The 144,179-nt window shown below is 40.7% G+C and overlaps 5 protein-coding genes across 10 annotated transcripts in view; 2 read left to right on the top strand and 3 right to left on the bottom strand.

Moving 5' to 3' along the window:
• Positions 1-24,634: 24,634 nt before the first annotated feature.
• RNF168 (ring finger protein 168) lies at positions 24,635-48,467 on the bottom strand. Its single transcript, XM_081138263.1, has 7 exons — positions 47,749-48,467; positions 47,057-47,366; positions 41,681-41,757; positions 38,387-38,566; positions 36,150-36,271; positions 29,147-29,228; positions 24,635-26,723 (listed from the first exon to the last, which is right to left on the bottom strand). Exons 1-7 carry the CDS (start codon positions 47,863-47,865, stop codon positions 25,770-25,772), a joined length of 1,842 nt encoding a protein of 613 aa, XP_080994389.1. The 5' UTR covers positions 47,866-48,467; the 3' UTR covers positions 24,635-25,769.
• A 4,451-nt stretch (positions 48,468-52,918) lies between these two features.
• Positions 52,919-58,187, bottom strand: SMCO1 (single-pass membrane protein with coiled-coil domains 1). The gene is made up of 3 exons (XM_081137668.1): positions 58,123-58,187; positions 54,344-54,493; positions 52,919-53,903 (listed from the first exon to the last, which is right to left on the bottom strand). Exons 1-3 carry the CDS (start codon positions 58,170-58,172, stop codon positions 53,459-53,461), a joined length of 645 nt encoding a protein of 214 aa, XP_080993794.1. The 5' UTR covers positions 58,173-58,187; the 3' UTR covers positions 52,919-53,458.
• Positions 58,188-66,507: 8,320 nt separating this feature from the next.
• On the bottom strand, positions 66,508-78,973 carry WDR53 (WD repeat domain 53). Of its 6 annotated transcripts, none has more exons than XM_081137662.1 (3): positions 78,911-78,973; positions 72,980-73,475; positions 66,508-68,311 (listed from the first exon to the last, which is right to left on the bottom strand). In XM_081137662.1, the coding sequence occupies exons 2-3, from the start codon at positions 73,457-73,459 to the stop codon at positions 67,718-67,720; spliced, it is 1,074 nt and encodes a 357-aa protein (XP_080993788.1). In that variant the 5' UTR covers positions 73,460-73,475; positions 78,911-78,973; the 3' UTR covers positions 66,508-67,717. The 6 variants fall into 6 exon arrangements, with proteins under 6 accessions (XP_080993788.1, XP_080993789.1, XP_080993790.1 ...); XM_081137663.1 differs by having other exon boundaries at positions 67,674-68,311; positions 72,980-73,493; positions 78,911-78,940; XM_081137664.1 differs by having other exon boundaries at positions 67,674-68,311; positions 78,671-78,926.
• Positions 78,974-79,085: 112 nt separating this feature from the next.
• FBXO45 (F-box protein 45) lies at positions 79,086-105,757 on the top strand. The gene is made up of 3 exons (XM_081137939.1): positions 79,086-79,696; positions 87,022-87,378; positions 101,569-105,757. The coding sequence occupies exons 1-3, from the start codon at positions 79,376-79,378 to the stop codon at positions 101,752-101,754; spliced, it is 864 nt and encodes a 287-aa protein (XP_080994065.1). The 5' UTR covers positions 79,086-79,375; the 3' UTR covers positions 101,755-105,757.
• A 37,016-nt stretch (positions 105,758-142,773) lies between these two features.
• The window catches only part of NRROS (negative regulator of reactive oxygen species), a 23,131-nt gene continuing 21,725 nt past the window's right edge, over positions 142,774-144,179 (top strand). The window contains exon 1 of the mRNA XM_081137946.1: positions 142,774-142,860. The gene's annotated coding sequence lies outside the window, so the exon portion shown is untranslated. The remainder of the gene's footprint in view (positions 142,861-144,179) is intronic.

The raw sequence follows: 144,179 nt of genomic DNA, 5'->3' as shown, positions 1-144,179 counted from the left end.
ATGTGCCCTGATCAAGAATCAAACCGGGGACCTCTTGGTTCATGGATTGACGCTCAACCACTAAGCCACACAGGCCGGGCAAGGCCATCTTTTAAGAAACAGACCTTCTGTCAGGGGATATAATCAGCCTGAGCAATCTCACAGAGAAGAGGCCAAAGAAATAAATACCATGACTTCGCTCTCTTCCTTCTCCTGTCAGAAATCTTCACTGGCAGAAACCAACCAGAAGACAGCGGGCACAGTAGCCTATTGATGTAGTTTGTACAGTCAGCCTGCGGGGCAGAGAGAAGAGGAAGTGAGTGGATCTGGAGGGGCAAAGGGAAGTTGATAGACACAAATGGAAACTGGAAAATATTTAAAACTGAATGGTCGTGGAAATACATATCAAAATTTGTGGAATGCAATTTTAAAAGTACTTAAAGGAAAAATACGTAAACTTAAATGGTTATATTAGAAAAAACTAGAAAATGAGTAGCTCAACATCTAACTGAGAAGTTAATAAAAAACAACAGAACAAACCTAAAGAAATTTGAAGGGAAAAATGCAAAAGTCAATAAAAGAAAACAAAATACAAAAGAAGGATCCATAAAACCAAAAGCTGATTCTCTGAAATATTGAAGTAAAATATAAATCCTTTCATGAATTGGATTTCAAAAAGAAAAAGACAAAATATTAAGAATGAAAAAAGGAACATAGCAGATACAGCAGTGATTTTAAAAATAATAATACTATATTATGAACAATTTTATGGCCATAAATTAAGAAATAAAAGTCAGTTTCCTGGAAAAATAGAATTAATTTACTAAAACTGATTCAACTATGAGTAGAATTATGACAATTAATGAAATTTAATCCACCACACAAATAAACAACCAGACCTAGATGATTTTACAGGTAATTGCTACCAAAAAGAAGGAGGAGGAGGAGGAGGAGAAAGAAAAAGAAGAAGAAGGAGGAGGAGGAGGAGGAGGAGGAGGAGAAGAGGGGGAGGGGGAGGAGGAGGAGAAGGAGAAGAAGAAAACAGATGACCCCAGACTGCCAGTCAAGATGGCGGTGTAGGTAAGCACCTCGTCTCCTTCCACAACCACATCAAAATTGCAACTGAACTATAGAACATCATTCAGAACTGCCTGAAATCTGGCTGAATGAAAGTCCTACAACTAGGGAATTGAAGAAGAAGCCACATTAAGACTGGTAGAAGGGGTGGAGAAGCCAACAGGCTGGTCCCGCACGCTCATGTGGTGGATAAAAATTGGGAGGGAGCTGGGGCCGTTTTTTCTCAGTGGTTAGAGCATTGCCCCTCGGAATAAAGTATCACAGGTTTGATTCCTAGTCAAGGGTATGTACCTGGATTGCATGTTTGATCCCAGCTCAGTCAGGGCATGTGCAGGCGGCAACCAGTCAATGTGTCTCTCACATCTATATTTCTTTCTGTCTCTCTCCCCCCACCTCCCTTCCACTCGCTGTAAAAATCAATGGAAAAAGTATGCTCAGGTGAGGATTAACAACAGAAGGAAGGACAGAGGAAGGAAGGAAGGAAGGAAGGAAGGAAGGAAGGAAGGAAGGGAGGGAGGGAGGGAGGGAGGGAGGGAGGGAGGGAGGGAGGGAGGGAGGGAGGAAGGAAGGAAGGAAGGAAGGAAGGAAGGAAGGAAGGAAGGAAGGAAGGAAAATTTTTGGAGGGATACCTCAACAGCTGCAGAGGTTCCCCATGATGAACAAGGGGTCCCAGCCCCACACCAGGCCTCCCATCCCAGGGTTCCAGAGCCAGGAAGAGAAGTTTCCATAACTTCTGGCTGTAAAAACCAGCCCGGGTTGAGGCTGAGGCAAACAGAGGGCTGCTGGTGTTCCAAGAAGTTCCTCTTAAAGAGCCCTCACACTGACTTACTCGGATTGGCTCCCTCTCAGCTCCAGCACTGGGGCACCAGCTTGAAAGGCACGAAAGACATATGGGGGGGTGACGACTGAAATATCTGGCGTCAGGTTAAAAGCTGGAAGGGCAGCTTTCTCCCAGACAGAACATCATTCCTTTGATGAGCCCTTCCCCACAATGCAGGCAGGCAGGCACTATATCTGAGACTCCATCAATCTGGGTGGCACTGTATACCTGCACTGGTGATTCCTTGAGGACTTGCCCCATCCAACTTTCAGGCCCACAAAGCTGTCTCCAGTGGCTTATGCATACAAATGGCCTATCTTAGCTCATGCTTCAGATTTTCCTAAAATCTCTCAAATAATTACCATTTGGCCTCAGCATGCCCCATATCTCACTTAGTGGTCCCAGGCCTGGCACTAGTAGCAGCCAACCTTGGTTCATAGCTTGGCCCCTCCTGGGTACCTCCAAGCCCAATATAAGTAGCAGCCATCAGCAGTCACATTGTAGCTCATGCCAAGTGGTCCCAGGCAGAACACAGGCAGTGGCTTACCTTGGCCTGCACCTCCCAGGAGGCCCCAGAGCCAATGCCCCCTAGTAGACAGCTTCAGACCACCTCAAAACATCACCACCCAATTACCTCAACAAGCAACACACTCAAGGGCAGGCTCAGCAGGCAGAAGAGCCCCACTGAAGTAAGTCCTGATCTGTGAGGTGGGCCCCTGCACAGCTGATCCTCTGTAATAGTCTGAGGTGGGTAGTCAGTGGTCACAGCCTGTCCTTGCAGTCAATGAGCCTGGGGGTAAATCCCTCCCATTGACATGTCAACAACAATCAAGGCTCAACTACAAGAGGAGGGTGTAGCCTGGCTTTCATGGCTCAGTGACTGAGCATTGACCTATGATCCAGGAGATCCAGGTTCAATCCCTGGTCAAGGCACATTCCCCAGGTTGTAGGCTCAATCCCCAGCAGGGTACGTGCAGGAGGCAGCTAATCAATGACTCTCATATTGATGTTTCTATCTCTCTCTCCCTTTCCCTTACTTTCTCTGAAATCAATAAAAACATTTTTTTTAAAGAGGAGGGTGTACAAGCCCACACAGGGGGTGCACCTCAAGTGACCAGCTTGGGTGATCAGGGAGGCTGTGCCACTGGACCCTATAGAACACCTACTACATTAGGCCACTCTACCAAGTCTGGGAGACGTGGCAGCTCTACCCAATACACAGAAACAAACACAGGGAGGCTACCAAAATGAGGAGACAAAGAAACATGTCCCAAATGAAAGAACAGAACAAAACTCCAGAAAAAGAACTCAACAAAATGGAGATAAGCAATCTACTAGATGCAGAGTTTAAAACATTGGTTATAAGAATGCTGAATGAACTCAGAGAAAGAGTAGATGAACTTAGTGAGAATTTCATCACATAAAAATGGAACTAGAAAACATGAAAAAGAACCAGTCAGAAATGAAGAATACACTAACTGAAATAAAGAATAATTTATAGGGAATCAACAGTGGAGTAGGTGAAGCTGAGAGTCAAATCAGAGATTTGGAAGATAAGGAAGCAGAAGACACTCAATCAGAACAGCAAAAAGAAAAAATAATACAAAAAAAACGAAGATACCACAAGGAGCCCCTGGGACAATTTCAAGCGTACCAACATTTGCATCATGGAGGTGCTGGAAAGAGAGGAGAGAGAGCAAGGAATTAAAAACCTATGTGAAAAAATGACAGAAAACCTCCCTAACCTGCTGAAAGAAATAAACTTACAAGTTCAGGATGCACAGGGTCCCAAACAAGATGAACCTAAAGAAGCCCACACCAAAACACATAATTAAAATGCCAAAGGTTAAAGGCAAAGAGAATTTTTAAAGCAGCAAGAGAAAAGCAGTTAGTTACCAACAAGGGAGCTCCCATAAGACTTGTCAACTGATTTCTCAAAGAAACTTTGCAGGCCAGAAGGGATTGGCAAGAAATATTTAAAGCAACGAAAAGCAAAAACCTACAACCAAGATTACCCAGCAAAGCTATCATTTATCTTCCCAGACAAGAAAAAGCTAAAGGAGTTCACCACCACCAAACCAGTATTATATGAAATGTTAAAAGATCTTCTTGAAGAAGAAGAAAAAAAGATGAAAAACATGAACAACAAAATGGCAGTAAATACACATCTATCAAAAATTGAATCTAAAAAACAAAATAAATGAACAAGCAGAACAGAAACAGTTTCATAGATACAGAGAACATTTTGACAGTTGCCAGATGGGAGGGGGTTTGGGGGAATGGTTGTAAAAGATGAAGGGATTAAGAAATATAAATTGGTAGTTACAGAACAGTCATGGGGATATAAAGTAGGGCAAAGGGAATATAGTCAATAATATTCTAATAACTATGTATGGTGTCAGATGTGTATGGGACTTATCAAGGTTATCCCTTAATTATATAATGTCTAATCCCTGGGTTGTACACCTGAAGCTAATATAATATTGTATGTGAACTGCAATTGAAAAATAAAAATTATTTAAAGTCAAAAAGCATATTACATTGTGGGACAGGCATTAAGTTGTTTAGGGTATCATGTGTTATATCAGGAAAACTCAACTGGCTTTAATAAGAAAAGTTAGGGCAAGGTCTATGTCCAGGACCACAGGGCTCCAGCTCTGCTTCTCTCTAGACTTGCCCCTATCTGAGCTGTGTCCTAAGCTTGTAGCAAGATAGCTGCGGTAGTTCCAAGCATCACATTCAGATGCCATAACATCTAGAGGAAGAAGAGCCAACTTATCTCCTGGGCCAAGTCTTTTTTTTTTTAATTGTGGAAGGAAACAAGCAAATGTTTCTAGGAGTCCCTTGGGAGACTCTCCTTCAACATACGGCTGTCTGAATTGAGTCACAATTCTGTTCCTAAAGCCATTCCTGCCAGATGATATGAGAAACAAAACTGGTTTAGTAAAGCATATGGCTTTGTGGAGGAAGGTGGATACCTCCCTAAAGTCTGGTGATTTTAGGAAGAAAGAAGGAGGGGAATGGGTGTTAATTAGGCAGTAGGAATCTGCTCCATTCATAAAGCTTCACTCTGAACAGGAAGAAATATTCCCCTCCTTTCCTATGTTCTGATTTTACCTTTACCTAAGTACTTAATCTTTCCAGTTTCTGAAACCTTTCATAAAGTGGTGTAAGAGTACGTTGGTCAGTGGGAACTTCTATCTCTCAATATGAGTTTTAAAAATTGGTATTTTGGTTTAGGATTAGAATTTTCTACTCCTGTGGTTTTTGCTATTTCCCGAATGTTATATAAATGGAATTATAGAGGCTGTACCCTTTTGAGTCTGGCCTCTTATTCTTAGCATAATGCATTTAAGATTTGCCCGTGTCAGTATTTCATTCCTTCTTATTGCTCAGGAGGATTACATTGTAAGGATGTGCCCCAGTCTGTTTATCCATTACTCACCAGCTGTTTCCAATTAGGGATAATTATGAATAAAGTTGCTATAAACTCACTTACAAATTTTTGTGTGAGCGTAAGTTTTCACTCCTCTTGGGAAAATACCTACATGTAGAATTGCTGGTCATATGGTGAATGTATGTTTAACTCTGTAAGAAGCTGATATACTAGTTGTCCAAAGATTTTCAATTTTGGGAAGATGTCTGACAATCATCACCGTAACCAAGGGAACAACTTATATTATTAAAAATGGACAACCTGATATTTTATATTCCTGATATGATATATTACCCTGAATCCAATCAAACTTCTAGGCCTAATTTCTAGACCATTAGAAATACAGGAATATGAAGAAACAAGTTAAAGGACACTATGAGGAAGCACTTAGGCAAATCTAGAATATGGGCATTCAAAGACAACTGTCCTGGTATCTTCAAAAAGTCAATATCATGGGCGAGGGCAAATGGGTGCAGTGGTGGGAGGCAGGGGCATTGATCTAGATGAAAAGAGAGTAACAACACGTTACAACCAAATGCAATGCCTAGATTGGATCTGAGTTGTAAAAACAACAACTATAAAAGACTTTTGGGGAAAACTGTGAGAATTTTCATTTGGATTCAATATCAGGTGACATTAGGAAATGATTAAATTTTTTAGATATGATAATGACCTTGTAGTAATGAAATGGTTCTTATTTCTCAGAGATGCAGTCTAACATATTTAGGGTAAAATAGGATATCTGCCACTTACTTTTAAATGATATAACAAATTTTAAAAATATATAATAAAATTATTAACAATTGTTAAATCTAGGCTAGGTAGTAGTATACAGGTGTTTATTATCTTGTTCTTTCAGCTTTTCTGTATGTTTGCAACTTGTATAAAATAGCTGAAAAATGTAATTATGGTATTTTTTTCTTTAAGTTCTATTTATATTTCAGATCTGGTTCACTGTTTTAAAAAAAATTGTTTCTTGCATATGCTTTCAAGCTAATATTTTATTTCTTTAAACATGATTATCCGTTATCTTTTTAAAAATACATATATTTTTATTGATTTCAAAGAGTGGAAGGGAAAGGGGGAGAGAGAGAGAAACATCAATGATGAGAGAATCATTGATCTGCTGCTGCCTCCTGCGCGCCCCCTGCTGGGGATCGAGCCCACAACCTGGCCATGTGCCCTGACAGGGAATCAAACCACAATCTCTTGGATCCTAGGTTGATGCTCAACTGTTGAGCCATACCAGCCGCGCATCAGTTATCTTTTAATACATGTCTGATAATTCCAATATCTGAAGTCTTTGCACATCTGCTCATTCTGTCTGTTGTTTACATTGCTTCTCATACATGGTGCCTAGGTTTCTGTGTGTGCACTTTGATTTTTATTTCGAAGTGCTTATTTTTTACAAAATTATTTATAGGAATGCTTTGAGGTCTAAGATGAAGGCACATTTCTCTAGATGGGATTTACCTTTGTTCCTGCCAACCATTTAGGGGCACTACCATACTGAGACCAATTTAAACTAAACTTATAACTTGAGGCTTTCTGAACCACACAGGTGTTATGAATTTGGGCTTCAAATCAATATGTGAAAGCTGGCCTGGGGCCACAGCTCAGAAACAGCCCACACTCCCCATTACTCATCACTGAAGCAACCTTCCATGCAGCCCATGGTGATAAGAGGTGGAAGGGTTATTTACTTCTGGTTCTCTTACCAGAGGAGTCTTGGTGTTAAATGGGGAGTGATTTATATTTTACTCTTTCTATGGACCAAATTGGGTCCCCTTCCAAATTCGTATACCTTAGAATGTGACTGCCTTTGGAGATAGTGCCTTTAAATATGTGATTAAGTTAAAACCAAGCCCTTAGAGTGGGCTATATTCTAATCTAACTGGTGTCTTTATAAGAAGAGGAAATGTGGACACAAAAGGAGACACATGCACAGAGGAAAGACCACGTGCAGACACAAGGAAAAGGCGGCCATCTACAAGCCAAGGAGAGAGGCCTCATAATTAGACCAGACCTGCTGACACCTTGACCTTGGACTTCCGGCCTCCAGAATGGTGGAAAAAAGAAAAGAAATTTCTGTTGTTTAATCCACCCAGTCTGTCGTATTTTGTAATGGCAGACCTAGTAAATGAATTCAGCTCCCCACTTTGTTTGGCTCTGGCCTTTGACTTCTTTATTCTGCACCCCAAGGGTTGTGAAAATTGTAGCTCATGTTTGTCAATTGGGCATATGCCCTTACCGAGGAGACTTCACCACTCCCATTTCCTTTCAGAGATTCCACATTCTCTTTGACTTTGGCCCAATAAATCCTTACTATCTTCTCATTCTTTCCATGGTTTTAAGAAGTTGGTATTTTTTTTAAGGGTATCCATGCCCTGGCTGATTTTGCTCAGTGGTTAGAGCATCAGCCCTCAGACTAAAGGGTCTTGGGTTCAATTCCAGCCAAGGGCACTTACCTTGGTTGCAGGCTCGATCCCCAGCCCTGACTGGCAACCAATTGATGCCTCTCTTCACATCAGTGCTTCTCTCTCTCCCTCCCTTCCACTCTCTCTGAAAAACAACAACAGCAACAAAAAACAACGAAAAAAAAGAGTATCCAGCATGTTTTATTTTCTGTGGGACAGTCTATCAACATACCTCCCTCCACAGATCAGCTTTGCTAGAGTTGCAGCTCCACTATGGTGAGGAGTTAACTTACAAGATGTCAACAGTCCCAATAATGGGAGACTTCAAGAAGGAAAGAGGGAGGTGTGGTGATTGCCCAGGGGCAGTGGGTGGGGGCTGGAGGTGGAGGAGGGTATGGGGGGGGAAATAAAATAAAATAAAATATTTTGTTCAAAACAAACTAGCAAAAAGAAAGAAAGAGGGAGGGAGGTGGAGAAAGGCAAGCAGAGAAAGGGGAGGGGAGAGATTGGCAGAAAGGGGGACGGAGGTAAGAGGGAGAGACAAAGAGAGCAGAAGAGAAAGTCAAGAACTAACAGATCAGGCAGAGATGAAGAAAAAGGAAAAGCCAAGGACAACCTTGTCTTCAAGCATAGAAAGAAAAAGAATTGGGGTTTCTCTGAAAGAAGGCTAGCGTAAAAGTGACTTTTCAGAGAATGGCCCTGAGTATGGTTTAGATCAGTGATGTTCAGCTTTTTCTCTCACGGTATATTGCCCTGGCCCTTTTGGCTCAGTGGTTAGAGCATTGGCCTACAGACCGAAGGGTCACAGGTTCAATTTCCCATCAAGGACATGAACCTGGGTTGCAGAGGACTCTGCCAGAGGCAACCAATGGATGTGTCTCTCTCACATCGATGTTTCTCTCTCTCCCCTTCTCCCCCTCCTCCCTCCCTTCCACTTTCTCTAAAAATCAATGGGGAAAAAATATCCTTGGGTGAGGATTAACAACAACAAAGGTATAATTTTTATTGATTTATAAATAATAATTACAATAATAGTAATTACCTATCCTTTTCATTCCAAAGTGACTTTTTAAATAATCAGGTGTCTATACTTGTATATAAGGATTTCCGGTACCAAGAATTAACCAACCAGACACAACCTTATTATGTGACATTACCAATAAGATGCAACTCTGTTATATAACTTATATATTTATGATTGAAGACAAGGCATTCACACCAGACAGTTATTGATGTGTTGGTTGTTGCCATTTTTTTAATTTGACAATCAAAGGGAAAAGAGGTCTGTGTCCCTGACTAAATAGCCAGGTATTGCATGTTATAAAAATTCTTGGGGCACACTGAAAATTGCTGGTTTAGAGTAATAGTTAGACATTAAAGGGTAAAAAAGGACTAACATTTTCAGTCAAATGAGAGCTACCATATAGTAAGTATAAATCTTAGTGCACAAACTCATGTAATAAGAAATGTAATTTTATTTTTCTACAACTCAATTTAACTTTTATCATTTCCAGACCAGGGAATCTTTAGGTAGTCTGGGGTAGCCTGCATACTAGTCACGAATTAACCTCCCAAATCTACTGTCCATACCATGAGGTTGTTTTTGCTTACCACTCTGAAGCCTAGGTTTTAAATTCAAAAGCTAAGCATTGACTCCTTTTCTTTTTCCTAGTTTCTACTATGCCATCGACATTTGTCAATGACAGAAAACTTGAATACCAGTGGTTTAAATAATAGTTGTTTCTCGTACGTAACAAGATGTCTAGGGGGGCTGGTACTGGTTCAGTGAAGTCAGGACTGATAACCCTTGGCCTTTCACTCAGGTTTTCAAGATAGCTTTTGCAGTTCCAGCCATCACAACTATGTTTGAGTCAAGAAGAAAGGGAAAGGGGGGAAAAAATTTAAAAAAACTTTCCCAGAACCCCCAGCAAATTTCTGCATTTTTGTTCATAGGCCATGATTGTGCTTTAGGGCCTAACTGCGAAGAAAAGTACTCCTCATCCAAAACTCCCTGACCTTCGTGATGATGGGACCTGGGTATTTATCCTAAATTAGATTCCACAGGACAGTAACTCTCTCTTACAGAGCAGCTCAAGGCTGTGTTCATGATACTACTTGTGGTGATTTTTTAAAATATCTACAATTTCTTTGCCATGTTCTCCTTCCAAAAATGGCACCTAATTCCTCTCCTCTTTGGTATGGACCAGGTGGAATGGCTTGTTTCTAATGAAAAGAATGTGAGGGAAGTGACAGCATGAGACTTCCAAAAAGAGGTCATAAAAGGTATTGCAGATTCTACCTTGCTCCTTCTTGGATCACTTGCTCTGGAGAAAACCAGCTGCCATGTCATGAGGACACTTAAGCAGCTCTGAGGAGAGACCCACGTGGCAAGCGACTGCGGCTTCCTGCCAACAGCCAGCACTGACTGGCCAGTCCTAGTCAAGTGTTCAGATGACATCTTGTCTATAACCTGATAAGAGCCCTAACCAGAACCACTGAGCTAAGCCACTCCAGAATTCCTGACCCACAAAAACCATGTGAGATAATAAATGTTTAAGTCATTGATTTTTGGAGTAATTTGTTATACAGCAATAGATAACTAAAACCACATTCCCTCTGGGCTCCTTGGGTTCTTGGTAAGCCTGGCTCCAGGGCAATATGCTCATCTGCATCCATGTGGATGATACCTCTTTGGTATCCCCTGAAGAGTCTTCCTACTGGAATATTGGTTCCATTCCCTCCACTTCCCAAGAGATGTGGCCTTCCTCAGACTGGGTGAATCCTCTGATTGGTCTTGTACAGCTAGAAGGGAGGGTGGAGGCCCTGATTTAGTTTAAAGGCAGCAGGATTCAGCCATGTCATCTGTCATCTTTTTTCTCAGACAATATAGGCATTTCAGGGACTTGGCTAGCTACCTAAGAGGGAAAATGTATAGCAACCAAACTAGGTATTGCGGGGACTTTTTGGTTGTTTTCTGGCTCTGAGACAATGTCCTCCCCAAGGCCTGACTTAGCTTCTGCATTAATAGCTGTAGGTTGTCTTTGTGAATGTAGGAGTTGTCCATTTTTACCACAAAGTAGTAGTAGTGGTGGTAGTGGCAGTAGAGAAATGTTTGCACGTCCCTAAAGTCTTAGTAGCAATATTAAGGTCCTAAATAATGAAATAATTTCTCCCCCTGTCCACTGGGAGCTGGACAGTGCTGTGGAGAGCACCTTATTCTCCAAAATTCACTTTCTCCCCACATTCCCAGGCCACCATTTTTACAATAGATTAAGAAGTGTGCCAGTTTTAGAAAGGTTTTGAGGGTTTCTCTACTTTGGCAACTGGGTTTAGTGCCATTGAAATTATTCTTCCTTTCCTAAAAAGAGGCTTAGTCTTTTTGAAGTTCATCCTAAGACAAGGGCATTATAATGCCTTATTAGTTTCCTAGGGCTGCCACAAGAAATTACCACAATCTCGGTTGCTTAAAACAACAGAACTGTATTCTCTCACAGTTCTGGAGACTAGAAGTCCAAAATCAATGAGTCAGCAGGATCATGGGAAGAATCTAGGGAAGAATCTCTTCTATGCCTCACTCTTAGTTTCTGGTGTGATCAGCAATCCTTGGCCTGTGACTATGTAACTCTGGTCTCTTTGCCTCTGTCATCATATTGTCTGTATTCTAGCATGGACATTTTCTTATAAGGACATCAGTCGTATTGGATTAGGGGCCTGTCATAATCCACTATGACCTCATATTAACTAATTATATCTGCAATGATCCTATTTCCAAATGAGGTCACATTCTGAGGTACTGGGGGTTAGGATTTCAACATATCTTTTTTAGAGGGGGTACAATGCATCTGTAACAATGACTTTATTCATCCCTGATTTAGGAAGTGTTAATCATGAATGCAAACTCTAACAAGGGTGCTTTGCCCTTCTTTTATTTTAGAGAGAGAGGAAGGGAGAGGGAGAGAGAGATAGAAACATCGATATGAGAAACATCTATTGGTTGCTTCCTGCACACACCCCAACTGGGGATCGAACTCACAACCTGGGCACATGCCCTGACTGGGAATTGAACCTGCGACCTTTCGGTGAACAGGACGATGCTCAATCAACTGAGACACACCGGCCAGGGCACTTCACCCTCTTTTATTGGTCACCCTGTGTCTGTCTAGGGAATTTAATCTTTCTGTAGGACTCTTTCATGCTTGGTCTCATCACTATCTACTGGCATTTCAGAAATCAGCAGACTTTTGAGGGGTCATGTCAGCTCTACACAGCACATTTCCAGCCAGATCATGGCCTTTGTGTCAAGATGACTCGGCTCTAATCCTAGTCTAGAGTTAGACTATATCCTCAAGCAGATATGGGCTACCCCAGAATTCTAAGACGTCCTGGATGAGCTCCACAAACAGCTGATACTAATCTTGAACCAGAAGTACTTGTACAGCAGCTTTACTTTTCCTTAATTCAATTTAATTTCTACTGTGAGGCCCTGATATATGGGGTGGCAAAACTTAGTTCCGTTAAGTTGGTTTCCTCATGCTTTACCTGAGTTGTGCCTAAGTTCTGGGGGTCCTGCATTAGGCTCCCTAGGGAATGCATGTGGTCCTTGGTTGAAATGAGATTTGTCATTTGGTCTGAGATCAGGAAAGCCTGTCCCATCGTGCAGGGGGGGAAAAATACTTTTTTCTCTTCCCTTCTAGTTCAGTTGTTGTGGCCATGAGAATTAAACTCACGGAAGACAGACTAATGGAGAAAAAGCCGAGTTTATTTATATGTGCAATGCACACACATATAGGAGAATTCAATGATAACTCAGAGGAGGGGTTAGAACCTGGGGCTTATACACCATCTTAATAGATGAAGGGGGGAGAGAAAGGCACTTACAGGAAGATAAATGACTTTTTGAAAAGATTAAAGGTTTTTTTGGATTTTCAAGGGGACAAATGGGAGACAAAAAAGTTGCAATAATGTTTGTACAGGTATGACTGGTCTTTCCATCTCCTTCAGAGCCATAAAATTCCCTGGAGAAGGAATTTGAGGTTGGTTTTATTTGTATTCTCCCTCCTGGGAGTGGATAGGCCCTGAAGAGGAATTCCTTTCCTAGGTCTTGTTGCTTTTAGTAACATAAGGGAAGCTCCGAGAAAGCTATTTTTCTGCATATGTTGAATCTCAAATGCCTTCAATTTAAAATAATCTTTATACCAAGTGGTCTATTTGGGGGGTGGCATATTCTGACCCCCTTCACTCAACATCAGATATTCTTATAACTCCATTGTTGTTGTGTTGTGAGTTCTCTCTGGGAGCTGGGTTTTCCAACTCAACAGCCTAGAACTAACTTCTTTTCTTCTCTGCTTTTTCCTACATGAACATTTTCTGAAGGAATAAATGTCGAATAGCCCAGATGACTAAATATGGGAAAGGCCAAATAATGCAAGAACAGGGTAAACTCATGGTTACTATATCAAAAACCTGTCCTTCCACACCTGTGCTATATCATTTCATCATTTCAACAACTCTGTGAGGAAGATTTTATTGTCTGTTTTACAGTTGAGGTAACACCCAGAGAGGTTAAGTCTACACAGCCAGAAGCAAAATTTGAATCCACTTCTACCTGATTCTAGAACCTAGACTTGCCATCTCACCATACACTGTATTTGGGCATTTGGAAGTATAATCTGGATGCTCCAGGCTTTATCAACCTGGGTGAAAATGGGTCACATTAGCACTTACTCAAAATTTTGCCGGTTGGTCACCCATCACTTGTTCACACAGGATCTCAGCCTCCTTCAAAATGACCCCCAAGAAAATTCTCAAGAATGTTCAAGAACAAGTTCTCTTGTCTCTTCTCCTTGGCAGGAACTGACACAGAAATGATGCTCATGTTGCCTATTGTGCCATGAACGATAAGGTTCCTTTTTTTTCTGACCCAGGAATCTTGGGTCTTTTGCCATGAAACAGTAAGAGGCTAACTTCTGAACTTGTAAGTAGGGTAAAATCAAATCCCAGACCTGACACCTGACACCTGACACAGGCTTGAGGCACCCACATGAAGCTGTTCAGAGCCCAAGCAGAACTGGTAGCAGTGACTGGAATAAGGGTCAGGTAAAGCCAAGGGAATCCAGATAGGTTGTGAAATAAATGATGATAGATAGATAGATAGATAGATAGATAGATAGATAGATAGATAGATAGATAATGATAGATTATGATAGATGATAGATAGATGATAGATAGATAGATAGATAGATAGATAGATAGATAGATAGATAGATAGATAGAGCGGGCCACTTTAAAATGTAGTCAGAGCTGTGATCCCAGAGGAACTGCCTTGCAGGTCTCATGCTTCAAATCTTTGCAAAATTAAAGCAGGGCAAAATGACCTTTGGACCAAAGCGACATGTGTCCCACAGAACTATTTACAAAGATAATAAGAAAGCAAATATTATTACTGCCAGTCTGATGACTACCAGACTGAAAACCAAAAACACCGTTTAATATTAGTGTCACTACGTTAGCTTATCTGCACCTATAGAAATATCTCCCTTTTACTGATGTAATTGTTCCCTTTCCCTTTCTCATAAATATTCGTTGTCTTTGTCTCCTAATTGGAACTCTTTTTGGCTTACTGCCTGAACCAGTGTTCCTGATGAGGCACTCCTTGTGATCTCAAACGCACGCTCGTTGCCTCTTGCTTCGGCCTTTTATATTTAGGTTAGCGAGGTGATGGAGGTGTCCCTACGATGTTTCTCTCCCCTCAAATCGTGTACAGCCACCTTCTCCACTCATTCTAAACTGAGACTGGGAACATTGGAGCTATCGGGTAAGAACGCCATTGACCTGTGCGCATAAACCCACAAATCTACATGTAATTTAATTTACCCTGGTCCCTCTTTCCCTCTCAATGAAAAAAGCCATCTCTTATGAAGACCTATCCCTTCTTTTGCCTGGGTGTGTATATGAAAATGTTCCTTTTCAACTGGACCCTCTCTACTGACACTTTATTTATTTTATTTTTCAATTACAGTTTACATTCAACATTATTTTGTGTTAGTTTCAGGTGTACAGCATGGTGGTCAGACAATCATATACTTTACAAAGTGTTCTCCCTGGTATTTCTAGCCCACCTGGCACCATACATGGTTATTAATACTGTTCACTGGATTCCCTGTCCCCATGACTGTTTTGTAACTACCAATTTGTTCTTCTGAATCCCTTCACCTTTTCCACCCAGTCCCCCAGCCCTCCCCGACACTTCCACGTGCCCGTGTTCTCCCCTTCCCACAATAGCTACACCCTAACCTCTTTCTACCTCTTTCCAAACCAAACTTCTCTACATTGTCGTCTATACAACCATCTCCGTTTCTTCCCTCGCACTCTTCAGAACCCACTCCAATGTGATTTCTGCTCACACTGCACCCAATCCACACTTAATAGGGTCACCTAGGACTTCAAAATTGCTAATTCCCGTAGACATTTACCTGTCTTTATCCCAACTGCCTTCTCAGTGGAATTTGGCATTTGCTCACTCCCTCCTTCTTAGGGAGTCTGGCTCTGGGCTCCCCCCGGGGCGATTTTTCTCCTCTCTCTCTGACCCTGTCTCCCCCGCTCTGCAGCGCAGTATTCTCTACCAGCCATTCCCTGTGTCCTCAGGCTTGCCCAGGCCCATCCCACCTTCCCCCTGTAGGATAGCAAATCTTACCATCCCATAGGATTTATAAATTTCAGGCGTTGCCCTAGCCGGTTGCTCAGTGGTTAGAGCGCCGGCCTGCGGACTGAAGAGGCCGGTTCGGTTCCAGCCCAGGGCTCGTAGCTGGGTTGCGGTCTCGGTCCTTACCGGGCGCGTGCGGGAGGCAGCCAAGCGGTGTCTCTCTCACATCGGCGTTTCTCGCTGTCCCTTCCACTCTCTCTGGGAAGCAATGGAAAAAATATCCTCGAGTGAGGATAAATAAATAAATAGCCCGGCCGGGTGTGGCCCAGTAGTTGAGCGTCGACCTAGGATCCAGGAGATCTCGGTTGGATTCCCGGTCAGGGCACAGGCCCGGGTTGCGGCTGGATCCCCAGTCAGGGAGCGTGCAGGAGGCAGCCGATCAATGACTCTCTCATCACTGATGTTTCTCTCTCTCTCCCTCTCTCTCTGAAATCAATAAAGATATAATAAGTTAATTAATTAATTTCAGGTGTTTTTCAAGTATATTTAACCCTTATATTTATTTTATATAATTTATATTTAAGAAGGTAGTGCATTTGGTTGAAAGAACATGGGCCTTGGACTCCAATCTGAACACAAATCCTGGCCTTTTACACTTACCGTCAGAATCCCCTTGAGAAGTGTCAACTACACTGGTCTCAAGTTCTTCCTCTATAAAATGGATATACCATCCCCTTATTAGGTGTCTAGAACTGCACAAATCCCTTTTTTCCTTAAAAATCATATCCTGGCTTATTTCCTTTTTGGATAGAATAGAGTGGTGAGTCTGAGTTCAGTCTCTAGGGTCAAATAGTTCTGTGTTCAAATCCTGACTCTGCCTCATTCTTGCTATCTGACCTTGGGCAAATTATTTAATCTTTTTGAGTTTCCATTTTCTTCATCTGTAAAATAGGTGTAATAATACTGTCTACTTCATAGAATTGTTGAAAAAATTAAAGGTGACTCATATTTTAGTTTTGATTAGTTAGAACTCTATAGTTGTCCCCAAATAAGACATAATTTAGAGGTGATGAATCAAATGGAATAGCTTAAGGCTTCTGACACACATTTTACCAAGGTGAATATTAGAGTAAGTTATAACCCTACGTGTGATTCATAATAGTACCTTACTCTAAAACCCAGACATTTGATGCTTGTAATTGGAATTTTTTTTTACATATAGTGATAAGGTAATTTCTTTTCTTTAGAGTGAGGGTGGAGGAATTTATTAACTTCTAAATTTAACATCCTTACATTTATACCAAAAAGTATGTGATGTTAATAGTGCAGTCTTTGACTAATGTTCAAGTTACAAAAGACCAATACATGCAAAACATCACGCAGTCTCTTTCTTCCTTGACACTGCATTCCTCCTGCATCCCTCCTCACCTAGAGCCCTATTACCACAGGAAGGCTTTCTAGACATTTACGAGAACCTAAGGATGCCCAAGTGGGAGAGGTGTTTTGAAAAGGAGAGACAATTCTGGAGAAAGTGACTTCAGAGGGAGAGTGAATGCTGGGATCATCCCAGGCAAGGTCATTTTTCAACAGCACTTTCAGAAAGCTTCAGGAAATATGTCATTGAAATTAATAAAAAATATCTTGGACACAATAGGTACTCACATAATAATAGTACATGTGAATGGATAACCTTTCATCCTAATTACTGGTTGAAACAGCTAAAATGAAGGATAATAGAGAGGAGAGGAAATAGATAACAGTGCTCAAATTTAAAGACTGTCATTTACTAAGATCTACAGAAGGAAGAAGAAACAGAGCAGCACACAGACAGCTGAGGTTCGACTCTTTCAGTACCTTCAGATTACAAATTTTAAAAAATATACCTTTATTCAAAACAAATATGTGCAACTAGCATAATAACTTGAGCAAGCTGTGAAGCTTTTTTCTCCCTGTGAAGTATTTTTCTTGTGGTTTAGGGATCTCTTGAGATACAAAGGAGCATGCGGGCAGGGTCTCTTGTGACATGGGAACTAAGCAAAGGATTGCTGAGTGACCTACGGGAACCAATGGGCGTGGGTCACAGGTTTCAAGGACTAATATTTGGAAAATCAACTTTATTGAGCCCTGGCTGGGTGGCCAGTTGGTTGGAGTGTCATCCTCTCGCACATCAATGTTTCTCTCTCTCTCTCTCCCCCTCCTTGCTCTTTAAAAAAATCAATAAAAAATATACTTGGATGGGGATTTAAAAATTTTTTAAATTAACTTTATTGAGGTATAATGAATATACAAAGAAAATGCACCCATTTTAGTTTCAAAATATGGAACATTTCCATGACTTTTAATATCTGGTATGCTTTGTCATCTAGCTAACCGTACCAGTCAGGGGCCTGGTAAGAAATAGATGGCCCAGTTAAACTGGACAATTTGAGAAGCAGGATTACTTACAAAGGCATGGGCACAGGGTAGGGGAAGCACAAGATGGTTCTGTGTAGCAATGCCAGAGACCTGTTGCCACTTCTAGAGCAGGGGAGTGGAGAAGAGGAAGCAGTTGCCAGAATCTGGAGAGAGAGGCTGTGTGGCGATCACTGCCTACAGGAGTTATGACTTTCAGTTGTGGGGCACAGCCAGACACGGGCTGGCCATCCTGCAGAGGCAGAGAGATAAACACTCCAATCACACTCCTCTGATTTCCTGCTAGGGCTTCAACCAGAAGTCAGAGGGTAGGGGAGCCCCTTCATTTAGTCCTTACAGGTTACCTCTAGTGCAGCCCTCATCGTTTTGGTTGCTTTTGTTATTAAGCAATATTAAAATTGCCACTCCTTCCTCCCTAAAGACACAAGCTTAGGTAATTATGCCTTTTATCTATTTTTGGTTTGTGACCTGTTCTTATTGGCTCAAAGGAAATCTTTTTCTTCTAAAAACAAACCAGTTAAATTCATGTAGTTTTAGGTTTATACAAGTAAAAGCTTTAAGTTTTCTAAGCATTTGCCAATAGAAGAAATCAAATAAATTTTTATTGTTGTTTACAAGGTGCTTTTCCAGACAGACAATCATTCTTGAGATCTTGAGATATTTTTTTTAAAGATAAGGACTTATTTTATTTTTTATTTTTTGTTAATCTTCACCCAAAGGTATTTTTTCCATTGATTTTTAGAGAGAGTGGGAGGGAAGAAGTGGGGGTGGGAGGGAGCAAGGGAGAGAGGGAGAAACATTGATGTGAGAGAGACATCCATTGTCTGCCTCCTGCAGGCACCCCAATCAGGGCAGGGGATCCAACCTGCAACCCAGCTGCACGTGCCCTTGACCAGGAATCGAACCTGAGACCCTTTGATGCGCTGGTTGACCAATGCTCTTCTCACTGCGCATACCAACCAGGGCAAGATCTTGAGATTTTTGAACATAGTTTTCAATCCAATAAACTTAGAATACAGTTGTATAAATGACAACTTGGTGATGCCTGGTTTTAGAGGTTGCTGCGTGTTTCACCACTGGTCAAATTTTAACCATTAAGTTACCATTTACTTTCAGAATCTGGTGTTGACTTTAGATGTTTGTGTTTTGTTTCATGTGTCTGTGGAGAAGTGTTCTTTAAAAGGAGTTTGTATCGTTAAGGTGCTTAAGAAACTGTAAGCTGCAGCATTGCCCATTTCCCATCAGGGTGTTATATTTTATTTGTGCCTGTGTGTTTTCCTAAAGCACTAATTCTAGAAAGAGCTACTCGTGGATACATCACTAGTCATGAAACACTTTTGCCACTTGCAATCAAGTCAATGTCCTTTAATAAATGTTGAAAAAAAGAGTAAAAAAAAAAAAGCTCTTTGGAAGTGGATTCTTACATGTTAAAACCAAATTGACTTGGTACCATCTCAGCGTCTCTTGCTAAAATTATTACCCAATTTCTCTATTTTTTTGCAATCTAGGTTTACTTTGGAGAGTTACACCATTATGATCTATTTCAATTACCTGAATGCCCTCTTTTAAATCTTGTGTTCTAACTCTGTTATTTCTGGGATGTACCCACCTAGGAGCTCTGGGAATTTAGCTTTGGTGCCCGAGGCCTTAGTTTTCCATAGAAATTTTCTAAGACATTTCAGAAAGGGGTTCTTTTCTTCCCTGTAGGTGAGGAATTAGAAAGTTTGTAGGGACTCAGGACAATGATTGTTTTAGGTGATTGTTAATCTGTGTGGGGTGGGGCACACAAACCTTACTCTGAATCATCAGCTCTGGTCAAGATGGGGATGCTAAGGTATAATCAGGGCAATAAAAACTGAACAATTAGGGGGACTTTCTGCAGGTTCTCTACAATTTTCTTCCATAGATCTTTTTCTTTTAAATCTTTTTCAGTATATCTTTATTGATTTCAGAGAGAGGAAAGGGGGAGAAGAGAGATAGAAAATCAATGATGAGTCATTGATTGGCCACCTCCTGCACGTCCCTAACTGGGGATCAAACCCACAACCTGGGCATGTCCTCTGACCGGGAATCGGACCCCGACCGCCTGGATCCTAGGTTGACGCTCAGCCGCTGAGCCACGCCCGGCCGGGCATCTTTCATGGATCTTTAAAGAGGTTTTACCTCTTCTGAGCATGTTTAAGCATCATTTTCACACACACATTACTCCTCCATCTTGTCAGGATGGGAGCTTTCCAGGTTTTTGCCTTAGAAATGTGAAGATATCTTAGTCCTAGAACCCATTAGAGAAAAATATCTCTGGCGTGGTTTGCGCCACCCGCTTCTTGTCTCTCAGGTCCAAGCTTGGCCTTCTAAATTCTGCTGTGACATAAGCACTTTCCTAGCCCGGCTGAACTGGCTCAAGTGGGTGAGCGCTGTCCCATGCACCGAGAGGTCGCTGGGTTGCAGGCTCCGTGGGAGGTGGCTGATTGATGTTTCTCTCTCTCTCAAATCAATAAAAACGTATTTTAAAAAACACACCACTTTCCCATACTCCTTTGTCAGTAAGCTTCCTATTAAGCTTATTAATAAGAGGTAATAGGAGGAAAGGGGAAAAGGGACTTCTGCTGTTCCTATCAGTGCTGCCCCAGGAGTGGCAGTTGACTCGAGCTTTCAAATTCCTCCATTCTCGTAACCAAACTTCCCACCTGTTTCCCAGCTTTGGGGGTGGTAGCCATTTCCTGCAGTTGTCATCTTTGGGTTTAATGCTCCCTTTTGCTCTAACATCTGTCTAACCAATTCCTTGTAGTACTGCATACTCTCTGCTGAAATACCTATCGAGGTTTTTGTTTTAACTGGACCCCAATTGATATACCCAGTACAATCTACATTTGTGTAGTAGAAACTGAGCAGGGAGTGGGGTTCTCATCCTGGTCCTGGGACTCAGGAAAGTCCATGGTAAGTCAGTTTACCCTGCAGTGAAAAGCAGACACCACCAGCTTTTTAGGGATGATCACCAACAGAAAGCCTTGTGACCCGAACTAGTTTCAGGGAGACAGCCTAACTGTGGCAGCCTAGGAGCACAAAAGCCAAGTTGAAGAGAAATGTAAATAAAATGTAGAGAAGGGTCCCCTTAGTTGAACTCAGGGTCCATGTTGCTCCAAGTCCTGCCTGTCTTAGGCAAAATATTCTGGGGGGGGAGAGGGGCGGGGGGGATCAGACCCAAGCTTTGAAGTTATCATTGTTTATTAAGATCTTTACACAGGAGTAAGTAATGGGTAAACATACAGTAGTGGTTCAACTCCCTGGTCTCTTTCATGTTTTTAGTGTTTCACACGTCTTTATGCATACCATGTGTGGAACTAGTACAGGAATTTGAGGAGGTCACAAAGTGTTTCTGAGAATTGGTTTCCTCTGGGGCCAAGGTCTCCTGTGACACGGAGCTGTGGACACATGTAGCAGGGGAAAGGAGAGTAGAGTCTTCATCAGGAGACAGAAGATGACTGTAATTTATTTATGCCACACTGGGGACTTACAGGAGCATGAATGAAGCACTGGATGAAAGTGGGACTGGTGGATGGGGTAATTAATAGTCAGGGGGAAGAAACTATCACTTTCTTTTTTGAGTCAGGGCCTGTGCCTGGTGCTCTATGTATATTAGCAACTCTGGTTACATTATGATTTCCATTTACAAATTAATAAAGTGGGGTAGTGAAAGTTAAGTAGCTCACCTAAGTTCATACAGGTAGAGACCAAGAAGGAAATTCTTTTCTTTCTTACTGCACTACATGTCGTTTTGAGGTCCGAAAGTCACGCACAAATTACTAGTCCAACAGTTCAATTCCCTATGGATTAAATGCTTGTGAATTAAGGAATCTAAAGGCCATTGAAAGCCATTCTTGGCTCACAGACCCCGCAAAAATAGGTGGCATACAGATTTGGTCCCTGGAATGTAGTTTGCAGATCCCTGTTCTAGGGCTTTCATTTGAGACCCGGGTGTATTAAAAGGCTTCCTTCCCTTGGTAGGTACTGAAGTTTATTCTTTTCTCATCAGCACTGTAAGCCTGATGGCAACTGCTTTTCAGAGGTTTTCAGCCTTTTAGCCTCTGCTCTGAACAGTTCCAAAGGATAGCAATTATCTTGATGAGAAAACTGGTCTTGTGTTTGATGACCCTCAAATCTCCAACACTATCACTCCAGCTTCATGAAATGGCCAAGAGCTCTGCCATTTTCTTTGTTCACCAGCAGCAGCCTCCACTCTCTAGAATCTTAGCCCCTAAATTAGTCATTGTCTCAGTAGCTCTCTGATAGTTTTAAGTAGACAATTTTACATTTTATTATTTATCAATTCTTACCCAAGGATATTTTTTTCCATTGCTTTTCAACGGAGAGACATCGATGTGAGAGAGTCACATCAACTGGTTGCCTCTCACACATGCCCCGACCAGGGCTGGGGATCGAGCCTGCAACCGAGGTACATGCCCTTGGCCGCAATCAAACCCAAGACCCTTCAGTCAGTGGGCTAATGAGCCAAACTGGCTAAGGCCAATTTTACTTCTTTATGTGGCTTTTCTCATTGTTCTTAGCCATGCTACCTAGAAACATAAGTTTTGCTTTTCAAATAATTTTAAAATAGTAAAGCTAAATAAATTCAAATTCATTGTTATTCCCCAAAACTCACAATGCTATTTTCATGGATTTGAGAGAGGAAGGGAGAGGGAGATGAAACATTGATGTGAGAGAGAAACATCAATTGGTTGCCTCCTGTATGCGCCTCAACCGGAGACCAAACCCACAACCTAGGTATGTGCCCTGACTGGGAATCGAACCCACAAACTTTTGGTGTATGGGACAAAGCTCCAATCCAACCACACTGGTAAGGGTACACGATACTATTTTTTTTTTTTTATGCTGGAAAAAACCTTCCTGAATTATGATTCTTAAAATTTAAAGGTAAGAAAGGACCATCTATAGTAGTAGTACAGGCTGAGATGTATAAGCTTCCTTTCTCTTGGAGTTATTTTAAGAACATTTAAATTTTTTTTGACTAGATGATATATTCAGTATGACTGAAAATTCAAAAAGTATAAAAGAACATATAGTGCCTGGCCAGGCGTGGCTCAGTGGATGAGCATCGACCTATGATCTGGGAGATCTCGGTTCAATTCCCAGTCAGGGCGTATGCCTGGGTTGCGGGTTGATCCCCAGCGGCGGGCATGCAGGAGGCAGCCGATCAATGACTCTCTCATCACTGATGTTTCTCTCTCTTTCCCTCTCTCTGAAATCAATAAAGATATTAAAGGAAAAGAAAAAAGGCATTCTTCCACTTCTACCTGAGGGCCACCCAGTTTCTCTCCTTGCTGGTGGAATTGTTTCTCCTTCTTGGAATATTGTATACAAATACATATATATGTTTCTATTTTTTGGACAATAGTTGCACACTATATATGCTATTCTACATCTTGTATTTTTTATTTAACTTTGTATCTTAGAGTTCTTTTCATATCTGTAATGTGGTGGTTTTTTGTTTAACTGCTATATAGTCCTCCATTTTACTGTGTCCACTGATGCAACGTTATGGTTATTTCTAAGCTGCTATTACAAACAATGCCAGACAAAAATGTTCTGTACATGCTATTCTACACACATGTGATGACAGCTTTCAGAAATTCCTAGAGGCAGAATTGCCAAGTTTACCTCCAAAGGGATTTAAACTTTTCCATTCATACCAAGCAACACGTGAGAGTAACTATTTCCCTATACTTTTGCTAAGATTTTTTAAAAACCACACATACACACACAAAACCAAAACCAAAAGAAGCACCTTTATCTCTACTAATCTGAAGAGTGGAAAAATGTATGAGCAAAGTATAAGTGGTACCATGCGCCTTTTCACGTATTTAAGAAACATTTGTATTTCCTTTCCTGGGAACCATGTTCCTGGGGAATCAAACATAACCTTTTCTAATTTTCCTCTTGGGTTATTAGTCTTTTTCCTAATGTACTGACACTTTATATAAAAGAAATTAGCTCTTTGTAATAAAGTGCATCTGATTTTTCCCCAGTCTGGCATTTCTTCCAATTTTCCCTTATGATAGGTTTTGTAAAATATACATAATAGTACATTTTTATTTTTAATATTTTTATTTTCTGATTCTCAACCTCTGCAGTATTAGTACTCCCTGAGGAATTAAAGGCTCTCATATCCCTTCCACAAAAGAGGGAAAAGTAGCAATACATTTTAATGACTGACACAAAATATTTGTTTCTAACAAAAAGGCGTACATAGGACTATCAGAAAGAGACTAATAGAGAAATTTATCTTAAAACCAACTTTAGTCAGGAAGACTTCTTCACAAATAAGTGGTTAAATATATAAATCCTAAGTACATTGCAGTATTTTCCCCCCTTTTTTGGTCATGGAAAATTTAATTACATAACTTTTAATTTGAAGAGATTCAATGTCTTTCCTAAAACATAAAGTGAAATTGCTCTTAGAAAATTAGTTTTGGGGCCAGGATCGGGGTGCAAAGGGGGGGGGATATCTATAATACTGTTAACAATAAAAATAAATTAAAAAAAAAACACACACAAAGAAAATATCAGTTTGATAAATAAATTTTAGTGTATTTTAGACAAATTTTGTTAATTTCTGACTACACTTCATTTCAGCACAACCATTATCACCTTTTTTTTAAGAAAGGGCAAAGTAAATTTTAAATTAGCACCAGAATTCTACCTCTAATTACATACCCAATAAATACTGAAGTAGATGCAATCAACTACTCAAAGATTAACACAATTTCAGTTGCAAAATCTGGAGGAAGAAAATCTCAAAAATGTATAAAAATATTGACAAATTGCAGCTAGACTTAGTTCTAGGACATTTTATTGCATTTTTACCTTAAAAGGATGAATAACTAGACATAAGCAGAAATGCTGTTAAAACTGTTGTTTGCTCAAAGTTGTTCACATTAATGAAACAAATATCGACAGTCTCTAAGTTAAATCTCACCAATATAGGGGAAAAACCCAAGTACCATGCTATTTCTGTCCATAAACACAAAAATCACTACCAATACAAATGATAAGAAAATAAACACATGGTTATTTATGACTCAAGTTCCACAACACAGTATATTGTGATTTAACACTCCTACAGTAAATTCTCATTTTCTAGAAGAGCAGGTTAATAGAAATGTGAATTTCCAAAATTTCAGGTAATTTAGTAACTAATTATTTTAGCACTGCTTACTGTGTTGTAACAGGCCGTAAAACCCAAATGTTTTCTGTGTCATTTAACAAAGAAAGGATGAGGGGAAATGCTCTGCTGCTCCATCCTGGGCCCAGCTTCTGATCACTCAGTTTCAATGCTTCCAAATTATCAGTTCACTCTACTCAGCCTCACCCCAACTCTTAATTCCTTTAGCATCAAGAGATGACTTTCCTTTCTGTCAATTAATCCTAATTTTCCAGAAAACTCTGATTTCACATGATTCTAACTCATTTTAAAGAAAATGATATAATGCTTAAAATAATTAAAAATATAAAGATTAGATTATTTTAGTGTTATAGGAGATACCTTTCAAGTGACCTACAAATACATGGCGAAGCAGCAAAACACTTAGATTTTAACCTGATCCCTTAACTACTTGGTATATAGTATAATCTTGCTTTGATTACTAGTCAGAAAAAGGTGAGCAAAGACCATACATAAAACATGCATTTGTTTGTAAAGAGAATGGCACTTAAATATTTCTTGAGAGTTGGCCCAGGCATTTTTATATCTATAAGGATTGTCGAACAGCACATCAGTTATTCATCAAGAATCGAGACTCTTGCTTATCACTGACTTTGGCACTTGTACATTCCTCCCTCGTAATTGCAGTCCTTCAACTATAGGCAATGAGTGTGCCCACAGAGCAGAATAAAAGTTTTATGAACATTCCATAAAAAAGAGAACCCAGCTTTACCAGATTCTAAAACACTCCCGCCTTTACCCATGCATTACTTTGTGTATCTCCGAAACATCTGAAAAATATTTTTCTGTGACTTACTAGGCTGTAGGGAATGAACACTTTTAGATTCATTACAATGATCTCTAGCAGAATTTGGCATCTTTCTTCCATTAACTGAATGTCTCAACTGGATCTTAAAAGAAGGTTGGCTATTTTCAGGTTTTGGGCCTCGGCGAGGTTTTGAATGCTCTTTATCAGCCTGTCCTTTTAAGTTCCTATTTTTGGAATTCTTCCTCTGCCCATTTAGCAATTTGTCTGGAGGTGAGGGCGTAGCACGTAACTGATATCTACCTGGGGATCCTTTCTGAGGGTTTGGCTTCATTTGCTCTTTATCTACCTCTTTTTGAATCTGTAACGCTAACAACCTGTCCTGTTCTTCTTGTTTATGTCTCTCAAAAAGTAGGCGTTCCAAATCTAACAGTTTTTCAGTAAAGCTGATTTCTGTTTCTTCTTGGGCCGAGGAAGATTCAGAGGACATTTTCCTTCTTTTTGCAGAAAAGCATGGATCCCTGACTGTTTCAAAAAAAGGCTCCTGTTTTTTTCTTTTGGAAATGCCTTCTTCACTGATCAGTAGGTGAGACAATTCATTTTCTGTCTCAACTGTGTTATTTCCAATCATCTGTGTCATATCTGATACAGTGCACCCACTCTCTGTTTTGCTACAAGGCTCAACTGCAGCTTCTCTGGAGTAGGGAACTCTGGCTTCATGTCTCTCATGATTTATGACACATAATTCTTTATCATGATTGCTTGGTCTCATTTTGACTTCTCCAAGGCACCATTCTGTACCACTGGCACATAACTGCGGCATAGGTGACTCTATTGAAGATTCTGAACTTTGTTCTTGGATTTCAAGGCATATTTGTGGAGAAAGTGTTGGCATATCTTCCTCAGTTTCTGTGTCTTGCCACGGAGGACTCTTTACATCGTTACTGTTAGTTTCCTATAGAAACAGAAAAAGACTGAGTGAACCAGCAGTATACATCAAGTTGGACACATACATCTTACACTGATGCGATAGTTGTCACTATTAGGCAGTTATTACTACTAATACATTAATTTTTTTAAAATTGGAAACCTATTTTATTCTTTTAATGTTTTTAGATTTCAGAGAAAGGAAGGGTGAGGGAGAGAGACAGAAACATCAATGATGACAGCTAGTCATTGATCAGCTGCCTCCTGCACTCCCTACTGGGGACTGAGCCTGTAACCCAGGCATGTGCCCTCACTGGGAATCGAACCACAATCTTCTGGTTCATGGGGCCACGCTCAACCACTGAGCCATGCTGCCCGGGTGGTTCATTGACTTTTAATAGTATTTTTATTCTGTATGCCAATTGAAATTAAGGCATTCCCTCATTTTCATTCCCATGAAAATCTACCGGTTAAAACCCACAAACTAGATTCTCTATATAGCCAATAGCTGGCACCATTACCTGACCTCTCTTTCACCTTATAAACCTCCAGTAGCCCAGGGATTTTAAACCCCCTTTTGTACCACAAACTCTCCTCTTTTAGGCATTTTGGTGACACAGACCTCTTCTTAGAATAGTATTTTAAAATGTAAATATATAGGATCACAAAGAAAATACTTTATATTGCAACACAATTATTAAAACGTTGAAAATTATGATGCATGTGTATCTATAAATAATATCCAGTGGCAAGTCTAATAACTTGTAATACTGAAGTAGGGATGTGTATAAATATTATTTCAAGAGATTGCAACAAATATAATATGATAAAAACCCATCCTGACTATTGATGACAGTCACAGGTACTATTAAGAGTATTATAGTTTGCTGTCTATAATTAAAGGAAACACTAAAATGAGAGGTTGGACGAAAGTAAACTTTTTCTTCCATTTAAGTTCATATGTACTTTCTGGATTCTAACCACAGACCTGAGGTTGAGAACCCTTGCTTAAGCCAGTATAATTCTTCTCATTTATAGGTCTTAGGTAAGCCAAGACTTAGAATTAGTTTTGACAATGGGAAAGAGCTAAGAAGAAAGTCTTCAATGAGAATTTGCCTCAGAACAAAAATTACTCCTTGTTGGAGACATTCTATTCTTATATCTTATTTCCTTTGCATCTATCATTCCTGACAGCATTTCTTACAAACCTATGTGGTTTGGATTGGAAAAATTCTAGGTTGCTTACCTAGTTTTGCTGTGAATATGAACAACAGGGTAGAAGAAATATCCCAGCCCTACAATGCCTTTTTCATCAATCCTCAGTTCCAGTACCAACCAGACTATTTGGACTTGAATCCTCCATTACTTCTGCTTTAAGTCTCTTAATCTTTGTGTGCCTCAGTTTTTTAAGCTATAAAATGGGCACAAGAAGGATACCTACATTACAGAATTGGAGGCTGTGATGAAGATTTAAAGAAAACACATACATTATCTGGCACATAGTAAATGTTCATAAAAACCACCTATCTGAATTGAAAACAATAAAATAAAAGGTACCTGTAAGTAAAGGGTTAACAAACCTTTTAATGTAAGAAACAGACATTGGTGTCAGCTCACCTTTCCTAGTTCTAAGTAGAAACCTGATAAAGGTGGAATGTCACCTGTGTTACTAGGCCACACAGCTTATGGTAAAAATGACCGTTACTGGTGAACTGCATTTGTACTAAGAGAACTATAAGTGATCTACAAACACCCAGCAGGAAGTGAAAGCTTGGGGCTTCTGTAAGTGACTTATAACTCCTTTGGGTATGTTTCTTACGAGGACCCCTGGAAGTTACACCCATGGATTGTTACAATAAATAACTGACTCTCATGGGGCATAAGGCTTCTTAGCTAGGGTGGTTACCACAGTCATATGCCTGGTATCATTTCCAGGCCATCACTTAAGAGCTCTGCAATGAGGACTCTTACTGAATTATATGCCTGATGCTGTCCTACTAGCATGCTTTGTTTCCCATCCTGTAATCTTTTAAGTGAAGTTGGTACCAGGGATAGCCTATTCAGTTTTGTGACTCTGATTATCTAGACCGGGGATCCACAAACTATGGCCCATGAACCAAATTCAGCCTACTATTTTTGTAAATAGTTTTATTGGAACAAAGACAAGCTCATTTGTTTACATACTGTCTATGAATGCTTTTGCAAGCAACAGCATAACTGAATTATGACTGAGACAATATGGGCCGCAAAGCTTAAAATATTTACTATCTGGCTTTACAGAAAAGGTTTGCTTGCTGACTCCTAGTCTAGGTAAGCCTAAGATGACTAAGAAATGGTGTCCTATTTACCACAGTGACTTAAGAAAAATAAAGTTAGGAACCTACAAGTATTAGCAATCTATATAGCATTAGTAAATGTGCCAAACTAAGAACATCTTTAGCATGCACCTACCTTATACATGGAGTTTTTCTTGTCTTCTTGTACAACTTCAGACTGTGATGCTGACCGAAACTGAGATTTAGGTGACAAATACCTTTTAAAAAAAGTTTACCAAAGTTTGAATGCTTTGAAAGAGAAGTGATATGTACCCAAAACAATAAAGCCACTAGCTATTTATGCTGAAGACTATCTGGTTGCTTGGCTGATTTATCAGAAAGAGCATAGTCTATCCTCTTGTCTCAGGTATTTTAGTCTAACTCCAGAGCAAAACTTAAAAAGCTGAGTATTGCTATCTTAGGGAAAAATAGCAGAAAAGGAAGTAAAAGTACAATCTAAACATTTCTTGACTCTCAAAAAAATTTACAAAGGTAGATAGCATCAAAACAACCAAGACTGTATAGTCTTACCAAAAGTACTGGAAATAACTTTTTTTTAAACCTCACCAGAGGATATTTTTGCCATTGCTTTTCAGAGAGAGTGGGGGTGGGGGGAGAAACATCGATGTGAGAGAGACACAACAACTGGCTGCCTCCCGCACACACCCCCACTGGGGCCGGGGATCGAGCCTGCAACCAAGGTGTCCGAAATCGAACCAGGGACCCTTCAGTCTGAGGGCCGACGCTCTGACCACTGAGCCAAACTGGCTCGGGTTGGAAATAACATTTTAAATCTAGAGAAAGAATATGGTCAGTTTTGTTTTTTGGTTTTTTTTAATGCCAGAAATTCTGTATTTTTTATTGTGGAAAAGTCCATAATTAAGATTCTTTACCATTTTGGTTTAGAGATTTTTGTTATATATACTTTTTTTTAAAATATCTTTATTGATTTTAGAGAGAGGAAAGGAGAAGGAGAGAGAGAGATAGAAACATCAATGATAAGAGAGTCACTGATTGACTGCCTCCTGCACACCCTCGACTGGGGATTGAGCCCGCAACCCGGGCATGTGCCCTGACCGGGAATTGAACCCCAATCGCCTGGATCCTAGGTGGATGCTCAACTGCTGAGCCAAGCCCGGCCGTGCTATATATACATTTTATATCAACTATCTGCTTAGAGACAAACATATATAAGATCAGCATAAGATCGTATCTCTAAATTTCTAGGCATCTTTAATAGGCTGTTTACTACTGAAAAAAAGTTTGTACTATAATGGAAAATGTTGTAAAAGAAATGGGAATAAAAGGACAGGGAATGAGATGGTAGGTATATTGTAAAAAATCCAAACACATATACAACTATGCTTAAAAATGGCAGAAATCTCCCAAAATGTTGAATGCCTTTAAGTGATAGTAACTTTGGGTGATTTTTCAAAGTGCAGCTAGCTTTCATTATTATAATTAAAGAAAACAATGAATAAAAAAAGTTTGATTGCAAACAGTATGTACAACCATAAATTCCATTGTGTCCAAAGCACCATATAGAATAAAATAAAACCTAGACAAAATCTCCTATAAAGAACAAATAAATATCCTTTATAGATAAACTAGTGTGTCTAACCCACATATTTAGTTACATCAACCTAAGTACTCTAAGAACTTATGAGAACAAGAATCACCTTTTTAGTTGATAAGAGAAGAATAGGAGTCCAGGTTTAGCTGCATTTTAATTGCTTTCCAAAACTGAAGAATCCCTTCTGCCAAAGTTGGATATTAGTCATCAAGTATGTTAGTTCCAAGAAAGAATTATTACAGCATAATAGTTGTTTTGAAATCCATAAGCAAAGAACAAAACAGTATGTGATCAGATACTTATCCAATTTGATCAGTGAACTCTCCTGGATATTCTTTACTTATAATAACCAAAAACTAAATGGACATGTAGGAAGTATGTCGTCATCCCTTTCCATTTCTATTTGCTGCCTCCTCTGTAACCAATTTTTTTGTTGTTGTTAATCCTCACCCAAGGGTTTTTCCCCCATTGATTTTTAGAGAGTGGAAGGGAAAGAGGGAGGGGGGAGAGAGGAAAACATCAATGTGAGAGACACACATCAACTGGTTGCCTCCTGCACGCACCCCAACCATGCTGGGGATTGAATCTGCACCCAGGTATGTGCCCTTGACTAGGAATTGAACCTGCAACCCTTTGGCGGGCAGATGCTCTAACCACTGAACCACACCAGCCAGGGCTGTAACCAATTTTTTAAAAATGTGTATTTCTATATAGTACACACTATCTCTTTTTTAGAGAAATCATATTTTTCTGAGATTGACTTTTTTTTTTAATCTTCACCCAAGGATATGCTGAGAGAGAGAGAGGAAGGGCGGAGGGGGAGGGAGAGAAAGGGAGAAACATTGTCTAGTTGCCTCCCATACACTCCCCAACCAAGGATAGAACCTGAAACTTAGGTATGTGCCCCAAGTAAGAATCAAACCTGCAACCTTTTTGGTGCACAGGACGATGCTCCAATTAACCGAGCACCTGGCCAGGGCTGAGATTTTCTTCTTTTCACTATGTCTTTTTTTTTTTTTTTTAATATATCTTTATTGATTTCAGAGAGAGGAAAGGAGAGGGAGAGAGAGAGATAGAAACATCAATGATGAGAGAGTCATTGATCGAGCCTGCAACCAGGCATGTGCCCTGATGGGGAATCAAACCCCGATCATCTGGATCCCAGGTCGATGCTCAACCGCTGACCAAGCCTGGCCGGGCTTTTTTCACTGTCTTAGATCTTTCTAAGAGAGTATATATCAGTCTACCTCATGAGAACAAACAATTTATGAGAGAATAATTACAAAATATATGTAAGAATCATAATATGGAGGTGGGCAAAAATAGGCGTACAGTTGTTCATATGGAAAAAGACATGCAGGTTATATTACAATAGCTTTATTAACCCAAAAGAATGTCACTTACAACTGTAAACCTACTTTGGCCCACCCTAAGTATCATGGTTACAGAGAGGGAATACTCACTGGGTAAGGGCATGAGTGAACTTTTCAGAAATATTCTGTATCTTAAACCTGGAGGATGGTTTATACAAATGTAAAAATTCACCAAAAGTACACTCAAGATTAGTGCACTTTCATATATGTACGCTATACTTAAAAAATAGTTGAAAAAATTTACATCACAAAAACCCTTATACTCACCACCCAGTTTGAGGGGGGAAAATAATTGATTTTTAAATCCTTATGGGTTCTCCCCTTTACCCCTCACTTCAGAGATGATTATCCTGAGTTATTTATCTCTTGCTTGTTTTTTTTTTTAATTCTCACCCAAGGATATTTTTCCATTGCTTTGCAGAGAGAGTAGAAAGAAAGAAAGGGAAGGAGAGAGAGGAAGGGGAGAGAGAGGGGAAAGGAGGGAGAGAGGAACATCAATGTGAGAGAGACACATCGACTGGTTACTCCTGTACTCAGGGATCAAGTCTGCAACTGAGGTACATGCCCTTGACCAAAATCGAACTCAGGACCCTTCAGTCTGAGGGCCGATGCTCTAACCACTGAGCCAAGCCGGCTACGGCTTATCTCTTGCTTTTAAAAAGTTTTCCCACACACCTGTATCCCTAAACACGTTATTGCTTAGTACTGCATGATTTTGAACCTTATGTATATAGAATCACACTAAATGTATTCTTCTACAACTTGTTTTTTTCACCAGCATTTTCCTGATTCATGCATGTTTTCCTTAGCTAGAATTCATTTTCACTGCTGGATAATATTCTGTTCTACTGTTGGAATACGGGTGCTTCTGGTTTTTCACTGTTATGAGAAAGCTTAATTTTTCCAGTAGGGCAAGTATGAAATGTTAGTTCAATATACTTTTGTTGTTTTCATTGAGGTATAATTGACATACAACATAGTAATTTGTTTCAGGTATGCAACATGATTACTTGTATATAATGAAAAATGACCTCACTATAATTTTAATTTCCATAAAACTAAAGTCACAGTGCCTTTTAGAACTTAGTCTCTGAAGTGTACAATGTCCCTTCTGTAACTCTATTTGTATACTTAAGTCCAGCCACATTCAAGAAGAGGGAAATTAGACCCCATCTTTTGAAGGGAGGAATATCAAAGAATTTGTGGACATATTTTAAAAATGCCAAAGCTAGCATAAAGTCTCCATAAGCTGTGCTGTGTTTCTAAGCTATCTATTATGTAGCCTCAATTATTTTGTCTTTCTATGCCTGTGTAAATACCACTTTTACTCATTATAAATTTGAAGGCATTAAAAAGAATGAAATCTTGCCATTTGCAATAATATGGATGAACCTCGAGAGCGTTATGCTGAGAGAGAAAGACAGACAAAACACCATATGATCTCTTCTCATATGTGGAACCTGGGGGGGCGGGGGAACCCAGCTCATACTCACAAATACAGAGAACAGATTGGCGATTGTCAGAGGTGGGAGTAGGGGGTGTGGGATGTGTGACAGAAATGGGCGAACTGTTTCTTGTTTGTTTGTTTGTTTGTTTTGGGGGGGAGAGAGAAGGAGAAGGGGAGAGAGAGAAACATGGATTGTTTCTCTCCGACGGGGAACTGAACCCGAAACCTGGGCACGTGCCCTGACCGGGATTGAATCAGCGACCTTTCAGTGCATAGGATGATGCCCAACCAACTACACCACACTGGCCAGGGCATAAATACATTTTTTAAAAAAGACTGTTTAACCAATGTGTTACTTAGTAGTCTGTCTTAATTTTCAAACATTTTAGTAATCATTGTTAATCATTTTAAATTTGAAGTAAAATTCATAGCATAAAATTAAGCATTCAGTGGCATTTCATCCATTCTAAGTTGTGCAACCATCACATTACTGAGCTCCAAAACATTTTCATTATCCCCAAAGGAGACTCTGTGCATATTAAGCAGTTACTCCCCATTCCCACCTCTCCCCCAGTCACTGGCAACTACGAGTCTGCTTTCTATCTCTAAAGATTGACCTACTCTAGCTATTTCATATAAATGGAATCATATGTATGTAACCCTGTGTTACACATATGTAGGTGTCTGGCTTTTTTCACTTAGCATGTTTCTGAAGTTCATGCACATTACAGCATGTATCAGTATGTTATTCCTTTTAGGGCCGAATAATATTCCACTGTATAGATATTATTTATCCCTCAATGAACACTTGGGCAGTTTCCACCTTTTAGCTATTTGAAGTGCTGACACAAACATTTGTGTACAAATATTTGTTAAAATACCTGTTTCTAATTCTTTTGGGTAAATACCTAGGAGTGGAACGCTGAGTCATATGGTAAGTCTGTTAAACTTTCTAAGAAGCTGCCAAACTGTTTTCCACATTGGCTGCACCATTTTACATTCCCGCCAGCAATGCACAAGATTCCAGTTTTTCTACATCTGTGCCAACATTTGTTTTTTCCTGTTTTTGGGGGGGTTTTTTGGATTATAAACATCCTAGTGGGTGTGAAATGGCATCTCATTCTGGTTTTTACACTTCCCTAATGACTAATGCTGTTGAACATCTTTTTATGTTCTTATTGGCCATTTATACATCTTTGGAGAAATATCCATTCAAGTCCTTTGTCCATTATTTGTCTTTTGTTATTGAATTATATAAGTAGAAACTAGACCTTATCTGCTTTTTGTTTTGTTTAAAAAAATATGATTTTATTGACTTTTAGAGAGAAAGGAAGGGAGAGGGATAGAGAGAAAGAAACCTCGATGAGAGAGAAACATCGACCAGCTACCTCCTGCACACTTCCCACTGGGGAATTGAGCCCGAAACCTGGGCATGTGCCCTGACCAAGAATCGAACCAGTGACCTCTTCATTCGTGGGTTGACACTGAGCCACTGAGCTGGACAGGCATGTTTTTAACTTTATTTTAACTTTAATCCACCAGCTTCTCAATTTCTGATTTTAAATTCACCAGTTTAGCCCTGGCCAGTGTGGCTCAGTTAGCTAGGCGTCCTCCAATGCACCAAAAGGTTGCTGGTTCAATTCCCAGTCAGGGCACGTGCCTAGGTTGTGGGCTAGATCCCCAGTAGGGGACATGCAGGAGGCAGCTGATAGATGTTCCACTCTCACATTGATGTTTCTCTCTCTCTCTCCTCCCTCCTTCTTCTCTCTAAACATCAACAAAAAATTAAAAATTTTTTTTTGCCAGTTCATTAAAATTTATCAGTTTATTAGGTCCATTGTATTTCTAGTAATTTTTAATTTTTTTTATATTTCAAATATATAGATGCCTGAAGATTCATGTTATATGTTTTAAGCAGAGTATTATATAATTATGCAGTCTCTCTTTTCTCCTTTTAATGGTTTTTCTCTTGATTTCTACTTTGCATAATATCAGCACTAACAATATTGATATTGCCATATCTGTTTTTTCTTTTAATAGCAACCACTTCATTTAACTCTGCCCCCACCCTAAATCTAATTGTCCCCATCCTAAATCACCACCACCGCAAATCCAAATTTCTAAGAATTCTGCAGAGGCAAATTACCTGCACATATTTACCTAGTTAAACTAAAAGCCCTTACATGCCTAGACTGTGGTTCTTAAACTTTTCCAATTATGAATTACAACAGGAAAGCTTATATTCTCATAAAGTCATCAATTCTACCTGCTGCTGGAGGGGTGCTGTGGGGAAGCTAAATCATTACTCCTGACTCACGCTTTTTGTATAGCACAGAAAAAATGTAATGCATAAACTGGGGGGAATTAGGTGAATGACCTAGATGCCAAATTAAACACCTTCAATGAGGATGACCTTGTATGTGACCAGCTTTTTTCACTTGACGCTAAACCAAGGGGAAAACAAAATCCAACTGGTTAGTTTTGAGAAAATGGGAACATCATGGAAACCCTGAGCAATCAAGATAAAAAAAGACATAAAAAAGACATCACATGTCTCTTTATGCTAGCCAGAAATCTAAGCTATGTGAGTAGCTCTCCTATTTTCACTTTACATCAATCTCAGACCATCTGGAGGGTTTTCATGAAGAGTGCATGGACCAAATTTTGATAGTCAGTGGACTATATGAACAAAAAAACGAACAGTAGGTGGTCAATAAATAACTGATAAACAGTCATGTTCACTTACTTCTGAATATCTCCAGTATTTGTTTGTTTGTTTTTACTTTTCTTTTGCAACTTGCTTGTGACGGGATCAGATTTTCTGGAATTCACAGGAGAAGCCATGACTTTTTCCTCACAGAAACTGTTCTTTAACAACAGAAAAAGCATTAAAAAATTATTAAAATAATTTTATAATAAAGTAAGTTATTGATTTGACTACCTCAGAATCCACAACAGAATTTTTCAGGAATTATGCTTACATTTAAATTCTACACACCCTTTGAATATTATGTAAAAATTAGTATAAACAAGATTAAGTCCATCTAAATTGGTCTAAATTAATTGCATTTACTCTACGTGATAGAGCACAAAAGGCATGATGATACTACTCTTACTAGCTAATAATTTCTGTTAATTTTTGTAATAAATAATTTCACATTATTACCTTAATCTATAGGGTTAAATTCAAAGAGCTGTAGATATACCTGGAATAAAAGTCAGTTTTATGTAAAAGTAATTTAATTTGGGGACTTAAGGGCATACCAACACAAACCATGAATGTTTACTTGCTGTAGTCTCATAATTTCTTACCACACTATTGAAAAATGATTATAACTGGTGGTGGTATACATTTGGGCTTGGACCACCAAACTTTCACAAGTAAACCATATTGATATTTTAGAATAATTATTCTTCTAAAATATCAATAAGTCTACTCTTATAATCCCATGTGAAAACAAGGATTAGAATAATAGACTCTTGAAAGACAGGTAAAGATTCTCCTCTTTAATATACAGGGTGGGCAAGAGTAGGTTTACATTTGTGAGCACAGAAAACATAGCATTTATCTTTAGACTCTCTAACCAACTGAACTATGAGGCTAGGGCTGTATTATTTATTTATTTATTTATTTAATATATCTTTATTGATTTCAGAGAGGGAGAGGAGAGAGGACAGAAACATCGATGATGAGAGAGTCGTCACTGATTGGCTGCTTCCTGCATGCCCCCGACTAGGGATCGAGCCCACAACCCAGGCATGTGCCCTGACCGGAATTCGAACTGTGATCTCCCAGATCCTAGGTCGATGGTCAACTGCTGAGCCATGCCCAGCCAGGCTGTATTATTTATTAACTATTGTATTATTTATTTGTATTACATAAACCTATTTTGCCCACCCCTGTATATTCTTTCTTATCCCATTTATTATTCTATCAATCAATGTCTTTTACTTAATTTCCTATTGTGTACCTTTATAAAGCTATTCTACTTAAATTTAAAGAAGAAAGTATATTAAAAAGGGTATACAATCTAAAAGTTGAATATATTATTATGAATGGTACACCTCTCAAAAATGAAAAAAAAAAAAAAATCCCAATTCTGGATATACTTCATTTTAGTAAGTGTATTTTAACATATTTGTTTGAAAGCAGAGGAATTGTTTTTAGAGGCTCTCGATCCTGAATACATATCAGACTTCCCTAGATGCCTCTGGGAATGGTATGCCCTAAGTCCTACCCCCAGAGATTCAGATTCAGTAGATTTAGAACAGGTATGGGAGTTCATAATTCAAAAGAATCCTAGGGTGATTCTGCCAGGTTCTTTCAAATCACTGGGTCCCATTGTATTCTTTAAAGTATGCGTTTTTATCATCCTTTCTTTCATTCATTTTCCCCTACGCAGTAATTTAACTACAGCAAGATATTAAAATTCAGGTTTAATATATTAAGAATTTAATGTGCATCACTTTCTAAAAATGATCTATATCCATACAATGGAATAATATGTCACTCTTAAAAAGAATTAGATAGACTATATGTAGCAATACAAAAAAAATTCTCTATAAGATATATCAAGTGAAAAAAGTGAAGGAAAAAACTGTGATTGATAAATCCTTTTTAGGTGAATAAGAAAAACAGATATAAGAAACGGTTAATAGTGCTAATCTTTGGGGAAAGAGACCGATGTAATGGAACAGAATGGGAGTGAAAAGAGGTGGGAAGGGGGAAAGGAAGCTTTTGTTTTTTCATTGAATTGCTTTCCTGCATAATTTGAATTTACTTATAACAAATAAAAAAGCTTTTTAAAGTATACCTGGAGTAGAGCAAATATGTAACAATATGTGAAAACTGAAAGAAGTTTTCAGTAGAGCAAATATGTCAGAAGTAGTCTGTCCTTACGGTGAACACTTCTTTGAATCTTTGAAAATCACAGTCAAAGCAATAGGAATGTTAATACTTCAAAGTTCTCTCCTAAAACTTACAATATTAATGCTGAGCTTTCTTGCCAGTTCTTCATCACTTTTTAGCTGTTCTTCCATCTCTCTTCTCCTTTTTTCTGCCTGTCTCTTCTCTTCTTCCTCCTCCTCTGCCAATAATTTCTGTATGTACTCTTCACTGGCTTTGTTTTCTTCTTCCTCAGTGGCCCGTCGCTCTGCCTCCACCTTAAACATGATTAACAGAACAATCCTTCTCTGAACTTTTTAGCATACTTGCAATATTTCTTAATAAGAACAGTAGTGCCCGGCTGGCATTGCTCAGTGGTTGAGAGTCAACCTATGAACCAGGAGGTCACAGTTTGATTCCCAGTCAGGGCACATGCACAGGTTTCAGACTCAATCCCCAGTAGGGAGCGATCAATGACTCTCTCATCATTGATGTTTCTCTCTCTCTCTCTCTCTCCCCCTCTCCCTTCCTCTCTCTGAATCAATATAAAAAATTTTTTTTAAAAAAAAGGGAAAAAGAACAGTAGACTGCTGGCACGGCTCAGTGGTTGAATGCGGACCTATGAACCAGGAAGTCATGGTCTGATTCCCATCAGAGCACATGCCTGGGTCTCGGGCTTGATACCCAGTAGGGAGCGTGCAGGAGGCAGCTGATCAATGACTCTCATCATTGATTGTTTCTACCTCTCTCTCCCCATTGTCGTCTCTCTGAAACACACACACACAGAGTAAACGTTTTTTAAAAATGAACAAATGAGCAGGAATTAAAATATCTCAAATGAAGTACAAACTCAGAGAAGCAAATTCCCACAGAACAATTCAAGAAGTCTCTTCATGAAGCCTTCCCAACCAGCCCAATGAAACCTTAATCAAATCCTCATCCCCCTCTCAGTATTTAATCCCAGTTTCTACTACACTGTCACACATTTGTGGACATGTTTCTAGGTAATAGTTTTCCTCAGTTAACAAACACCATGTGCTGAATAACTCAGGCCTAGGTCCTTGAACCAAACCCTAGCAAAAGGAATGTAATGATAAAAACTGACTTAGACTAATAGGACCACCCCTGATGTTTAGAAGAATACCTAAACCCAGTGGGAGTGGTTGCTGAAGAAACAACCACAGTGGTTATTGCATGATTTACAAAAGAAGAAACAGATGTAGAAAAGCAAGTAACTTTCTTAAAACAGTAAGGGGCAGAGTAGAGACTCCGATTCTAGGGTCTAAGATCATGCTTATGGTCATTTAAACTATACTTCTAAAAATAAACAAGCAAGCAAACTATACATCTCGGGGTGGGGTGGGGGGGATACACAAAAGAAACAAAAAAACAAACAAGAACCATTTAGAATTCCAAGGGATTTGACTCAAGAATAAGTCCTTGATCCAATCCCATGAAGAAACAGGTTCAGAATGGTACAGCCATCTTGCTATTAGCCTGAGATAAAGCCAGCTGACAGAAGTTAGCAAAGATCTGGAGCTAAAGCTCAGGATGAAACCACCCTGAAGCCCCTACTTCTGGACTTCCAATAATTACCATTTTCTTATTGTTTTAAGGTAGCTGAAGTTGGGTTTTCTTTTATTTGCAGCCAAAATAGAGCCTGTTCTCACTACCTTTTATCATAATGATTAAATTATTCCTTTAAAACCCTTACTTAAGCCCTGGCAAGGTGGCTTGGTTGGCTGAAACATCATCCCATACACCAAAAAGGTTGCAGGTTCAATCCCAGTCAGGACACATACCTAGGTTGTGGGTTTGATCACTGGTCAGGGGACAGTCAGGAGGCAACTGATCGATGTTTATTTCTCACATCGATGTGTCCTCTCTCTCTCAAAATCAATTAAAAACATATCCTCAGGTAAAGACGATACAAACAAAAAACCCTTACTTAAGAACACTGGTTAGACAATATGCTGACAATCAAGTTAACTATCATAATTATTTATTATTTATTGGTTCTTCTAGACTTGCATCATCCAATATAGTAGCCACTAGCTACATTAATGACCACTTGAAATGTGACTAGATGAAAACAACATGTACTATAAGTAAAAAAGATACTGAAGACTAAGTAAGCAAAAATAATGTAAAATCTTATGATTAATTCTTGTATAACTTTATATAATTAATGCCCAATCATGTGATATGATTATATAGTTAACATATAATTACAATTTTATATAGTATTTTTTATATTGATAACAAAACATTTTAGATATAACGGGTTAAATAAATACTAATTAAAATTAATTTCATCTGGCCCAGCTGGTGTTGCTCAGTGGTTGAGCATCAACCCATGAACCAAGAAGTCATCAGTTCAATACCTGGTCAGGGCACACGCCTGGGTTGCGGGCTCAATCCCCAGTAGGGGGCATGCAGGATGTTTCTACCTCTCTATCCCTCTCCCTTCCTCTCTCTAAAAAAAAATTCAATAAAAACATTTTTTTAAAAAAATTAATTTCATCTGTTGTTTAGAAAAAAATTTTAAATGTGGCTACCAGAAAAATTTAAATTGGATGTAAGTTCACACTGTCTTTCTATTGAACAACAGTGCTCAAGCAGGAGGGTAGTGGGATAATAGGGCTCTCCTAGTACTAGTGAAGTTCAAAGGCTTCACTGTAAACACTACTCCCTCTTTTCCTATTCACGTAATTCACAATGAGCCCTATTTTATACTCTCATCTAAACTCATTGTTGTCTTTCAAAAATTCATGTTGAAGCTCTAATCTGCAATGTGATGGTATTTGGAGGTGGGGTCTTTGGGAATTAAATGGGTCAAGTCCTCAGGAATGGGACAATGGGATTAGAACCCTGATATGATGAGACACAAGATGATCTTTCTCTGTACTTCCATCTCCCTCTGTCTCTCCTCTCTGTCTGTCTGTCTCTCCTGTCCTCTCTCCCCTCTCCTTTCTCTCTCTCCCTCTCTCCTCCCCCTCAACAGATGTGCCAATACTTTGGATCTTGGACGTCCCAGACTCCAGAATTGTGAGAAATGTTTGTTGTTCCAGGCTGCTAATCTATGGTATTTTTTGTTATACCACCCATAACCTACCACAGTATTTCTATTCTTTAAGCTCAAAGCTTCAGGGAAATGAAAATGCTTAGGAATAACTATCAGTTAAGAGACCTAATTATGTATAAGTAAATCAAAGCTAGTTTGTAACTACTTTGAACACATGTAAAAGAAATGGAGCCTTTATAAAGTACACTAAAATTGTTTACATTTCAATATATACTATTTATATAAGCACACAAAACTGTATGTAAAACGTGAAACTGAAAACACAGCAGACAATTTTTCCAAAAAGGAGTAACTATTTAGTTCCTACCTTGCTTATCTCCTCTTCATATTCTCTTCTCAATTCCCCAGGTTTACTCAACAAATGAACTGGCTGATAGTCATCAACTGTTTCAGATTGAGAAAGAAAATAATGTAAGAGGCAACACAGAATATTATGGCTAGCTTTGTCTACCATTAAAACTATATTAATATAAAAATGCAAAATCAAAAAAAAATGTAGAATTATTAACAGCTACAGCAATATCTTCTTTATGTGGTTCCATTTTAAACGAGAAACCAGAGGTTCAAAATGACACACGAATATGTATACTTTAACTCTTTCTCTAAACTCCATTAAAATAACAGTAAAGGACCCCTTTCCGCCCGACAGTTGCAGCCATCATTGACATGAGTCATGTGCAGCCCACCAAGCTAGCCAGGGTCACCAAGGTGCTGGGCAGCACCGGTTCCCAGGGACAGTGCACACAGGTGCACGTAGAACTCATGGACGACAGGACCCGTTCCATCATCCGCAATGTGAAAGAAAGGCCCTGCATGCGAGGGCGACGTGCTCACGCTATTGGAATCAGAGTGAGAGGCTTGGAGGAGGCACTGAATTTGTGTCTGGGTCTTGCCTGTCTAGGTGGACCACATGGCCCATGGGGAACATGTTCTGCTGTGAATAAAGCGTTTGTGTAAATCCGGAAAAAAATAAAATAAAAAAACAGTAAAGGAATAAAAAGAATCCTACACAGCAGAGAGATTAGGGGAAGGGTCTCAATAAACAAAAAAAACTTTAACAAGTTTGTAGAAAATTATTCTTCCATCCCTTGGTTCCAGGATAGCCCACAGATGTCAAAATCCAAGGAGGCTCATATCCCTATATAAAATAGTGTAGAGCAATGCATACAGTTGGGCCTCCTCATCGGATGACTTCCAACTGTGGTCTAAAACAGCTCAGGTATTATTGAAAAAAAAGCCCAGTATAAGTGGACCCAGACAGTTCAAACCCGTTATTCAAAGGTCAACTGTACATTCTTGTTGGGATTAGAAAATACAACCCCTCTGGAAAAGGATCTGGTAGCTTCTTATACAACCAAACATAGACCCACTCTACCTGCCTGAGAATTCCATTAATCACTTACACAAGAATAAATGAAAACATGACCACAGAAAAACTTGTACAAGAATCTCCATAGCAACTTTATTCATAATAACTAAAAGCTAGAAACAGCTGAGGTGCCATCAACTGGAGAACAGCTAACCAAGTATATAATATAGTCAACAGTAGAATGATACTTAAAAATAAAAAGAAATAAAGTAACAATACCCATAACATAGGATGAATCTTGAACTTTATACTGAGTAAAAGAGCCTTGCACAAAAGAATACACGGCATTATTACTGTTATGAGTTGAATGTGGAAGTCCTAACCCCCTGCACCTAAGAATGTGACCTAATATATTTGGAAACAGGGTTGTTGTACATGTAATTGAGTTCATATTGGAGTAGGGTGGGCCCTTAATCCAGTATCACTGGTGTCCTCATAAGAAAGGAAAGAGACACAGAAAGGAGATGGCTATGTAAAGACAGAGACACACTGGGAGAAGGCCATGTGACTTGGAGGCAGAAACTGGAGTTATACAACTAACTGCAAGCCAAGGAACACCATGGACTGTAAGCAACACCCAGAAGCTAAGAGAAAGGTCTGAACAGATTCTCCCCTAGTCTTCAAGAGAAGAAGTGCCTCATACAGATGGCCAATAGATACATGAAAAGATGCTCAATGTCACTAATCATCAGAGAAATGCAAATTAAAATCACAATGAGATATCACCTCACACCTGTCAGAATGGCTAGCACCAACAAATCAATAAACAACAAGTGCTGGCAAAGATGTGGAGAAAGGGGAAGCCTCATGCACTGTTAGTGGGAATGCAGATTGTTGCAGCCACTATGGAAAAATTGCCTGACCAGTGTTGCTCAGTAGTTGAGCATCAACCTAGGATCCAGGAGATCACTAGTTCGATTCCCGGTCAGGGCACATGGCCAGATTGCAGGCTCAAATCCCAGTAGGGGACGTGCAGGAGGCAGCCGATCAATGACTCTCTCATCATTGATGTTTCTATCTCTCTCTCTTCTTCACCCTTCTCTGAAATCAATAAAGACATATTTAAAAAAAAATTAAAAATGGAACGGCCTTGCCCTGGCCAGTGTGCCTCAGTCGGTTGGGTGTCATCTTGTGCACAGAAAGGTTGCCAGTCAGGGCACATGCCTGAGGCTGCTAGCTCTATCCCCAGTAGGGAGTGTGCAGGAGGCAGCCAATGGGTGTTCTGCTCTCAAATTCATGTTTCTAAAATTAAAGGGGGGGCGGGGGGAAGGAATGACCCAGTGATTCCACTTCTAATATATTTCTGAAGAAACCCAAAATACTAACTCGAAAGAATATATGCACCCCTATGTTCACTGCAGCATTATTTCCAATAGCCAAGATATGTAAGCAACTCAAGCGTCCATGAGTAGATGAGTGGATAAACAGACTTGGTACATATACACAATGAAATATTACTCAGCCATAAAAAAAATAACAAAATCTTACCATTTGCAATAGCATGCATTTAAGTGAAATAAGTCAGAGAAAGACAAATACTATATGATTTCACTTACATGTGGACAATATAAACAAACAAACAAAACAGAAACTCATAGATACAGAGAACAGACTAATGGTTGCCAGAGGGGAGTGGGGTTAGGGGACTGGGTAAAAAAGGAAGAAATTGAGAAGTACAGATTGGTAATTACGAAACAGCCCTGGGTATGTAAAGTATGGGATAGAAAATACAGTCAATAATAGTGTAATAACTATCTAGGATGCCAGGTGGGTACTGGAAATATCAGAGAAACACTTCGTAAAGTATATGACTGTCTAAACACTATGCTGTACACCTGAAACTAATATAAAATAATATTGAATGTAAACTGTAATTGGGGGGGAAAATTAAAGAGAATGTGTCCCTGTTGACACCCTGATTTTGGAATTTAGACTCCAAAATTATGAGAAAATAATTTTGCGTTAAGCTACCTAGTTTGTGGTACTGTGTTATGGGAAGCCCAAGAAACTCATCGAATTCCATTCATATGAAGTTCTAGGACAGGCATAACTATCTATAGTGGTTGATTTTTGGGGTGTGGGAGTAGGGATTAACAGGAAGGGATATGAAGGAATTTTCAGGGGTGATGGTAATGTTCTGTATTATAGGGATTTATATTACAAGGGCTTATATATATGTGAACATTAAGTGAAGGTACAATTAAGATTTGTTCATTACATGTGAATCTTACATTGAGTTATAATCTAATAATGATCTCTAATAATATGTATACTTATATATTTACGGAGAAGTGAAATAAATAAAACAATTATGATTGATGAATAGATGAAGTTATGTGACACAGCAAGTAAAGTAAAATGTTAATTGCTATTGTTTATTATTACTTAATCCTCACCGGAGGATATTTTTTCCATTGCTTTTCAGAGAGAATGGAAGGGGTAGAGAGAGGGAGAGAGAGGGAGGGAGGGAGGGAGGGAAAGAGATAGAGAGAGAAACATCGATGTGAGAGACATTGATTGGTTGCCTCCTGCATGCACCCCGGCTAGGGATTGAGCCTGCAACTGAGGTCCCGGCCCTCGGCCAGAATCAAACCTGGGACCCTTCAGTCCGCAGGCAGACACTCTAACCACTGACTCAAACAGGCTGGGGCAATTGTTATTGTTTAATGGGATGGAGTTTCACTTTGGGAACATGACATATTCTGGAGATAGATGGTGGTGATGGCTGCACACCAATGTGAATGTACTTAAAGTCGCTGAACTATACTTAAAAATGGTTAAAATGGCCCTAGCCAGGTAGCTCAGTTGGTGGGAGTGTCGTCCTATACACCAAAAGGTTGCAGGTTGAATTCCTGGTAAGGGCACAGACCTAGCTTTCAGTTCGATCCCCAGTTGGGGTGCGTATGTGAGGCAACAGGTCAATGTTTCTTTCTCACTCTTTCGCTTCCTTCCTCTCTCTCTAAAATCAATAAAAACATATCCTTGAGTGAGGATAAAAAAAAGTTAAAATGATAAATTTGTTATGTATACTTTACTACAATTACAAAAACACACTAAGATACCACTTCCCACCTACTAAAAAGAAAATGGAAAATAACAAGTGGAGAAAGTGGAATCATTATACATTGCTGGTGAGAATGTAAAATGGTGCAGCCCTGTGGAAGTCTAGCAGTTCCTCAAAAAGCTACACATAGAATTACTATATGACCCAGCTAGTCAGAACTGAAAATATATTCATATACTTGTGCATGGAATGTTCGTATCAGCACTATTCAAATAGCCAAAAGATGGAAACAACCTAAATGTCCATCAGTGGATGGAGAGATGAAATATATCCATAAAATATTACTTAGCCCTAAAAAGGAATAAAGTACTGATACATGCTACAACATCCATAAACATCAAAAACATTATGCTACATGAAAGAAGCCAAACACAATAGATCACATACTGTATATGAACACACTTACATGAAATACATGGAATAAGCAACTTCATAGAGACAGAAAGATCAAAAAGGTGGGGAGAGTTGCCTGGCTGGGCATGGCTCAGCGGTTGAGCATTGACCTAGGATCCAGGCGATCGGGTTCGATTCCCGGTCAGGGCACATGCCGGGGTTGCGGGCTCAAGCCCCAGTCGGGGGCGTGCAGGAGGCAGCGGATCGGTGAATCTCTCATCATTGATGTTTCTCTCTCTCCCTCTCCTTTCCTCTCTCTGAAATCAATAAAGATATATTTTAAAAAAAAAAAAAAAGGTGGGGAAAGAATGGGAGTCACTGCTTAATAGATTAAAAATTTGGGATGATAAAAAATATTTTGGAAACAGCTGGTGGTAAAGATTGCACAACACTGTGAATGGAATATCACTGAATTATATACTTAAAAATGGTTAAAATAGCAAATTTTACGTTATACTTTACCACAATTTTGAAAAAATAATGTAGAATATTAAAACCACTGCATTGTACTTTTTTTTCCTCCTTCCCTCCCTCTTTTCAAAAATAATTTTTCGCCCTGGCCAGTGTGGCTCAGTTGGTTGGATGATCGTGGTCCCCTGAACCAAGAGGCCCCAAGTTTGACTCCCGGTGAAGGCACATGCTGGATGCTGGGTCGCGGTTATATTCCCAGTAGGGGGAGTACAGGAGGCAACCAATCCATGTTTCTCTATCACTGATGCTTCTCTCTCTGTCCCTCACTCTCTCTCTCTCTCTGAAATCAATAAAAATATATATTAAAAATGGATTAGCAATGATTTTTTGTTATTATTAAAAGGATTTTGGTTTTTTAGCCAACACACACTCTGGGTTTTACTCACCGATTTCTTCTGATTCTTGCCCAGAGGCTCTAAGCTTGCATTCCTTTGGGTAATGTTTCTGAATTATTTCCCACAGTTCCTTATTGATGAGAGAATTTCTTCGGGTGTGGTACCGGGTCCACGACGAGACCCGGCGGCGACAGAAGGGACAGCATAAATTCGCCTTTTCGACAGTCGATTGGAAGCATGCATTACAGAGCGTGTGATTACAAGGCAGTGTTACCGGCTCAATCAAGATATCCATGCAGATCCCACACTGGCATTCCGACAAGGAAGGGACGGCATCTTTTGGTACAGCCATTTTAATATGCTAAAAAGACATATTCAACATCAACACCCGAAAGACAAAGAAGGACAAAGCAGGGTAATTCCGGCCCAACCAAGGAGAAACCAAATGAACAGTTTTGTGTTTAAATACTATGCCCAGCAGCGTATCAGAATTCATAGGTTGTTAGCATCAAACACGTATTGAAGCAAAACGCGCTCTGCGGGCCAAGTAAACAGTACTACCCTGAAAGACGCGTATCTGTCCGTGTTGAAGACAAACATCTGGTAAGAAAATAAATGAACGTTTCCGTCCTGAGAACTTGACTGCTCCACAGGTATTAATATAACTGTTTCCTCAGCGCAGCTGGCGGGCTCCCGCTCTCTGGCGCGAGGCGAAGTAAACAAGTTCCCCTCCTCCCTCTTACCTGGCGAGGATGCTTCCTCTGCGGCTGAAGCGGCAGCCTCCGAGCCCGGGCACCGGCAAGGACACTGCTTCCGCCGGGACTCCCAGCCCCGCCAGAGCAGGACTTCCGTTTTACCATTGCTGTGGGGGCAGCGCACGACGCCCCGCGCCCCAGCTTTCCGCCGTCTAAGGCGTTCTGAGGCCACCCTTCTCTTCCCTAGAGCGAGCCTAAAAGTTTCATCCTTTCCGCGGGTACGGTAGCAACCCAACGGGGCCTAGAGACGTCACAACCGCCCGCCGAAAGGGGCTCCGCCCCCCCGAGAGCCGTCCAATGGCAGAGACCAAGAACGCTGCGGCGGGCGGGACTTCCGGGGCTTGAGCGCGCCCTCCCGCGCAGGGCCTGGGGCAGAGGGGCGTGGTCCTGTGCCGCAGTCCTCCCTGCTTCAGATTGGACGGCCTGAGTGTCCAGTGCGTTTTTCTGTTCCCGGAGGCTGCGGGAAACCTGGGATTGTCGTCTGTGGTCAAAAAAGGGAAACGTCCAAACAAATTTTAAAAATTCTTCCCCTAGCACTACTGAAACTACCTTTCTTTTTCTTTTAATTTGTAGTTAAGCCTCTTAGATTGCTATCCGGTGTTCTTAGAAAAGCATCTCCGAGGCTGATCTCGGAGAAGAGGTAATCAGAGAATCTGCAAACATGTACAATTTATAGAAGCACGTTCTTCCATAGCCCACCCCTTCTTAAGTCGGCTGCTCAAAGATAGGTAGTTTTAGGATTTCCTTCCTTCCTAAGGGCTTGGGAAACAAACCAGGGCTGCCTCTGTTCTGAAGCTCAGCAGCCGTGTGCATCATATATAATGTAGTATTTTATTACTAAATCAATCTAGAACAATCAAAATTACAAGGAGGCCAAAAACAAAATAGTTTAATATTTTATGCATTTTGAAATACGTTTTTCCACTTGGTATTAAGTTCTTGTACTAACTGATCCTGTTGTAGGCAGAGGTCAGCAGAGCAAATAGGTGGGCCAGGTACAGAAGGTCACCTGGGTGCCTAGCAACACACAATTGTAGGGTGGGACTTCATCCCCAGGGTGACCTTTCCACCCTAGCATATCTCACTGGTTATGTAGTTCAGACCCCCTGACCTTTCATATCACTGATCATTTGGTTTAGACCCCCTGACCTTTCCTCCCTAGAGAGAACATCTAGGCCTCAATTGTATTTCAGCTCCCAGGCCCAGAAAAGCAGCACCACCACATAAGCCATGACATCAAGACCAGCTGCATTGGATAATGACCTCCTGAAAGAACACACCTGGAAAGACGATGCATATTCGATTGAAATCCTCCCCTGGGACCTCCCCTAAGATTTCCTCCCTTAAAACCCTTAGGTGGAGGACCCTCCCAAGTGTAGCCTGTACCTTTCCCTCTCCCCCCAACTTCCCTTTCCCCTCTCCCCAGACTCATCGCCTTTACTTTCCTCACTTCTAAGCTCCAAGGGCCCTTCCTTTGCCTCTATAACTTGTTCCTAAGCCCATCTCTTCTACGAATTAGTTCTTCTACCCTGTGATTTTCCAAATAAATGTTTTCTTATGTTTGAGTCTTGGCTCTGAATTCTTTCCTAGCCAGAACTCAAGTACCGAGGTTGCTGAACCCAGGTCCAGTCTGACCCCACCAGTCTAACACCTGGTGTTCCCACTGCTGCCAACAATCCTATTGAATATAGTGCTATAAGAAAATATATTTTGCAGTCAGAGAAAGGCAAGTATCACATGATCTTACTCATATGTGGAATCTAATGAAGCAAATAAACTGATGAAAAAAATAGATCCAGAGATATAGAAGCATGGAACAGACTGAGGAATCTCAGAGGGAAGGCAGGGGTGGGGGCAGAGAATAACCTAAGAACTTATATGCATATATGCATAACCCATGTACACAGACAAGTGTGGTGAAGGCCTGGTGGGGGGAGGAGGTGCAGAGTGGAGGGGATCAATGGGGGAAAACTGGGACATTTGTAATACTTTTAACAATAAAGATAAATTTTAAAAATATTTCCACTGGAAAGTGGTGGATTAAATAAGACTGTGATCCTTAGTACTTTAGAACCAAGCCTCTGAACAGGAAAGGGTTCTATGGACATCCCAGGGTGATCTGATCATAAATTCTTAAAGCAGGTCTTGGTGGGTAGTCTCGCCAGAGGCATATATCTTTTTACCAAAATGTTTATTTTTGCCTTAAGCAAGTAACATCCATTGTTTCTGTGCATCTAAGTTAACACACCTTTGAAATAGCAGTAACTAAACTCAAGAGAGCACATAATCTTGTTAACTAGCCTGTAATCCAATCCCTGCCTTGCTTTCTCCCACTTTCATGCAGTCTTCCTTACTGTTCCTTCCTTAATTTGAAATGCATAAAAGCAGCTGCAAAATTTTTATTCTCAGCATTTGTGATCTTGCTCCTTGGCATATGTCGTTGAGTTGGCTCAAATAAACTCTTCTAAAAATTCTCTACAGGCTTGAATGTTCATATATCAACACCTCCTAGAGTAGGAGTAGAATAGAATGGTGTTTGCCAGGGGCTGGGATAGTTATTGTTTAATGAATATGGAGTTGCAGTTTTATAAGTTCTAGAGATAGATGGTGGTGATGGTTGCACAACATTATGAATGTATTTTTTTGTTAATCCTCACTGGAGGATATTTTTTCCACTGATTTTCAGAATGGAAGGGAGGGAGGGAGGGGGGGAGAGAGAGAAAGATCAATGTGAGAGAGACACATGGATTGGTAGCCTCCTTCAGTCACCCCCCACACCTGGGCCAGGGGCAGGTGGAGGGTGGGGGGGAATCAAATCTGCAACCCAGGTACTTGACAGGGAATATAAACCTCTACCCTCGGGTGAGAGTGCCAATGCTCTAACCACTGAGCAACACTGGCCAGGGCATGAATGTATTTAATACTACTGAGCTGATTACTTGAAAATAGTTAGGAAGGTAAATTTTATGTGTATTTTACCACAATAAAAAAAATTTGGGGGGGAGGGGAGTGGGTCGGTAAGAACCAGGCCTGAGTGTGTGTTTGTTTCTTGAGAAAATCAACTATAGAGGAAGAGAAAAGAAAATCACTGTGCATGAAAATAGCCTTGCCCTGGCCGGTATAGCTTGGTTGAGTGTCATCCTATGCACCAAAAAGTCTCAGGTTTGATTCCAGGTCAGGCATGTGCTCAGGTTGTGGGTTTGACCCCTAGTCAGGGTGCGCGCAGGAGGCAACCGATCGATATTACTCTTTCATATTGATTTTCTCCCTCCCTCTCCCTTCCTCTCTAAAAATCATTAAAAACATATTTAAGAAGAAAACAATCTTTTAAGGTTATTTTGGGCTTGCTGAAGTCATTTAGGTTGGGGAGATGAGTGGTTTCCAGATGGAGCCAAAACAAGGAGGTGTAGATCCTTGGTAGAGAGCTTGTTTTAATATGGCTTCAGAAACGTTTGTTGCCTTCCAGTTGTCCATAGTATCAGTCCATTAATCCAGAATTCCAGCTCCCTAATATGGTTCCAATCTGCTTATCCCATGGAATCTTACAGAATTCTTTGAAGCATTCAACTACATTCTGTTTGCTGTCATCTTGTGCTTTTAGGTCTTTTGCTTTCTCAGTTCATCCTAAATGAGTTGGTTTGTGGCTTGCCTACTTCAAGGATCAACTCAGTGTACTTGTCCAGGAAGTATTTCTCCATCACACAGTGATACCCTTTCTCTGAACTCACCACTATATCCTCTAGTGATAGTGGGTTTTATCATAGTCTTATTTAGTTCTAACATTTTGAGCTCTGGCTGAGTAGCTCAGTTGGTTAGAGCATCAACCTGATATCCCAAAGTTGTGAGTTTGATCCCTGTTCAGAGCACATACAAGAATCAACCAATAAATGCATAAATTAAGTGGAACAACAGATTGATGTTTCTCTCTTCCTTATTCTCTGTCTCTAAAAATCAATAAATTTTAAAAAATTTTAATTCTTGCCCGGCTGGTGAGTTTCAGCCGTTGAGCATTGACCTACGATCCAGGAGACGGCAGTTTGAATCCCGGTCCAGGGCACAAGTGCGGATTGCAGGCTTGACCCCCAACAGGGGTGCGTAGGAGGCAGCCAATCAGTGACTCTCATCATTGATGTTTCCCTCTCTCTTTCTCCCTTCCTCTCTCTGAAATCAATAAAAATAAATTTAAAATAAAATTTTAATTCTTTCCTGGCTGGAGTAGCTCAGCAGCTGAGCATCAACCTATGATCCAGAAGATAGGGGTTCAGTTCCCTGTCAGGACACATGCCTGGGTTTCAGGCTTGATCTCCAATAGGGGGCGTGCAGGAGGCAGCCTATCAATGACTCATCATTGATGTTTCTCTCTCTCTCTCCCTCTCCCTTCCTCTCTCTGAAATCAATAGAGACATATTTAAAACAGAAAAAAATAAAAATTTTAATTCTTACATTTTGATTTCTATTTTTAGAAATCTTCTGTAAAGGCTATATTTTACATACTTCCCCATATTTCCTTGGTCTTATCCCTTGGTCTGCCTGGGGCTGTTCAGTTGCATCCCTGAAATCTCTGTCTCCTCCTGCCACTTTAGGACTCCTGTGGAACACTTCACTGAACAATGCAGGCTCTGACTTTCCTGTGGCTGCTGGAAGGACTTAGATGATGCATCTTGGAAGTATGGGGTGTCATTCCCCATGGAACAAACTTTGGCCAATTGAAAACAGTGAACTGAGCAAGCACAACATAGAAATTCCCTTCCTTTTTTCCAAGGCATGGTTTCTTCAGTGTGTCTGGAGAAGGACCAGATTGAGTGGATGTACCTGCCAAGCAACCTGCTGTGTCTCCTATGGCTCATTTTCAAAGAGGAACCAGCAAGACAAACATCACCTTGTATTACCTCTTATCCTTCCCTACCTAACATCTTTCCAGAATGTTACCTCATTCTCGCTGTCCTGAATTTGCACCTCCCAAATAAAGCATCAGCATTTAATCTTTACCTGCAGGAAAGGGTCCACATTTTGAAATGTTGCTGTTGTAGCACCTAGCACATAACATTTAGTGTTCAATAAATATCATAAATCGATGGTCGGTGTGTGTGAGTTCCCTTTCTAGTATAAATAACTGTGGTACTGTATGAGAGAGAAAATGTAATTCAACATACAATATATGTTAGGCATTTTTTATTGTTTTGTCTTTTAATAGAAATACTTTCACATGGTTCAAAATTCAAAATGTACATATGGATTAATAGTAAAAAGACTTCCTCCTACCTTTGACCTCCTAGACTCTTGGTTTTCTTCCCTAAGACAACCAATGTTCTCACGTTCTTATGTATCTCTTCAGAAGAAGTTTATAAAGTTTATGGATATATTAGCTTATATATGTGTATATATATGTATTTGTGTTTGTCCCTTTTTCCACTTAACAATACATATTGGAAATAAATATTTTAAAACATCACATCTTGGTGATAACTCCATATCATTATACAATAACACAAAGAGCTTATTCATTCTTTTATATGGCTTCACAGAAATATCCATTGTACCAATTTATCATAGTTTCTCTAATACTCCCCCAACTTTTGCTATAAAAATAAGTCCATAACAAATTATCTATACATTTTATAAGATAATGGGAAGATTTATCTTTCCATTTGCAAGATAAATTACTGGAAGTGAAATCGCTAGGTCATAAGGTAACAGGTTAGTTTTTGACTCTTGGCATCAACTCCCTTAGAGATGTCTTTTGCTCTTCAGGAGCTGTCACTGCTTTCCCTTTCTCTATGAGCTGAACAGCCCTCAGCAAACCATTCCGCAGAGCCTGGTTCTTTACCATGTTTGTGATCATGAAAGGGACATCCCTGATGTACAACTGTCTTACTTTGGCACTGTAGTGTTCTGCCTTGTTACCATGCGCAATAAAGAAGGTACAAAGCGCTGTGACATCTCCTTCTTGCAGCCCACACTCCTCCAGGACAGATTCCCACACAACTCTAATGTGCTTGCTCTTGACTTTTCTTCTAAGGACAGAGGCTAAGGTGGGAAGACCTCTCACCAAGTCTGGCAGCTTCTCAAGCACACGAGTGTGCAAGCAGATGAGAACTTCAATGACGTAGCTGTATATAATATTTAATTCTATTGAAGTGAACCTACAAAAAAGGAAGAGCTTCTAAAGCAACAGGACACTTTATGTTCAAATATAAAATGAATTCTATCAGGATAACTCAAAGAAGTACAAACCCACTAGGAGAGCCAGCTGTTGTATTTTAGAAAATATTTTAGAAATAAGGCCTGTGCTAAACTGGATACCTTAGTTCTCTGGCCACCCATCCTATAAGTTTCTCAATGGCAGAGGAGCTATTTTATCCATCTTTGTGTTATTAAGACTTGGGCAAGCAAGAGACTGTGATAAGAAGAGCACCGCAGTACCTGGCATATAAACAGGTACTCAAATTAATCATTTTTTGAATAAATGAATCAAGAATATGTGATTTCTTCACAATCCATATTAAGAAATTCAATTTTAGAATGACCATTGCCAGCTCTCACAATGCCACAAAATTCCCCTGATTTCTCATTGGATACTCACTTGAGTGACAAAACTGCTGTCCACAGCTCATCTTGGGCTGCCTGGCTTGCCAACATCTTGCTATGATGTTCAAATTTCTGTGTGAGATTATCCTTGGTGAAGTCCAGTTCTTTAAACTGTGCTTCTAAAGCTTGGAGTTTATGGTCTACTCTATAGGATAAAAGAATCAAGGGCTGGTTTAAGTCAGGGGACAAAAAGAGTTGCCTAAGATGAGTCTATATTACTTACAACCACTACCAAGGCTGGGCAGCTATTTGCCATTCTCTCTATCCATCATCCTAGTTCTTGCATTCCTTATATTGCCAAATGTTTGGATTGTCTACTTGAATTCATTTGCCATGTTTTATACTTATATTGTACTTTATACTTTAAAAAATATTTTATACAGCCCTGGCTGGTGTGGCTCAGTTGGTTGAGCCTCATCCCATGCACCATGGGGTCGTAGGTTCAATTCCTGGTCAGGGCACATGCCTGAGTTGTGGGCTTAATCCCTGGTGGGGGATGCTGGGGGGCAGCCAATAGATGTTTCTCTCTCTCCCCCTCTCTCTTCCTCTCTTTCTAAAATCAATAAAAACATTTTTTAAAAGAAAAAAAAGTATTTTATATAAGCATTACTTTGAGTCTCACAAGCACCATAAGAAGTGAAGAGTCATTTTTACTATTTTACAGATAAAGAAATTGAGTATCGCCCTAGCCAGCTTGGTTTAGCGGTTAGAGTGTCGGCCCACGGACTGAAGGGTCCTGAGTTCGATTGTGGCCAGGGGCACGTGCCTCGGTTGCTGGCTCAATCTCCCACCCCAGTCAGGGCTAGTGCAGGAGGCAACCAATCTTTGTGTCTCTCTCAATCGATGTTTCTCTCTCCTCCTTCCACTCTCTCTGAAAAGCAATGGAAAAAATATCCTCAGATGAGGATAAATAAATAAATAAATAGCTTTCCAGCCTATCTTTAAGAAAAAAAAAAATTGAGTATTCAAAAGATTGAAACCTAATATCATATAACTAGCTAGTGCTGGAACCAATATTTAAAAAGGTGGTTTGCTTGGCCAGGCGTGGCTCAGAGGTTGAGCATCGACCTAGGATCCAGGAGATCATGGCTTGATTTTCGGTCAGGGCACATGCCTGGGTTGTGGGCTTGATCCCCAGTCGGGGGGGTGCAGGAGGCAGCTGATCAATGACTCTCTCATCATTGATGTTTCTATCTCTCTCTCCCCCCCTCCTTTCCTCTCTCTGAAATCAATAAAGATATATTTAAAATAATAATGATAATAATAATGTGGCTTTCTCTACCATATTCTGACTGTTTGAATCCTATCTTTCCTTTAAAGATAAGCTCAAATTCCACTGCCTGCTTGAATCTCCCTGCTTTTCTACCTGAAGATCTCCTCCCTACTTACTTCATTCTCACAAGGACTACCTCTATCACTTGTCACTTCCCACCCCCTATTTTATTTTTAGAGTTAGCTTTTTATGAACAAAATTGTAAGCTCTTGGAGGGAGGGGTTCAGAGACTATTTCTTGGACACCTTTTTTAAAAAATTGAATTCAGGGAGAGAGAAACATTGATTTGTTGTTTCACTTACTTATGCATTCATTGGTTGATTCTTGTATGTGCCCTGACCCGGGATTGAACCTGAAACCTTGGCATATCGGGATGATGCTCTAACGAACTGAGCTATCGAGCCAGGGCTTCATGGACATCTTTACACCTGTCTCCCAACACCTAGCAGAGGCCTTACACAGAAGTAATAAAATATGTCTTGTGTGATTGAAATCTGAAATATGAATGAGATGTTGAGCTGTATAATCCAAGGGGATTTGAGTAGTTCTGAATAGCCCTAATCATCGGAGGGTGCTGCAGCACCAGAATTATGTCTAATTAAACCACAAAGAACACAAGTTACCTGCCCGAAGCCACCCACATTGTTTTTCATGAAGGAAGTGATACATTAACACACATGCCACTTCCCTGAGCTTCTATGTCCACAGTGACCTGAATACTGGCATGGTTGCCCAGGTCCTGGTCTTGACCTTTCTCCCCAGGCTAGTTCAGTTTTAAATACCACCTCTTTCCTAAGTCTAGACCTGTATCTTAACTATGTTCTGTACATCTCCACCTGAACAGGATATCAAAACTAAACTGTCCTAAACTGAACCTACTAACAACCCCCCACCCCCATCTTCCAAAATTATTACGGTGGAATTTTCTCACTGCTTTGAATTCTATTTATATATAAATAAGGCTCTGTGTGAAATGTGCATTTTGTAGTAGTGCATGACTTAATATGCTGGCAATCCCTGTCTACACATCAAAACTACATTATCTGGCATACTGTTTGTATTAACTTAGACCATAGGTTATCTCTAGCTTGAACTGTAAAGAGGAACTCTAGCTTGTCAATTAGTATAAAAGTTTACGATTGTAGCAGTTCTCTGAAGTCCTCTCATCAAAAGCCAGTCCCAGATCATTCCAAATAAAGAACATGTCTGCAAATCTGAGTCTGTTTTCTACTACAATTCCCTAGCTCAGTTAATGACATTACCATCCATTCAATTGCTTGAACTAGAAATCTCAGAATAATTCTTACTTTTATTTTCCTCCCCACTAAGGTCTCTAATCTATCCCCTTCTCTCCATCTCCACTAAACCAGTTAATCACCATCTTTCACCTGGACCTAGGATTACAGTAGCCTAGCTGGGTCCTTGCTTTCAATTTCTGTAACCTCCAATCCATCCTCCAGAAATATGCTCCTGAAACACACTTCTGATCATGCCCTTCAACTGATTATATACTTTTGTTTGTGTGTGTGTTTTATTAATCCTCACATGAGGATATTTTTTCCATTGCTTCTCAGAGAGAGTGGGAGGGAGGGAGCGATTGGGGGTGGGGGTGGGGGAGAGAGAGACAGAGAGAGAAACACCAATGTGAGAGAGACAGACACATCAATTGGTTGCCTTCTGCACACACCAGGGAAGGAACGTGCAACCCAGGTAGGTGCCTTTGATTGGAATCGAGCCTGAGACCCTTTGGTGTGCAGGCCGACACTCTACCACATCGGCCAGGGCGACTGATTATATACTTTGTATGCCACCCTGACTTGCCCAGTTATATCATTAGAGCCAAGTTGTATCTCCTCAGCATGAAATATAAAATCCTTTACCCTATGCTCCCATTTTCTGCCACTCCTCTCACCAATCACTTGACACATCTAGTGCTCAATGAGTATATAGTATGCGATTTCAAGCTTCCATGGCTTCCATGTACTGTTTCCCCAGCCTAGAGTTCCTTTCCATATTTTACTTATAAACTCCTACTCATACTTTAAGATCCAGCTTAAATGTCCCTCTCTGAAGAGTTCCTTTTCCCTAGCATCAAAGGCAAAATTAATTGATCCTCTCCATGTTCTCATAGCCCTTTAGGAACATGACCATTAGATGGTCAATCATGTTGTTTTAAGTATTTTTGAATACTTTTGTTATCCCTACAGGCTGTGAGTTCCTTCTGGGCACAACCCACATTTTACTTATTTTTGAATACCTGCTATATAGCACATGCATTAATTGAATGGAATTATTGCACCTGGGAGTAAATTTTTCTTTATTATTAATTTACATATTTTTTAACCTGGAAGACTTAAACCACTTTAACAGAGATAGAAGTCTAATTGGCATGTCTGTAGTTCTTTGCCTATTCTTATTCCTCATACTTCTCTAACCCAGAAAAGGTCTTCTTCCCGGAAAAGACGACCTATGCTTGCTCCCTCCCTGTAGCCCTTAGCAACCTTTTCATCGCGTCCTTCAAGGATATCAGGGCTTCGGTTTCCTTGTTCATCTTCTTAAGGCAAAATGAAAAGAAACCAAACAAAAACAAAAACCCAATAGAGGTTTGAATCCAGGGTTTTCTGCTGTCCTCCACTCGGCAACAGGCAGCACCAGCTTGAGTATTTGATCTAAATTCTGCCTGAAAGGTCACCCAGTACAAGACGCTTTTAATAGCTTGTACATCCAAATATAGTTTCAAAGAACTGATCGTGTGAACACAGGTGTCCTGGAATGCACTATAATGTTTGCCTTTGAAAAACGAGCTGTGGTACATCAACATAGCACAACAAGTAGATATAACTGGGTTCTAAGTATATTCTGGTAAGTGTATATATGGATATACAAATGTAGACATATATTAGGATTAAATTTGATGAAGATATTACTCTCAAAATTTTAACAACTTAATTGGTTCAATTATCATCTAAATTGGGTTAAAAGAAAGCCTCAGACCATTTATGATGTAGATCAATGCTAAAAATCTAACCATCCTTAGAAACGAATATTTATGGAGAGCTTCTAGTATTAGATTAGGTATTGGAAATAAAAACAGACATAAAACAGGATTCCTGAATTTAAGGGATTCAAACTTTAATTGGGGAGATAGGAGGACCTTACTTAAAAAGAAAATGTGGCCCTGGCCGGGGTGGCTCAGTTGATTGAGCAACCTCCCTTGCACTGAAAGGTCCCCAGTTTGATTTCCAGGCATGGTACAGATCAAGATTTCCAGTTCAACCCAAGACTTGCAACCAGGGGAGCAATGGGCAGTGGCAGCTTGTCTCAGGCTTACCCCCTGAACCTGTCTCCTAGGTCCCTGAGCTTGTCTCCAAGGCCCCCTTCTCTCCCTCTGCCTTTTCAGGGAGCCAAAGCAGCCCAGCCTGGGCTCTTGTTTCTTCTATGCCCTTCCTTGTTTCATTGTCCTAAGTATATTTTTGCTGTAGCCAATAAATTCTTGCTTTCTTTTCTACACTTTGTCTCGACTGAAATCTTTCCCTCAAGACAAGAACAGAGGTCTCCTCATCATCTTCCTGGTAACACACGCAGCTGAGAGAGAGGGGGGGAACATCGATATTTGTTTTCCATTTATTTATGCATTCATTGGTTCTAGTATGTGCCCTGACTGGTGTATGAGGAGGATGTTCTAACCAACTGAGCTACCTGGCCAGGGCTACCAGTGTGACTTTCTAAATAAACTTTTGCTTGTATTTGAGTTCTTTGGCTCTGAATTCTTTTCTTAGCTGAACTCAAGGACCAAAGTCTAACATCTGGTGCCATTCATCATCAACAGAATCACCTCACAAAATACGTGTAATTCTCCCCTCAGGTCTTGCTTCTGGTATATATCAAATTAAGACTACATGGGTGTGCCTGGCTGGCGTGGCTCAGTGGTTGAGCATCGACCTATGAACCAGGCAGGAGGTCATGGTTCAATTCCCTGTCAGGGCACATGCCCAGGTTTTGGGCTCGATCCCCAGCAGGGGGCGTGCAGGAGGCAGCCCATCATTGACTCTCATCTTTGATGTTTCTCTCTCTCCCTCTGCCTTCCTCTCTCTGAAATCAATAAAAAAATATTTTTAAAAAACCATACCAAAGGGGTTTGGAGAACTTCAAGGTTGGTGACCAAGAACACATCCACATACCGAGAGGGCAGGGTACCCAAACTCCACAGGGACAGAGCTCCTATGCTTGAGGTCCTTCCAGAACTCACCCTATGCATCTCTTTATCTGGTTACTCATTTGTATTCTTTAATATGTTTTTTGTAATAAACCAGTAATAGTAAGTAAACTGTTTCCTTGGGTTCTGTGAGCCACTGAACAAATTATCAAACTTGGGGTCATGGGAATCCCTGATTTACAACAGATCAGTCAGAAGTACAGGTGTGGACTTGGGATTTTTGATTGGCATCTGAAGTAGGAGCAGTCTTGTGGAACTGATCCCATTAACCTGTGGGGTCTAAGCTAACTCTGGGCAGTTAGTTTAAAATTGGGTTAAACTGTAGGACACCAAGCCAGTGTCTGCCGAGAACTGCAGAATTGCTTGATGTGAAAAAACCCACATATCTGGTGTCAGAAGTACTGAGTGTAGAGAGGAAATGATGTGTTTCCCTTTAATGACTTATTACAAAGTGAATACACTCATGTAACCCTAACCAAAGTCAAGAAATAGAATATTGTCAACTTACCAGAATTGGCATGATCCCTGTGACTCCTCCCAATTACTGCTCTCTTTATCTTCCCAAAAGATAACCACTATGTCTCATTATATAGTATTTGTTTTGTGTGTTTTTGAACTTTCTGTAAATGGAATCAAGCAGTATGTGTTTTTAACAGCTTTATTGAAATATATTTCATGTATCATACAACTGACTCATTTTAAATGTAAAATTCAAGAAGTTTTAGCATATTCACCATCACCACAATCACTCCTCATTCCTTCCTAATCCCTCTTTCTGCTGTTACCAGCACTAGCAACCATTAAGCTACTTTCTGTTTCTATAGACTTGTCTATTCTGTAAATTTGATATAAATGCACATATGCAAAAAGGCTGAAAAATAAGTGAGCTAAGTGTTCATCTTAAGATGCTAAAAAAAGTACAAATTAAACCTAAAGATAGTAGAATGAAGGAGAAACAGAAAACAATTGAATAGAATTATCAAAGGAAACACTGGTTCTTTGAAAAGGCTGTTATTATTGAAATGTTCCTGGTAAGACTACTAAAAGAAAGAAACCAGATAAGCTATAAGGGGACTGAAGAAGAGGATATCACTATACATGCAAACAGGTATTAAAAAGCTAAAAGGATATATATTTTTAAATAAAGTCACTTTTTATTGATTTTTTTAGAGAGGAAGGGAGAGGCGGAGAGAGAAACATCGATGTGAAAGAAAAACATCAATGTGATGAGAAACATTGATGGGTTGCCACCCGCACCAGCCCGACTAGTGATTGAATTGGCAACCTGGGTATATGCCCTGACCGGGAAATCAAACCTGCGAACTTTCGGTGAACAGAAAGATGCTCACCCAACTGAGCCACACTAGTCAGGGCTAAAGCTAAGAGGATATTATAAATAAATTCATGACAATAAATTTGAAAATCTATATGAACATCCAAGCTGCTGCATGTACCAACAGTTTGTTCCTTTTTATTAGAAGCATTCCATTGCGTGCCTATATCACAATTTGTTTAACCATTAACCTGTTTAAGGAATCTGGGCTGATTCCAGTTTGGGACTATCACAAATAAAGCTGCTATAAACATCCATGTACAGGTTTTTATGTGAACATATGTTTTTATTTGGGGTAAATGCCCAAGAGTGCAATTTCCGGGGCATACAGTAGTGGTATGCTTAGTTTTGTAAAAAACTGCTAACCTGTTCTCCAGAGTGGCTGTACCGTTTTACATCCCTACCAACAATAAATGATAGGTCTAGTTCTCGCTAATCCTTATTAGCATTTGGTGGTGTCACTATTTTTTTTTATATTAGTAGCCATTATGAAAGATATACAGATCAATTAAAAAATATATGATCCAGATTTTTTAGTATTTTTGAAGGGTGGGTTCATCTGCAAATATTAAACTTCTATAACCCATACTGATTCAGGTTTCTGAGGGATAGGGCCCAGTCATCTATATATACACATGTACATACACATATTTTTAATCCTCACCTGAGGACAGGCTTAATTTTAGAGAGAAGGGAAAGTAGAGAGGAAGAGAAACATTGATTGCCTTCCCATATGCAGCCTGACTGGGGATCAAACCCGAAACCTAGGTATGTGCCCTGACTAGGAATTGAACCTGCAACATTTTGGTGTACGGGACGATGCTCCAACCAGCTGAGCCACACTTGCCAGGGCCAGGCATCTAGATATTTTAAAAATCTTCATGGGTGAATTTGATTTGCAGCCAAGATAATAAAAACACCTTGATTTCAGAGGACACAAGCTTTGAAGAAAAAGTTATCCTTTGAAGAAATAGCCATATCCAAGGATGAAAATGTCATAAAAAAATGAAAGTATGTGGTAGGATAGTAGAGCTGAATGACAATTCAGAAATATAAACAAGGCCTGGCCAGGCGTGGCTCAGCAGTTGAGCGTCAACCTAGCATCCAGGCAATCGGGGTTCGATTCCCAGTCAGGGCACAAGCCTGGGTTGTGGGCTAGGCAGCCGACCAATGACTCTCTCATCATTGATGTTTCTATCTCTCTCTCCCTCTCCTTTCCTCTCTCTGAAATCAATAAAGATATATATATATAAAAACAAGGGTTCTATGAACCTGGAAAATAATGTTTTTTGGACATTTTAAACTTTTGAAAATTCAAAATAGATTAATTTAAAAAAGATCTACTTAGACCAAAAAATGACTTTAAATTTGAATATTACATAACAAATGGTTACTTAGAGCCACGAAGAATTATTTTAAAGAAAATTAAAAAGAAAGCAAGAAAATAAGTTAGTTGATAAGGAGATGTCTAATTGCCCAAAGAGAAGAAAACAGAAAAAGTTCAGGTAGTGGCTAATCAAGTTAACTGACTAATCTGAAGACATCAAAGTTTCTAACAACCCAGGAAAGTTGTAGATTGTGTCTCTAGGGGGAGCTGAACCTCTACAGAGCAATGTGGAAAGGGAAAATATTAAAAATTTCAAGAACTAAAACTTTAATGCCTCATGAAGAGCAGTAATATCAATTAGAAAATTAGAGTATGGTATTAAAAAAGGAGCAAGTCTAAGAGTAAAGAGGTTTAAGAAAAACAAAAAGAGAAGTGTCTGCCTAATCCCCCCTCTGGCTTACTCCAATAACAGACTCCAAACCATTCCTACCTCTCCAGTGGGATTCTGTCATGTGCAAACAGAGTCCACACAGCAGCTGTGTGCCACTTTGGAGGACTGGTGGTAATGACATCAAATGGCTAGTCAGAGCCAGTCAGGGCAGATAAGGTAGGTCTAAGTAGTCAAACCTGCTCACCCTCTTGTGCTTGCTACCAAGATGCAGGGCATCCGGATCCACCCAGTCACTGAAAGCAGAAAGCTGGACTTAATCCTTAACTCCAAAACCTCCTATTGATAATCTGACTAGTTTCCCTCCCTAGCTACTTTAGAATTTATACTGAAAAGTCCTCTGTGCTTCTCCAGAATATCCTCTTTCAAAGCAAGCTATGTGTTCCAACCTTGGCGTTTCCCTACACTCCCCAGCAATACCACTGACCTAGTTCTAGTCTTACTAGGAGATGCTAAAGGCCAGTCAAGAGGATTTCCAGGACACTATCTACAAGCCCATGTACTCAAGCTTCAGTGCTGTTTTTTTAAAAAATATATCTTTATTGATTTCACAGAGAGGGAGGGAGAGGGAGAGAGAGAGAAACATAAATGATGAGAGAATCCTTGACTGGCTACCTCCTGCATGCCCCCAGCTGGGGATCAAGCCTGCAACCTTGGCATGTGCCCTGACCGGCAACTGAACCCCGATCTCCTGGATCCTAGGTCAATGCTCAACTGTTGAGCCACACCCAGCTGAGCTCCTGTTTTCTTGATGGGACTCATTCTTACAGGTGTTAGGCAATAATTGGTCTTGGTTTTGATTTGCATTTGCCTGATGATTAGTGATGCTCAGCACCTTTTTATGTCTCCGGTGGCCCTTTGGATGCCTTCTTTGGAAAAATGTTTTGTTTTGTTTTAGCTTAAAAAATGTCCAATTTAAAAATCAGATTTTTTTTGTTTTAAGGTGTATGAGTTATTTATAAATTTGGGATATTAACCCCTTATCCAATACATGGTTTGCAAAACTTCTCTCCCATTCTGTGCCTGCCTTTTCATTTTGTTGAAAATTGTTTCTTTGGCTGTGCAGAGGCTTTAAAGTAGGGGGTGTGCAGGAGGCAGCTGATCTTTCTCCCTTCTCCTCTCTAAAAATCAATAAAAATATTTTTAAAAATTCTGCTCCTCTGGTTGGAACATGGCCCATGTGGTGGTGGTGACAGCAGGGTACCTTGTTTACTCTCCCACAATATCCCTCTGGTCTGGCAACTTTATTTTTTTTTAAATATATTTTTATTGATTTCAGAGAGAGGGAGATGAAGATAGAAACATCAATGATGAAGAGAGATGCAAATTAAAACCACAATGAGCTATCACTTCACACCTGTAAGAATGGCTACCATCAACAAATTAACAAACAACTCCTGCTGGTGAGGATGTGGAGAAAGGGGAACCCTAGTACACTGCTGGTGGGAATGCAGACTGGTACAGCCACTATGGAAAACAGTGTGGAGGTTCCTCAAAAAATTAAAAATGGAGCTGCCTTTTGACCCAGTGATTCCACTCCTAGGAATGTATCCTAAGAATCCTGAAACACTAATCAGAAAGAATATATGTACCCCTATGGTCACAGCAGCACAGTTTACAATAGCCAAGATCTGGAAACAGCCCAAGTGCCCATCAGTAGATGAGTGGATAAAAAAGCTGTGGGACATTTACACCATGGAATACTACGCAGCTGTAAAGAAGAAGAATGAATCTCGTACCCTTTGGGACAGTATGGATGGACCTGGAGAAAATTATGCTAAGTGAAATAAGCCAGGCAGAGAATAGATTCAATGACATGGAAGCATATATCAGACTGACAAATGTCAGAGGGATAGAGGAGGGCGGGTGGGTGGAGGGGAAGAGAGTAACCAAAGAATTTATATGCATATATGCACAATCCAAGGACAGGGACAATGGTGGGGAGAGGGACTGGGGAGGGGGATGGGACGGGGTGGAACAGGTCATTGGGGAGAAAAAGGGACATCTGTAATATTTTAAACAAAAATTAAATTTAAAAAAAAAAAGAAACATCAATGATGAGTCATTGATCAGCTGCCTTCTGCATGCCCCCTGCTGGGGATTGAGCCTGCAACTGGAGGATGCATCCTGATTGGAGATCAAACAGTGATCTCCTGGATCATAGGTCCATGCTCAACTGCTGTGCCACACCAGCTAGGCTGGCAACTTACTTTAGAATTAACCTTAGCCCAGTGGAGGGGACTATCTTCCCTACTGGGAATACCCTACAGGAAGAGGGTTGGCTACAAAGGAGATCCACCTCTGCTCAGATCCCAGACTGGGCCACAAGGTCCTGCTTGGCCAGACTTTCGCCTCCATAGACTTGCTCATGGCTTCAGGGCCTGTCTTCTGCAGTTCCAGCTCCTAACACCAGACTAGTGTAGTAAGGGTGGCATTAAGTCACAACTGGCTGGCAAAGAGCAAGAATGTGAATTATTAAGTTTCTTAGATATGATATCAGTATTATGGTTATACCGGAAAGTATTTTTAGGAGATGCATGCTGATGCATTTTCAGATCAAGTGTCATGGTATTTCACTTTTTAAAAAAAATTTTTAAAAATATTACAGATGTCCCTTTTTCTTGCTAGTTCCCTTTCAAATATATTCAGACAGCAAAATACATACACACACACAAAGCATATGTGCATGTATTACTGTTTTTCTCTAATTCTCTGCTTGTAAATAGGAAAACTGAGGTCAAGGGAAAGCTGTTCGTAGGTTAAGGCACCAGGATTATAAATAATTCTGACAAAGGATGATAAATTAATCTTGAAGGTATTTCTGCTCTTGGCAGGGAGAAACAACTGGGCAGCACTGCATCAGCCTCAGAATTATCCATGCTGGACCACAAAATAATTTTAACTTGGGGGAAACATCAAATGTGAAATGAGCACGTCTCGGTGTATGTAAATTGAACAATGGTTAGGACAGCTATGTGTAACCCTGACAGCTGGTGTTAAATAACTTGAAGCAGCCTGGCTGGTGCGGCCAGTAGTTGAGCATTGACCTATGAACCAGGAGGTCATGGTTCAATTCTGGGTCATGGCACATGCCAGGGTTGCATGCTCCATCCTCAGTAAGGGGGGTGTAGGGGTCAGCCAATCAATGACTTTCATCATTGTTTCTGTCTCTTTCTCCCTTCCTCTCTGAAATCAAGAGAAGGGTTTAGTCCGGTTGCCAGGAAACCCTACCACCAGCTTCCTTCAAGTTTACCTTTATTATTATTTTTCTATTCATCTCTTAACATTTTCACTCTCTGGATCTCCTTTGATTCATTTAATGAGTACTGTCTACATGTGAATCAATAAATTGCTTTTTATTCCCTTAAGCTAATTCGAATTTGATTTCTGTCACTTGCAACAAGTATTCTGACTAAAATTAAGTTTATCAAAAAGAGTTTTCCTCAAACAAGGATAATGGCAACCAATCAGGTTCTCTCTTCAAAGCTTTGAATACAAGCGTAGGAAGTATAAGCAGAAGCTGAAAGAACTTGCAAGGAAGATAGCAATCCAGGCCATGATGAAAAGAAACTTACTATTTTTATTTTTTAATCCTCCTCTGAGGATATTTTTTCCATTGCTTTTCAGAGAGAGTGGAAGAGAGAGAGAGAGGGAGAGATGTGAGAGACATATCCATCAGTTGCCTCCTACACATGCCCCAAGTAGGGCCAGGAACTGAGCCTGCAACTGAGGTTCAAGCCCTTGACCAGAATTGAACCAAGACCCTTCAGTTCTCAGGCAGAGGCACTAACCACAGAGCCAAACGGGCTAGGGCAGAAACTTACTCTTGATATACTATCTTGGCCTCTATTTTCTACCTCTTCTGTCTCTTTTCTATCTTGTATCTTAAGCTTGGTTTTTTTAAAATATATCTTTATTGATTTCAGAGAGAGGGAGAGGAAAGTGTTAAAACATCAATGATGAGTTGTCATTGATCGGCTGCCTCCTGCATGCCCCCACTGGGGATCGAGCCCGCAACCCAGGCATGTGCCCTGACCAGGAATTGAACCAAGATCTCCTGGATCCTAGGTCGATGCTCAACTGCTGAGCCCCGTCTGGCCAGGCTATCTTGAGCTTATTTGTGACTTCAGCTTATTCTTGGTCCTACCAGCATTATGGCCAGTATTGCTGTATAATTTCCTAAACTGATTTGACTCTAAAACCCTCTTCTTAGAAACAGCAAAAGGTAAACTGTCAGTAAAGCCTTCTGGGCTTTACACAGAACAAACAAGAACAGGTTTCCTCTTCCAAGCTGGTAAGGCCCCTCATAGCATCCTAGGATCCGAAATAACTCATGTTGTAACTAATGTAGTGACCACATTTGGGTCAGGATGTGGGCTTCCCTAAGGCAGGAGGCTTGACAAGACAATGAGATCTTTTGCAGGCAAGTAATTGTACCTGCAAATTTCCTGGGTTCTCAAGTTACTTAACATCTCTTGAGCCTCAATTCCTGTGGCAATAAAATGGGGGAAATCAGATTTGTAATAAAAAATGAAATATACATAAAATCACTGGTACATGTCTAGTACTCAATGAATATTAGTTCCCTTCCCCTAAATTTTAATATAATTTACTATATGAAGTATTACCCAATTATCTTCTTTTGCTCAAATGTCTTAAAATTTATACAATGGAACAGTATTATTCTATATATGACAAACAGTTTAAACAAAGAAACAAGATTTTTTTAATCTAAAAAGTTTGCTGCAGTTTTTCAAATGTTTTTATTGAATTTAAAATTCACTTAAGGGATATACAGATATACAACTAGTTTGATCAGCTACTAATATATTTTGGTAACCCTTTATTTTTGTACTCAAGAGCCAGTTCACTTTTTCTCCATGTTCAATACTTAGCTTTGGTAAAATTTTGCCCTGTTCTTCATCAGTTACTGAAGCACTAGTGTTTCCACTCTGCTTGGTATAAGTTGCTCTTTTAGTGTTCTTCCTGTGAGTATGTTTTGTAGGACTCTTCTGTTTTTTCCCAACTTCACTGCTTATATCCCACAACATTATCTTTCCATCATTCCCTCCAGTAAGCAGCAAATAAGATTCTGGCAGAAAGTAGACCTGGGATACCCCCAAAGTGTGGCCCTTAAATCCCAGTTCCTGTTCACATTTGACTCCCATCACCCTAAAGATTCGAACCTTACCATCTTCTGCACCACAACTAAAAATATTGCCACAGGATGCCACAGACAGAGAATAGGCTAACGCAGGGTTTAAAAGCTGACCAGGTGACTGTGGGCTCTCCACTTCTTCTGTTTCATCCTCCTGTAAATTTGTAATCCAGAGTGGCCGGGCTTTCTGAAGGTTCCACAGCATCACCTTTAAACAAAAGAAGTTACAGAGTCAAAGTTCCAGCCATCTTGCTCAATTACCATGCTTAGTCTGTTTCTATCAAAATCATCAAAGTAATCAAAGATTGATTAGTAGGATACAGTTCCAGCAATATTAAGAAAAAGTTTAGAGGGCACTACCACATGACAGGGGAATGCTACCCTGGTGCCAAAACTAGAATGCTAATGGGCAGTAAGGTAGAATTTAGAAAAGATGATCCTGAATAAAGTGTAATCCAAATTTTTAAGCAGTTGCCAGTTTTCTTTAGGTCATTCTACCTTCATCTCTGCAAGTAAAATGAAAGATTATGAAATTTATTACTTTTAGTCTATGCTGGTTACAAGTAAAAATGCCTATCAACAAAATAAACCTAATCTGGAATATCACTGAAATAATTTCTATCTGAAATCACTGAAATAATTTCTTTTCTTGTTAGTTTCTTGAGATTTAATTCATCTTTGATAATGCCTAGTATAATGCCTAAAAAATAGGAGAAATGCCAAACATGTCTGTTGATTTATTTGACATCTTGGTATATTTGGCTTTTTGTTGTTGTTCCCTACCATGATCTCTGACCTACTAAATTTCTTAAATGAAGTGCTAATCAAAATGAAATAAGCTCTATGAATTGATTTTACTCTATAGTGATTTATTTTTTTCCTACAGTAACCAATTTGAAAAGGAAAATATTTTTAATACTCTTAGAGTGAATACACAGCTTTATTTTACTATCTAGTATTATCCCTGAATTATGACTTTCAATTTAAAATGGGCACTAGGATAAGCAAGACCTTGTTTAGATATTCAAAAGCATAGCTCTGAATCGACAAGTCTGCTACTGTTGCCCTGGCAGGCGTTGCTCAGTGGTTAGATTGTCAGCCTGTGCACGGGAGGGTTGCGGGTTTGATTCCAGTCAAGGGCAAATACCTGGGCTGCAGGTCCAATCCCACCCCCGTTGGGGAGCATGTGGGAGGCAACCAATTGATGTGTCTCTGTTACATCAATGTTTCTCTCTCCTCTCCCTCCCCCCACTCTGTCTAAAAAAAAAAAAATCAATGGAAAAAATATCCTCACTCGTTGGGTGAGGATTAAAAAAAAGACTACTGATGATATTAAGAATTTGGTTTTCTATTCAAGGTTAATTTCCATCAACTCAGTCTACTTTCAAAATAAGTGAAGTATAGTAACATTTATATTCTGCTTCTACTAGGGAAAGAACTGAAAATCCTTTTGGATTGGATTTATAACATCATACTAAGTGGCCAACAATCACTACTGGGGTGAAGCCAACAGACTACTAACAAATTAAAATAAATTTAAGTAAAATAAAGAAGTATCAGAAAATATAATGAAAATAAATGAGTACTAAAACTTGATGTGGAAATAAGCTCTCTTAAAAAATAACACCACCCTGAACACAGGAAAATGAATATTCCAGAATCTGCTAGCTTAACTGTATTGGCAGGTACCCTAAGTTCTTTCTCACACAGCCCCCATAATACCTGAATTATATTTACTGTTGTCCTAAGACATCCAAACATGAACTATACCCAAAGTGTTTTCAGCATAGCAGCTTAAACATTTCTGTATTAATTAAATCATCTACATGTGTTAATAATCATCCCAGTTTCCACCAATTCAAGAATCTTTTCCAAGTATTCAAGATTCCTAAATTGTTCCTGCCTGGACATTTCCTTTATACTTCTTTATTCTTCCTAACTGCCAAAGATTCCAAGGTATTTCACAATTTCTTAACCACCTGTTCAAGTGGTATCACCCTAAGCAGGAGAGCTAGAGACAATGAAGAGAGTCAAAGAGTTTGGGGGTTGTGGACCTATAAAACATTAAAAGGGAGAGAAAGTGGACAACTGGCCAATGTTTAGAAGTGAATACAATCATATCAAAGTGACCCTGCTCAAAAATTTCTCCCCCTGCAATGCACGCACACGCACACACACACTTGCACGCATACACATGCACACTCTTCTCACCCTACAAAAGCATTTCTTTCCACATATCCACATAAAAGATTCATTTCAAGAAAAAAGGTCTCCTCCATCATCTTGATCCTTAAGTGTTGGTACTAATGATCTTTCAAACTCCAGAAACAAGAACAAACCTTTGAGCCATTTATTTTCAGGCATGGATATTGGGGTGGGGGAAGATCATGTATGCTGTAGAAATATATGATGGTTTCAAATTTCCAAAGGTTTTTACAAGAAAAAGGTGGTGCATACACAGGTATTTATTTAATGTTATTTTCTATACCTTCATGTATATTATATTATTTGTACCTATTTAATATATAACTAAGCAGTCTCAAGTATCTTAATAAATCACAATTTGTTCTCAAGAGCCCTGACTCTCAAGACTATACTTTTGGGGATCATTTCTATAGTTTGTTACTAGAGAAATTTCTCTGAAAATGTAGAGCACCCAAAACCATGAGGAGGAGGTACAGTGTACTCTCCTGAGCGTGAAGCCGGCTTTTGGTGTTGCTTTTGTAACTGCTATTGGCCATTGATGATCATTCTTCTCTTCCTTTGGGAGAGAACAGTCTGAGTGGTAAAAAAAAAATTTCTTGACTCTTTGAGTATGCTTTACCTAATTACTTAAACCTATCTAAATCAAAAGATATAATTTCCATATTAACAAGAATAGGTGTGTGTGGCAGTAATGCAATTTCTGCCTTAAAATAAAATGCATTTGCTCAGAGAGCAATAACTCAAAATTAACCTGATAAGAACTCCCTTCCACTATTACAACTACATTCTTGGACTCTCCCATAGGCTGAATATTCTTAAAGTTTAGAATAATACTGGATAATCAGGGTTTGAAAGGTAAATTGTGGAAGAAATTATAGTTTCACCTTCGGTAAGGAAATAATTTCTTAAAAGCATGGCTGTGTTGTCTTAGCTGCTATTGTTGTATCACAACCCAGTGCAGATGGTAATCTACAGTGAACTTTCAGCAATTCTTAGCAGTCAAGAAATTACCTAAGCCTCCTTTTCACAAAGTATTTATTTCTTATACTGATCTCTAGCAGTTGCCTGCCACTAAAGCTTCCTGCCTAGAACTGGATGCAAAATGGTAAATTCTGGATGCCCACTTCTTATCTAGTCTGAGGAATACAAGTCATTTTGCATTATTGCTGTTCCTAGTAGTTAATGATGAACCAGTGATTGAAAACTGATATAGCTTAAGGATGAAATGACTAGTCAGACTCTGTACAATCTGCCTACTTAAAACAGATATTCACCTGGCTGTGTAGGTCTTTCTGCACAACCAAGTAGGCAAATTATCACCGCGAGGGTAGAAAATTGTAGGTCTTAAAGGGCTTGATCAAGACCTAGAAGTGGAAAAGGAGTTTAGAGGTTATAGGGTTACTGTGCCTGCTAAGTCTAGAATAATTCTAAATATACATTTTTGGTAGGACTATCCTTCGTTGTTTAGGGACTGTCCCAGCACTGCAGGACATCCACTGATTCTGCCTACTAAATGCCAGTAGCCTGAGAGAGGGGGAATGGCAGTCATACTGACAACAAAACCCAGCTTCATCTATTTCTAATTCTATTTTATAATTAGAATAAAAACTAATATATATAGCCTTGGCCAGTGTGGCTCGGTGGTTAGAGCGTTGGTGTGAGCACTGAAGGGTTGCGGGTTTGATTCCCGGTCAAGGGCATGTACCTGGGTTGCAGGTTCAATCCCTGGCCCCAGTCAGGGCGTATGTGGGAGACAACCAATCTATGTGTCTCTCTCACGTCGATGTTTCTCTTTCTCTTCCCTCATCCCCTTCACTCGCTCTAAAAATTAATGGAAAAAATATTCTCAGGTGAGGATTAACAAAACAAACAAACAAAAAACCCCCACAAACTAATGTATGTAAAGCATTGGAAAGTATTAAGCGCTCACCAAAGAGCAGCCACATGATTATTCTCACTCCAGTGATCCGAGATTCACTCTCAAGAGGAAGCACATCTGCTGGGCGAAAGTTCAAGCTATTTGAAAGCTTTCTTCTATTAACCAAAATCTCCTTCCTATGACTTCTTTTTAGACCAGCATATTTCACTTTCCCACCTATGAAAACCAAAATTTAAACACCTCCAGTTCCCCACATAATGGGGTTTCTAGATATACCTACTCTCCTGATGGCCTTCCTCTGAATTTGAGCTAATTTGTGATGTTCCTTTCAAAACTTAGCATGGAGATAATGCTCTGATCCTGGTCACCAATGCACAGTATCTCAATTAACACACCAATAATTTTAAAGTAAAATCAACAGATCTAGTCCCTCCAACTTTTTCTTTTTAAACAATACAGAGTTTGTAGAAAGCGGGCTATGAACTCTGCCTTAAGCATGCCCCTTTGTTTAAACAAATGTTTAGAATCAAATATTTGAATTCTCAGGTTTTAGGAACGTATTAAAGCATAGAGAAAGGAAGACTAAAGGATTAAGGATTACTTTGCGAATAAAATCTAACAGGCCTTGTCAAGTTAGCATGAAATATGCATTAGAAAGAAGTAAAGCTTATGGTTCACAGATGATATGTTAGTAGAGAAAAAATTCAAAGATATATTTAGTCCAATTAATAACTTGATTCTGTTAGCAAATCCCATTTAGAAATTACCCAAGTACTCTTTGCAAAGCATCACCTGCATATCCAGTCCACATGACACCAGGCTCTGAGGTCTTTGAGGCCGAAAAGCTACAGAAGAACAGATATTGGAATGTCTCTTCAGTGATCTGCTGACTTTCTTATTTTCCAAGTCTAGGATTTTGATTGCCCCAGAGTCATCAGCAGAAGCCAGAAGGTTTTCAGTTTCATTCAATGAAAGGCAATTGATTTCTTCTTCATTCACATGAAAATAGTCCAAGGAACCTTTGAGGGATCTGACATCCAGTATGCTAATAGTTTCTCCATGGGAGGCATAGAGCTTGGTGGGGCAGGAGGGAGAAAACAAGACGCTGGTAACGTCGTCGGACCCTTGAAAGCGTGTGTGTCCCACTGGAGTCCCATCTTCACCCCAAGCTATAAGATCTCCACCCTCTGCTCCAGAAGCCACTAGCCCTTCTGAACTTGCATTTAGGCAGAGAATAGGAGAACAATGTCCACTAGTCCATTTGACAGCCATAATGGCCCAGAAGACTCTGTGAAGGAGGAAAAACCTGTAATGTCATGTTTTACTTAAGAACTTGATGGTAGGAGACAAATACAATATTTCATTTAAATATTTTAAAAAGACATCTAAAAACTCAACAACAACAAAAAGATATTTGAAGATCAAGTCTACAAAAGCCTAGTTGAACACAAGGTTGTGGCACACCAGGCTGGAACATGTTGAACTGGGCTTCCCTTGCACTCAGAGGCCCAGATAAACCTGCTTCTCCAGCCTTTGATGTGAGGTGCACATAAGAATAAATACTAAATACACTTAAATTAGGAAAAATTGTTTTTAAGAGAGGGCTGCTCAATCATCAGGTTATATCTTTTATCAGAATAAAGTTTTAGAGAGTAAGCCCTGGAACTAGAGTCTCTGGGTTTGAATAGTTCTACTACCTATTAGCCAAGTGACTTTGGGCAAGTTACTGAAGGTCGTCTCTGTGACTCCCTCTCTCTCTCTATAAAATGGGGATAATGATAACAACATTAATTCCATAGAATCAGAGAGAATTAAATGATGTAATATATGTAAAGCACATATAATAGTGCCTGGTACATAACAAATGTTCAACAAATATTACCATTACCCCTTTTCTCATTTTTATTAAGCTAGTCAAAGTGGCATCATATATATTACACCAATGGTCCTCAAAGTATGGCCTCCAGGCTAGCAGCATTAGCATTACCTAGGAACTTGTTGAGAATACAAATTGTCAGATCTAGAGTTAGACTCACTGAATCACAAACTGGAGTTGGGCCCAGCAATGTGTTTTAACAAGCCCCCTCAGATGATTCTGATGCATGCTAGAATTTGAGAACCTGTACTACACCAATAATCATTTGAGAAGCTGGTTAGAAAGGCAGGCCCTTAGGTCTTACCACCAGAGACTAAACCAGCAGGTTATCTACTTTATTCTGAAAACAACTCTTCTGATTGACATGCCCTTGACTGTAACCAAACCCAGGACCCTACAGTCCACGGGCCGAAGCTCTAACCACTGAGCCAAATTGGCTAGGGCAGGGATACCAAACTCTTAAATAATGAAGACCAGGCCCTGGCTAGGTAGTTTGTTAGAGTGTTGTCCCCAGATGCCAAGGCTGCGAGAGTTTGATCCCTGGTCAGGGCACACAGAAGAATCAACCAATGAATGCATAACTAAGTGGAAAAACAATTTGATGTTTCTCTCTCTCTCTAAAGAAAAAATAATAATAAACATTTAAAAAATTTATTTTAAAAACTTAATTAAAAATAGAAGAGCTTTTCCTAACAATTCCACTTGACAACAGTTTTACTTGTTAGTATTCTTTAAAGTAGAGAAAATGACTAAAAACTACTAATAATTCATTACTGCTTTTAAATATATTCACAGCCCGGCTGGGCATGGCTCAGTGGGTAAGCGTCGATCTAGGATCCAGGCGATCAGGGTTCAATTCCCGGTCAGGGCACATGCCCGGGTTGCGGGCTGCAGCCGATCAATGACTCTCTCATCACTGATGTTTCTATCTCTCTCTCTCCCTCTCCCTTCCTCTCTCTGAAATCAATAAAGATATATTTAAAAAATAAATAAATATATTCACAAACTTTTAACCACATTATCACCTACTTGCACTTATACAATAGTAGTACTTACATACAAAATTTAGATTCTGATATGCTAGGCAGCCCAGACCTACAAACTGGAATTACCACATACTTCCCTGCTGTTACTGCTTATGGGCAAAGCAAAAAAGGAAATCAGGGCAATTTATACAACTCTAATGGTCAGACAAGAGGAAGCAAACAAATCTGGACAAATTTAATTTTTCATTTCACAAGCCAAGGGAGAATTTACTTAGTAAAGAACTGCCATACTGCCATAGTTGCTTTACTATTTTCAGACTTGACACCTGAATTTGTCCAATGGTACAGAGATAAATTTCCTAATATTGTTTTGAAAAATCATTTAAAATAATCTGTCAATCTGCCTAAAGTTTCTATTCCCAACACAAAGCTTGTCTGTCCTATTTTTAGTCATATACACACAAATCACTAACTAGACTGCAAAAAGTCACTATTCTGTTAGTAATCAAAGTTAACAGAGACATCACAAAATCAGATGAAACAATTTTCATAAAGATGACAAAATGGGAAAAAGGCACTTTTTGTTTTAAATCTCAGAGGAAGCAATTAATATACAGATGAAACTAATTAAACAGAAACTGAAGCAAATAAGTGAGGTTTAGACGGGAAGTGACTCAGAGGGAGGTAAAGCTAGGGAACTTTGGGTTGTTTGATTTTTGCTGACAAGTATTGAAATAGTAATTAAATAATGTTCTACCATAACAAAGGCTCTTGTCAAATGTTCCTGATAAACCAGAAAAATGAAAGATATTAATATTATCTAGGCTTAGGAACTGTTGTCTGTGATAAGTATTAACTTATACTTAATATAATAAAGATAATATCCTACCTTTAAAGTATGAAATTTGAGTTAGCCGTTGAAAAGGCCATTTACATTACAAAGAATTTTATTTAAAATTCTGTAATGAATCTTTAGAGTATTGGTCATTTATTTCCTAAGTTAGAGTTTTAACTTTTCTATGGTGTATTAACGTTAAAGTCTGGAAGTCTACCCTCTACAGTTTTAGGATTTTGTGTGTATACAGCTTTTGAATCCCTGCTGGGATTTTAGGTTTTTCTCGAAGAATGAGGCAGGGTTTTTCACAGGGGACCTACATAAAAGCTAACCGGGAGACAAAAGTTTTAGTAGGTTTTCTTCCTAATACAATTCTTTTCTGGAAAAGATTAATTCAATTTTTAAAATACATTTGGTTAAAGCTCCATGCCAAAGTGTGAGGTCAGGCAATGCAATAAATGGATTTTGTATTAAAGGAACTATTGCAGGCAACAACATAGTTCCTGTAAATTTTTCCATAATAGAACCAATAGTAACTCTGAGTCTATTAACCTCATAAGACCAAAGTCAGCTATACCTTAACCTCTATTCACCAGAGGAAGAAAAAAAATTAAACTTCTATTCTCTATATTACATGGATATTTACTAATTACCTAACTAGTTAGAAAAACAAAAACAGTGCAGGGAATGTTAAAAAGAGTTGGGAAAGCCGCAGAAATCCATACCTTCAGGCTTCTGATTTTAGTCAATCAACATTTATCATGCAGAGTATTGACCCATGATTCAACCAAAAGTCCCCAAAATCACTTTATTTAGTCTGTAAGATTAAAACTTATTATTTGAAACACACTCAAAGACCATCATCAAAAAATGTTAAACAGACAGCTGTAATAAAAAATGTAATTACATCTGTGTTAAATAAAAATAATCTTTCAAAAATAAGTTGTCAAGCCACTGTTTCTTGTTTTTCTCTTATGGGAACTGAAAAGCCCACCAGAAATAGGTTAAGTGCCACCATCCCCACATTCAGGTTTCAAGTCAACAAACTTCTCATACACAGATGCCTAAAGGATCAAGCACAACAATTAATCATATCCTATTGTGAATTACTTTAATTAGATAATAGATTCCTTCCAACATCTAATGAGATCATGGAGTGGGTGGGGAAAGGTGGGGTATTTGAGAGCATTTTCAGAAAGGGTGGAGTGCAACAGCTGGTAGTTCTGAACAGCTAGAGAGGATGACATTGAACATGAGGGATGGGGCATGGTGAGGAGGGTGATGAGCGGGTGAAAGATTTGTATAAAGGAAAGGAGGTATGATAAAGAAAATATTTTCCTACTCTGAAATTCTACCTGGGCCACTTGTGGGGGGTGGGTACTCTGTCACAAAAAGTCACCTCATTGACTGGACTAGATTAGCACCAGAATGGTCTGATTGGATCCTTAAAAGGCTCTACTTCACCTACACTGTGAAAGACAGGATAAAGGCCAACATCTTTAATAACTGAGTGAACTCTAAACACTCAGCTCCAGTCATACCTCCATATACCCACTTGTCCTTTTAAAGTGTCTGTGCCTTTAAAGCTGTCTGGTTCTTTGCCCCCTCTCAGATGCATCAACTCTACTTATCCTTGAAGATTTAAAAGAAAGTTAAGTGGCCCTGTCTGGTGTTCTGAGTGGTTAGAGCATCCGCCCTGCACACCAAAGGGTCTCGGGTTCGATTCCCGGTTAAGGGCATGTATCTGGGTTGCAGGTTAAATCCCTATCTGTGGGAGGCAGCCAATGGGTGTTGCTCTCTCTCTCCCTCTCCCCCTCCCTTCCACTCTCTCTAAAAAATCAATGGAAAAGGTGTCTTTGGGTGAGGATTAACAACAACAAGAAAGTTAAGCATCTTCCCCAGACAAATGTTGGTCTTCCTTCCTTGGATGTCCTATGGTTGAAAGCTGAAAAATGAATAAAACTCCGTAGACTGAGGTTACACTACCACATAGTCATTATCACTGTAATAAGTGTAGGTCAACTTTTCTTCATATGTCTGGGTTTTCCAAAAGTTGCTCTTGATGTGGAGAAGCCGGATAGCAACCAAAATGACCAAAAGGCTGTGCCACTGGCACTAGCAAGAATCAAAAGAATCTGGGGTTACTAAGCTTGTTGGGGAGAGGAAAAAAAACCTGGGAAGAACAGAAGTAGTTGCTGTTCTTTTATTTTTACTGGCAAACGAGAAATGGATTATACACAGCAAGGGAGTTTCTGGAAAGATTTCTTCCTACATAAAGGCAAGACAGTGGAGTTGACTACTAAAGGAATCTATGAACCCTATTATAATAATAATTACCTCATAGTTATTTCAGAATTATAAAAACCCGCGTAAAGGACCCTAGTAGAATGCCTGGCTCACAGGATAGTTATTCTTTTCTCTTACCCAGTAATCTTTAAAGGCTGTCAGAAAAATTTTCAACTAAAAAAACACAGTATGACCAAATAATGTTTAAGTTCTTTTCCTTCCAAGAAGCCATCTATAATGACGTCTCCACGTCTTTTTCCCCTTTGGAAAATCCAATTAAGTAAAAACACACTGCCTTAATCCGCCTACTAATCAATGGGTGAGTTTGTAGGGAGGCCCGGAAAAGGCTTTATTTTGACCAAAAGAATATAGCACTTAATAAGGTTATCCAAACGTGGGGGGCGGGGAGGAGTTCAAAGGTAGCGACCTTACTTCCCGAACGCCCAAGCTGGGACGCACGTTCCCATAAGCACCGTTACTCTGGGAAAACGAGGACTAACCGGGAAAAGACCACTTCAGCTGCCGCAGGTAAAGAAAGAAGGTCCAACTCAGCCGAAGGCGGCGGAGCTAGGGATTGGCTGGCACGGAGAGGGCAATTTCCCGCGTTAGGGTGGAGTCCGAAGCCGGGACCTAGCTGACACGGGAAACCCTAACAGGAAGAGAGGCCCAGGAAAGCCACCGTGGGACCACTAAGCCCAAAAGAGTAGGCCAGCCACGACCCACCGGCGCCAGGCTCCTACCTGCTCTTCCCGCTCCCCTCCTCCGCGCCTCGCGATGACCTCACCCGCGGGCGCCCAATCCCGTGCAGTGTACGGCGCGAGTCGCCTCCGCCAGACAGTCACATCCGGGGCCGAGAGGAACCGCGAGCGATCTGGGCGTGCGCCCTTGCTTCGTGCCCTCAACCCGCATGGCGGAGCCACGGGCGCGCCCCCGGGAGGCCGTGCGAGTCGGGCGGTTCCAGCGCCCGCGCTGAACTGCGGGGGAGGGGCGGGGGACGCCTGCGCGGCGGGTGCGTCTGCCCTTAGTGAGGCGGGGCGCGCGGCGGACGCCCCCGGGCAGGGGCGGGAGTGGCGGAGAGGCCGGCCGGTTGGCTGTGAAAGGGGCGGTGAGCTCTGCTTCGGGTTCTAGGCGAGGCTTGGCCTCCCCAGCAGAGACGGGGGGAAGCGACGGCGGTGGCGGCGGCCCTCGGGCCGGCTGGTGAGGTGATGGCGGCGCCGGCCCCGGGGGCTGGGGCAGCCTCGGGCGGCGCTGGCTGTAGTGGCGGCGGCGGCGGCGGCGCGGGCGCCGGCTCGGGCTCTGGGTCCGCGGGGGCCGGGGGCCGGCTGCCCAGCCGGGTGCTGGAGTTGGTGTTCTCCTACCTGGAGCTGTCCGAGCTGCGGAGCTGCGCCCTGGTGTGCAAGCACTGGTACCGCTGCCTGCACGGCGATGAGAACAGCGAGGTGTGGCGGAGCCTGTGCGCCCGAAGCCTGGCAGAAGAGGCTCTGCGCACGGACATCCTCTGCAACCTGCCCAGCTACAAGGCCAAGGTGAGGGAGCCCAGGGCCACGCCGCTACCCCCAGCCGCGCTCCTGCGCACCGCTCTCAGTGCTTCTCATCTCAGCTTCTGAGTCAGGCGCCTCGCTTCACCATCCCGCCTTTCCAGTGCACCAGTCAATACCTTACCTCACCTCTCCCCTCCATAAACATCTTCTTTGGTTTGAAGTTCTGCTCCTTAACCTACCCCACTTCCGTGATACACTTTTTAAAGGACCAGATGGATTCGTTTCCATCACTCATTCTACTTTCCACAGTCTTTCCCTTTGAAGACAGACCGCTCCTATTGTTGTTCCTTCAATACTCTAATCTTACATTTCTCCGTGCCCTTCAAATAGGCTTTATTAGATCTTCCTGCTGCCTTACATCGGTTTTCACCTCCACATTCACCTAACCTTTTCCAAGCTTTTATTTATAATAATTTTTTTCTTTGTTTTCACCCAGGTTCTCTTTAATTCTTTCCACTATGTTTCAGACTTATAAGTGAGTGTGGTCCTAGGCATCCTGCTAACTTTCAGGAGAGCAATCGCCATCGCTTAACCATTATAATACTGCCTTGTCGCACTATTATTGGCTACTTCCTTGCCAACTTTTTCCCAGTTCCACCTTGATGGTGTCTCTCTTGTTCTATTTGTCATAAAATTCTGGTTTTGTTTCCTCCCCCCTTCCCCCAGCTTCCTGTGCATATTCCTGCCTTCTTCATATGCAAATAAAAATGTCAAGTAACAGGTGTACTATGACTGGGAGGATTCTTCAGGTAGTATAAACAAAGGCCTTGAGCTTGAGTTCAGTTGGATGGATAACAGCTATTCAATATAGCATTTACCCAGAGCATATATCAGAGAAGATAAAGTTTGACTTAGAATGTGGTAAACATAAACACACACACACACTTTAATTACTAAAAAGGTAAAACATCCCTTTTTTTGGAGGGGAGGAGCATCCCTTTTTAATGGTAGACTGCCACTGGGTGTCAGAATAAGAAATAAACGTTTTTCCCCGTGTAAAAATAGATGTAAATTCTGTAATAAAGCACGTTTTAGTTTAATAAGGTGAAGGAATATTGCTGTTGAATATCAAGTTGTTTTCCTACTAAGTGAAATAATGTTAATTTACTACAACTATATTTGTACATGGTATAAATGTACATTGGATACTAGTTGTAATTTATATAATAGAGTGAGGAAGATTGCAATTTTTGCCCTACTTCACCTGATAAATGTGTAGGCTTCATAAGTTTTATTTTTCTCCAAAGTTTATTGTTTCTACTTATGTTAAATTATGACATCTGTAATAGATATGGTCACATGGTTCGAGATTCATATAACGATAATGTGTTCATGTGAGTCAACATTCAAAAGAAGCAAAATGTTTTCCTTTGTTTTTTTATTATTGATTTTAGAGAGAGGAAAGGAGGGGGGGAGAGAGAGAGAGAGAAACAGATTAGTTGCCTTCTGCATGGGGATTGAACCTGCAACCTGAATATGTGCTCTGATTAGGAATCGAACCCGCCACCTTTTGGTGTACAGGACCACACTGCAGCCAACTGAACCATACTGACCAGGCCCAAAATGTCTTTAGCCCTTTTCCCCTAGCCACCCAGTTTCCTTTCTTGGAGGCAACCTGTGTTACCTATTGTATCCTTCCCTAGATAGTTTAGATTTCTTAACATTTTTAATACTTTGTATGTCTTTGTACTAGGTGCACTTTATAAGTATTGTAGAATTGTACTAATAACATGTTCATTCAGATGTTGGAGGACTTTTCTTAAATATCTTAAGGATAAAAAGATTAATTAAAAGAAGTCAGTCTAGTAAGGAAGCCCTCAGTCTAGTAGAGGGGGGGAAATGTATAGAAATAACTAACAAATAGTAGAAATTGCTTATGTTAGATATATATATATATATATATATATATATATATATATACATACACTAGAAGTTCAGTGAAAGGAGAGTTTACAAATTGAGTGGAGGACTGTGTCTGAGCTGAATTTTAAAGATGGGAAGGATTTGAACGTTTTACTAAGAGGAAATGCCCTGAACAAAAGCAGGGCAAGGGGAAAGCAAAGGCTTTGTATAGCATATACTGTATTTTTATTTTTAAAAATATGAGTGCTAGGCACTATGCTCAGTTTTGTAGATGGAATGGTGAATAAAAACAGACACAAACTCTTATGGATGCCTTGCTTTACAATCTAGTGGGAGGAAATGGGTAGTAATCAAATAATCACACAGTTGTAAAATTGCATCTGTGGTAAGTACTATGAAGGATAGAGATACTGGTGCTCTGAGTGCCAGTATTGGAGAATTTGACCTAGGTAGGGAGGTCAGGGAAGTCCTCTAAAGAAATAATGATAAACTGAGACCTGAAGGATGAGGATAAGTAGTCCACAAGGAGTGAGAGAAGAGCCTTCCAGGAGGGAACCTTCTGAGTATGAGGGGCAGAAAATACATCAGTGTGGCTGGAGCATAGAGAGCAAAAGTTAGACAGGTTTGAAATAAGATGGAAGGGGTGGACTGGGGCCAAATGATAGGGAAGCCATTTTGAACTGTAAGCAAGAGGGTGTTAGGCGTGTGGGGATTGGTGGTATGATTAGTTGCATTTTTTAAAAGGGTATTTCTAATTTCAGTATGGAGCACAGGTTGGAGGGGAACCTTAGAAATATGGGTAGATCAATTAGGAAGTAGGTAGGTAGTGGAGCAGATGAGAAGTTTAGGAGAGATTTGGGAAGTAAAATCTGCAGGACTTGGCAGTAGATGTGAATTAGGGGTGAGGAAGAGGGAGGTGCTAAGGATGACTCCTAGGTATCTGGCTTACATAATATAGGAATCACCTGGGCTGGATTTACAGGACTAACAATGAGTTCAATTTGGGTAGAATAGAATTGACAATGTTTTTGAGATATCCAAGAGATTTCAGATAGGCAGTTGTTGTAGTTTGGAGCTTAGAGGAGAGACTAAATATAAAAGTTTAATTAGATTGAATTAAAGTAATGGGAAATATGATTGTAAAGGTAAGCTGAAACTAGATATATCATGGAAGTCCTTGAAATGCAGCCTTCAGTCTATAGTTGGGCTTTGTTCTACAGTTGGAAACCACAGACATTTGAATGGAAAAGTTAAAAATAAGAGCTGTGCTTTAGAAAAACTTTACCATAAGATGAATTGGAGAGGGCAGGGGTTAGTGCCTATATCAGAGGTACTTAAGACAAGTGTATAGAACTAATGTATGAGCAATTGTATAGAGGAGAGAAGGGGCTGGTTAGGAGAGCTATTGCAGAGAACAAAGCCACATAGGTGGACAGCTAGCTGACTGGCTGAGTGAGATGAGGAAGAAGGAAGAGTGAGATAGGATTTCCAGGGAGCTGAGAGAAGGATGGGAACAGGCTTGGGATAGCATAAAACTGGAAAGTATTTGGAGTTGTCAGTCTATTTAGGATTTGTCTTCTTTTCCAAGTTCATATTTTCCATGTTACCTAATAGCATCAATTATTCCAGTCATACTTAGCATCTAACTATAATTCTTTTTTCCTTTGTTGTTAATCCTTGCCTGAGGATATTTTTTCCATTGCTTTTCAAAGAGAGAAACATTGATGTGAGAGAGACACATTGACTGGTTGCCTTCTGCATGACCCCTGACCAGGGGCGGGGAGCTAACCTGTAACCCAGGTATGTGCCCTTGACTGGGAATCAAACCCGCGATCCTTCCATGTGCAGGCCGACACTCTAGTCACTTAGCCACACCAGCCAGGACCCTAACTATAATTCTTTAAATTTCAGACTTAGATCCTAAACTAGGTCTTAAAGCTGTTAGCCATAATGTACAATCCAGGTTGCGCATAAGACTATGGGACAAGAATCTATAGATTGTTTTTATTTATTAATTTGTGTATTTATTTTTTTATTTCATCTGAATTTTTTAGTATCCATCTCTAAAAGATGAGGACACTTAACATACAATATCATTACATCTCTAAAGTGTAAAGAAATTAACAGGAATTCCTTAATATTAAAAAAATGCAGTGTTCAAATTTCTAATTGTCTCATAAATGTCAAATGTTTATTTTTAATTTTCAGTTTATTTAATTAAGATTTATATAATGTTCCAGTGGCAAACAGTTGACATGTCTCTTAAGGCTACCTAGTCTACAGATTAACTTTCCATCTCCCCACCTCCCACCCCTGCAACTTATTTTTTGAAGAAATCTGGTCATTTCCTGGCTGGTGTGCTCAGTGGTTAAAGCATCTGCTAGGGTCTCGGATTTGATTCCTGCTCAAGGCCAGAGACCTGGGTTGCAGGTTAAATCGGCCCTGGTTGGGGCGCCTGTGGGAGGCAACTAATCAGTATGTCTCACATAGATGTTTCTTTCTCCCCCCTAAAAAAAACAAAAACAAAAAAACAACGGAAAAATATTCTCAGGTGAGAACAACAACAAAAACAAACAAACAAGCAACGTTGTCGGGCCCTGGCAGGTATAGCTCCATTGAGTGTCTTGAGTGTCACCCCATTCACCAAGAAATCGCTGGTTTGATTCCTGGTCAGGGCACGTGCCCAGGTTGCAGGCTCGATCCCCAGTAGGGACACACAGGAGGCAGCTGATGGATCTTTCTCTCCATCTCTCTTCCTCTCTCTCTCAAATCAATAAAAACTTTTTTTTTTTTATCAGGTCATTTGCCTTGTAGTTTCCCGTAGTCTGAATTTTTCAGATTTTATGTCCATGGTGTTGCTTAACATGGTCTTCTGCCCTCTATATTTCCTATAGAGGTTTGATCAGTTTAGGTTAGATTACACTTTTTGCAAGATATTTTTCACTGGAATCAAGTGGTTGGGGTGTGTTCAGAATTGTATTGTATGATGCAGACTATGGTGGGTAGGAGTTCGAGAGAGAGGAGTTAGGGAGATTGGGTGAACCCTGTTAAGAATAGCTTTATGAAGGTGGTAAGATTGGAGCTGGTCTTAGAGGATATATGGGAGGAGGAAAGCAAGCATAATACTACAGACAAGGACAATTAACACAAAATTAGAAAGGGAAATAGAAGGAACCAGATCTGGAGGGCTTTGAAAGCCAGACAGAATTTATAGTTGATTATCATCGTCAATATGGAACTATCAAAGGTTATTGAACTAGGATGAGATGTAATAAAGGTGCTATTTTAGAAAGACAGGTCTGGAAAGAATTCGGGTAGAGGGTTAAGGACTGAGGCTAGAGAGATTGGGAGGGGTATGATGGTCACCAAAAATGTTACAGTGAAGGATCAGTCCTGGGTAGTAGAAAAATGTCAGAATTTTGAGGAAGGGGTTGTCAACAGTGTCAGTGTGTCGAAGAGAATAAGGATAGAGAAAAAGCAATTGGTATTTATAAGAATTAGGGATAGACATAGGTGAGAATTGAATGTTTTATAATTAGTTAATTGTCTTTATAGTAATCTTTTGAGTTATTTGAGCAATACTTAATATTTTGGGGATGTTTTACTCCTTTAATCCTGTTCTGATCTTTTAGGTGCTTAAAAGTGTGTTATAAATAGGAACAGATAGGGAAAAAATTAGTATTACTTCAGTTTTACAACCTCTATGGAAAAAGTAGGTCTGTTTGTTTTTTATTAAATCTCTCTGCTCTAGAGTACAACAGTAAAACCATGAAGTACTGGCTGCTAATAGTAAGTGAACTGTGAACGAGGGGCCCGAATACCTGGCTTTTCTTTGGGGCTTTCTCTAATTAACTATTGACTTTTATTTATTTAATTATATTTTATATTTTATTTATTTATTTTTAACCCTCACCCAAGGATACACCTCCATTAATTTTAGAGAGAGAGAGAGGGAGGGAGAGAAAGAAAGAAAGAAACATCAATTGGTGGCCACCCGAACGCACCCCAACCAGAGATTGAACCGGCAACCTGAGTATGTGCCCCAAGGGGGAATCAAACCCGAGACCCTTCCAGTTGACATTCCAACCAGCTGAGCCACACTGGCTGGGGTGTCTAGTTAGCTATTGACTTTTAGTTCTGTGTCCTCATCCCTGAGCTGGACTAGGTGACCTTTAAGGTCCTTCGTAGTGCTGAAATTCTGTGATTCTCGAGTTGATTTCTCAGGTTAACTAAAGCAATAGGTCCCAGCCTCTGGTTGCTTTTGGGTAGTTTGAATAGAGTAAGAGATTAAAAGGGGAAAAAAACAACAACAAAAAAACCCCAAAAAGCTTTAAATTATTAAAACATGAGAAATTGTTATTATTTGTACAGAGTAGCAATTTTTATGCTCTATTTTGGAAGCTTAAAAAAACTGGTAATTACTGAAGGTCAACTAACCTTTCCTATCAGTGGTGGCTGTTCTTAATGGCTGTTTCTTTATAAATTCTAGTGGTTGAATTTAGATGCTATCTAGGGGATTATTTGATTTGGTATAATGAGAGTGGTGCTATCTCAGTGTATGAGTAATACCTAGCAAGGAGGCTGAGGATCTAAGATTGTCTGTGGTTATTACAATTTTTCATAAACTTCAGAGCTGCTATGACTAAGTTCTCTATTTTACTTAAAATATTCTTTTTATTGACAGGGTTGCCAACATGAAAACTGTGCATCTCTTAACCTTTTGATATAAAAACATTGAATATAAACTAGAGTAGAGAAAAGAGTTTAATGAACCTCCCTATATGTGTTACCAAGCTTTACCAATGATTAATTCATAGGTAATCTACTTTCATTTTTACCATACCCACTCTCCTATTCCAGCCTTGGATATTTCAAAGCAATTCCCAGGTATCATGTCATCCATAAACATTTCAGTATCATCTCTAAAATATATGGATTCTTGTATATATCTTTGGATATTTTAAGAAGTCTATTTGAAGAAATTCTATGGTTTAGAATTTTGGTCAGAAATGAAACAGTTGGCAGTTATTTTAAATGTTATATCCCATCCCGAAACTTTAGCCATTTTTTGGAAATGTTTATTATATTATTTAAAAATATGTAACTATTGTTTAAAAACACGTAGCCTAAGGTTTAGGTACTCTTTATTTTTTTTATTTTTATTTTTTTAATTCTCACCCAAGGACATGCATTGATTTGAGAGAGAGAGAGAGAGAGAGACATCAATGTGAGAGAGAAATCTCGATCGGTTCCCTACCGTATGTGCCACGACCAGGGATCAAACCCATAACCTAGGTCTGTGCTCTGACTGGGACTCCAACCCTCAACCTTTCAGTATACGGGATGACACTCCAACCAACTGAGCCACATGGGCCAGGGCTGGGTACTTTTTAATATTTAAGAAAAATCAAACTTCTTTTTCTTTGGTGTGTTTTTCATCTTTTCAGGTACGTGCTTTCCAACATGCCTTCAGCACTAATGACTGCTCCAGGAATGTCTACATTAAGAAGAATGGCTTTACTTTACATCGAAACCCCATTGCTCAGAGCACTGATGGTGCAAGGACCAAGATTGGTTTCAGTGAGGGCCGCCATGCATGGGAAGTGTGGTGGGAGGGCCCTCTGGGCACTGTGGCAGTGATTGGAATTGCCACAAAACGGGCCCCTATGCAGTGCCAAGGTTATGTGGCATTGCTGGGCAGTGATGACCAGAGCTGGGGCTGGAATCTGGTGGACAATAATCTACTACATAATGGAGAAGTCAATGGCAGTTTTCCACAATGCAATAATGCACCAAAATATCAGGTGAGAATCTAGGTATTTTCTTAAATGTGGGCCTTTGTCAAATCATGCCTTAATTTATTTTAAATTTACAAAATTTTACATAGTAGCTTTGTCTGTCTTTTTGGTAATTTTTTATTAAATAGTATAAGTGGCCTTTCTTTGCTACTCTGATAAGTTTTTAGTATCTCAGTACAGTGGTATCTTGGTTTTCGAACGTCTCCGTTGACGAACACTTCAGTTTATGAATGCCTTAAACCCGGAAGTAAATGCTTCGGTTTTCAAACATGCTTCGGAAGTCGAACGTGCCACACGACTCCCACTGAGTGCAAGATCCTGAGGCCTAGCTGTTGGCTGTTGATCCTTGGTTTTTTAATGTTTCAGAACCCGAATGGTCTTCCGGAATGGATTACATTTGAAAACCGAGGTACCACTGTATTTGTTTCCTAATACATATTCAACCTTGAGCAACTCACCTTTGCTCTAAATCAGCAATTGGCAAACTTTTTCTCTATAGGGCCAGATAGTAAATATTTTAGGCTTTGTGGTTCATGTGGTCTCTGTCACAACTATTCAACTCTGTTATTACAACACAAAAGCAGCCATAGATAATATGTAAATGAACTAGCATAGCTGTGTTCCAAGAAAATCTTATTTATAGGCTGCAGGTTAGATTTGACCCAGGGGCCGTAGTTTGCCAACTTGTGCTCTAGACTGTTATCTTTCTTTTATCATGGCACATCCAAACCTACTTTTTCTGGACACCTCACCCCCAAGGGTGCCCCTGTGTGAATGCACATGGGTACCCTCTGCTACTTAGTAATCTTTGAATTCAAAGCCTCTGGAGGTGTCAGTGATTTTTATAAAGACAGGCAAGTTCAGGCAAACTTGCGCATTTTAAAATCTTTTCATCTTAGCCTTATACCATACTTATGTTATTTTAGGGTCAAAATTATAGTTTCTATTTGTAAAAGCTATATGATTACCATAGGTCTAAAACATAGTAATCTGATAAGAAATTAGAAATCTTAAGGAATTATAGATTGCATATTTCAGAAAAACATGGCTTGAAAGCTCTAGCCTCAGTAATGATGTCAAGTCAGGGATAGTAAAGTAGAACTAAAAAGTATATCCAATTTCCTGAGGTAGAAGACCCTGGAAGAATTTTCTTTCATAGAATCCTTTCTTCACTCTCTTTTCAGGCTCTGCAAATACCCTAAGGAGAAGGGTATCTGGACTTAATCATTGAGGATAAAGTCTGTGGCTTGCCTTGTGATGATTTTGTAGTGAAAGTCCTTCAGTCTTTGTCTTTAAGAGAACATACTCTGTATGATTGCAGTTCTTTTAAATTTATTGAGATTTGCTTTAGTACCAGCAAATCTATCTTGATAAGTGTTCCATGTGTACTTGAAAAGAACATATATTCTGTTGTTGGATGGAATATCCATAAATGACATTTAGGTCAAATTAATTGATAGTGTTCAAGTCTTCTATATCCTTACTGATTTTTCTTTCTACCTGTTCTATCATTTATTGAGAAGAGTATTGAAATTTCCACTATACTTGCTAATTTGTCTATTTCTTTTTTCAGTTCTGTCAGTTTTTGCTTTGTGTGTTTTAGAGTTCTTGTTATTAGATATATATATATATGTGTGTGTGTGTGTGTTATATCTCCCAGGCTGATTAACTATTATCATTATGAAATGACCTTCTTTGACTCTAGTAATAGTAATATTCCTTGTCTTTAAGTCTACCTTGTCTGATATTAATATAGCCACTCCAACTTTCTTACACTTACAGTGCTTACTTTCTTATGCAAGGTACCTCTTTCCCTCTATCCTTTTACTTTTTTTTTTAAATATATCTTTATTGTTGAAAATATTACAGATGCCCCCTCTTTCCCCCCCATTGACTCCCTTCTCCTCATTCCTGCCCCCTCCCCAGGCTTTCACTGCACTATTGTCTGTGTCCCTGGGTGATCCATATATCATATGAGTTCTTTGGTTAATCTCTTCCCAAGTCTTCCCCTCCTCCCTTCCCTCTGAGAATTGTCAGTCTGTTGCATGCTTCCATGTCTCTGGATCTCCTTTGTTTGTCAGTTTCTTTTATTTGTTAGATTACATTTATAAGCGAGATCATGCAATATTTGTCTTTCTCTGACTGGCTTATTTTGCTTAGCATAATACTCTCCAGATCCCTCTATGTTGTCTCAGAATAAGAGATCCTTCTTTTTTTTACAACTGCATAGTATTCCATGGTGTAAATGTACCACAGCTTTTTTATCCACTCATGTAGTTATGGGCACTTAGGCTGTTTCCAGATCTTAGCTATTGTAAATAACGCTGCTGTAACATAGAGGTGCATATTTTCTTTTGGATAGATGTTTCAGGCTCCTTAGGATATATTCCTAGAAGTCAGATCACTGAGTCAAATGGTAGTTCCAGTTTTAATTTTTTGAGGAAACTCCACACTGTTGTCTATAGTGGTTGTACCAGTCTGCATTCCCACTAGCAGTGTACTAGGGTTCCTTTTTTTCCACTTCCTCGTCAGCACTGTTGTTTGTTGATTTATTGATGGTAGCCATTCTGGCAGGTGTGAGGTGGTATCTCATTTTCCTTTTAATTTGCATCTCTTTGATGATTAGTGATGTTGAGCATTTTTTACGTGTCTCTTGGCCATTTGTATGTTCTCTTTGTTTTGGGGGCGGTTTGTGTGTGTGTGGTTTTTTTTGATGCTCACTTGATATTTTTTCCATTGCTTTTCAGAGAGTGGAAGGGAAAGGGAGAGAGGGAGAAAGACATCAGTGTGAGAGAGACTCTTGGATTGGTTGCCTCCCATACACGCCCTGACCTGGGCTGGGGATCGAGTCTGCAACCAAGGTACGTGCCCTTGGCCAGACTCAAATCCGGGACCTTTCAGTCTTTGGGCCAACGCTCCAACCACTGAGCCAGACAGGTTGGGGCTGTATGTCCTCTTTGGAGACGTGCCTATTTAGGTCCTCTGCCCATTTTTTAATTGGATTGCTTATCTTCCTTTTGTTGAGTTGTATGAGTACTTTATATATTTTGGACATTAACCCCTTATCAGATATTCTCCCATACAGTGCGTTCCCTTTTCATTTTGATGCTGGTTTCTTTCGCTGTATAGCAGCTTTTTATTTTGATGTAGTCCCATTTGTTTATTTTTTCCTTTGTTTCTCTTGCTCTAGGCCTTGTATCTGCTGAAAATTCTGCTGCGTGAGATGTCTGATATTTTTCTACCTACACTTTCTTCTAGGATTTTTATGGTTTCATGACTTACATTTAAGTCTTTTATCCATTTTGAGTTTATTCTTGTATATGGTATAAGTCGTGGTCTAGTTTCATTTTTTTGCATGTACCTATCCAGTTATCCCAACACCATTTATTGAAGAGACTGTCTTTACTCCATTGTATGCTCTTGCCTCCTTTGTCAAATATTAATTGAGCGTAATGACTTGGGTTGATTTCTGGGGTCTCTGTTCTGTTCCAGTAATCTATATGCCTGTTCTTGTGGCAGTACCAGGCTGTTGTAATTGCAGTGGCTTTGTAGTATAGCTTGATATCCGGTATGGTGATCCCTCCACTTTGTTCCTCTTTCTAAAGATTGCTGCAGCTATTTGGGGTCTTTTTTGGTTCTATATAAATTTTTGGAGTATTTGTTCTAAATCTGTGAAATTTGCTGTTGGTATTTTAATAGGGATTGCACTGAATCTATAGATTGCTTTGGTTAGTATGGACATTTTGGTGTTAATTCTTCCAATCTATGAACACAGTAATATTCTTCCACTTATTTCTTCTTCTATTTCTTTTTTCAACATTCTGTAGTTTTCTGAGTTCAGGTCTTTTACTACCTCCTTGGTTAAATTTATTCCTAAATATCTTAATTTTTTTTGTTACAGTAGTAAATGGGATTTTTTTTTAGTTTCTCTTTCTGAGAGTTCATTATTGGTGTATAAAAAATGCCATTGATTCCTGGGTGTTAATTTTGTATCCTGCTACATTGCCGAATTCATTTATTAAAGCTAGTAGTTTTTTTGGTGGAGTCTTTAGGGTTTTCTTGTACAATATCATGTCATCTGTGAATAATAAATTTTACATCCTCCTTTCCAATTTGGATGCCTTTTACTTTTATTTCTTGTCTGATGGCTGTGGCTAGGACTTCCAGTACTATGTTGAATAAGATTGGTGAAAGCGGACAACCCTATCTTGTTCCTGTTCTTAAGGGAAATGCTGTCAGCTTTTGCCCATTGAGTATGATGTTGGCTGTAGGTTTGTCACATATGGCCTTTGTTATGTTGAGGTATGATCCCTCTATTCCCACTTTGCTGAGAGGTTTTTATCAAAAATGGGTGCTGGAATTTGTCCACGTCTATGGATATGATCATATGATTTTAGACCTTCATTTTGTTTATGTGATGTATTACATTTATTGATTTGTAAACATTATACCAGCCTTGCATCCCCGGAATAAATCCCACTTGGTCATGGTGTACGATCATTTTAATGTATTGCTAGATCTGATTTGCTAATATTTTGTTGAGGATTTTAGCACCTATGTTCATCAGGGATATTGACCTGTAATTCTCTTTCTTTGTAGTGTCTTTATATGGTTTTGGAATTAGGATAATGCTGGCCTCATGGAAAGAGTATGAAAGTATTCCTTTCTCTTGGATTTTTTTGGAATAGTTTGAGGAGAATAGGTGATAGCTCTTCTTTGAATATTTGGTAAAACTCTCCTGTGAAGCCATCTGGACCAGGGCTTTTGTTTGAGGGGAATTTTTTTATTACGCTTCAATTTCCTCAGTTTTTATCGGCCTGTTCAGGTTTTCTGCTTCTTCCTGATTGAGTTTTGGAAGACTGTATTTTTCTAGGAATTTGTCTATTTCTTTCAGGTTGTCTAGCTTGTTGGCATAGAATTGTTGGTAATAGTATCTTACAATCGTTTGTTTATCTGTGGTGTCAGTTGTTACTTCACCTCTTTCATTTCTGATTCTGTTTATTTGGGTCCTCTTCTTTTTTTCCAACTATAAGAGAACATTTATTTATAAACTTACAGAGGTGGAAGAAGTAATTCATGGGAGAAACAGGCTTAGGAAACGAGTTATAGAGGCAAAGGAAGGTCCCTTGGAGCTTGGGAGTGAGGAAGCTAATGGTAATGTGTCTGGGAGGAGTGGGAGGAACACAGGGAAGGGAAAGGGAAAGCCACAGGCCTGCTCTCAGGAGGGAGAGTGCGCTGGATCATCTATCCTAAAGGTTTTAAGGGTGGAGATTTTAGGGGAGGTCCCAGAGGAAAATAATATTCAGCAGTATTCCAGGTGCGTCCTTTCAGGGTTGTGATTTCCATTGATTGGTCTGTGCCAGGTCAGGGGGGGTCATTGTCCAATGCACCTGGTCCTGAGGTCAGCCCTGATGTTGCTTGTCTGGTTTTGCTGCTTTTCTGGGCCTGGAGCTGAAACACAACTGAGGCGTAGGTTTATCTCCAGGGAGGAAAGGTCAGGGGGTCCAAACCGCATGACCAGTGACATGCTAGGGGAGGAAAGGCCACCCTGGGGGTGAGGTCCCACCCTATAGTTGGCCATTGCTAGGCACCTGGGACTTTCCACCCTGGTAACCTTCTGTACCTGGCCCATCATCCTTGCTCTGCTCATGTCTGTCTAACTGGCCTACCACATCCCCCCCCTCAAGAATCTTGGCTCTGAATTCTTCTATAGAAAAGGGGCATAGGGTTTCTTCTGTAACTACTTCCTGCTGAAAGGGGGCTGTATTTTCCTTCAGAGCCAAGAGATCCTTGCTCTCTGTCAGAGGCATGATGAGGCCTGGGCAGAGAAGGAGGTCGTGATGATGTCTACAGGTGGTATTCCTTGAGTGCAAGTAGGGCTTATAAAACCTGGTGGAGAGAGACTGTGTTATAAATTTTAGTATTATTGGGGCAGAAGTTAGAACTGCAGGAATTATGACAAATGGTCCAGTGGAAGGAAAAAAATGTTTTTAGTTCTTAAAAATTCCAAGTCAAAGGATGGAAGAAAATTGAAACATTAGCTTGGAGGGTCGTAACCAAATATTTAAGAAAACTAGATAAATTCAAGATTCAGTTGAATTTGTAGGTGGAAAATAAAACTTTGAAGACAATTAATTGAATTAGAGTTCTCTCTTTGTTTCTTGGTGAGTCTGACTAAAGGTTCATCAATCTTGTTTATCTTTTCAAAGAACCAGCTCTTCATTAATCTTTTGTATTATTATTATTTTTTTAGTCTCTATGTCATTTAGTTCCACTCTGAGCTTTATTATTGCCTTCCTCCTGCTTACTCTGGGATTTTCTTGTTCTCTTTTTAATTCTTTAAGTTGTAGATTTGATAGTTTTTTAGAAATTTTCCTTGTTTCTTGAAGTAGGCCTGTGGTGCTATGCACTTCCCTCCCAGGACTGCTTTCACTGTGTCCCCTAGATTTTGGGTTGTTGTGTGTTCATTTTCATTTGTTTACAGGAAATTTTTGACTTCTTCCTTGATCTCATTGGTAACTCATTCTTTGTTTGGTAATATGCTATTTAGCCTCCATGTGCTTGCATGTTTTGGGGTGTTTTTATTGTAGTTGATTTCTAGTTTCATGCCATTTTGATCTGAGAAGATGCTTGTTATGATTTCAGACTCCTTGAATTTGTAGAGATGTAGTTTGTGTCCTAACGTGTTGTTTATCTTTGAGAATGTCCCATGTGTACTTGAGAAGAATGTGTATTCTGCAACTTTGAGGTGAAATGTTCTGTAAATTTTAGTTAAATCCATTTTATCTAGTGTATCATTTAGGGTCGCTGTTTCCTTGTTGATTTTTTGTCCAGAAGATCTGTCCAGTGATGTCAGTGGGGTGTTGAAGTTCCCTACTATGATTGTATTGCTGTCACTCTCCCTTAAAGTCTTCCAGAAGATTTTTTATAAATTTGGGTGATCCTTATATTGGGTGCATATATCTTTACCAGGGTTATATCCTCTAGCTCTATTGATCCCTTTAGTATTATGACGTGGCCTTCATTGTCTCTTGTTGTAGCCTTCATTTTGAAGTCTGTTTTGTCAGATATGAGTATTGCTGCCCCAGCTTGTTTTTTTTTTGTTTTTTGTTTTTCATTTCCATGGGAAATTTTTCCCCATCCCTTCACTTATATCCTGTGTGAGTCTTTTGTTGTGAGGTGGGTCTCTTGTAGACAGACTATATATGGGTAATGTTTTCTTATCCATTCAGCTACCCTATGTCTTTTGATTTGAGCATTTAAGCCATTTACATTTAAGGTTATTATTGATAGGTACTTACTTATTGCCATTTTTATTCTTTATGCCTGTGTTCCCCTCTCTCTCTCTATTTCTTCTTACAGCAGTCCCTTTAGTATTTCTTGCAATGCTGGTTTGGTGGTAATAAACTCTTTTAGCCTTTTTTTGGTCTGCAAAGCTCTTTATTTCACCTTCAATTTTGAATGATAGCCTTACTGGGTAGAATAGTCTTGGATCCAGTCCCTTGCTTTTCATTACTTTCTATACTTCATGCTACTTCCTTCTGGCCTGAAGTGTTTCTATTTAGAAATCAGCTGACAGTCTAATGGGAGCTCCCTTGTAGATAACTTTCTATCTCTTTCCTGCAGCCTTTAAGATTCTTTCCTTGTCTTTAACGTTTGCCATTTTAATTATGATATGTCTAGGTGCAGGTCTTTTGGGGTTCATCTTGATTGGGACACTCTGTGTTACCTGAATTTGAGTGACTTTTTCCTTCACCAGGTTAGGGAAATTTTCTCTATTTCTTCAAACAGATTCTCTATTCCTTGCTCAGATTCTTCTCCTTGTGGTATCCCTATGATGCAGATGTTGTTACATTTCATGTTGTACAAAAGCTCCCTTAAACTCTCCTGCTTTTTAATTTTTTTTCCCAATTGCTGCTCTAAATGGTTGTTTTTTTCTGCCTTGTCTTCTTTTTATTTTCCTTTATCCCCACCCGAGGATATCTTTTCCATTCCTTTTTCAGAGAGAGTGGGAGGGCCAAAGAGAGAGAGTAACATCAATGTGAAAGAGACACATCAATTGGTTGCCTCCTGCACACACCTCAATGAAGGCTGGGGATCTTGTCTGCAGCCAAGGTACATGCCCTTGGCTGGAATTGAACCCAGAACCCTTCAGTCTCCGGGCCGATGCTCTAACCACTGAGCCAAACTGGCTAGAGCTCTGTCTTCTAATGCGCTGATTTGGTCCTCTCCTTCTTTTAGTCTACTGTTGATTCCTTCCAGAGTATTATTTATTTCAGCTGTCATTCTTCATTTCCAATTGATTTTTATTCATGGTTTCTATCTGTTTTTTCATGCTAATGTAGTTCTCATTAAGTTCCATATAGCCCAGCTGGGCGTGGCTCAGCGGTTGAGCATCAACCTAGGATCCAGGAGATCGCGGTTCGATTCCTAGTCAGGGCACATGCCCGGGGTTGCAAGTTTGATCCCCCGTCAGGAGCTTGCAGGAAGCAGCCGATCAATCACTCTCTCATCGTTGATGTTTCTATCTCTCTCTCTCCCTTCTTCTCTCTGAAATCAATAAATATGTATTTTTAAAAAAATGGAAAAAGAAAAGTTCCGTATAGTTCTCATTAAGTTGCTTGTAGTTCTCACTGAGTCACTTGAGCACCTTTATAACCATTACTTTGAATTCTTTTTCTGAAAAACTGCTTTTCTCCATTTCATTTAGTTCCTTTCCTGGCAATTCCTCCTTTTCTTTCATTTGGGTGTTGTTTGTCTCCCCATTTTTTCTGTCCCTTTGTATTTGTTTCTGTGTATTAGATCAAACTGCTGTGCTCCCAGTCTTTGTGGTGTGGTCTTATGTAGCAAGTGTTTTGTGCAACCCAGTGGTATAATCTCTTAGATCTCCTGAGCTGGGTGCTCTAGGAATGCCCCTTGTTTGAGTTATTTTGGTTCTCCTTTTGTAATTGGGTCTTGAATGTTGTTGTCCTGTTCATGGATGGAATCTGCTCTCAGGCTGACTGACTGTGAGGCTTACCCCGGACCATGTCGTGCAAGCTATTGTGGTGGTGCTGATAGATTAAGAAAACAGGAAACAAAAGAAACAAAACAAAAACATACACAAGACCGCTACAACAACAAAAGCAACCACAAAAGAAGAGAGAATTAAGAAAGAGAGCCTGGCCGGGCATGGCTCGGCGGTTGAGTATCGACCTAGGATCCAGGAGATCAGGGTTTGATTTCCGGTCAGGGCACATGCCCGGGTTGTGGGCTAGGCAGCCGATCTCATCATTGATGTTTCTCTCTCTCTCTCTCTCCCCCCCTCCTTTCCTTTCTCTGAAATCAATAAAGATATGTTTAAAAAAAAAAAGAGCAAGAATGATAGATGAAAAGAAAAACAAATATGAGGAGAAAAGGGGGTAAGAAAAGGGAACATGAAAGGGCAGAAATGAAATAAAATCAGAATAAAGAATAGGGGGAAGAAAATGGTATAAAGGAAAATAGGAAGAAAAAATTTGAAAAGGAAAATAGAAGAGAAAGCAAATAGACCAAAAATAAGAAAAGGAAAAAAAGATGAGAAAGTGGAGAAAGAAGGGGAAAAAAGCAGAATAAGAAAAGGAAAGAGAAAAATTAGATATATGAAAGAGAAAATAGAGACTAAAATAAATAGTAAATCAATAAAGCAGAAAGATAAAGAAGATAAAGAAAAGAGGGGGAAAAAAGTGAAGTGATGTTCATCTCAGCCGAGTTTAGTGCCTCCTGGGAGCTCCCTTTGGATCCTGCTCTTCTGGTTATTGGCTGACTGTTTTGTCTTCCGATTCTGAGTTTCCTGGGAGGTACTTAGGTGCTAACCACTGTCAGAAACTGTCATCCTTTGGCTTTCAGCAACCTGTTTGAAGTTCCAAGTGATCCACTGTGTGTGTATCAGTCTCCATAGGACTTGGTTGCATGTGGGAGGTGCCAACTGCACTCTAAAGCCGGTTTGTTAGCAGCAAGGGGCCCAGGGATGGGTCAGCAAACTTCCCCAGGTTCCCCAGGCACCTCCTCAGCCCACCTTCACCTGCCAGCCATCTGTCAAACTTATTCAAAAGTCTATTTCTGAAAGGGCTTTGGGAGTATAGACCTCTGAGTCTCCTGCAAAGAAGAGGTGCTGTTCAGATATTAGGGAAAGTGGTAGGTGTGTTTCCCTGTCCCAGAGCTTCTCCTGAGAGTGTCCCAGAATATTACTCTGCCCTCAGCTAGATGGAGATCCTCGTGTGCAGACCAGTGGGATCAGCTGGATACTGGGAGTTTCTGTCTGCTGTCTCATGCAGGGGAAGCACCAGTCAGGATAGTGGGGTGGATAGCCCACCCCCAGTCAAGACTGTTCAAATGCGTAGGCTTGGCCTTTGCTGCTGTCTCCTCTGCAAAGGTCAAGACACAGGTTGTGGCAGACAGGGCTCCTGAGGGTGGGTCAGGCTGTATCACCGAGGGCAGGGTTTTTCCCTTCCCTGAGCTGTGGCTTCTGGGAGGGGCCAGTGCCTCAGGAGAAATGGCCATTTCAGTTTGGGGTAGTACAACCGCATGCATGTCTCTGGCTGCTGCTTTTCCACCAAGTGCCTCCTACCCCAGCTTCTTAGGCACCTCAAATCCACACCGAAGCCTTGGGTGAGTAGCTGAAAATGAAAAGACTGTGCTCTGGGTTTAAAAAATCTATCTCTGACCGGCTCTTTTCTACTGGGTCTGGGCCCTCTGGCAGCCAGCAGCCTTGCTGCCTTTCATGGCTGTATGTTACGTGGCCCACTGTTCTCGGTTCTGTTGCTCCGGGCTGTGGAGCCCATCCTGGGCCTTGAGCTTCTCAGGAAAAGATCCTCCCGTAGCTGAGAGATCCCTCTTCACTCTTTGCCTGCCGCCCGTGAAAGCTAGGTCAGCCCCTCTCACAACCTTGCCCTTCCTACCAGTCTCCAGGTGTTTTCTGTCTTTCTTTGATATGACTCCTCCTAAACTGGACCTCAGTTGGTAAATCTGGTTGAACGTTGTCCAATTTAGTTTTATTTCCACTCTGGCCCTGGGAGGAGGTGCAAGAAAGGCCTGCCTATTCGGCTGCTATCTTCTCCCTCCTGTATCCCATCCTTTTACTTTAAATTTGTCTTTGTACTAGACAGCATATAATTGGGTCTTGCTTTATATCAAACCTAATCTCATAATCTCTATCTTTTGATTTGAATATTTAATTCATTTACATTGTGTGATTGTTGCGTTGCTTGATATTGTCCTTGTCTCTGCCTCTGAAGTTATGTTCTTTTTTAAAGAAATCTTTTTTATTTTTTTGGGTTGGATACTTTCTCTTACTCTATCTTCAAGTTCATAGTTTCTTTCTTTTTGTCGTTTCAACTCTGCTATTAAGCCAGGCTAGTGAATTTTAGTTATTGTGCTCTTCAGCTTTAGAATTTTTACTTGGTTCTTTTTTTACAGTTTCCATTTTTCTGTTGAGATTCTCTACCTGTGCATTTATTAATACTAGGGTTTTTTTTCTTTTAATTCTTTGCACATACTTATAATAATTGCTTTGAAGTTTTTGTCTGCCAATCCAACATCAAGGCCTGCTTGGAGTTAGTTTCTTCTATTAACTGCTTCCCCCCCTCCCCCCCCCCCCCCGAGTACAAGTTACACTTTACTGTTTCTTTTCATATCCAGTAATTTTTAAATTGAAAACTGGACATTTTAGGTTATATGCAGTATAACCAGTTATCTGGTTATTTGTGTTGGTAGTTATTTGTGATAGGAAATAAAATGAAGGAAAGTAACAACAATAGCAGGAGTTATCTGGAATTCTTTGTTCTCCTAGAAATTGCTTTGTTTTCCTGAAGAGTGTAGGTTTTCTTGTTCTAGCAGGCAGTTAACTTGTCTCGACTCAAATTGTAAACTCTCCACGGTGTGCAGCAGTTAATGTCTTTGTTCAATTTTATTTTACTCTTTTGGCTTCTAGCCACTCCTTTCAGCCTGGTTCCTTAGAGGTTTCCTCTGTGTCTGTGTAATAGGAGTGATCACACAAGAATTGTGCAGAGTTTATTTCCAGATTGTGGAGCTCATTCTTTTTGTGGTTCTGTTGCTTCTAGAGCTCCTACTCTGTTTCCAGTTATTCTATCTCCAAGTTTTGCTCTCTGACACCTGAAGCTAGTAGGACTTCTGCTTTCTGCTCCCCTTGCTGTGTGCATACTGTATGCTCAAAGGTGAAGCAAAGTTGCAAATTTCACCAGGAGCGATACTGTCTTTTTAGTTTCATCTTCTGTAATATAGGGATAACATCTAGGATTGATACGAGGATCAAAGGAGATAGTGCAAATAAAGCACACACCGAATACCCAACAAATATTAACTTTTCATTTCTCTTTTGTTGTTATTCATGTTTTGTTGGTGGAAGTAGTGGTGATGATAATTAGGATGTTCTTAGTTCCATAAATGGGGTGTGGGTTAATCTGTGTGATGGGCAAAAGGAGGAAAAAAGCAGATGTTGGTAGTTATTTGTGATAGGAAATAAAATGAAGGAAAGTAACAACAACAATAGCAGGAATTATCATAATTAGGAAGTATTAAATTACTATTTTTCATTGGAAATGCTAGGACTTTCTGCCTCCAAGCATACAGATGCAACAACCTTTAATAGATGCAAATTATAAAGACAAAAACATCCTCATTTCTTTGCTTACTTTTCCAAATGGGAAAATAGCTGAATATATTGTGCTTCCAGTTCAGTTTAATAATCAGTGCTGCTAGGGTTTTTTTGTGTCTGTGTTCTTTTTTTTAAAATATGTTTTTATTGATTTCAGAGAGAGGAAAGGAGAGGGGGAGAGAGAGAAACATCAATGGTGAGAGAATCATTGATTGGCTGCCTCTCGCATGCCCCCCACTGGGGATCGAGCCCGAAACCCAGGCACGTGCCCCAACCAGCAGTCAAACCACGATCTCCTGGATCATAGGTCGATGCTCAACCGCTGAGCCACGCTGGCCAGGCAGTGCTGCTGTTTTTATAATGAACAAGTGTTTCAGAGCAGTGGCCCACAAAGTGACTATTAAAAAGCCTATTCTCATCTTTAGAATCAGTCGTCAGATTTGGCTATTCATGACTATATAAGTTCCACATTGTATATAGAACTGCTTTAACTTTAAAGGCTATGTAAGTATTTTATTATAGTATATCTGTAATTTTTATTGTGGTAAAATAAATACAACAGTATTTATAATTTTAACCATTTGTAAGTGTGTGTAATGCAGTGGCATTAAATACATTCACAGTGTTGTATAACCATCCATTATCTTTACCCAAAACTTTTTCATCATCTCCAACATAAACTCTGTACTCTTTAAAACATGATGCCCATTTTGTGCCTCCCACCCCCCAGCCTCTGGTAACCTCTGTTCTATTTTCTGACTATGAGTATGAACATTCTGGGTACCTGTTATAAGTGGAGTCATACAATATTTGTCGTTTTGTGTCTGGCTTATTTCACTTAGCATAATGTTTTCCAGGTGTGTCCGTGTAGCATATAGCAAAAGTGCCTTTCTTTTTATGGGTGAATAATATTCCTGTGTGTGTGCGTGCGCATGCATGCATGTGCATGCTATTGTAATTTGAAATGGTTACTTATCCCTTTTTTTGGTAAAATATGGTACCAAGTTATAGATTTTAATGATATCCTTCTTAAGAAAAGCCTTGAAACAAGGAGTAAATAAGATCTGAGGACTGTTCAGGAGAACATTTAAATTTTCAGTATTAAATATAGATCCCATGCAAGTCTTAAACTGAAAACAAATCAAGCAGTTACTATGAAATTAATATATGTTCTTTCCTATAGGTGTTTCTCCCTGACCAGAAACTTTCTGTTTTGATTTTTCTAGAAACTTTTAGGGTATATATTCTTTTCTTTTTTTTCCCCCCCAAAACATATCTTTATTGATTTCAGAGAGAGGAAAGGAGGGTGAGAGAGAGAGATAGAAACATCAATGATGAGTCATTGATCGGCTGCCTAGCCTGCAACCCAGGCATGTGCCCTGACCGGGAATCGAACCCTGATCTCCTGGATCCTAGGTCGATGCTCAACCGCTGAGCCACGCCCGGCTGGGCAGGGGTATATATTCTTAATAATATTTTCAACCTGCTCACTTGTGTCATGTTTCTTCTAGCTATGCCCTTGGTGGGTTTTCCTCTAACTTTCTTTTGATATCTGTTTGCAGATAGGAGAAAGAATTCGAGTCATCTTGGACATGGAAGATAAGACTTTAGCTTTTGAACGTGGATATGAGTTCCTGGGGGTTGCCTTTAGAGGACTTCCAAAGGCCTGCTTATATCCAGCAGTTTCTGCTGTGTATGGCAACACAGAAGTGACTTTGGTTTACCTTGGAAAACCTTTGGATGGATGACAGTGGCTTTCTTGGGATGAAAGACAGAGTAGAGGAGATATCTGCTTGTGGAAAGTAGAATCATGAAGTGACAGTGTCATACATGCATGTCCAAGAAACATCCTGAAAAACACACAAAATTGTTAACTGGAGAAGCAACTCTACAGCAAAGATTATCTTAGTGTTTCCTCTTTCTACTGGGCCAGAAAAATCCTCAGGGTTGCAGTTGGTTGAGTGGGCAGTTGACATATGCATGTTGCAACAGATTTTTGTCTCTAAGCTAGCAATGTGTTATTTCCAGCTTTTAAGGTGAGATCTTAGAGATGCTATAAAAGGGATAAGATAAGGAAATAGCAAGATTTTTAAGTAGTGTGTTTTTGAAGAAAGACATCCTGTTTTACAACTGCCTGTTTTTTCTTCAGATCCTTTTTTGCCCCCAGCCAGCTTGACTATTAGAAAAGTATGAAACTGGTTGGATTTTATTTAATATTTTTAATATATTGAGAAGCATGGTCTGCTTGGACTGCACTTCTCTAACAGTAAGATGTAAAATTGTGCAGCTATTTTAAAAGTTGTATATACAATATGTGTGTAAAAACAAAACAAAACAGGACAAAGGGGTTGCTTTGTTCTAGTTCAATTTCTTAAAAACCACTACATGGTACAAAATTAAAATAACATTTAGGGATGATTAGGTAACTACAAAGAAGAGGATTGTAAGAGGAGATGTGTTGTATTGGCTCATTTTGTATTAGATTTGGTTTACAGTTTCCATAGCTATTATAGTCTTTTGGTTTTAATGATCAAAATTATTATAAAAATCCTCTAATATACTGGATAAAGATTGAGTGAAGGCAAATTTCTTTCTAATCACACATGTAATAATAATAATGGTGCATCTTAAAGTATCTGGTTTTATTTTTTGACCTTCTGAGAAAGTGTCTCATAAAAACACAGAATATTGCCATTTGCTCTTACAGGCCTCAAATATGAAAGCTCTTAGTCACAGACCTTAGAAAAAGAATTGATTAATGGTCCTTTTATTTTGTAACTTTATAATGCTGTAGATATTATCTTTTTTTTTTTTTTTTTTTAATTTCATATTGTTTACAACATGCAACAATCCAAGCCTCAAACTCTTTATTGGGTTATCAAGAAAATGTTTACTCACCCACCTGGAACAGTGCCAACCTGAACCCAGGTTAAGAATGTTCTTAATCTTATTATAGATAATTGCCCCCATGGGACTTGAAATAAAACACCTTGTGCTGAAAACTTCAGGTTGGCAATATTTTGAAGGTTTTCTTGTAGAAGAACTTAACATTAATTCCCATTCTGAATTTTTGACTAATCTGATTTCACTAATACTCTTTCGAATTAATAATCTAACATACATGAGTTGAAATTTTCTTTTGTTAGAAGAGAAACGTCATCTTTCTGTATGAAAGTATAAATTGTATGATTTCAGGTACATCTTTGTGATAAGAACTGACTAAGGCAAGTGGAATCTTTGTATTTTTGAAGGTTATGGTTATATGTATATTTTGTCTTAAATAAAATTAGGGACAGCAAACAGCTGGCTGGGGTTCTTAGGTTGTTGCTTGAGAGTTAAGGTTACCAATATTCCTATGAAGCAGGAGATTTCAGTCATGAACAAAGATTTATTTTTGTCACGTGACAGACTTCCAAATATTTGTTGTGTGTTTGGTATGTTGCTTAAAGGTGAAATCTGTTAAAGATTCTTCTAGATATCCATTTCAAGAAGAAACTTGGAAACCATATTTAATAGTACTGAGTGAAATTATATGTTACATATATTAGAGAATATAGCTGCTACAGAAATTGATTTTTCTTGCTGTGGAATGATTCAATTTGGCAAAGTTTAAAATTTTTTAAAGAAGAGAACTGGTCAGGATGAAGGTTGAACTAGTTAGAAAATTAAAAAGTCCTTTAAGTACTTGTTTCTTTTTCAGATTGTGGTACAGCCAATTCCAAGAGCTTTTGCTGAGAGTTTTTATAACTTCTGTTTTGTCATTTTAGTAAACATTCATTTTGTAACAAAGTTTTGAAGGTGCTGAATGGAAAACAGAAACACATGGTTATTGCATATTGAACCTAGAATCAAATAATTGCCTAAATATTTAACAACAAGCTATTCTTATCTCAAATATTTCAATTCACTAATATCCCGTTTGCAAATTTTATAAAATGGAGATTCATATTTAGCACAAGCATTGGGGGAATGAAGAGCCTTCTTTTATAACATAAATGAATTTGTTACTGGAGACCAATAGTAGCTGTACAGAATAGTAAAGCTAACTACTACAGTGTTTAAGGGAATGGAATCGCTTTTTCATTGGTGCTGAGAGAGCATTTAGGTAGAATACAGTTGCACTGAAGATTGAATATAAATTATCTAAACCAGTAGCTCTCAACCTCAGCTGTACTTTGAAGTCATGTGTATTTTGAAAAATATTGATACTTGGGTCCCATACTCTATGATTTTGATGTTGGTCTGGGATATGACATGACCATAAGGATTTTTAAAGAAAACTTCCTAGATGATTTTCCAGTATGTTGCCAAGGTTGAGTTCAAAATTCACCTTAAGTTTTCTCATTTGCCCCCCCCAAAAAAAATCCTTGCTCCCTCCCTTCACTACCTTACAAGAATATTGAGGGTAGAGAAAATAATGCAAAAGTGCTATTGAAAGGCAAAGTAGTATTTGTTGTATTTCAACTGAAACTATAAGCAGGAAAAATGTATAACTGAATTCGCTTTGTTGACAAGAAACCAGGAGCATTTTCTAGTTCTTAACTTTAGTGAAGCATGCAGATGTGTAAGCAGACATTACTAGTACTCTCATTGGTATTCATACTCGAGACAGACAATTTTCATTATCTGATTTTACATAGGAAAGAAGAAATATTAGGGCTTAAAGTCTGTAATGGTGAATGGCTCATAATTCATTAAAACATTTCATACAAAGAAATCTGTGGTTAATATATATCATTTCACAGTTGCCATTTTTTTCATCATCTGATTTTTTAATGTTAAGCCATTTGTTTCATCTCCTTAATTTTTATTCATGTAAGTTTAGGTTTAGACTTGAGAAAGCACCTAAAGCAAGTAGGTTTTGCCCAATTGAATACTTAAAAGTCATGGCTCAATGATTAGGCATCCTCTGCAATTCAGATATGATTTTACCTGGGAAAGAGTTTAGAAAGTAACAGAGCCCATATAGTAGGTATTACAATTAACTTTTAAAGTCCCCAAACTGCTGTTTCTATAGACTGCAATATTAATATTTTTTGATCATTTTTAAAAATGAACAGTTTGAAGATATGGGAACTTAAGGAGTTTTAAAGATTAGCATTGAGAAGATTACTCTCCAGAAATCAAGGCCACCCCACATTTGGGACCAGTTTGAAGCCGCCTTTGAAGGACCAGTCCATACCCCACCCAAATACTGTCCTCACAAAGCATTCCTCAGTTGCTGTGGCTGAATGTTATCTCTCCTTCCTTGAAATTCCCCTATTTTTATATTTTATCTATACTTTACTCATGCTTTATTACTTTATACCTCGTATAAATTTATTTATATTTATTATTTGTTGGTGTCTTATCTCCCCTGAACATCTTAGGACAAGTCTTTGGTGGGCTCATCTTTATGTCCACATCATCTCAGCCCCATAGGCAGGTGCTCACATGTTTGCTGGAGGAACAGATAAAGAACCATGTAGGAAAACAAGCGCTTCTCTGAAGTTACAGGCTGCAGTAGCGGAAGGTAGATGAGAAAGAAATCCTCTCTGAATCCTGTCCGAGTGAAGCACAAAGGAAAGGGACGCACACCCGAGGCTAGGAAGTGACTGTGAATGCATTTTAGCCGTTTCCTTTTATTCTTAAATATTGGTAAACTCTGATTTTTAGTTCTTGGTGTAGATTTCTTATTTGTTTAGAATTAAAATTAGAATTCTGTATTTTAAGTTTTGAAATTCTGTTCTTTTGCTTTGGTTTCATAATAAAAAGTTAAAAACATTAACCACCTGTGAGTGCTTACATTTAAAACAAAGAACTTTTTTATACATTGGTCAAAAAGAAAAACGGGTACCTTAGTAGCCAAACCTAATTTGTAGGTAAATTCTACAAATTCCATGGCTTTTAATACTGGAATCTACATTTCCCATGTTTAAAGTGGATCGTAGACAGGAAATAGTAATTCACTGGGATCCTGTTCCCTGTTGTCTCCACCCCAGCTAACAGTTGTTTGATAATGTGGTAGTTTGCCAAGTGTAATAAGAGGTGGCATGGCTGAACAAACGGCTCCTATGGTCCAAAACCTTAAGAGAGAATCAGTTGATCATGTTGCTAAAAGTTGATGTGTTAATATGTTAAAATTTATGCAAAGGGTTTTAATTTTCTACAAGAACAGTAGGTATAAATTTCTGTATTTATCTTTTTATTCAGGGACAGCTTTACCAGTCTGTTGTCCTAATTTCTTTTTTGGATCCTCCCCCGAACAGTTTGCTTTTTATTTAATGTATTCATTAAAATATTGTTGAGAGCAATGTGTTCTCTACTCTTTAAAATTGTTAATAGAAGCAGCCCCTCAGGATTTAAGGTTTTCATTATTCAGCTTGTATGTATTGAATTTCATAATGAGAGGCTCAAGAGTAAGAATCACTTAGGGAGTTTTCCTTAGGTCATCCTTAAGGATAGTCCTTAATTTGTTTCTTTTTAAACAAGAAAATACTTAAGAAAAAAGAGAAGTCCTGCCTATCCTATTGTATGATATTTAGTGAGTCATGTTGTATTTCTGCTCCCTCTTTTCCTCCACAAATAAAATGAGGGATGACATTGAGGTTCCATCTCCCTTGAGAAAGTCTTTCTGAAATAATTTATTAAAATGCTAATTTCCAAAGTTAGATTAATTAGAGGCATATTGTGATGGGAATAGGTCCAATATCTTTATTTTGATGTAAGTAACTTGTCACATTCCCCAACCAATGTTTAAAAGGTCTTTTATTCATCTATGCCCCTTTATTGATCACCTTTACCTTTGAAGGAAAGAATGCTTAAGGTTGGAATGAGAGAAGTCAATGATTTCTCTCCCTGCTTCAGCAAGCCAAAGAGCAATAGAACTCATGACCAAATCTCTCAGAGTAGTAAAGAGCATGGATGGATGGTTACTTGCTGAAAGGCACATTGTTAAGGGACACTGGCTACATTTAGTTTTGGGGAGCAGCCAAATGCATCCACTTTTCCAAGCACAATCTATGGGAATAGTGAACGTAAGCCCCTATGGATGGAGCCACATGGAATGGATAGTGACTTCCTACAGCACTCTGGATTTTAGGTGGCCATAGCTGAGCCATAGTGTCTGAAATTGTGAGGATCTCCCTACCCACCCAGCTGCTAGTCACCCACTTAGTAGTTTAAAAAGAATGAAAAAGCAGACAAGATAATTCATAATTCACTAAATATTTTTTTAAACATTAAAAAATTTTTTTTATTGATTTCAGAGAGAGGAAGAGAGAGAGAGAAAAATGGTGAGAGTCATTGATTGGCTGCCTCCCACATGCCGCCTGCTGGGAATTGAGCCCACAACCCGGGCATGTGCCCTGACCTGCAATCGAACCAATATCTCCTGGATCCTAGGTCGATGCTCAACTGCTGAGCCACGCCAGCTGGGCTCACTATTTTTATTCACCTATATCTACCAGGCTTTTGACAGGTGCTAGGGATGTAGAGATGAGAGAAAACAAGATAGTCTATTCTAAACTTGTTCACAAGCTGGTGAGAGAGCAAATGTGGAAATAGACTACCATGAAACAGTGGAATAATTGCTTTAATGGAGTGATGTCAGGTCCAGCGTGGCATAGAGAGAGGAAGTATTTAACTTGATCTGGAATGAGATTTAACCTTGAGCCTTAGAAGATGAATAGGAGTTAGGATAGAGCCACCATCTAGGCAGATAGAATAGTATGTACAGTGACACGGAGGCGTAAGTATATCCAGTATGTATGGAAACAGGGCACCCTGGAGAGTGATGGGAGAGGATATGGAGCAGGGGGATTGGGGCCAGATTATAATTGTCACTCTAAGGAATTTGGATTTCATCCTATCTATTTTTCATGGGGAAGCCAAAGGATTTTAGTGAGGGTACCACGTGATCGATTGTATTTTTCAATGATTACTCCAGCTGCACAGGACAGTAACAGAAAGATGGAGGATGAGTCAGGGGGTCTAGGCAGGAAATGACAAGGACTGAAACTGAGGTCACCGTAAGGATGTAGAGGATGTCTGTGAGATACTCAGGAAGATAAATGGGCACCGTGTGTATGTAGAAGATGGGGCCCTTTTTTTGGTGTGGACATTTGGGAGAGTAGTGGTGCTCTAGTATAGGGAATTGAAAAGGAGGAGTGAACTGGAGTAGGAGGTGATGAGTTCAGTTTTGTCCGTGTTGAATCAGGTGGAAACACTCAAAAGTGTTGGAACTAAGGGGTTAAGGAAGGATTTAGCCAACAGGCCACGGAACAGCGAGTGACAGCTGCTGGCGTGTTGCTTGCCTCACTTGCTCTGCCCCCTCCACTAGACTACAACCCAGGGGGTGGAGGGAGGGGGTGCCTGGAGTACACTGAAAGGACAGTGACTGCCCCTCTACATGGTGACTTGTGGGGCTTTTGTTTTTTGTTTCAGTTCTCATGCCCTACCTCTGAGTAACAATCCTAACACCTCAAGATTTTCAAGCGCCTCCTTGAAAATTTCTGGGGGAACGCAGTAATTTCCTATCATTCTGTGTCTAATTGAAGGCAAGAACAGTAGAGTAGTAGTTCAGGAGTCACAGGTTCTAAATCCTAGCAGTGTTGCTAGCATGAAACAATTCCTCAGCAGATTTCTTCCCTTCTAGGGCTGTTGCCTTATTTACTTAAATAAGGAGGTTGACCCAGCTTAATGGTTCTCATTTTGAGATGCCCACTAGAATCACCTGAGAAGTTTTTAATTTTTTCAACAGCTTGAGATATAAATTACATACAATAAGCTACACATACTTAAAGTGTACAATTTTATATGTTTTGAAATACATCTACATCTATCACAATCAAGACAATATATACATGGGAAGCTTTTATTTTTTTAATATATTTTTATTGATTTCAGAGAGAGGAAGGAAGAGAGAGAGAGAGAAACATCAGTGATGAGAGAGTCATTGATCAACTGCCTCCTGTATGCCCCCTACTGGGGACCGAGTCTGCAACCCGGGCATGTGCCCTGACTGGAATCGAACCTCCACCTCCTGGATCATAGGTCGATGCTCAACTGCTGAACCACACTGGCCGGGTTACATGGGAAGCTTTTAAAAGATAAGATGCCCATACAAATTCAATAGGATAGGGGAATGGACTCAGGCATCAGTACATATCAGTTAATTTTTTTAAAGTTCCCAGGTAATTCTCCCCTGAAGTAGGAGATCAGAATTGACTTTTGAGGAGCCTGAGAGTGGAGGCAAAGTCTCTGTTTTATGACCAGGAGAATATATATAGAAAAAAACCTCTAGCACTAGACCAAGAACAAGTCAATGACAGAGCCAGAGCTAGAACCTGCAACACCTCATATCTCCTATTAGGTGAGCTAAATTTCTGCAGTCATTTAAAAGAGAGAAGTGTCCTTATCAGGACTTGATATCCTTAGCAGTGTCCTTAGCAATGGATTTGATATCCTTCCTGGATCAGGAAGGCAATGAAATTTGAGTGCTAAGCCAAAGCTGGGAAAATGCATCTGTGGTTTGCCACATTTTAGAATCAAATCTTTTATGTCTTTGGGGGGGGAGGGGACATAATCATTGAAAATTGCTGCAGGAAAGAAAATCTGGTGTTATGGGTTGAATTGTATCCCCTACCCCCAAACCCCTTCCTGCCAAAGAGTGCCAGCAAACCAGATGCTGGGAAAGGGGCATGGGTCAAATTCCTTCCTCACAGCTCCCAGAAGGATGCAAGTCTTTGGTCTCTGACTTCTGGCCTCCAGAACAGTGAGACAATAAAGTTTTGTTAAATCTCCCAGTGTGTGGTATTTTCTATGGCAGCCGTAGGAAACTAATACACCTGGTAAGTTTTCTTTCTACAAATTCTCCTCTTTCTCTCTGAAGGCAACTTCAATACTGTGCTTAGTTGTTCACTGGAACAGGGGTAAGGCCAGAAACTATTTCAGGGTGTCACAAACTTGATGGAAGGTCTTTTGTCAGGTTGTATTTGTAACCCAGTGTTTGTGAAGTACATAGTATAGTGCATAACGGTATGGATTCTGAAGTCAAAACTGCCTGGATTCAAACCCCAGTTCTACCACTTATTAACTCTGTAACTTTGGGAAAGTGGTTTCTATGTGCCTCGGTTCCTTTGTCTGTAAAATGGGTGAATAGTGCTATCTACCATAAAGGGTGTTGCGAAGATTAAATAAAAAGCACGTTGAGCTCCTTAGAACAGTGCCAGGAACATAGTAAGCATTCAACGCGTTTCTCATTATTACTACTGAACTGCTCTGCAATAAGTAAGTATCATTAGGAACCAACCGTGAGAGGAAAGCATTGTGTTTTAGGGGCAGGGGGAGTTCTTTTGTGTGTGAGAGATACAATTTAAGTCGCTTGGTCCTAAAATTAAGAGTAGGAAACATTTAAAAAAATATTCGAAAGAGCCCTGGCCGGTGTGGCTCAGTTGGAGCACTGTCCAGTGCACCGAAGGGTCACTGGTTCGATTCCTAGTCAGGGCACATACCCGGGGTGCAGGTTTGATCCCCAGTCGGGGTATGTGCAGGAGGCAACCAATTCATGCTTCTCTCCCTTCCTCTCTCTCTAGAATGGATGAAAAACAGGTCCTCAGTTGAGGATTAAAGGGAAAAAAATACACGAAACAATGGAAACTTGAGGTAGTTTAAGCAAAAGGAGTTGATTGTGGAGGTACAGGGGTGTCTCACAGACGTCAATGCAAGAATGCAGTTGGATTTCGTGGGGGACTTGGACAAAGCAACGGGAAGTCATCAGGAGCCTGGGAGGAGCACGTCTTGTCCCTGGCATGCGTCTTCCCTCTTTCCCTAGACATTGTCTTCTACACAGTCCCGCTGCAGGCTGCCCACACCTCTCCTTTCAAGAGGTCAAGCCAGGATGACACTGGACTTTAATCCCAGTACCAAATTTCAGAGATAGGGACCACACGTCCCCTACTGGTCTTACCAGCTGTGGCCATGTCACGGGGTGAGGACTGGGTTCACAGAGTACCTCTGAAGTCCCCAGGGTTCCAGCTCTGTGACTCTTTGGCTGGGGCGTGGGATAGGTGGGAGGCAGTCAGAAGAGAGGCAGGATGCTGCACAAAGACACTAACAAATGTGTTTTTATTTCAAAGTGTGGCCATACCAAGAGCAGTACTTTTAGGGAATCTGAGGGAAGAAAGACAAAGAGGCTCAAAGTGAGGAGGAAAAGATGCAGAGGGGAGAGCCAGGCAACGCCATGGAGGAAGGGAGGCTCACAGCAGGACAGCACCCAAGGGACAGGACCTGTGTCAGTGCCAGACTCAGCTCTGGGAGGCAACGGACACTACCTGGAGGGAGGGTCGTTTGCTAAATTAAAAGGCAAGAATAAGAATCTCAGGGTTTTTGGATCTTAAAAAAATAAAGAATGCTTCTTGCCTCAAGTTTCTTGTCCCTGTGTTTAAGAGACTGAAGGATGGTGAGGTTTGAAATTCAAAGGAAAGCTAGCTCAGTGATTTGCTTTCAGTTTGGCTGATCTTGAATCGTTGGCACCCAGCTGCTCACTGGCTGCTCATTTTGAGCATTAAAAACAAGGGTAGTTTCACCCTGGCTGGGTAGCTCAGTTGGTTAGAGCATTGTCCCCATGTGCCAAGGTTGTGGGTTTGATCCCCAGTCAGGGCACATACAGGAATCAACCAGTGAATGCATGAACAAGTGAAACAACTAATAGACCTCCCCCCGCCCCCAGGAAATCAATCAATTTTTAAAAAGTTAAAAAAACAAAATAGAAACAAGGGTAGTTGCATTGTTCATAAGTTGCTCGCTCTCTCTGGGCATGATGCTTACATATTTCACTGGATTCCTTTCCTGTAGACCCCAGAGTTTAGTTATGTTTGCTTTTGGGGTACTGGAGTGAATTGAGAAGGTCACAGCCTGGAGGGGAGTTTGGCGATGAGGTGAACTAAGGAAATATTTTAGGGAAAAAGTGTCTTAGTTCAGGCTGCTGTAACAAAATACCATAAACCAGGTGGCTTATAAACAACAGAAATTTATTTCTCAAAGTTCTGGGGGCTGGAAACCCAAGGTGAGGGTATCAGCATGTTCAGTTGCTGGTGAGAACCCTCTTCCAGGTTGCAGACTTCCAACTTTTCATTGCATCCTTACAGAGCAGAGCAAGCAAGCTCTCATGATTCTTTTAAGGGCACTAACCCCAATCATGAGAGCTCTACCCTTATGACTTCATATAACCCTAATTACCTCCCAAAGGCTCACCTTCTAATACCATCACTTCCAGGAGTATGTAGGGTTTCTAAATATGAATTTTGTGTTGGCACAAACATTCAGTCCATGACAGACAGCAAAGGAATTATATGTTCAAATCTTCTATTGCTTCAACCAAATAAAAAGCTTCCTGCTTTTCACAGAGTGAAACTTAGACCTACAGGTTTTGAGGCAGAAAAGGAGCTCTTGAAGGAAGATGGAGCCAGTCATCTGCCCACACGGGCTTAGGAGGACCTACCATGCTCTCAGCATACCTCCCTGCCAAAGCCGGTATGTGTCCCCTGATTTCATGGCCTGTTGTGGCCTGCCACCCTCACACCCCTGTCCCTGACTTGGGGACTTCCACGAGGAGTTAAAGGCTCTTCCCTGCAGGAATCCCTTCCACGAGGAAGCACAGGATGTGGTCAAGGACAAGGGTATTACAAGGGCTTGTCCTCTGTGCATCTCTCTTTCAAAGCCTTATCAGAGGTGGCCAGTGGAAAATTATGATTGGGGCCTTCTTGTCTCTTTTTCCATCAGAATCATGACTAGCAGCAAGAATAAAATATTAAGAGCCTCTAGTCCCGAGAATCAATATAGAGCTCACACTCCTCTCTTCTATTGTTCATTTACCCCTCCATCTACTAAGCCTGGCATAGCATGCACAGTGCAGTGTTAGGATTAGGTCCTTGCACTCAGGTCTTCATAAATGTTGTACTTAGTATTTCTGAGCACCCACTACATGCATTACCTAACTATCTCATTTACTTAGCACAACTCTTGATGGTCCATGTTCTGTAGAAGAGAAAACAGACTCTCAGAGGATAAGTTACTTGCTAAAGTCACACAGCTTTAGTTTCAGAGTCTGCATTTGAACCTAGATCTCTAACTCAAAAGCTTGGTCACTTTCCACTCAAGGGGGAGACAGATGTGTCAACAATAGATATCCTGTAACAAGATAAGTGCTCTTGAAGAGGTAGACAAGAGTGGTGGTGGGTGCTAACTTGCCTGGAGAGTTACTGGGGACACTGCCAGCTGTTTTTTTCATCAGGACTAGGGAGAGAATGGGAACAACACCTGTCCCTACCCTCAAGGCACATTCAGGGCCTGGGCCAGCTCCTCTATGCTCCCTTCTCACCTCTGTGAACTGTGCCCTCTTAGCCTGCCTATTACTTATGATAGGCAATAACTATACAACCCAGACCTATATCTGGATTGCCAGACAAAATACAGAATATCCAATGAAATGTGAATTTCAGATAAATCATTTCTTTTAGTTATAAGTATACCCCAATGTTGCATGAGATATACTTATGCTAAAGAATTAGAGTTTATCTGAAATTCAAATTTCATTGGGTGTCCTGTAATTTTTTGGCTAAATCTGGCAACTCTAAACCTACCCAGAGGCCTCTTGTCTAGCCTTACTCTTCTTAACCCTCGGCTTTTTATTTTTTTCCATGTAGCATCCTGATAGCAGCTGTTTCCTGGGCTCCTGGTCCCACCTAAGCTCCCCTCATCTGTGGCTGTATGTGCCCAGCGTGAGAGCTGGGGCTACTGCTGCTGCAGAGAAAAGCTTTCATCATATTTTCTTGCTTTGCTTCCTCTGAGAGCACCTCCCTGGCACCACACTGGTAGGCTGGCACCGTAAGCAGAACCTGAAGGTAGAAATTGGCAGAACAGCATCTCAAAGGAAATGGCCCAAGAGGGGAAAATGTTGAAACAGCAAAAGTCTGTGGTTTAAATTGAAAGCACAGACTGTTATAAATATCCTTCACTTTGCAGCTGGGAGAAGCAGAGGTTTTTGTCTGATCCCTTCCTCAGGGTGCCTGGTCCTTTCCCCTCTCCTCTGTTCAGACACTTCCTGAGCATCTGCCTCGAGCACCACACCATCAGGCAGACAGAGATGCCTAAACCTTGCCCTCAGGGATCTCATGGCCCAGCAAGGAATCAAGACCTGACACAGAGTGTAACATACGATAGAAAATGATAACACACGAGGGAAGTGAAGAGAGGGTGCGATGGGACTTCAGAGGAGGAAGAGGGTATATTGGGGTGAGGGAGGAGTTCATTCAAAGCAACTTCATGGAGGAGGACAGTGTCTTTTGAATAGACCCTCAAAAGATAAATAGTATTTAAACATCTCTCAATTTTCTAAATAACAATTGTTGAACACCAATTCATTAATAGCAATTGTACTAATCTGTCAAATGACCAGCTTGCTAAAACCTTGTTTCTTTTAACTATTTATAGAATTTATAGCAATTTGGTTTTATTTATCAAGGCTTCCAAATATTCAGTTTATTATTATTTAAAAAAATCTCAGGTGATGTTCATGTCCCAAATGTCAAACATATTATAAGGTTGACTCCTCTCTTCCACCCAATTTTAAATCCATCTTGCTGCCTCCATGGGCTTCTGTGACTCCACTGGCTTGATTCCCACAGGTACCCCTTCTGCAAACACAAGCTTGAAGCTCTCTCTGTCTTGTGACTATTCCTTTGTAATTTTGACATTTTTGAAATAAGCAGGAAAGTAAAGAGAGTAACAACAAACACCCACTGTTCAGCTTTGACAAATCTTAACATTTTGCCATATTTGCTTCATATCACTTTTTAAAAATCCTCACCCGATAACATTTTCTCCATTGATTTCTAGAGAGAGTGGAAGGGAGGGAGGGGGAGAGAGAGAGAGAGAAACATCGATGCGAGAGAGACGACACATCAATTGGTTGCCTCCTGTACGTGCCCAGATCAGGGTGGTGAACCTGCAACCGAGGTACATGCCCTTGACCAGGAATGGAACCTGAGACCCTTCAGTCCGAGGGCTGACGCTCTAACCACTGAGCAGACCGGCCAGGGCTGCTTCATATCATCCCTCCCCCCCCCAGAAACAAAATATTACAGATATAGTTGAAACCTCTCTATACCCTCACCTGTGATTTGATTCCTTACTTTCTCTTTCTCTCCAGATATGACACTTCTCATTCCCATGCTTGGTTTTTAACTTTTTTTTTTACATATGCACGATTCATAAAACAGGTTTGGCATTGTTTTGCATACTTAAAGACTATATATATATATACCATAATACTATTTGTGTCCTTCTGTTACATTATGTCCTTGTGATTTAGCCATACTTAAACAAAGAGCTGTTAATTCATTTTAAATTCCTGTACAGGATTCCATTTTACAAATAAACAATCTATCTAAGCTTCTGTTGATGGCCATTTAGGTGATTTCCAATTTCTTGTTACTACAAACAAAGCTGGAACGCACTCTGTACATTTGCTGCAGTCTCTCTGGAATACATTATTAAAAATGGCATTCTTGGTGTACAGGTTATCCTCATCTTCGTTAGGGATTTCCTAACTGATTGTCAACATATTTGGACCAATTTACTCTTACCAGCAATATTTCTGTTTATCAAGCAAGAGGTAAAGGGCAAACCCCACAGATAATACATGGTACAGGCATGTTCCAACCTGCAGGTACGCGGGTTGCATGTGGTGCCCCAGATTCTAGTCTTTTTGGGGGGAAGTGTGCAGAGGCCTGGCACAGCCGGGCACACCGTGCACCGCGCACAGGAGAGGGATGACAAGCTTCCTGTCGCCTCGCGCAGTTATAGAGGAGGCTGGAGGAATCTGCATCATTGAAAGAACTGGCTTTGAGAGTAAGCTTTCAGCCTTCCTAGCATAAGAGATGTGTTAGAAACAGCCCACTAACTGAATTTATAGGCCAGAGTCTTCGCAGCCCTCCCCGAAGAGCCAGCTCATTTGGAGGCTGCCTGGAAGCGGCTCACAACAGTCATCCGATGGACAAACTGGCTTCTCTCTGCATTACACTCTGCCCCTGGGGATTGTTAAGCATAGGCCTTCCCACCCAGGGCCCGCATTCGTTGACAACATTGTGGTGAGTTGCCTCGTGGGCTATGAAGGACAGAAAAGGTATTTGGGAATTTCTTGTCCATATCTATAATACAAAGGGAGAAAGACTGTTTAAATTTTTTTTTAAATATTGGTCTTTAATCTATTTAGAATGTATTTTTGTCATGAAGTAGAAATTTTATTATTAAAAAAATATGATGAACATGTTATCCTAGTCCTATTTATTGAATAGTTTATGCTTTCCTCCACTGATTTGCATGTCCGTCCGGCACTTATGAAGTTTGCATGTACATGGATCGGTTTCTGGGCTCCCTGTTCTATTCCTTTGGTCTATTTCTCTGCACATAGGCTTACACCATACGTTCTTAGTTATCCTTACTTTTATAATCAGCCTTCGTTTGTGAAAGAGCAAATCCCTCAATGTTATGATTTTTAAAAGGTATTTTGTTTATTCTTGGCCCTTTGCTCTTTTCTCAAACATGGCCGAGCTGTTTTCTACGGCATCTTTACTATTTTACATTCCTACCAGCAGTGTACCGAGGGTTCCAGTTTCTCCATATCCTCACCGACACTTGTTTGATTTTTAATTCTAGCCATCCTAGTGGATGTGAAGTGGTATCTCGTGGTTTTAAATGATGTTGAACATCTTTTTATGTCCTTATTGGCATTTATATGTTTTTTGAAAAATCTCTATTCATTTTTAAGTGGAAAATTTGTCTTTTTACTGTTGAATTGTAGGAGTTTTTTGTTTTGTTTTGTTTTTAATATGCCCTAGAATGATGGTGTTCTTTGAAGTACAAAAAAACTTTAATTTGATGAAATCCAATTTTTCTATTTCTTTTGTCAGTTGGACATTTAGTGTCATATCTAAGAAACAATTGCCTAGTCCACAGTCTTGTTTTCTTCTAAAGGTTTTATAGTTTTCGCTCTTAGATTTAGGTCTATCGTTATTTGGAGTTAATTTTTGTTTGTTGCGTGAGGTAGGGGTCCAACTTCATTCTTTTGCATGTAGATACACATATGAACTATTAATTTTCAAAAAGCTTTTCTCTACCATTCTCTCCATTGTTTTCTTCCGAGACTTTTAAATGAGATTAGATTAGCAACTCAATCTATTTTTCAAGTCACTTGGCTGCTCTTACATTTTTTACTTAAAAATTTTTAATAGTATTTACTTCTCTGTCATGTTTTAATTCATAAATTTTCTTTTTGTGCTTCTATCTGATGAGTTTTTAAAATTATTGAATAAATATATTTCCAAGATTTCTAACTCAATTTTCTTTTGATTAAGAAATAAACCAGCCCGGCTGGGCGTGGCTCAGTGGTTGAGCATCAACCTGGGATCCAGGCGATCAGGGTTCGATTCCCAGTCAGGGCACATGCCCAGGTTGCGGGCTCAATCAATGACTCTCTCATCATTAATGTTTCTCTCTCTCTCTCTCCCTCTCCTTTCCTCTCTCTGAAATCAATAAAGATATATTTAAAAAAAAAAAAAAAAGAAAGAAAAAAAGAAATAAACCAAGAAGATTTGATTTTGGGCAGTGGGCACACAATGCAATATACAGATGATGTGGCATAGAATTGTACACTTGAAGCCTATATGATCTTATTAACCAATGTCACCCCAATAAATTTAATTTTTAAAAAGTATACAAATCATTAAAAATACAGTTGTAGCCACACAATATAAAAAAGAAAAAGAAAAAAGAAATAAATTATTTAATTAATTTCTTATTTTTTAATGTGCAATATAGGCACATTGTACAACATTCAAAAGAGATTATTGGGTTTTTAAAAATACCTATCTCTTATTTCAGTTTTGTCAATTTTTGTTTCATAATTTTGTGTCTGTATAATGTATATTATTCATAGAGCTAGAAGGGTGAGGGTCGGGGGGAGAGAAGCGTTGACACTGAAATGACAGTGGGAAGGAAAGGGAGAGCTTGGGAACATAAACAGTTCAGTCTGATGGGAGCGCAGCCTGTGATAGGAAGACTAGTAGGAGGCCAGGCTGAAAAGGGAGGTTGGGATCAATCTGAGGATTTAGGAATAAGAGGTGAGAAAAAGATAGTTGAAGATGTTGAATATTACTCTTTTATCTATGTGGCCTTAGACGATTTTACACCCGCCCCCCCCCCGCCCCAGGGGGGGCCTCAGAGAGGCCACAGGGAGGAGAGGGCCAGCCGGTCTCGTTAACAGCCTCCTGTCTCAGGGGGTGAGCTCCGCCTTGCCCGCCTTGACCTCTTTTAATAGGCCTGTGTTCTGACAATAAGCCAGATGCTTCAGACACTTCCTGCAAAGATTAATTTTTGTGTCAGACTCTATTTAAAATACTTCGTTTTATTGCCTCTTCCTCAGAGTGCCCTCCTCTCCTGGCCCTGGCGTGGACAGGCACCCTCTCCCAGGCCCATGCAGCAGAGGGCAGCAGCGGCACACTTCAGGTGTTCGGGGAGGAGGGGGTGCGGGGGGGGGGGGGGGGGGGGGGGGGGGTGCCCCCGGGGAGGAGCTTGCAGGAGGAAACCCGTAGCGTGGAAAGTTAACTAGTTCCTCAGTCCCACTTCAGAGCCAAACCCACACCCTGTGGTGAGTTGAGCCACAAACACCATGTTTCCTGTAAAGCTGACAAGAGTCTTTTCTTCAGGAGGAAGCAGGATGACTTTTGAGGACCTGGCTTTGTGTTCTTTGCTTTTTTCTAATTCCTTTTTTTAAAAAAATAGATCTTTATTGATTTCAGAGAGAGGAAAGGAGAGGGAGAGAGAGACAGAAACATCAGTGATGAGAGAGGCATTGGGGATCGAGCCCGCAACCCGGGCATGTGCCCTGACCGGGAATCGAACCTAGATCTCCTGGATCCTAGGTCGACGCTCAACCCCTGGGCCACACCCGGCCAGGTTCTAATTCTTTATCCTCTGCTTTTACCCTTGAAAGTTCTAGTTCCTCCAGCTTTCTTCTTCCTGTTCTTCCATTTCCTCCATTTTCCCACCACTGTGATGTGGTCGTGGGCCAATCTGAAGTCTCCTCATTGGCACCCGGTCACTGGGGAACAGGGGATGAAGCATGAGGGAGGGGCAAAGCTGGCTGCCCCCCTCCATCCCCAGAGGCATCGCATTCATCTTACAGACTCTCATCCCCTCTAATCAAAGCCTCTGGAGACCTCTTACGCATCTGCACGTTCCCGCTCTCTGGAGCCTCTGCCCAGGCCATATGAGAACACAGGCACTCACCTGCAGGCTGGCCCTAACTTGGTCCGCCCCTGCGTGCCATGTGGGCAAGTAATCCTGGGGACAGAACATGTGCGGTTGGGGATCAGGACACAGTGGTGGGAATATTTTGCAAGGATCCCAAAAGAATGTGGCCCTAGTGCCTTCTCACTGCTTTCCCCCTAAACCCGCTGTTACCGTGCCCTTCTACACTCTCTCCACTCTGTCATGTGCCATTGGAGGCAGCGTGGTGTAGGAGAAGGCAGGTGGCAGTTTGTCACCCCAGGCCTAATGGGACTCGGCCAAGACCAGTATGCCTGATTTTGTACTGCTGTGTGGTTTTAAACAAGTCACTTGCTTTTGAGCCTCAGTTTTTTCATCTTCAAATGGATATTAATAATGCCCTCCATAACTACTTCACAGAATTAAGGTATTCAAATAAGGTAATGATATGAAAAGGTTTTATAAACAATAGAATGTTTTCAAAACATCATTTCTCATGACTAGTTCTTTTTTAAAGAGTACTTTATGGCTCCTGTTTCATGGGCACAGAATTAGGAATTGAGACAAACTGGGTTCTTGAGGGTTCCAGGGCTATTGAGAAGCAGCACAGGACATTACAGAGTGGGACTATTTCTAGGGACTTGGCTGCTAGCCCTCTGTGTGAGGAGGGGGTTTCCTTCTTTCCCCAGGGCCGAAAGAGGTTAATACGGAAATCTACCTCCAGAATTCTGGGTCTGGAGAAGGCCACTGAAGAGTCATTGGTCTTAGGCCATTTCCTTGCCTCTTACTTAAGGCTGCACCTAAACTACCCCACATGGGTAAAAAAGAATAGTCTGTTAAGTGTTTTCAGGGAAATTCCATATCTTCTCCTGACAATTCAGAACTAAGTATCCTTTACAATGAGTTCTTCTTTATATTTAATTTTTCACCTTTTGGCTGCATTCAGAGATTTGGAATGCTTTGAGATCAGGGAAAGCATCTATTCATCTTGGTATCTCATCTAAGCCCAGGACAAAGTGACCCTGGGTTCCCATTTGTTGGCCTGAACTATACTGTTCTGTCCTCACCAGAGTTAGGAAATATGCTGGTCACTATTCTTTGCCAGTTTTTTAAAAAATCCCACCCGAGGATATGTTCATTGACTCCAAAGAGAGAGGAAGGGAGAGAGAGTGAGAGAGAAACATCCGTGTGAGAAAAACATCAACTGGTCACCTCCCGCACATACCCTGACCAGGGATTGAACCAGAGACCTTTTGGTTTACAGGACAACACTCCTACTGAGCCACACTGGCCAGGGCCTTTGCCAGTTTTAAGTACAGTATTTGCAAAGTTCAAAACAAACGGCAGCCCTGGCTGGGTTTGCTCAGTGGTTAGAGCGTCTGCCTTCGGACTGAAGGGTCCTGGGTTCTATTTCCACCAAGGGCACATACCTCGGTTGCAGGCTTGATCCCTGACCCTGGTCGGGGCTCGTGCGTAGGCAACCAGTCAATGTGTCTCCCTCATATCGATGTTTCTCTCTCTCCCCCCCTCCCCTCCACTCTCTCTGAAAAGCAATGGAAAAAATATCCTCGGGTGAGAATTAAGAAAGAAACAAACAAAAGCAAACTTTGCAGTAATTTGGCCTGCAGCTTCTCTCCTTACTCTCCATTTTTTGGGGACTCGTCTGGATGGGGATAGGAGCTGTAATGACTGAGCTCCCTGTTTCTGGTCAAGGCCAGGCCCCCGGTGATGGCTTGGCTTGGGTTCCCTCACTTTCTTTATCAGATGAAATCTGCCGTTGAAGGAAATTGGCTTCTCCAGATTGAGAGAAACAGGAAGCAGCACTGAGAATCAGGGGCCAGGAAGGGAAACTAGAGAATTAGCTCAGCGCCCAGCCCAGTCAGCGCCTGCCTCTGGGCCTCCTTTCCTACAGCTCGGTCTTGTTCTCACCACCTCCAGCCTCTACCCTTTTCCTGGGTCCTGGCATGTGAGGCTGAAAGGGACAGTAGAAGCCATCAAGACCAGCACTCCCACGTCTTCCAGCACCGAATACTTCCAGAGATGGGAATTTTCCTGCTTCCCCAAGAAGTCAGCTCCGTTTTGCCTTTTATCCAGCCATCCCCTCTGGCCTACTGGGGGCTACCTCCTCCGTGGGACAACCCTTCAGGTGCCTTAGTCTCCAGGCTGACAACCCCCACCCCCCAACCCCCACCCTCCCACTCCCCCATCTCCGGGAGGTCCTGATAAAGGCATGAGTTTCTCAGAAACTCACAAACCCAAAGGAAGTCAGGACTGGAACCTCAGCGGGAAGGAAATGCTAAGAACAAAGGGCTGTTAGTGGGCCCTTTCCTTGCCAAGGAGAAGCACGTGGTTCACCCTGATGTTTACTACGACCTTGAATACTGCCTTTTCCCCTCCTGTGTGCCCAGTGTCTTTCAAAGAGAGTTTTTCCCCCAGTTGTTTCACTTTATTAATTTTTGCTAAAATATTTAAAAGTATATCTAAAGAAATAACAACATTCCACTCCTAAGTACTTCAGTATATATCTTTAAAACCATAAGAATATTTTCTACAGAGTTGAAATCAAAATATAATACTCAACAAAATTAATGATAATTTCTCAATTGTTCCCAAAATGTCTTTCATTGCTATTTTGTCCAAACCAGGATCGAACCCAGGACTACTCATTACATCTAGTGTTCATGGTACCTAAGGCTCTTTTAATTATGATGCTGATAAGTGGAAGGGAGCGTCCCATCTTCTGGATTTTTCTGACTACTTCCTGGTAGTGTTCTTCCAACTGGTTCTTCTATGCCCTTTATTTTCTATAAATAGGAAGTTAGATTTTAGGGTTTGATTCAATTCAAGTTAAACATTTTTAGCAAGGATATATTCTCAGTGATGTTGGGACTTCATTGCCTCACATGGGGAGACATGGCAGCCTGACTCCAGCTTACCCCCTGAAACTGTCTCCAAGGCCCCCCTTTTCTCTGACTTTCCAGTGAGCCAACAGCAGCCCCGGCTTGGCTCACTTCTTTCACTGTGACTTTTATTTCTCAGAGAACCAAAGCAGCCTTGCCTAGATCTTTCCTGTTACTGCTTCTACCTTAAGCCCTTTCTTTGTTTCACTATCTCCAGCTTTAATAAACATACTCTCAAAATCACCTGGACTCATATTGCAAAATCTTTCCTACATGAAGTCAAGAATCCACACACTACCGGGGGCCGAGGCAGACCTCCTCTAGGCCTGGTCCCTGACCGGCAACAAACCCATTCCTGGGCACCCTGCCCTTCTCCCAGGGGCTTCTCCAAATTAGGCTGTGCTACCACACTGCATGACTCCAAGCGCCCATCTCTACCCTTCCAGATTTGGGGTTCTGAACAGCTATCATCACCCCATTGGTTATTTGAGTTGGGGAAGCAAGTGTCCTTTTTCTTTTAGAACTATAGAGAGTTCAGTCTCTCATTTAACCAGCAAAGATTTTGTTCAGACTCTCAGTAAGCAGCCCAATTTTAAAAAGCCGAATTTTAAAGCAGCAATCCCTTTTTTTCCTTCCTTTTTGTGGATTTTGTCAACTTTTATCCACCCCTAGAATTTCTTAAGAAGAGCACAAATAAAGTCATGACCTGCTACTTAAAGCAAGGAGGCCCGGAATTTGAAGAGAAACTCACCCAAGTTCACCTGATATGAAGCTGGGAGCTGGTGGAGCAAGATGGGCCTCGCTTGTACCTAGCACCGGGTCCGAGTCCACAGGATGATCCTGGGTGGGCTTCTTTGAAATCCTGCTGATGACGCCAAGTAAATGTTGATATAAGAAATGTCCAAACCTATAGAGAGTTTTTGTAAGAGTTTATTTGTGCCGAACTGATATTGTACGCCAGGGAGCAAGATCTCAAATGCTCCTTTACTGATTATTTTAATGAACTCCTTGGGAAACATAACAAATTAGAGGAAAATATAATCAATCTATTAACAGGGAATTTTCTTCCATTGACTCTTTACTGTGGGGAAATATGCATGTGTTTGTTATATGTAATATATTTACATATTCAAAAAACTTTTTACATTCTAAAAACAATTACTCATATTCTGGGATGGGTGGATTGGGAGCTGACTTAGGACCAGGGTAAGAGGTGGAGATCAGTAGGCTGGATGAAGTCCAACTTACAGGGTTTGCAAGGAATCGGCACTAAGCTTGTAGAGAGGATGACTATTCTTTTTTATCTGCCCAGCCTCCATCCCTCTTCTGATAAAAGCTCTCTCATTTTCTTTGGCGTACCACTCCTCTTCCACATTTAATTTATGTAGTCTGGATGGAACTTCAGGGGTAGGCATATGACTCAGTTGACAAACATCTGTACCTTCCATCCTCCAGCCACAGTGACTGGTGTGGGGAAAGGCATTTGACCCCAGGTAGTAACAAGGTGACATATATTTACAACATACATAGATAAACATACACAGACAGACTTTTGCTGGCCTATTTTGAAAGCGGCCCTCTTTCCCTGGAATTGCTAAACTAGTAGGATATTGGCCTGCAGCTGCCAGTATCCATCCTAGATGCCACCCGCAAAGAATCTGCCAGATGGTGGAGCCAGACAGAAGTGGGCAGGGCTGAGAGCTGGAGAGACAGATTTTTTTTTTCCTTTCCAAATCAGAACATGACAATCAGGGCACAGTCTCTGTCTACCCGTCAGTAAGTTCATCATCTATGTGGAGAGACAGATTTTTGAAAGCACTGTTTGAGCACCTGGGTCCAGGCTTGTCTTAAATCAGACTTTTTAGGTATATGAGTCAATAAATTCCTCTTTTTGCTTAAGCCAGGTTGAGTCGGGTTTCTATCACTAATAATTAAAAGAATCCTGATTATTCCAGATTATACTTTAAAATATTTTTGTAAATGATCTGGAGGAGAGTATGAAAATAATGGACAAATAGTGAGACTAATATTGAATTCTCTTAGAGAATAAAAAATCAAACTCACCTGGCTGGTGTGGCTCAATGGTTGAGCATTGACCCATGTACCAGGAAATCCTGTTTGATTCCTGGTCAGGGCATATGCTCGGGTTGTGGGCTCGATCCCCAGCAAGGTGTGTGTAGGAGGCAGTTGATTGAAGTTGATGTCAATGTTTCTATCTCTCTTCCTCTCTCTCTAAAATTAATAAAACCATATTTAAAAAAAAAAGTTAAACTGATGGGAATAATTCTGTAGGGAAATTGTGTGAAGCTATGTTAGAAGAAAAGTGACTTAAGTTTAGGTGTTGGCGTAAGCAAATGGCTTGTAGTGCTATAGTCAGTCAGTGCCGGGGAGTCTCCCCCATTGGCCAGGATGGTGCAAGGCAAGTTTCTTACACTGAGCTCACCAAAAGCTAGAAAAATGAATGGACAGAGCATAGCCAAAAGCTAGCAAGATAATTGGATAGAAAAAAAGCCCTCCCCTTTCTACCCCTGTAAGAACTTCAGGCTTGAGCAGGAAGGAGAGATGGTCTTTGAGATGGGAATCCACCATTCTCCCAGGCCGCCTGAAGGAAACCTCTTTCCTTTTGCACCAGCACCTGCCTCATGAGTATGGCTTTTGTTGTAGCAGGCAGCCAAACCTGTGTTTTTTTATTACAGTAACACAAATAGGAAACAATAATATAAATTCTGTTTATTGTATAACAAGTTGCAAGGCAAAAAAATGGAGGCATTAAAGGCTCTTTGAGAACTATTGTGCCAAGAGAGGTGTGGGGAGGTAGAAGAGGGTATGGGGGGATAAATGGTGATGGAAAGAGACTTGACATGGGATGGTGAACACACCATACAATATACAGATGATGTATTATAAAATTGTACAACTGAAAGCCATGTAATTTTATTGATCACTGTCACCCCAAGAACTTTTTTAAAAAAAGACAAAAAAAGACTACTGTGCCAAGATGCTACTGTTGCCACAATATATTGGAAAAGCATAATAGAAAAAAAAAACACCAGTTAATAGTTAACATGATTCCTTCCACCCTGTGTAGAATGCCAGATTTATTCCATTTGACTTTCTGGATCCCCTCTCTCCCCTCACCCAGCCTGCTTTCTGCTCAAGGCAGCTGACCTGTCTGTATTGACTGCATGAACAGTTCCTCTGTCCTTTAGCTTCTAGGTAGGATCTCTAGAGATTAGAGGCAGAGGAGAGAGCAGTCGGGGTATTTATTCTTCTGGCTCCCTTCTTTCAAGGTTTCTTTGGAGTGGCTGCTTCCCTATATCAAATGCCCTCTCTGTGTTACCTTCTGGGTTCTGATCATCATTGCCCCCCCTCAAGCCTAAGGACATTAACAGCCCTTTGTGGCAAATCCTGGGTTTCTGCACCATGACCATGTCTTTGTACTAGTCCCTTTATTAAACCCTCCGGAAATTGCCTAATTTGCATCTACCGAGTCTTTGCTTCTGGGATCCTGTTTGATACACAAAACATGCACATGGGGAATTACATTTGGTTGTGATTGCTGAGCCTCAAAAAATATATAAGCAAAGTAGGAAAAGTCTACAGGAGGGGAACAGAAGTGAAGGGCTAGGAGTGAGAGAACAATCAGGTTGGGACAAATCACAATCTGATGCATGAGGATAAAATCTTTAAGTGAATAATTTATAGATTATATTATAAAATAGTAGTATTGAGGGCACATCTTGAACTTGGAGATATGCCTTAAACATAAAATGCAGAGGATTGTATACTTATGAAATTCATTACCCAAAGAGATGGTACAATTTGAGAGTAAAATTCAATTGCAAAAGTGGTTTGAATACAGAAATCAAGAAATTTTAAGTCATTAAGGGAAACTTGAATTTTGAGGTTAATATTGAGATGTGAGAGAGGGAAATGGGGTGGCTGAAATAGAATGACCAGGAAATTCTTGTCCTTAATAATAAAATAAAATGTGAACATAAATAAAACTTAGAGTTAGCTTTTTATTTTCTACTTTAGTTGACCCGTCTGAAAACAAATACTGTCCATATACTTTTACCTTTTTAAAAAAAGTTCCAAACTACTATCTACTACTCCTTCAGGACTTCCTGACCTGGGGTCTATGGATCCAAGGGGCCTGTGGATAAAATTCTATTTCAATATGGTTTATTTTCTTTATGATTCCATGCATTTTATTTTCTACATCTAGATACATGACTCTGAGGAGTCCACAGGTTTTTCCAGACTACCAGAGGGGTATGTGGTACAGTATAAGGAAGTTAAGGTTCTTGTGGAACAAGTCAGCCACCTGGATTACCCAGGATGTAGCAGAGAGGGGATTATCTTGCTTCGCAACTCTGGCAAGGATCCTGGTTACCAGGGCGCTTCCATTGGAGAGGCAGACAACCCTCTCCACTTTGGCCTGGATGTAGAGGGCATAGAAGATGGAGTTGGGGCATAAACTGGTAAGGAACCAGAAGATAAGGGGCCTGATTAGGTAGGATGACGCTGGGATGACAGGAGCGATCTTCCTTCCTGGGAGAACAGCAGCGGCCACATCCAATCCTTGGCTGCTGCTAACAAGGACTCTCTCCTTGGCTTCCTTCCTTGATCTCATCCTGCAGTACTAGACACACGTTCAGACCATCGCACCAATGCTGGGACCCTGTCATCCTCACCCTGATCTTTGAAAGCTGCACAGCCCTGAGCCAGCCTACTTGGCCAGTCATTGCTTTGTCCTCAGCGTGTAACCCTTCATGACCCAGACCGATGATCCTGAGACTTTGGAGTCCTCATCCAAAAGTGCTCCTAGTCATGTGGCCCAAGGGCCAAAGCCTCTGCCAAGCTGAGAACCACACCATACAGTTGGGCTGGATCACTGCAAAAGAGCACTGAGCAGAGAGCAGTGGAGGCTGAAATCCAGTCTCTGTTTTACCTGTGGGCTGTGTCTGGCTGGAGGGGCATCTCTTCTAACTCACACAAAGATACAGCAGAAGCCCTGGACCAGAGCTACTGGTGGTATTGCCTACCTAGTAACGAATCCTTCTTCAGATATTCCACTGTGCAGTTTAATCTTTGCAGAATCCCGGTCTCAGGGTTAGGGGGTTCTGAAGTTCTGAATAGTTACTTAGTTTATCCCTACCCCAAATACTATGTCCAAACCCCTTCTGAATAAAGCATGGTATTTTGAGCACCTCCAGCTTCACCCTCCCTTCATACATTGAGGTTCTTACATTATGCCTGCAGCAATCTCTCCCCTCCTCCCCTCTTCTTTCTCTTCTCTCCTTTCTCTCTCTCCTTCTTTCTGACTCATTGCTTGCAATATCCTCATGGATTAGCCAAGAAATAAATATAAACTGTCTTTAATCTTTTATCTAATTCATAATGAATATCACTGGTAAACACAATCAAAAGAAAATAAAACTGACAACTGCTTATACAGAAACATTTTAAAGAATTGTTTTTAGCTAAAAATTGGAAAAAATGTATCAGAATTTGGACTTGATAGGAATAATAACCATAAAAAAGTCCACAGTGGGTGTATCAACTAAGGCATTTTCAGTTGCAAGGAACAGAAAGCTTAACTAAACTAGCTTAAAAAAAGAGGACTGGGAGGGGACTGAATGGCTCATATAACTGTAAAGTCCGTAAATAGCTCTTTCAGATGTAGCTTGATCAGGGCTTCAGTTCAGTTTCCATGGAGTCCTCTAGGTCTCTGGGTGGTGGCTCAGCTTCCCTCATAGCAACTAAATGGTTGCAGTGCTTCCAGGCTTCACATCTTCAAACCACACTAGTCAAGTGAGAGAAGAGAACTGCTTTCCCAAAAGCCCTTTCCAAAAGTCTTTTCCAAGCTCATTGGCCTGAATTAAGTCATGTCCTACTCCCTGCAATAGTTCACTGCAGGTGGGATTTTTATGATGAGCCGAGGCCTGAGCCATGGTCCCTGCTTTAGCCAGGGGTGGAGTTGGCTTTCCTTAAGGCCCCTGGATTGCCTGGTGGAAATATGGTTATTGGATGAAAGTTGGGGTAGTCACCAGGAGTAAGGAAATGGATATTGTTGGAGGGAGGGGGACAACCACAGTGTCTCCTAACGTGGCAAAAACTTTAGTAAAAGTTGATATCGATCTGATACAGATAAAGAAACCAAGCAGTGAGATAAAACTCAATTTAACATTTAAATGAAAAATAATTGATCCTAGTGAAAAATATTTCATTTAAAAAAATTAAAATGGATAAAAATGGAAATGTTTCAAGTTTGTGTCATAGGAAGACGATGAAGGAGTTAAATTGACTCAGTGGTGTTTGTTCCAGAAAACACATTCCTGATGAAAATGAATCGATCTTGCTGTAATTTACTTGAAATGTTTGTACTGAAACTCTGCTTGGGGACAAAATGGCAGGGATGGAAATGTTCCCTATCCTCCTACACTGATTCCTAGTGACTACTGCCCCTTCGAGGCACCCACCAGCTATCTCATTAATAATCCATTTTGGTTCTGGAACTCACAATAAATACAATGGCCTGTGGCGTATGGAATTGAATTTCCTCACTGTTTTAAAAATTATTTAAATGCCTTAAGGGTAATTCATCTGCAAGTATCCTCACACTCTGGAAAATAATTTGTTCAGGTCAGATTCCTGGAATTCATACAGAGACCCTGGAGTTGTCTCTTGTAATATTTTCTCCCATCTTGGGTTAATGTTTCCTATGGGTGTTTCTGTTCTAAGAACATTCCCTTTGACAGAGAAAACAGAAGCAAAATACAAATTGAGGAGTTCTGCTTTCTCTTTGTTACCCACCAACATGACAACATTGACCACAAAGATTGTATCCCTTTTTTGCTTTGAGTATGACTTTATGAATGCCTTTATGGGCCTCAGTTCATTGGGGGCTTTCACTTTCTCAAAAGTACATTAGGCATCTATTCCATCTTCTTATGGTCATCAGTGGTTATGTGTTCCTCTGTCCATCTTAGCTTACTTTCTCTTATGATCAAATAAACATTTAGGTAACTATATGATCTTTTAAGTCCTTCCCCTTTTTCGGTGACAAGGTTTTATAGGTAAAGCGAATGTTCTTAAGAAGTTATTCAACTCTTGAGCATTTTTCTGAAGTCTCAAGCCATGGTATTAATATTCTTTTAATTGTTAAAATCTAAGGACTACATCTGACTGTGCCCTACTGTTTCTCTCACTATCATGAACTTCAAGAAGACACAGTTGCTTTCTCCCAAGGTTTCTGCCACTTCCACTCTGCCAACTAATTCCTCCTTTCGGCCAAATTTAGGTTCAGAGTGGCAGTTCCCCTTATTACTTCCTCTGCTCTCTGGAAGATGAAATTGTCAGCAAGCAATAATAATAGCTAAGGTCTATTGAGTTCTGTTGTGCGAAAGGCACCTTCCCTATGAGGAAGCTGAGGCCCAGAGAAGCTAAATATCTCGCTCAAGTTCAGCCATCTGAAAGGTTGTGGAGCACAGACAGTAAAGCTAGAGCCTGACTCCAGAGCCAAGTTCTGTCCCTCGTTAAAAGAGCTTGTCATACAGCCCGGCCGGGCATGGCTCAGCGGTTGAGCATCGACCTAGGATCCAGGAGATCAGGGTTCGATTCCCTGTCAGGGCACATGCCTGGGTTGTGGGCTCGATCAATGACTCTCATCATTGATGTTTCTATCTCTCTCTCTCCCTCTCCTTTCCTCTCTCTAAAATCAATAAAGATATATTTAAAAAAGAAAAAAAAGAGCTTGTCATACAGAATGGTGGTTACCAGAGGGGAAGAAGGGTGGGGAGTGGACAAACAGGGTAAAGGGCGTCAAATATATGGTGACAGAAGGGGACTAAGCTTCGGTGGTGAGCACACAGATGTGGTATTATAAAGCTGTACATCTGAAATTTATATGTTATTAACCAATGTTATCCCGATACATTTAATTTTTTAAAAAAGTGGATCTTGCCCGGCCGGGCATGGCTCAGCAGTTGAGTGTCAACCTAGGATCCAGGCGATTGGGGTTCGATTCCGGTCAGGGCACATGCCTGGTTGCGGGTTTGATCAATGACTTTCTCATCATTGATGTTTCTCTCTCTCTCCTCCCCTCTCCTTTCCTCTCTCTAAAATCAATAAACATATATATTTTTTAAAAATTAAAAAAAATAATAAATAAATAAATAACAAAGTGGATCTTGTTGCACAGTGTGGTTTGAGCTGGATAGACTTCTAGCAGGCCTGAGGATGTCAAGAGCTTCCGTCAGCGCCTCCAGCCTCTGGGCTGCTTTTGGGATATGGGCGGCCTGTGGAGCATTTCCTGCATCTGACTGTGGGGGCTGTGGTTACCCCGCTGCAACATCCTTTCAGAATCTCTCCTCTCCTTCCACCCTTAGCTTTCGATCCTCATGACCTATAACCCAACACCCTCTCCACTCCTAAGAGGGTTTCCATGGTTACCTCCCAGGCTGTCTTCGTCCCTGACAAGTCACAGAAAGCAGCTTTTCTTTAGCACCTTGGCTTCCTCCTGCCTGTGGACCATTCTGCTCTCATTTCAGACACGGCTGGCAGAAAGGTAATCGTGGCACACCTCTGGGGGCCGTTTGAGGTGAGTGATGGGTTCCCAGGTAGAATGGTTGTTTCTTGTAGATCCTCCTCTAAACAGTTCTGCTCTGTCTCTCTTTTTTCCTCCTAAAGTTAGATAAGTTTTGGGAATGCCACTTTTTTTTTTTTAAGTTCACTTGTTTTAAGTTCAATTGCTGCCCAAGCCTGCTTTCCTTTTCATAGTCATTGGGAGTACACCTGACTTTACCTCAAGTGATAAATAGCCCAATCATTACAATAAAAGCAACACTTAATTGGGTTCTTAATGTGCATCAGGCCCTATTTTAAGGGCTTACACTATTAACTTATTTTCTCAGAACAATTTTATGAAGTAGGTACTATTATAATCAACATTTTACAAATGAGAAAACTGAGGCACAGAGAGGCCACACAACTCCTGAACAGCTCATTTCTGCTGATGATCATCTAGTTTGCACCTAAAATAGAACATACTAGCCCAGCTGGTGTGGCTCAGTGGTTGAGCATAGACCTATGATGCAGATCACAGTTCGATTCCCAGGTTTTGGGCTCAATCTCCAGTAGGGGGCATGCAGGAGGCAGCTAATCAATGACTCTCTCATCATTAGTGTTTCTCTCTCTCCCTCTCCTTCTCTCTGAAATAAAAAGATATATATATATTTTTTAAAAGAACAAAGCCTATATGCATCTGTTTCTTTTACAAACTTTCTATATTTTTTTATTGATTGATTTTAGAGAGAGGAAGGAGAGAGAGAGAGAGAGAGATTGAGAAACACTGATCTATGCAGTTATTGGTTGATTCTTGTATGTGCCCTCACGGGATTGAACTAACAATCTTGGAGTATTGGGATGATGCTCTAACCAACTGAGCTACCCGGACAGGGCTATAATATTATTGAACAATCCATATGAGTGAAGGGATCCTAAGATTGAAAGTATCATTTCATTGAAATCATTTTAAATTCAGTATTACCAAATTTAACTATAAACCACTATAAACTTAGAAAGTATTATTTTCTTGTCAATAATTCCAATTATAATATTTGTTGTTTTATTTTATTTATTTATTCATTTATTTATTTAATCCTCACCTGAGGATATTTTTTTTCTTGCTTTTCAGAGAGAGTGGAAAAGAGAGAGAGAGAGGAAGAGAGATGTGAGACACATCGATTAGTTGCTTCCTGCATGTGTCCCAATCGGGGCGGGGGATCCAGCCTACAGCCGAGGTATGTGCCCTTGGCTGGAATTGAACCCCGGGACCCTTCAGTCCTCAGACCAATGCTCTAACCACTGAACAACCGGGTAGGGCTAATATTTGTTATTTTAATTACATAGGATTGTGATATCAGAATAGCTTTAACAGTAATTATAACCCAAACTGCAAGTATTTCTATCACATAATCATAAGTGAATTCTCTCAATTATTATTTTTAAGTATGATATGAGATTATTTAACCTATAAAAACTTAGTTTATTTAATGTTTCCCCTAATATTTTTGGCTAATATTTTAGTTCTTCCTGTATTATTACCAAGTTCTTTGGCTATCATTTAACTCCTGTTCTTTTAAGTGTTTTCGGGCATAACCTGTCCTAAGTATTTCCACTAAGAAACACTTCAGAATATCAGACACTACTGTCTCTGAAAGAATTCTCACTCTATCACTTGTGACTCAGTTCCCTCCAGGGTGATGGACTGTAATTTTTGACTTGTGCCAGTCGAACTGCAATCCTGGTTTCCCTGAGTCTAGCAGCTTTGCTCATAGCTGCAGGGTCTTACAAGACATGCTGTCATTATTTCCTGCTAATTCCGGGGGGGGGGACTTATTTTACCTTCCCAAACCCCAATACCTCCTTTCTTCCCCTACCTCTCCTTCTCCCATCATCTTTTCAGCTTCAAGAGCTTTTTTGTATTTTTCTTTTTCCCATTTGGAGAATGAGTCAGAATTCTTGACTGCAAGCAACAGCAACTGCTTCAGGCTCACCTGAGCAGGAAAGGAAAGGAATTCTTGGAAGGATAGTAAGTAGATATCAGTGTGAAGGCTGGAGATCCAGATAAGTGGGCAGAACCATCGGGAGGTGGGCAGCTATAACCGCAGCCATGGTCACACCACGGGGACAGCCTGGTTGGAAGGTTGTGTCACTGTGGCTGCTAAACACTGTCCCTAGCACTGTTGCCACCACTGCCCCAGACATCAGATGCTGCTGCTGCCACCTCTGGAGCAGTCAGCTTCTTTGTATCACTTGCTCCCGACCCATGATTCTTTGTACAGTTTCAGATGGTTGAGGCTGGATCATGCAATCATACGCTAATTTCCAAGGGATAAGGCTCTGTTTCCTACCAAAACCATGTAAGGAAAGACTCCCCTGAACAGTAGGAGAGGTTGAGATGCTGAGCACCCTTCAAAAATAACCCAGCAAATATTGACTATTATAGATCCAAGCCCTAGGTACATAATCCTCTTTTCCCTAAACAGATGAAGGGACCAATTTCTGCTTTCAAAGTCATGAGCACCTTTTTCTCTTTAATAAGGAATAGCAGCTGCCTGAAGTTTTCTGATATATAATAATATATAATTAATTTATATAGAATAAATTTATTTATATATTTAAATTATATAAATTTATACTTACTATATTAATATTTATTATCTTTATATTATCATAGTAATATATTGCGTGATAATAAAATATATGAATATAGTTTAATTTATATTAATGATCTCCTTAGAAACCATCTCCAACATAGAATTAGGGATAATTATATTTTAAATAAGAAACCTATAACTTCAAAATCTTCAAAACATTAAAAAAAAAATTTAAATAGGTGTGAAAAGTTCAACAGCAGTGAAATATTTTTACTTCGAAAAGCTAAGTATATATACATGAAACTGTTAACAGCTACAAAGAGAAACTGCACAAATTCAATGGTAAAAATGGTAAAAATGCTATGTCATCCTGGCACTTAGTATAATGTTTTCAAGCATTAAGTCCTTGATAGTTATTCTAATATTCTATCTGCTCTAGGCTGCAACAGTTAGGAAATGAGATGTTTTACATAAATGTATTTTTCAGAGAGTATCAATTTAAGCAACTTTTTCATTTTGACTTTTTAAAAATACTTACACAAATTATATACTTCCCTTTCTTATATAAAAAACTGAGTCTACAGATCCTGTTCTTTTTTTCTCTAGTTTAATTTTATTTTTATATAGAAGCTTTGTTGAGATATAAATCACATTACAAACACATTAAGTGCATGATTCAATGTCTTTTTAAAAGTATAGTCACAGACTTGTGCAACCATTACCATGATCAATTTTAGAACTTTTTCATCACTTCAAAAGGAAACTCCATACCCCTTAGCAATACTTCCCTAACTTTCCCCAAACCTCTAGACCTAGGTAACCACTAGTCTTTTTGTTTCTATTGACTTGCCTGATTCTTCATATAAATAGAATCATATGTGGTCTTTTGTAGCTGACTTCTTTCACGTAGAATAATGTTTTCAAGGTTTCACTTAGAATAATGTTTTCAATAATTTTGTGTTGTAGCATGTATTGGTACTTCATTCTTTTTATGGCTGAATAATATTCCATTATATGTATTTTGTTTATCCATTCATCCCTTAATGCCAGGATGGGGAAACTTTTTCCTGCCAAGGGCCATTTGGATATTTATAACATCATTCGAGGGCCATCCAAAATTATCAGCTTAAAATTTAGCTATGAGAAAAGCTCCTAGATTTATTGAATTTTGAGTCCTGCCTGTGGTTTCCTTGGCAGGGCCAGACCAAATGATTTCGAGAGCTGTGTACCGCCTCACAGGCCAGACGATCCCCACCCCTGGAGCTTAATGGGTGTTTGGGTTGTTTCCACTTTTGGCTATCATGAATAATGCTGCTATGAACATCTGCGTACAGGTTTTTGTGTGGCTATATGTTTTCATTTCTTTGGGGTACCTAGGAATAGAATGTCTGGGTCATATGATACCTCCATATGACCTTCTGAGAAACCGCCAGACTGTTTCCCAAAGTTTCTGCACCGTTTTAGATTCCTGCAGTGGTGTATCAGTACTTGTTATGTCTTTTTTATTGTAGCCGTTCTGTGGGTATGAAGCGGTATCTCACTGTGGTTTTGATTTGCATTTCCCTGATGACAAATTATGTTGAGCATCTCTGCCTATTTTTGATTGGGTTATTTGTCTTTTTACTATTGAGTTGTAGGGCTTCTTTATATGTTAGTCAATTCTTGATGACTGGCGGCTTCTTCTGAGCATGGGAGACTGAGGCTCACTGTGCTGCAGTGAGTGCTCATGGGTTACAGGCCCACGCAGGGCTGTCTGCCCTACATTAAAAGACAACACGGTGCCGTCAGGAAGAGCTTTAAAAAAACCAAAACGAAACAAAAACAGTTGCAAGACCCTATCCTCGTATATTTATGTATATTTTTTCTTACTCTCTCTGCTCTCACCCCTGTTCTCACAGCTCTAAACATTTATTACCCTAGGTAGAGGCAGGTGACTCAGCTTATCCCACGAACGAGGTGCTCGGGCTTTGCGGCAGCTTCGGCGGCATTGAGGGTAAATTACAGTTGCCGGGAGTCTGATTTCTGAAAGGATTCGACGGCATTTCACAGAACTAATGATAAGGAGTAGAACAGGATGGGATTAACTGGGCGGTTTGGGGAGGTGAGTTTCCACTGAAATCCCCAGGTGGCCAGTGACCATCGCCCGGCAGCCGGGAGGCTCGCGTGGGAGGGAATTCGCAGGACGCGCGTGGGAAACGCATCGTGGGCTCCACGGGGAGGAGCGACGGAGAAAAAGTCTCCTTCAGAGCCCTGAGCGGTCCAAAGTCAGCCTTGGGACTCTGCTGGGCTGCTCACAATCGGTTCCGATAGGTCAATCTTCTTTTGGTTTCCTGGAATGAGAAGATTAAAGAAACAGAGAGAGATCTCTCCACCGCGTTTCCACCGCCCCAGCCCCCCGCCGACCCCACCCTGCCCTCGGCCTGCGGTTCAACTGCCCAACTGCCAATCAAGCCCGCGCTCCCAGCATGCCTTGCGCCGCCCGGAAGCCCCGCGCCCCGCCATTCAGCCAGCTCCCGGCTGAAACCGGCGCCAGCGAATCAGCGTCCAGCTTCAGGGCGCCCGCGGCGGGGCCCCTCGCTCTCTGGGGGCCTCGCCCCTCCCCTTCCCCTGACTGTGGCTGAACCTGCTACCACTTGACAGCAAACCGCACTCGACGGGAACAGGAAGGAGGACGGGCCCCACTGCCCGGGCCTCTGCTAAGTCAACAAGGTCGCGCTCCCCTCGCCCTGCAGGCCGCTTCGGAGTCGCCCACCCTTCTTTCTTCCCTCCCGGGGTCTCAGGAGGGGCCCCTCGGGTGGCCTTAGCCTCGGCGTGCGGAGCTCCTGGGGGTAGGTGGGTGTGAAATGACCACAGGAGCCTCTCCTTGGTGGCAGCTTGCACCTTGGCCCACGGCCCAGGCCTCTGGGGGCTCAGGCACCAGCGCTTCCTCCCCCCAGCGCCCCCTCACGTCTAAGGAAACGCTCCTTGCGCTGCAGCTGACCTCGGGGCCTGCGCCCTGCCCTCTTCAGAGTCCCACCACCGCTTTCGCCGCCCGGAGCAGCCAGGACCTTGCCTCGTGGCCGGGCCTCGCTGCTGCCATTCTAGAATGTCCCGGCTGTTGGGAAGCATGGTCAGGCTGTGGACCGAGCCAGCTTCAAGTCCTGATAGGAGTCCAAATTTCTGAAATCCAAAAAGCTTTGAGAAACAAAGGTTTTTTTTCCGTGAGTTTGGAACAAACTCAACTGGTTGCAAACCCTGACCGGAACTGACAAAAGCCTATTTTGTCCACATTTTCTTTTGTCCATTTAATGTGAATAACCATGTTTGCTGCCAAAATATTTATGTGTTGATTTGGGGGCTTGGTTTTAGACTTCATTGGAGGAATTATGTAATGGATACACCATATGTATTCATATGGTGGCATATGTACCATATTACCTTTGTAAACCATGAAAAATTGTGATTTTTGAAACACTTCTGGCCCTAAAATTTTAGGGTAAGGAATTTTGGACCTATACTATAATGCCACACAAAAGAGGACAGGATAATTAACTACAGACATCCAAGTGACAGAATAATAGGAAACTAATCAAAATCATGTCCATGAAAATTTAAGGGCATAGGAAAACAATTCCAAATATTGTTATAAATTCTGTAAACTTACAAAAGAGCATATGGAATCTAATCGCAACTTTATTTAAAAATATATTACATATGCATAGAAAAAGTTGGAAGGCAATACACCATAATGTTAACAGTGAGTTGTCTCTGTATTGTTGGTCTGTCGTTGATTTTCTTTTTAGCCCTTTCAGTGTCTATGTAATACTTTTACAATGAGAAAAAAAAATTTTTTTAAACCAGTAACTGTTGTTACTAAAAACAAGTTGGTATTGGCACTTGCTACTGTGTGGCCCTGGGCAAAACCCGTAATCAATATGAGCCTGATTTTCTCTTCTGTAAATTGACACTATTAGTACCTACTTAATGGAGTTGCTGAGGGATAATGTATATACTTGAGCTTTCTCCTCTAGCAGGCCTGGCTGCCTGCTGACTTACACGACAGTGCACACCAAGTCTCTGACACATGGACTGCTGTATTACAAGTGGATCTGTCTTTCCCTCCCCCTATCACCTTGCCTTGACTTCCACCACACACAGAGAGTTTGCCACTTTGTCAAGGCTAACCCTGCTTGTGCACTTGATTCCATTTCTACCCATCTCTCCCTGCCCAGGAAAATAGATATATTTACATGCTACTTCATATCTTATGAAAGATAATCACATATTGATGACCTCATGACCTTATTTTTTGAAAGAGCAGTTGTCTCTCCCTGTGTTTATTTCTATATCCCAGGTCACCCATTAACCAGCACCTGGCAACCTGTCTCCTGAAACTACTCTTTGTAAGATCATTCATTCACTCATTCATACCGTCTACATAAATTTATAAGCACCCAGCATGTGTCAGGCTTTGTTCTAGACACTGGGATACAGCAGTGAATAACCCAATTTCTTTCCCTTAAGGGTACACAATCTAGTTGGGGAGACAGATAATTAGCAAGTAAATATATAACAGAATATCAGGCAGTGACACGAATAAAAAATGTTGTGAAGGACAAGTAAGTCAAAAGAAAGTACTGGGGGAGGCGCTATTTTAGATGGTATGGTCAGGGAAGGCCTCTTTGAGGAGGCAACATCTGAGCAGATGCTCAAAATTCCTTACCCTCAAATGTTGGGGCCAGAAGTGTTTCAGAAATCCTTTTCCCTATAGGAAGTTAGGGAGTGAGCTGTTTGGATATCTGGGAGATGGGAGAGCATTCTTGGCCTAGAAAAGAGCAAATGGCAAAAGCCCTGAGACAAAAGCCTGCTTAGCTTAAATGAAGAGCTGCTGCTTAAATGAGGACTTCATGCTTTGAATGGAATAAGTGAGGAGGAAAGTGACAGGGCATGATATCAGAGGGGGCAGAGAGGGGACCAGATCATGCAGGGCCTTGAGCACATGGTAAGGATTTGTGTTTATATTTGTCAGTTATGAAAAAGGGTTTCTCAATGGCCAACCATTGTCTTTTCCCAAGTCCTTAACCTCTTCAATTGCTCTAGAGCAAATGATGCTTTAATTCATTTAAGAAACCTTTGCTGGTCACCCACTAGGTGCTAGACTAGGTATTTGCTGGGTATACATACAAATGTGAACAAATCATATTCTGTCCCTGTCAAGACTCACTGCCCCTGAGGAAAGGCAGAACGTCACCTGTGAACAATGTTGCCCCTTTGGGTGACACTGGGCAAAACCATGAACAAAGTTCTAAGGGGACACAAAGAGATGCCATCATCTCTCCTTAAGCCTCTCCTCCTTTGATGTGCTCTTATCTTAATTCATCATCTTTCTTATCTCTTCTTCAGTCTTCAACCTCACATCCAGTCCCAACTCATGAAGATCCAGTTCAGATGCCACCTCTTCCAGAAAGCTTTCCTGCAGTGTCCCACCAGTTGTTCTCTCTTCTTCCCATGACTCTCCCAGCACCTCCTTCCTGTTTTTCCATGATTCCCTTCCATTTTTCCCTGAACTGAACCATGGTTAGTTGTATGTGCCCCTTCCCCTGGATATCCCACTGTCAGTCATGCCCTGGCACTGACAGGATACTTCTGTAAGCATCTTATTATCTTTTCACAGCATGAAATCTTTGATCATATGTTGATTACTGTCATTGTTTACAGAAAAGGAACAGCCAGGGTCTCCACAGAGTCAGTCACTGGAACTAGCGGCTGAGGGAGGCCATGGGCTTATCCTGGGTGAGCTTTGTGAGCTGCCTGGGCAATAAGGAGCAACAGGAGCTGCCCTCAGGATTTGAGGCACACCTCTTTTTCCCAGATGGTTAAAGAAGAGGAGGAAACAGGGCAGGAAGGATATTTAGCCAAGCCACCCTCACTTGCACTCAGTCTTTGCATTTACCCCTCAGCTTTTCCAGGAATGGCGTCATGAGGGATTGAGTGGTATCAATGTGGGCGGCAGCCTCTCCTCTTTCGGTTTTTTGATTTTTGGTTCTTAAAAACTACATCCCAAATGAGGGAAATGAAACTACTAAAGACTCTAAAGACTCTCCCCCAGTAGCCAGCTGACGTGGGGCAAGCGAACAATTCCCAGTTAAGGCCCCAAAGGAAATCCCCTGCCTGTCATGTGCTGAGGCCAGAGAAGTGAGCAAGGCACTAGTTCACTGCTTGGCCAAGCCCAGCCACCAAGGTGAAGGGCCAGGGTGGAAGGAGTGTCCTGACTGTGGCCAGGAATGGAGAACTCAAGGCAGAGTAGGGAACATCACAGGTGAAAGTGAGAGGAACAAGATCCTAGACCTAGAGTGAACTGCCTGTTCCAGAGGTAGATTGTGCCATTCTGCTGCTAGTGTGGAAGAAAAAGGGGCCACATACTAAACCTGACAAGCTCGGGAGGCCTGCATGGTGGGCTTTATGAACTCAGAGACCAAAAGTAACCACATAGGATGGTGTGAACATGAAAGTTCCTAACTGAAAACGAGTCATGACAGGTAGTCCCAGCCTAGACATGTAGCTTCCTTGACAAAGGTTAATCTTTACCTTAAGTAAGACTGTCTACTGTCTTTTTGCATCTAAGATAACATACCTTTGAAATGTCAAAGAAATCCCCTTTTTCTGGACCCTTCAGGGTACAACCTCACACTAGAGCACGAGACCACAGAACGCCTCATTGTTACCTTGTTCCCCAAATATCATCTTATGTGCTGTAAGTATTCATTGTCAACTATCCTATATCCACCAATGTAAAAAAAGTGCACGTCTCTCTGGTTTACTCTTTAGCCAGCCTCAGAGATTTCCCTGATTTGCTTTCTCCTATCCCCTTAATCTGCCACCAATAATTCTAATGTATAAAATAAGATGTAAAACTGTTAATCTCTGGAGCATTTTCTCAATCCATTGAGATTTTGCTTCCCAATAATTGTCATCAGTTTGGTTTAAAAAACTCATAAAAATTCTCTGTAGTTTTGGACGATTCTTACATCAACACTGGGTACAGTGGATTGTACTCTTCTCTCACAGACCCGTCTGGAGGAAGTAACCCGGACTCATTTCTCCTTCTGGAGTCTCTGCATACTTTGCCCCCCACCCCCGTAAATGTCTCCCTTCACAGTCTCTGCCGTAGGTGTCCCCACCCCTCAGTTCCAATTAGTAGGTCTGCTTATCATCTGAAAAAGCAGTGGGAGGGGAGACAGAAGTCCAAGTTCCTTTTATCTCTTTGGGAGACTGAGACCTCCTACCAGTGACAAATTATTGTAAAGCTTAGTTTAGAAAAAAAACTAAAACAACCACAGAAGGTAATACTCAAGAGAATCATAGACAAGGTAGGTTACTGCCTTCCTTTCTTCCCTTCCCTCCTTCCTTCTTCAACGAAATATTTACTGAGCCCCTTTTACTTGCACTGGGCAGTATACTTTTTGGAATAACACAAGACCCCTTCCCTCAAGACGTTTTTAAGTGTAGCTGGGGAAACATGACAGAAATCCTAAAAGTTAAATCACAATACAGGAAATGTCATGAAACCAGTGGATATTGTAGACACGTGTTCAGAAGACGAAGTAAAGGCTTCACAGAAGCAAAGGAGCCCAAGCCATGCCTTCGGATGGGGAGGGTTGTGGTAGGCAGAAAAGAGGCCATTCCAAGCAAGGGAACCCTCTGACAGAGGAAGTACAGAGTGGGGAGCACTTGTTCTGTGTTTAGACATTTGAGCAGATAACACTAGGAGAAACCCACTTGTGAACCAAATGCGAAGAGGCTGGAGGCAAGATCAGGCTGAATAAGGCTCTTTCTCCTCTAGCTAGGAACTGCCCAGCTCCTTGCTCTCACCTCAGATCTCAGAGATCCTGGGACTAAAGTTGGCATGAGCAGGGCATGTGTACAAATTCCCCAATACGTGGAGCAAGTTCGAAAAGAGAGGCGCACAGTCCCCCAGACTCTCACTATCCGATGATGGGATGTGCTTGGCCTGTACACACCATGGGTTGTGTTCCAGCGGAAGTTGCCTCGTGCAGCATGGTTGGGAGAAGAACCACAGCACCCAACCAAGGTGGAAAATCCTGAACTGTGTGGTCAGGGTTACAGCCTTGTTGGTATGAAAAATGTCCTGTTTTCAGTTGTAAATCAACATTGGTTTTGGTTTGGGCTGTTAAGTCTTAGGTCCTCCCTGCCGAGCCAGCTTGCTGCTAGCCGAGGAGCTGTTGGTGCTATGCCAACAAACTGGCTTGTCCCCACACATCCGTCAAGACCACTGGTTTTCTAAGTTGTGGGGCTTTTTTTAGGGTAGCAGCTGCCTTTCTCAAAAGAAATTCCATAGAGAACTTCAATGTATAAAACATATATAAGTAGAATTACTTGGGATAAGGAAGGATAGAGTAGACAATTTGCTGGATGTTTGGAGCAGGAACAACTTACTCCTATTTTCTTAGGATGGACGTGCCAAGGATAATACTGCAATACAGGGTCACAGATCAACAGGCAAGAAGAGACTCGAGCCAACCCTCCAGGACACTTTGACTCTCCAGATCTGATGGGAAAGAGGGGACCTGGAGATCCCTTCTCTGACTCTCCCCGTGGGGCTGTCTGCATTCTTCATTCAGCATGTAGCTGACTGTCCGTATCTTACCTTCTCCATTAGATGGTAAGGTCCTTGAGAGCAGGAGCCCTGAGATAATGCACATAAAGCTCTTAGCACAGTGCCTGGAAGACCTTTGATGGTGGCTATTATTAATTCGATGATTACTATTATTATTATTATTATTATTATTATTTTGAATTCTTGGCAAGAGCTAGCAGGGAATTTTGAACACATCAGGTACAAAAATTTATCCAAGCAGCATGAACGATAAGCTCAGGGCACTCTGACAGTCCACCACAAAGCAATTTCCATTTCTTTTTCTTTTTTCACGTGCTGGGCACATAAAAGGAGATTATCGATAAAGGCTAGCTGAGTGGACGGCTCTTTCAGAAGGTGGACTTTCTGCCAAGTGGAAAACGTGTTTCCCACCCACTCCCAAAGTCTGCCCCAGTTTGGCCCTCGGACATAGCCTTGGAGGAGATTTTCAGGTGAGCAGAGCTCACAGGCAGCGCCCCCCAGCTCACTGCCCCTTGAAATCGCTAAGGCGAGAACGCTCGGGGAGCCTTGGTTAGCACTGCTGGGGCCCTAAACACACTGCCCGGTTCGTGACTAGCCAGGGGTAACCCTGGGGCACGGTCCCCGCCGCTGCCCCCTCCCCCCGCCCCCCGGGGCAGTTCCTTCCCCGCAGCGCGCGCTCCGCGAGTGCTGAGTCGCAGCGCAGCTCGCTCTCCATGTGACTTCAGTTTCCGTCAGTTCCTTCCGCAAGCGCTAAAATAACCTGATGCTCCCGCGAGGAGGCGGCCCAGCCCTGCGCGCCCGCTCTCGAGGAGGCCGGAGCCGGAGAGGATGCGCCCGGAGGAGCCGCCTGGGCCCGCGGGAGCCGTGAGTATTTCCCGGGGCGGCGCGAGGCGGGCAGCGCGGCCGGGGCGCACAGCTGGGGCTGTCCCCAAGCCTGGCGCTTGCTGCCTCCGGACGCCGCCGCGTCGGTGCCCGGGGTAGGGCTGCAGCCCCGGGCAGGTGGGAAGGCGTCCCTCAGGGGCGCTCAGAGCTGAGCAAGGAGGCGTGGGGTAGTGGAAACAGCAGGGCTTCAGATTCCTGGTTTGAGGGTTTGATTACTGGCTCTGTGAGGAGAATTTCCGAGCCTCAGTTCCGTCATCTGCAAAATGGGAACAGTAATGCTTCCTCCTGGGCTGGGTGAATGGATGCAATAGGACCACCCTGTGAGCACTGAGCACGCTGAGTGCTTGGATTTTCTTTCCTGTCCCACAAGTGGATTGAGAATCACCAGGTCATAGATGAAGACGCTGATACCCACTGACTGCAGCACATACTTAGGGGGTCTTCCATGTGCAGGCCTGGGGACGGAGCTGTGACTGACACAGGCAACGCCCCTTCCCCACATAGTGTTCTTGGGAAATTCACCAGGGTTTTGTATTCAGACCCACAGCTCTTGTGGGAGAGACCAGACCCCGAGCCTTTCTGACCCCTTGCCCAGTGCTCTTCCACAGCCCTCACAGCTGCTCCATGTGGGCTGGATTGTGGAGCGGTCAGCATATAATCCTGTGCATTAAGGAGCTGACACAAGTGAGGAGCCACTGACCGGGTTCTGCACTGCCCTTAGAATGGGCTGCCAGCTCCCTTGGCACCTGCAAGAAGGTGACCACGTGCCCAATAGTGAGACTCAAGGAGGCTGAGACAAGGTCCTAAGGATGGAGCTCCTGGTCTGGGTGGTGCACTTCCAGGAGAAATGAAGGGATCCCACTGGAGGTTTCTTCCGTAATGGGTAAAGCCTATTCAGGGTTTGGATGGCAGAAATATTTTGAGTTTATAGAGCTAGGCTTCTGAGGTCTTCTGTGCTCACTTCACCCACTGTCTGCACTGCATAGACTATTTCTGTGGATATTGATGGTTTGCTGGGTTTGATAGCCCTGAGATTTATTTATTGGCCTCACACACCCCATAGATTTTTACATGTATGTCTGAGAGTTCCTGGAGGGAATTAAAGAATCATAAGCCCAGAAAAAAAAATTACAAAAAGCTCAACTCCTGCCTTTAGGTTAAAAAAATGAAACAAAAAAGTCCTGTTTCACAAAGAGGGTGCTTTCATCCAATGGGTAACCTCATGGGAACTTTATGAAAACCCATATAAACCTGATCCCACATAGTGTTTCAACCCATCACCCAAGAGCAGGAGCCTCCCA

This window comes from Miniopterus schreibersii, assembly GCF_964146895.1.
Source record: "Miniopterus schreibersii genome assembly, chromosome: 5".
Classification (NCBI taxonomy): Eukaryota; Metazoa; Chordata; class Mammalia; order Chiroptera; family Miniopteridae; genus Miniopterus; species Miniopterus schreibersii.
Note: the sequence above shows the minus strand (reverse complement) of the source record. Positions and strands in the feature narration are given on the sequence as shown.

Bases quoted from the DNA above. Each gene is read 5' to 3' on its own strand.
- RNF168 (XM_081138263.1), bottom strand. From the start codon at position 47,865: ATGGTAAAACGGAAGTCCTGCTCTGGCGGGGCTGGGAGTCCCGGCGGA. The intron at 41,758-47,056 runs GTGAGTAAAACC...AATCTGAAACAG, and splicing joins GCAAGAATCAGAAGAAATCG to TTGATGACTATCAGCCAGTT. The intron at 29,229-36,149 runs GTAAGTGAACAT...TTTTTTTAAAAG, and splicing joins AATACTGGAGATATTCAGAA to GTATTTGTCACCTAAATCTC.
- SMCO1 (XM_081137668.1), bottom strand. From the start codon at position 58,172: ATGAACAAGGAAACCGAAGCCCTGATATCCTTGAAGGACGCGATGAAA. The intron at 54,494-58,122 runs GTTGCTAAGGGC...TTTATCCTATAG, and splicing joins TTGAAGGACGCGATGAAAAG to AGTAGACCATAAACTCCAAG. The intron at 53,904-54,343 runs GTGAGTATCCAA...CCTTTTTTGTAG, and splicing joins ACAGCAGTTTTGTCACTCAA to GTTCACTTCAATAGAATTAA.
- WDR53 (XM_081137662.1), bottom strand. From the start codon at position 73,459: ATGGCTGTCAAATGGACTAGTGGACATTGTTCTCCTATTCTCTGCCTA. The intron at 68,312-72,979 runs GTGATGCTTTGC...TTTTGTTTAAAG, and splicing joins CATGTGGACTGGATATGCAG to GTGATGCTGTGGAACCTTCA.
- FBXO45 (XM_081137939.1), top strand. From the start codon at position 79,376: ATGGCGGCGCCGGCCCCGGGGGCTGGGGCAGCCTCGGGCGGCGCTGGC. The intron at 79,697-87,021 runs GTGAGGGAGCCC...TCATCTTTTCAG, and splicing joins TGCCCAGCTACAAGGCCAAG to GTACGTGCTTTCCAACATGC. The intron at 87,379-101,568 runs GTGAGAATCTAG...ATCTGTTTGCAG, and splicing joins ATAATGCACCAAAATATCAG to ATAGGAGAAAGAATTCGAGT.